Source organism: Lampetra planeri, chromosome 21 (assembly GCF_965212315.1).
Source record: "Lampetra planeri chromosome 21, kcLamPlan1.2.h2, whole genome shotgun sequence".
Taxonomy (NCBI): domain Eukaryota; kingdom Metazoa; phylum Chordata; class Hyperoartia; order Petromyzontiformes; family Petromyzontidae; genus Lampetra; species Lampetra planeri.
In genome coordinates, this window is record NC_136127.1 from 10,887,971 (window position 1) to 11,016,838 (window position 128,868).

At 55.0% G+C, this 128,868-nt stretch overlaps 1 protein-coding gene across 1 annotated transcript; it reads right to left on the reverse strand.

The window, feature by feature from the left end:
• Positions 1-7,725: 7,725 nt before the first annotated feature.
• LOC144724796 (contactin-associated protein-like 5) lies at positions 7,726-118,452 on the reverse strand. Its single transcript, XM_078604183.1, has 23 exons — positions 118,378-118,452; positions 117,813-118,131; positions 95,624-95,725; positions 91,363-91,556; positions 67,617-67,800; positions 53,242-53,445; positions 43,005-43,189; positions 41,724-41,867; positions 36,900-37,027; positions 36,641-36,787; positions 36,002-36,210; positions 32,666-32,834; positions 31,686-31,792; positions 30,973-31,092; positions 30,220-30,459; positions 29,225-29,381; positions 23,945-24,072; positions 23,031-23,201; positions 19,441-19,659; positions 18,459-18,698; positions 9,371-9,673; positions 8,878-9,014; positions 7,726-7,776 (listed from the first exon to the last, which is right to left on the reverse strand). Exons 1-23 carry the CDS (start codon positions 118,450-118,452, stop codon positions 7,726-7,728), a joined length of 3,933 nt encoding a protein of 1,310 aa, XP_078460309.1.
• Positions 118,453-128,868: the final 10,416 nt, after the last annotated feature.

Genomic DNA, 128,868 nt, shown 5'->3' on the forward strand with positions numbered 1-128,868 from the left:
TGGCCAGATGGAGGAGGGGGGGGAGGAGGAGTGGAGGGGAGGAGGGGAGGGGATGAGACGGTAGCGATACTGAGCACTTCTTACCCACTGCTTCTGATTAGTTCTCCGATTTTTTACTTTCGGGCTTCGGGTGGTTTTAGTTGCGGCGCTCTTATCGACGCGTCTGAAGAAGGCTCCTGTGGCGAAACGTCGGGCATACCCCGAAATGCGGCGCCGAGGAGGCGTGCGGGCGAACATGGCAGGCGGGATCGCCGCGGAGAATTTCCTGCCGCGTGTTTTGTCGCCGATCGGGAGACACCGCGCGAGAGGCTCTCTCTTTGTCGCGTCGGATCGCGCAGAGATTTTTTTATATTTTTTTGCATCCCTCTTCATTCGAGTCCGTGGATGCCAGCCTGGCGATGCCGCCTTGTTGTGAGTACCGGCGTAACGTCACGGTGCTCGACCTGTAAACGTTGCAGTGGGTTTACTCTCCCAACACACAACCGGTTGAGCGCTGTACCAGGAGCAAAATGGGCCACGTTTTGTTTACGTGGCAAAACACCTCACTAGACTCTTTGGTTCTTTCGGTAAAGTCACGTAGGTAGAAATAAAATAAAACAAATCACGACGTTCCGATCGCAACACAAGCGGTCGTCATCAGGCGATCGAAACGTCGTGATTTGTTTAATTTTATTTCTACCCACGTGACTTTACCGAAAGATCCAAACAGTATGGATTCCTGCAGTCACGAAAACTTCAAATCAAGATTGAACCCCTTACTAGTTGGCTGTGCCGGGTGGTGGCGGGTTCAATGGCACAACATTTATAATTTAACATTGGCCGCGAAAGCCGACTGCTGCTATACTGCTACTTGTTAAACTGGAGACACCGAAACATTCGTGACAAGATCCGCAGGTGCGATGCCGCGCGCGTGCTGTTTTAGCCCTCCCCGGAGTCTCAGGTCTCTTTGCCAGGAGAGTCCTGCCAAGTTTTTTTTCGCAGAAAGGGGGTCGATGATGATGCAGCTGCTGCTGCTGCTGCGTGATCCCAATCGAGTGATTTGCAGGCACTTTCTTTATTTAATATATAGCACTGTGGATGTGTGTGGGGTGTGTTTTTGTTGAGCTCTGGGGAGGTGATCGGAGAGCCCGGAGGAAACCCACGCTGAGCAGGAGGTGGAGACAGAGAGAGAGAGAACACACACACTACACACACACACAGAGAGAGAACACACAAACTACACACAGAGACCGAGAGAGAGAGAACACACAAACTACACACACACACAGAGAGAGAACACACAAACTACACACAGAGAGAGAGAGAACACACAAACTACACACACACACAGAGAGAGAACACACAAACTCCACACAGAGAGAGAGAGAGAACACACAAACTCCACACACAGAGAGGCACCGTGTCACGAGTCGAACACGAGGACCCTTCTCGCTGTGCGGTGCGAGTGCCACCACAGAATCAGAATCTTTATTGAGACCGGAGGAGGAATCCGATGAGCTATGAAGCTCTTTCTTCACACGTGTCCGGGATGGGTGGATGGGTGGGGGGGTCAGCGAGTGTCAACCACCGTGCCCGCACCGCCCTGCCCGCTGAATAACTTGCCGGGGTGTTGTTGTTGTTGTTTTGGTTGTTGTTGTTGTTGTGTCGTTACTTCACCCAGAGCTGCCATGGACGGGTGCACTCCGCAACCCGCGATCCCACGTGGTCGATTCAATCTCCCGGCGCGGCAGGCAACCCAACGGTGCTGGATTCTTCAATTCCCCCCCACCCCGCCCACCAACCCCCCCATCCACCCCTTACCCCCCCCCCCCACCATCCTACCCCCCACCCAACCCCACCCAACACCGCCCACCAACCCTTCCACCCAACCCCACCCACCAACCCCACACCCCCCCACCCCCCCATCCACCCCACCCGCACCCCCCCAACCCCACACCCCCATCCGCCCCCCATGTCGGTGCTGACCCGGGCCACGACCTGCCGACTCACCTGGGACGCGCCCGAGGTAGAGCTCGCGGGGAGAGGTCATCTGGATCGGCGCGACGATGGCCAGGACGTGCCTCACCGCAGGGTAGTGATCCAACTTGGACACACACACACGCGCACACGCGCACACGCGCACACGCGCACACACACACGCACACACGCATAAGAGACAAAGATCAAAGATCCACCCCCGCCCCACCACCACTCTCCCCCGTGTAGTAGCTACAACACGTGCAGTAGCTACTAACACGTGTAGTAGCTACTAACACGTGTAGTAGTAGCTACACGTGTAGTAGTAGCTACGAACGAGACGTCCGTGCAGGAAGCCGTTCGCGGCCACGACGACTCTGGAGGTCACAGCGAGTTGAGAACCACGCCCTGAATCCGTGCACCCTTCTCGACCAATACGGACACAAAGACACAGATCCCCCGTGTAGCCTGAACAGACTGCTGGGGCAAGTGCTGTTAGAGAGCAGCACCTATGAATGCGGGCACGGTGGCACACGAGGGGGTGGGTGGGGAGGGGAGGGGAGGGAGGGAGGGGGGGGAGGGGAGGGAGGGAGGGAGGGGAGGGGGAGGGAGGGGAGGGCGGGGAGGGAGGGCGGGGAGGGAGGGGAGGGCGTGGAGGGGAGGGAGGGGATGGAGAAGAGGGGGAGAGCAGCCTCGCAGCATTTCAGACACCACTCTCCACTGCCGCTAAACACGGCCAGGAACAGCTCCCAGCTGTGCCACTCTCCAGCGCATAATACGAACAATTACAATAATGTTCAGGCAAATTATCTCTTTCCTTGAGCTCTCCGTGCTACCCAAGAAGGTGGGGGGAGGGGGAGGGCTTCCATGGCTCAAGCTCAACTTCACTTCGCTCTCCCCCACACCCGGCTCGCATCACCACCACACTCGCACTCGATGGCCTCGAAGCCTGCCAGGAGCTGGTGGCCTCTCTGGTGACCTCTCAGCTGGTGGCCTCTGAGCCGGTGACCTCTGAGCTGGTGACCTCTGAGCTGGTGGCCTCTGAGCTGGTGGCCTCTGAGCTGGTGACCTCTGAGCTGGTGACCTCTCAGCTGGTGGCCTCTGAGCTGGTGACCTCTGAGCTGGTGACCTCTGAGCTGGTGACCTGTCAGCTGGTGGCCTCTGAGCTGGTGACCTCTGAGCTGGTGACCTCTCTGATGGCCTCTGAGCTGGTGACCTCTGAGCTGGTGACCTCTCTGATGGCCTCTGAGCTTCCTTTGCCCGTCCCCTCAACCCCCTCCATGCCTCCGTCAGCAGCGTCTTTCGAGCCGACACCACCATCATCGCAACGCACCGTCAAAGCACAATCAGGACCACCACCGCCGCCAAAGCGTTTGCCTCCACAATGAACCCCTTTGGTGGTGGTGACGCCACGGCGGTTTCGTTTTACTCAACGTTCTGACGGGGTCAGAAGCGGCTCACGAGTTCCCTTCAACTCTGGGCGTGCCTGGGACGAGACACGATGGGAATGTCGGGTGTCGGTGTGTGTAGGGGGGGGGCAGTAGCGAAGCGTGATGCGAGTAAATGAAGTGTGTTTAATGCAGCGCTTTCTCCTAACGACGCCACGCAAATGCCACGGAATCACCCAGCGGCGTTTCGCTTAACGGCGGAGAGCGCCCCACGGCACCCGCAGCGGCATCGTCATCATCGTCACCGTCGTCGGGTCTTTAACAATCCACTGCTGGATGACTCTAAATTATCATTGGCGTCGATGGTGGCAGAAGATTAACAACAACAATACGACGACATCTCCTCCATTCCGCTCCATCGATCCGTCTCGCCACGCATCCCATGAGCCGCACGGCCTTCTGGGAGCGCGTCATCTCGGCGCCGTTGATTCAGGACGAGCGAACTCCGGGCCGGTTTTGACGCGCAAGTGCCTCATCAGCAGGGGTCAGGGCTCGCCCTCAATCGATGCTGGCGAAACTGTCGATCTTACAGGCGAGGACCCTCCCTATCTGCGCTAGTTCGCTGTACAACTTTTGGGTCGTCAGCAGCAACGTCAGCAGCAACATCAGCAGCAGCAACATCATCGGCAACATCATCATCAGCAACATCAGCAACAACATCAGCAGCAGCAGCAACATCAGCAACAACATCAGCAGCAGCAACATCAGCAGCAACATTAGCAGCACCAACACCATCAGCAACAACATCATCAGCAGCAACATCAGCAGCACCAACACCATCAGCAACAACATCAGCAGCAGCATCATCAGCAGCACCAACACCATCAGCAACAACATCAGCAGCAGCATCATCAGCAGCAACATCAGCAGCAACATCAGCAGCAACATCAGCAGCAGCAACACCATCAGCAACAACATCAGCAGCAACATCAGCAGCACCAACACCATCAGCAACAACATCATCAGCAGCAACATCAGCAGCACTAACAACATCAGCAACAACATCATCAGCAGCAACAACATCAGCAGCAACATCAGCAGCAGCAACACCATCAGCAACAACATCAGCAACAGCAACAACATCAGCAGCAACATCAGCAGCAACATCAGCAGCAGCAACACCATCAGCAACAACATCAGCAACAGCAAGAACATCATCAGCAGCAACAGCAGTAACAGCGTTGCCCTCCCTACCGCAAAAACTTTTGTCAGGACCCTCCTGAAAATGTTCCTTGAGACTCGGTGAGGCGTAAGGGGTGCCACGGTGGCTAGGAGATGTTAACTCCCTCGCCTGGTATACAGGAGGTCGTGGGTTCGATCCCGACCCTGACGCCTGCTGCTGTATATTTGGAGTTTGCGTGTCTCTCTCTCTCATCATCATCCCGGTGGCTAGGAGATGTTAACTCCCTCGCCCGGTGTACAGGAGGTCGTGGGTTCGATCCCGACCCTGACGCCTCCTGAATATTTGGAGTTTGTGTTTTTGCTCTCTCTCCGGTTTTCACGTTGAGAAACACGCGTGTAAGACTATTTGGCTGCTTTAAAGGTCCCCGTGATGAGCCACTTCGTCGAGCTATCATTTGTGGCCAGCTCGCTTCTGAAAAAAGAGCTACACAGCTCATTGGGGCCTTACCTGGTAAAATACAAATAAAAGCAGTCCAAGTGTTTCGTTTAAATACACAATGCACCGCTATCAATAATAATCATCGTTCGCGCGTCCTTTCTCATCATCCTGAGCTCCCTGATTCGCGTTGGCCTCGATTGCAATCCCCCCACCCCCCCGCCGTCTCTCTGCACACTACGTCTGCAGCTATTTGGCAAACGCGGCGAAAGCATGAATAAAACCTCGGGGCAAGCGGATTGCGGAATGAGGGTGCAGGAATCGACGCCAGGATCCTGGCAAGGTGAACAAAGCAGGGTATAGAGCGAGAGAGAGAGAGAGCGAGAGCCTTTAAGGAAAAGAAAACAAATTGTAAACGAAAAGGGAGCGGCGCACGACTGTGTATGCATGTACGGCGAACTTCTTTCGCACCGTACGTAGCCAACCGTGCTAATCGGGGGGGGGGGGGCAGGGGGGGGGGTCTCCAAGAGGCAGGACACGGAGGACGCTGACAAACGAGCCGCGTTCATCCGGACACTGCCACGGCGCAGCCTTCGCGACGTTATCCTATCTGCGCTCGCCCGACAACAACAACAACTACAACAACAACAACAAAATATAAAAGCGTCTCGATATGCGAGCGGCCCTTCGAAAGAAGCCGCAACGACGCAAATTGGCTGACGCGAGAATATTAAGGAGGGGAGGGGGGGGAGGAGGGCAGAGGGGAGGTGGGGAGGAGGGGAGGGGGGAGGAGGGGGGGGAGGGAGGAGGAGGGGAGGGGTCGACACGACCCAGCCTTAGCGCGCGTCGCGGCTTGTCGCAGCGGGGTTCGCGGTTCGAACCCCACGCGGCCGCCCTGGTTAACACTTGCGGGTGTGCCGACCGGTGGCGAGTGCCACTCTGATTCACGGCGGACGTTCAAGGTCTGGCGCGGTTGCCCGAATAAGAACAGGTCGTTGTGCGCGGCAGAGTCAGGGGGTGGAACTAAAAACAAAACAAACAAAACAAACTATCGCCAGGCTCCGAAATTGCAATTGAGTATTCTCCGCGGCAATCCGTCACCCTCTGCCGGCAGACCGATGCCCCGGGGGTCACTCGGAGGCTCTGCCCTGGCCGCGTGGGCTCCCACCTGGCTAAACGATATAAACCTGAGGCTTGGCCGGTAACGATAGGAGCGAGAGCTCCCGCACACGCGACTGATTCCACCGGCCCGTGTCGCCCGCAGGATCAGCGCCTCTGCGGGGCGGACTGCCGAGGGAGTTTCCAGAGAGTTGGGGGCAGCTGCCAAGGAGGAGCGACCTCACGAGCGGCGGGGACCTTGAGCAGAGGCGGGTGTCGCGCAGATCGCGGAGGCGGTGAGTGGTGGGCGGTGATCGGTGAGTGGTGAGCGGTGAGTGGCGAGTGGTGATCGGTGATCGGCGAGTGGTGAGCGGCGAGTGGTGAGTGGTGGGCGGTGATCGGTGAGTGGTGGGCGGTGATCGGTGATCGGCGAGTGGTGAGCGGTGAGTGGCGAGTGGTGAGCGGTGATCGGTGAGTGGTGAGCGGTGAGTGGCGAGTGGTGATCGGTGATCGGCGAGTGGTGATCGGTGATCGGCGAGTGGTGAGTGGTGAGCGGCGAGTGGTGAGTGGTGAGCGGCGAGTGGTGAGTGGTGGGCGGTGATCGGTGAGTGGCGAGTGGTGAGCGGTGATCGGCGAGTGGTGAGCGGTGAGCAGTGATCGGTGAGTGGTGAGCGGTAAGTGCGCACGCTCGCAGAAGTGACCTCGAAAATCACAGCCAATGTCTTATTTGCGCATGTCATCGCTGCCAGAACGGCTGCACCCCCCGCTCCCCCCCAAACTCCATCCCCCCCCCATTCTCCCCCCCCCCCACAAACTCCATCCCCCCCTCCTCCCCCCCGCAAAACTCCATCCCCCCCCCCCCTATCTCGGCGAGCTCGCAGCTCACGTGGTGCGGTTCCAAAGCGGAGCCAGGACAGAGCCCGCAGCAGCAGCATCACACAGCGGCCACAACACTGCAAGAGCCCCAACAGAGACAAAGACAAAGATCCCCAGGTACAGCCTTTAACAGACTGTTGGGGCAAGTGCTGTTAGCGAGTAGCACCTGTGAAGGTCGACACGGCACACGAGGGGGTGGGCGGCCAGAACCACACCCGGCCGCCTTTGTCTCCCCAGTGGCGATGTTTACACACCGTAAACAGGTACTAATTTGAGGCCGAGTCGACCTAGTGGAGGTAAAAAAAAACGGTTCAGATAATCGTCACCGATGTTGGCCGTGAGCGGGAATCCAACTGAGGCCGCCGGGTTCGTAGCGCAGCGCTCTAGCGCTACAACTCCGCTAGCCGCAACACACACAGCTAACCACAAAACACACACATCCAGCCACAACACACACACAGCCACAACACACACAGCCACAACACACACACAGCTAACCACAACACACACAGCCAGCCATAACACACACACAGCTAACCACAACACACACACAGCCAACCACAACACACACACAGCCAAAACACACACAGCCACAACACACACAGATAGCCACAACACAAACAGCCACAACACACACACAGCCAGCCACAACACACACACAGTCAGCCACAACAAAGACACACACAGCTAGCCACAACACACACAGCTAGCCACAACACACACAACTAGCCACCCTTCCGCCACAACACAGATCATCGACAACAGGGACCGGTCATAACACAGCTGTCGCTACAACACCGTTTTTCGGGCCACAACCCAGCCGGCCACAACGCAGTCCGGCTACAAAGCGAAACACAAGCCCCGGCACAACACAGAGGCCACGTGGTGCCCGCCCCCCGCGTGTCTCCTTTTGGATCCGCACCGAGTCACACGTGACGAGTGACACGACTCCAAGTGGCATTTCTTTAAAAAGCCGCATTAATTATCCCCGCTCCTATCAACACCACCCACAAACACCTGCGCCACCCCCCTCACTCCCCCCTCCCCCCCCGCTTCCACCCACCATACACAAGAGCTGTCGCAAACCCACGTTCACCCAACAATCAAATAAAAAATAACCGACGTGCTCTGATGCATCGTTCCCCCCCCTCCTTTCGCTGCCGTTCCATCGGCAGTCTCGACCATCGGCCGCCGTTCCTTGCGGCCACGGCGCGTCCTGCCCGCGAGCTTTGCTCGCTCTCGTCAACGGCTGGTGTCGACCTCTGTGATCCACGCGTGCGTGCATCCTCTTTCTTTCGGTGTGGGCGGGTTGGAGAGTGGGCGAGCGACTGGGTTGGTGGGTGGGTGGGTGGGCAGGTTGGTCTGTGGGCGAGCGGGCGAGCGGGCGGGCGGGTGGGTGGGCAGGTTGGTGGGTAGGTGAGCAGGCAGGGTGGTGGGTGGGCAGGTTGGTCGGTGGGCGAGCGGGTGGGTTGGTTGGTAGGTGGGTTGGTGGGTGGGCGAGCGGGCGGGTTGGTGGGCAGGTAGGTGAGCGGGTGGGTTGGCTGGGTTGGTGGGCAGGTTAGTGGGTGGGCGAGCGGGTGGGTGGGGAGCAGGCAGGGTGGTGGGTGGGCAGGTTGGTGGGTAGGTGAGCAGGCAGGGTGGTGGGTGGGCAGGTTGGTCGGTGGGCGAGCGGGTGGGTTGGTTGGTGGGTGGGTTGGTGGGTGGGCGAGTAGGCAGGTTTGTTGGTCTGTGGGCGAGCAGGTGGGTGGGTGGGCAGGTTGGTGGGTGGGCGAGCGGGCGGTTGGTGGGTAGGTAGGTGAGCGGGTGGGTTGGCTGGGTTGGTGGGCAGGTTAGTGGGTGGGCGAGCGGGTGGGTGGGTGAGCAGGCAGGATGTTGGGTGGCCGAGCGAGCGGTAGAGCGGGCGGGCGGTTGGGTGCGCGTCCTCCCGGCTGTGCGCGTTACCTGCACGTAGAGGTCGGCTCCGAGGCGCGTCACGTTGAGGAGGTGGGGCTGCCCGTTGGCCAGGTTGCGCACGTCCACCGCCACGGAGGTCGTTGACTCCTCCGTGCTCCCGAAACCCAGGCGCACGTGTAAGCTCCCTGACGCATGGCAGTCACGCAAAGGTAAAGATCCCCTTCCCCACCGCCACCCATCGAGTAGCCTCTAACAGGCGGCTGGGGCGAGCGCTGTCAGCGAGTGACACTTATGAAGACCGGCACGGCGCACGAGGGGGTGGGTGGCGAGCACCACGCCCGGCCGCCTTTGTCTCCCCAGTGGCGATGTTTACACACCGCACCAGGTTTCTCAGATAATCATCACCGGTGTAGGTGGCCGTGAGCGGGAATCGAACTCGGGTGGCCGAGCTTCGCAGCGCTAACCGCGACGCCGCTGCGACACGCGCACAGACACGCACGTGAACCATCGCTCAGACGGGCGAGCGGAGCGAAGGCCTCACCGTCGCGATGCAGGAGAACGGCGAGGAACTCGTCGTGGGCGGACGAGCTCACGTGAAAGAGCACGGCGGGCGCGTGCGTCGTGCTGAACCCAAAGCGCACGCGGTCCCCCGGCTCCACGCCGAGACCCGCTCCGGGCCAACTCCCCTCGCCCGGCTCCCCCGACAGCTCCCCGCGCTGATCACCGCCGGACAGGGGAGGGGGCGGCTGCTGCGGCTGATGCCACCCCAGGGGGTCTGCGGCGAGGCCGGGCTCCGGGAAGGAGTAGCGCACCTGGGTGCCCATCTCAAAGAACGCGCCCACCTCTGCACACCGAAGACAAATGGGGTACACCGCACACACCGCCCCCGTGTAGCCTCCTCCGTATGTTGGGGCAAGTGCAGTGTTAGCCCCCTCTCCCAGCTGCCCCCACCCCTCACCCAGTGCCGGATTAAGCTAGTACGGGGCCTGTAGTATATGTTATGAAGGGGCCCTACATTTAAAACACGTAAATATTAAAACACGCATTTTTAATTTGCATAGTAAAGTAATTGTATTATTCCATTTGCAAATACAATACGACAAATCGCTAACCTTAAACACCCAGTCGTTCGTAAAAGTCAAAGGCAGTATAGTACTATAGTAATAGAGCAAGTGCAGAATCACTGAACCGGAATTGATAGGTTGAAAGCATTTTGCGTGGGGGCCCTTGGAAGTGCGGGGCCAGTAGCATGTGTAGCTACTACATGTGTAGCTACTACATATGTAGCTACTACATATGTAGCTACTACATATGTAGCTACTACATATGTAGTAGCTACAAGGATAATCCAGCACTGACCCCACCCCCTCTGTTTTCCTCCCCCTGCGCAAAGGCCAAAACGCGCCTTGACGGTGCTGGTGAAATGTCGAGATGGCAGGACTCTCCTGACAAACGGAGGAGTCTTGAGCCTCATTGAAGCTTCGCTGGACTCATGAATGGTCGCTGTATCATCGTCGTTATCGTCACAACCACGGGTTGTGCACAGCAACACACGCACACACCGTGCACAGGCGACGCGACACGCACATCATGGCATGCAACAAAGACAAAGATCCCCCGTGTAGCCTTAACAAACTGGTGGGGCAAGTGCCGTTAGCGAGCACCTATGAACGCCCGCACGGCACACGAGGGAGTGGGTGGCCAACACCACGCCCGGCCGCCTTTGTCTCCCCAATGGCGATGTTTACACATCGCACCGGGTGCTCATTTGAGGCCGAGTCGACCTAAAGGAGGCACAGGGCCGGTTCAGATAATCGTGGGTGTTGGCCGTGAGCGGGAATCGAACCCGTGTCGCCCAGGTTCGTAGCGCAACGTAGCGCTAACCGCTGCACCACCGCTCCTTATGCAACACACACACACACCACATGCACAACACGTCACAAAGGCAAAGATCCCCCGTGTAGCCTTAACAGACTTGTCGGGGCAAGTGCTGCCAGCGCGCAGCGCCTATGAAGGCCGGCACGGCACGCGAGGGGGGTGGGCGGCCAACACCACGCCCGGCCGCCTTTGTCTCCCTCGCGGCGATGTTTACACACCGCAACGAGTTATTAATTCGAGGCTGAGTCGACCTAGGGGGCGGTCCAAAACCGGTTCAGATAATCGTTGGCCGTGAGCGGGAATCGAACTCGTGTGGCCGGGTTCGTAGCGCGGCGTGGCGCTAACCGTTGCGCCGCAGCTCCCCCGAATGTACAGCTCCTCACACACAACAACTCATCACACACAACAAGACTTCACACACAACAAGACTTCACACGGACGGGGTGTTCACGCCTTTCCCTGCGGGCTTGCTGTGCCCCAGGTGACCGCTGCGGTTCCCATAAACAGAACAGCCTCCGCGCAATCGGCGATTGATGGCGATTAACAAACACTGCGCGCAACGCTGCGTGCACACGCCACACAGCACGGGGCACAGATCCCCGCCCCCCGTCACAGGCTTGAGTGCTGTTGGCGAGGAGCATCTACACAGCGGTCATACAGGGTGAAGACCACACAGCACACACACAGCATGTATACCATGCACACAGAGCACACAGCATGTATACCACACAGCACACACACAGCATGTATACCATGCACACAGAGCACACAGCATGTATACCACACAGCACACACACAGCATGTATACCATACACACAGAGCACACAGCATGTATACCACACAGCACACACACAGCATGTATACCACAAAGCACACACATAGCATGTAGGCAGCACACACACGCAGCATGTATGCAGGACACACAGCATGCACGCTGCACACACACATACATAGCACACACACAGCACACACATACACATCATGTACACTGCACACACATACACAGCATGTACACTGCACACACACAGGGCGCACACACAGCATGCATACTGCACGCGCACACATACATAGCGCACACAGCATGTACACTGCACACACACAGGGCGCACACACAGCATGCATACTGCACGCGCACACATACATAGCACACACAGCATGCACACTGCACACACACAGGGCGCACACACAGCATGCATACTGCACGCGCACACATACATAGCGCACACAGCATGCACACTGCACACACACAGGGCGCACACACAGCATGCATACTGCACGCGCACACATACATAGCGCACACAGCATGCACACTGCACACACACAGGGCGCACACACAGCATGCATACTGCACGCGCACACATACATAGCGCACACAGCATGCACACTGCACACACACAGCGCGCACACAGCATGTACACTGCACACACACACATACATAGCACACACAGCATGTACACTGCACACACACAGGGCGCACACACAGCATGCATACTGCACGCGCACACATACATAGCGCACACAGCATGCACACTGCACACACACAGCGCGCACACAGCATGTACACTGCACACACACACATACATAGCACACACAGCATGTACACTTCACACACACAGCGCGCACACACAGCATGCATGTAGCACACACACAGCACACACACACACAGCATGTACACTGCACACACACAGCGCGCACACACAGCATGCATGTAGCACACACACAGCACACACACACAGCACACACACACACAGCATGTACACTTCACACACAGCGCGCACACACAGCATGCATGTAGCACACACACAGCACACACACACAGCACACACACACACAGCATGTACACTGCACACACACCACACACACATAGCACACACAGCATGAACACTGCACACACACAGCGCACACACAGCATGTACACTGCACACACACACACAGCACACACATACACAGCATGCACACTGCACACACACCACACACACATAGCACACATAGCATGTACACTGCACCACACAGCACACACATACACAGCATGTACACTGCACACACACCACACACACAGCGCACACAGCATGTACACTGCACACACACACAGCATGCACACAGCACACAGCACACACATACATAGCACACACAGCATGCATGCAGCACACACACACACCACACACACACAGCACATACATACACAGCATGTACACTGCACACACACACAGCATGCACACAGCACACACATACATAGCACACACAGCATGCATGCAGCACACACACACACCACACACACACAGCACATACATACACAGCATGTACACTGCACACACACATAGCACACACTCTTGCTCCAGGCTGAGCTGCCTTTCCCATTAACACAGCAGCAGCAGCAGCATCATCGCTGTGCGATCGCCAATTCGCGTTTGCGATCTTGCAGAGTGGACCTGTCAGCCCGGTATGAGAAGACGATTCACGTCAAAGACAAAGATCCCCGTATAGCCTTAGCAGACTTTTGGGACAAGCGCTGTTTGCGACAGCTCCCTGGGAAGGCCGGAAAGGCGCACGAGGGGGTGGGTGGCCAGCACTACGCCCGACCGCCTTTGTCTCCCCAGCGGCGATGTTTACACACCACGCACCGGGCAACTCATTTGAGGCTGAGTCGACCTAGTGGGAGACCCGCGACCTATGGAGAAGGGCCATTGCCCAAAACGTCGGTTATCATCTACATTTGTTTATTTTAAGGCCACACACAACGGAGTGTTATTCACGAATGCGTTGAGATGTAAAATTTCGATTTAAAGCTTTCGTGACTGCAGGTATTCATATCCTTGGTTCTTTCGGTAAAGTCAGGTAGAAGGGAAATAATAAAATAATAAAAATAAAACATAATAAAATAAAATTCTCACGACGTTTCGGCCACAACGCAAGCAGCCGTCCTCAGGTGAAGAAACAGAGCTGTCGGAAAGACAACGTTACCGAACGCTTATGTTTTATTTGTATTATTTTATTATTGTTATTCCCTTCTGCGTGACTTTACCGAAAGAACCAAGAATATGTTGAGATGTTGCGTTCAGTGTGGTCTGTGTGCCTCTGTTCTATCGTGACGACATCATCATCACCACATAGCTCGTTTAGCCCAGATCAGAATGAGAATAATTATTCAATACAACAACACGATACCAAGCACAAGAAAAGTCAACAAATCACCCAAACACACAAGACTAAACTTTCCACATCCTACCAGGCAAGGCCCCGCTGCGGCGTTAACTTGTTTTTCACAAGCGACCTGGCCACACCATAAATGATAGCTCAACAAAGATGCTCATCATTTGAATATTTACAGCACCGAAATTATCTGAACAATCTCAGCAGACAAAGTGTATCCACAGTACTTTTTGGTTTTTTTCTGTAAAGTCACGTAGGTAGAAAACAAAATGAATTGAACTGAAAACAACTAAATGAAATCACGACGTTTCGGGCGCAACACAAGCGTCCGTCTTCAGGTGGGGGACAGACACAGCTAAAGAACAACCACTTAGGTATGCCGAGGCATGCTTATGCCCGAAACGTCGTGATTTAATTTAGTTGTTTTCATTTTAATATAAATATTTTATTTCTCTTATTATTTCTATTTTTTTTATTTTTTTATTTCTATTATTGTTGCTATTATTTGCTTTTTTTACGTACGTGACTTTACCGAAAAAAACTAAAAGTATGGATCCTTGCAGTCACGAAAACTTCAAATCTAGAATGTATCCACAGTGCCGATATTCGGTCCGGAGGAGTTTCGTGGATTGGTAGACACACAGCCGGCTAGACTAATGAATGGATTTAAGTGGAGAGAGAGAGAGAGATTTTGAAACGTTGTGAGATCTGAGTGAGACGCTTTAACCCTTCCTTGACAGAGGCCCACAGTGAGAGACGGAGCAGAAAAAAATGGACCAGAACCGGTTAATATTTCGCTCAGCCACTTTGGTTCGCCGTGGCCAGGAATGAAACTGAGTTTGCCGGGTTCATAGCCCGTTGCGCTCGCCTCCTCGCCCCCCGCTTTCACCATGGCAGGGTTAAACCCTGGTAAAATGCGGAATAAATGGTAAACAAATGTAAATTATACACAATGTGTTTAGAGCGAATAACACCACCGGAGTGTGAATATATGGAAGCATGCGCAGTAATGGACAATATAAGACACGCGCACCGACACATGAAGTACAGTACATTACTATGGATGTGTATTGGAATCGAGTGAGTGAATGAATGAGTGAGCGAGCGATCCTAGCGAATGAATGAATGAAATGCCCTGCCTCCCCGGTGAGCCCATTAGTGGAGGCTGCCTGATTGATGAGCGTTGCTCCGGCAACACGAGAGCGAGAGAGTGACATCACATCCCAGGGTAATGCAGCGCTCGCTCATTCACTCACTCGCCCGCTCGCTCTGCTCACTCGCTCTGCTCACTCGCTCTCTCTGCTCGCTCGCTCTGCTCACTCGCCCGCTCACCCGCTCTGCTCACTCGCTCTCTCACTCACTCACTCTCTCACCCACTCACTCGCTCACTCACTCGCCCGCTCACCCGCTCTGCTCACTCGCTCTCTCACTCACTCACTCTCTCACCCACTCACTCGCTCACTCACTCGCCCGCTCACCCGCTCTGCTCACTCGCTCTCTCACTCACTCACTCTCTCACCCACTCACTCGCTCACTCACTCGCCCGCTCACCCGCTCTGCTCACTCGCTCTCTCACTCACTCGCTCTCTCACTCACTCGCTCTCTCACTCACTCACTCACTCTCTCACCCACTCACTCGTTCACTCACTCGCCCGCTCTCTCACTCACTCACTCTCTCACCCACTCACTCGCTCACTCACTCGCCCGCTCTCTCACTCACTCACTCTCTCACCCACTCACTCGCTCACTCACTCGCCCGCTCTCTCACTCACTCACTCTCTCACCCACTCACTCGCTCACTCACTCGCCCGCTCTCTCACTCACTCACTCTCTCACCCACTCACTCGCTCACTCACTCGCTCGCTCTCTCACTCACTCACTCTCTCACCCACTCACTCACTCTGCCCGCTCTGCTCGCTCCACTTCTCCACCACTCTGCCCTTCTCGTGCCAGAGACTCCTCTCTAGCCCCCCCCCGCTCCCTCGAAAACGCGCCCATCCCCTGTCCCCTCCCATACAGCACCATCCCATACCCCCCTGTTCCCTGCCATACAGCACCATCCCATACAGCACCATCCCATACAGCACCATCCCATACAGCACCATCCCATACAGCACCATCCCATAACCTCCTATTCACTCCCATACAGCACCATCCCATACCCTCCTGTTCCCTGCCATACAGCACCATCCCGTTCTCACCCCATGGCCCATACCCTTCCATCCCAGCTCTCTCCACATCCCTTCCCATCCTTCCGTCTCGTTCCCTCCACCGCTCTCCCACCCCTACTGCCTCCACATCGCCGCTCTCTTCACACCCCTCGCATCCCTTCTTCCCTCTGCATCGCTCTCATCTGCACTGCTTACGCATCCTCTAAAACCGTAAATTCATAATAAATGTTAATTCATCAACCTGTCGACCTTCGGGACCAGTCTTGTCGAGCAGCAACGTGAGTTTAAGCTGAACACTCCCGGAGTGGTTCTGATTCCTCTGAGGCTCGTGAGCAAGGGTTGCAGGATGCCAACAAAACAATTGCCGCTGGGTCTGCCCGAGGTCGAGGACACTTCGCGTGAACCGTCGGACCCGTTCGGTGCGGTGCAGCAAAACGGTGCAAAGCGATTTTCTTGAAATGATAATAATTACAAAATAAACAGGCAAGGCTCTGTTTCGTGAGCAGAGCGTAGTATAAAATCACACCCAAGTCCATGACTTCACCTTCTCTGATATTCACCACTCGTTGATGAATGCTGCTGAATAATTTTACTGATTACTTGGGGGGGGAGAGGTGGTGAGGGAGACGGAGATGGCGGGGTGTTGGGTTGACACGTGGCGCTTTTAGACGCGCTTCTGCGGCCGTCTGGAACGCTCTTTCATTCCGATATTAAGAAGGCACATTGAGAGCTGTGCACTTTGAAGTCATCATCGAGATTGAAAACGATTTTCTTTAAAACTGCGTTTTGTGTTTAGTTTCTTGTCCCCGCCCCCCCTTCCGAACCTCCGATTTGCACGGTTAGCTACGTACGGTGTGAAAGAAGTTTAACAAAGAAAGAAAACAAAGATCCCCTGGGGGTGGGTGGGGTGGTGGGTGGGGGGGGTAGGTGGTTTTGAGGTGGGTGGGTGAGGGGCGTGGGTGAGGGGGGGGTGGGTGGGTGAGGTGGGTGGGTGAGGTGGGTGAGGTGGGTGGGTGAGAGGGGTGGGTGAGGGGGGTGGGTGAGAGGGGTGGGTGAGAGGGGTGGGTGAGAGGGGTGGGTGAGAGGGGTGGGTGAGAGGGGTGGGTGAGGGGGGTGGGTGAGGGGGGTGGATGAGGGGGGTGGGTGAGGTGGGTGAGGTAGGTGCGTGGGTGAGGTGGGTGGGTGAGGTGGGTGGGTGAGGTGGGTGGGTGAGGTGGGTGGGTGAGGTGGGTGGGTGAGAGGGGTGGGTGAGAGGGGTGGGTGAGAGGGGTGGGTGAGGTGGGTGGGTGAGGGGGGTGGGTGAGGGGGGTGGGTGAGGGGGGTGGGTGAGGGCGGTGGGTGAGGGGGGTGGGTGGGTGAGGGGGGTGGGTGGGTGAGGGGGGTGGGTGGGTGAGGGGGGTGGGTGGGTGAGGGGGGTGGGTGGGTGAGGGGGGTGGGTGGGTGAGGGGGGTGGGTGGGTGAGGGGGGTGGGTGAGGGGGGTGGAGGGTGCCCTTTTTAAATGCGTTGAGACGCCGATTGTGCAAGAGTCACTGGTCGCACTCCGAGACGCGCAGGCGTAACGGAGGGAGGGGGGGCTCTACATCAACAACAAATGAAAAAACACACGAGAAATAAACTCAACGCATTCATCAATAACACCGTGCGGCCAGTGAAATACGTTCAGAATGCATAAAAACTGCAACTAAACTAAAAACTGTTTTATTTTACTAGGTTATGGCCTGCTGAGTTAGCTCTTCTTTCAGAAGCGACCTGGCCACAAACGACAGCTCAAAGAAGTAGCATATCATCACGTGGACATGGATAGCGGCCAAAATAATCGACAACGCACGTCGATTCTAAACGCCGAGAGGAAAATCCCTTTGGACCCGGAGAAAAAGATCCACGGGGAGAGAGAGGGGACACGGAAACTACCAAACACGAACGCACGACCTCCCGCATACCAGGCGAGGGAGTCAACATCTCGCCGCCTCCACCACCACCACCACCATCATCATCCTCACCTTAAATTTCGATTTAAAGCTTTCGTGACTGCAGGGATTCATCTTCTTGGTTCTTTCGGTAAAGGCACGTAGAAGGGAAGTAATAAAATATTATTATATTTGTATTATTTTATTACTTCCCTTCTACGTGACTTTACCGAAAGAACCAAGAAGAATTTCGATTTAAAGCTTTCGTGACTGCAGGGATTCATCTTCTTGGTTCTTTCGGTAAAGTCACGTAGAAGGGAAGTAATAAAATAATAAAAATAAAACATAATAAAATAATTCTCACGACAGCGTCGCCTCGACAGACCTGGTTTTCACCTGAGGACGGCTGCTTGCGTTGTGGCCGAAACGTCGTGAGAATTATTGTATTATGTTTTATTTGTATTATTTTATTACTTCCCTTCTACGTGACTTTACCGAAAGAACCAAGCAGAACATCCTCACCTTGCTTGCAGAAGGGTCCGTGGAAGGGCGTGTGGGTGCAGTCGCAGCTGTAGCCGTTGTAGCGCTCCACGCAGCGTCCTCGGTTGCGGCACAGCACCCCGTAGCTGCTGCAGTGGCCCGTGCAGCCGGGCTCCACGCCCTCGGTGACGCGCGCACGCTCCTCCAGCGCCAACGCGGCCCCGTTCATGTGCAGCGCGCGCAGGCAGCCCAGGAAGCCGCGCTGGCCCGAAGCAGAGGCTCCTGCGACCCGGCGGACGGAGGCTCGGTCGGTTGGTGGGTGGGTCGGTGGGTTGGTGGGGGGGGGTGTGTCGGTTGGTGGGTGGGTCGGTGGGTGGGTCGGTGGGTGGGTCAGTGGGTGGGTTGGTCGGTGGGTGCGTCGGTGGGGGGGTGGGTGAGTCTTTTGGTGGGTGGGTCGGTGGGTGGGTCGGTGGGTGGGTCAGTGGGTGGGTGGGTCGGTGGGTGCGTCGGTGGGGGGGTGTGTGAGTCTTTTGGTGGGTGGGTCGGTGGGTCGGTGGGTGGGTCGGTGGGTGGGTGGGTCAGTCGGTGGGTCGGTGGGTGGGTCAGTCGGTGGGTGCGTCGGTGGGTGCGTCGGTGGGTGGGTGGGTGGGTCAGTCGGTGGGTGGGTCGGTGGGTGGGTCGGTGGGTGGGTCGGTTGGTGGGTGGGTCAGTCGGTGGGTCGGTTGGTCGGTGGGTGGGTCTGTGGGTGGGACGGTGGGTCGGTGGGTGGGTCGGTTGGTGGGTGGGTCGGATGGACCGTCGGTTTATTGGTCACCACCGGCAATTGCGGTGCCAGGCTAGGTCCTACCAATCCACATGCACCCACCCAGCCACCCACAAACCCAGCCGCCGTACACCCACCCACCAATAACCCGCCCACCAAACCACTCCCCCCACCGCAAACCCACCCAGGCACCCACCCACTACGCACACCACCCACTACGCGCCTACCCACCCACCCACCGCACGCACGCCACGAACGCACCCACGAAGAGCTTGCTGTTGAGCAGCAGGCGCGTGTGTCCGTGCGCCGGCGCCTGGAAGGAGCGCGCGGGCAGCGCGTCGAGCTGCAGCGAGGCCTGCTTGACGCTGCGCTCGGCACGCACGCCGTGCCACTGGTTGTCGTTGAGCGGCCGCGGGCTGGAGGCCGTCACCTCCACGGGGCCGTCGCCCACGTCAAACGCGAAGCTCACCTCCTGGGGGGCTGCGGCGGGGGGGGCACGGGGGAGCAGGGCGCGGGAAGGTGGCGGGGTGAGTGGCAGTGGTTGTGGTGGTGATGTACGATGAACTTCTTTCGCGCCGTACGTAGCCGGCCGGGTCCAATCGGAGGTGTGCTTCTGCGGCCGTCTGGAACGCGGGTCCAGTGAGCTGGGGGTTCAAGGGCACGTGTGCTGCAGGCGCTGACGTTCTCATAGCGGCAGGCCGATCACGTAAGTATGTACTTATTTGGGTCTTTCGGTAAAGCCACGTAGATATATAAAATAATAAAAATAATATAAATAAATATAGTGTTTTTTATTAATATCATTCTTTTTGATCTATCTACGTGGCTTTACCGAAAGACCCAAAGAGTATGAATTCCTGCAGTCACGAAAGCTTGAAGTCAAGATTTATGTACTGTATGTTGAACTTCTTTCGCACCGTACGTAGCCAACCGTTGCTAATCGGAGGCGCGGTAGGAAGGACAAAATACTAAACACAAAAATCAATTTCTAAAGAAAAGCTCCAGTAGCTTCTTAATACGGATGCAGGTTAATAGGTAAGTACTATAGTAGTATTGTTATACTGGTAGGAACCTCCTGGTTACACCAGCCCACAGGGGATTATTGTGTCCGTTCGTCGTACAGGGAGGAGCTGGGTGGGGAGGGAGCGGCTGGGTGGGGAGGGAGCGGCTGGGTGGGGAGGGGAGGGGAGGGTGGGGAGGGGCAGGGTTGGAAGGGGCTGGGTGGGCAGGGTGGGGAGGGTGGGGAGGGGCTGGGTGGGGCTGGGTGGCGGGTGGGAGGGGTGGGGCTGGGTGGGGAGGGGCTGGTCACCCCGTGGTGCCCTTATAAAACTCAACGTTTAACCTACTCACGCCGGCTTATGCCCACCCTCACAGTCGGGCATATTTGCGGAATACACCACGCCGCCGTTGACCCTGGCCATTGACCGAGCAACCCAACGTTCCTACCAGCTCCCTCTGCAGGAATGTGTTTCTCATAAATGCCACTGCCTGTCACTCCACCACCTCCACTCACTCAATGGCAACCGACCATCACTCACTCACTCGCCACCACCGTGACCTCCTCACTGAAGCCACCGCCACCACCGCCGTCACCACGGTGGGTGCTGAGTGTGTGGAAGTGGGCGAGTGACGTGGGAGTATTATTGATCCGGCGCGGTGGTGGCAGTGATCACGAATGGGGTGGCGGTGGTGGCGGTGGTGGCGGTGGTGGCGGTGGTGGCGGGTGTGTGATGGTGGGGGATAACGTGTGGTGCTTGTGGCGATGGTGGGCGAGTGGATGGCGGTGTAAGGGCGGTGGGGGCGAAGGTGAGTGGGGTGGTGAGTGAGTAGGTCACGGTGGTGGTGGTGGTGGTAAGTGACGGTCATTTGGCATTGAGTGGTGGTAGTAGTGCTTGAGGGAGTGGCAGTGGCATTGGTAATACATATTCATAACAAGGAAGAAAAACCGTGCATATGCGTGGCTTCTTTAACACGAGCCAACGCTCGTTTGCCCTTGTTTTTAATTATCACCACCGTGACCTTCCCCCATCGGTTTGTGCCGTGTCGTCTGCTCCACGTTGTTTGTCCCATAAGCCTCGAGGCACATCAGCATTTCAGTTGTGCCCCTCGAGACATGATTGACTGCGTGAACGCAACATTAAATAATCAAACTAGGATGACGACAATCATTATTATTATTTTTGATGCATGCCTAGCGAGAGAACACACTGCGATTGATTGATGATTTCCCGTCCCCTTGTGTTTTCCGCCACGCAAATTTGATTCCGGTCGCGCTGTCGGCGTCGCGAAAGGCACGCCGGCCCGTGCGCTGCATTCGCGAGCCTCGCAGAGCCGCACAGAACGGCCCGTGGAAGGTGACATCGCGGGAACTAGTTCTGACGTGCCCTCAAGGTGACCTCTGATCCGCACGCAAGGCCCGCACACTTTTGCCGCGCGCCCCGCTGCGGAGATGTTCGCTGCACGCCAATGAACCATTTCCCCCATTCCAAGACGTCTGCAAGCCGCGCCGCCACCACTCTGAATTTTTAAACAGAATACAATTAACGAATCGTTAACACACACACACACACGCGCGTGCGCGCGGGGGGGGGGGGGGCTTAATTGAGCTCTGCGAACAACATTAGCCTGGCCGCTGGCAGAGCAGAGTCGGTGGCACGTGGCTAGTCGTAGACACTGCTCGTGGGTGTGCCGGGTGCCAACCAGGGCAGCCCCTGCTGAAGCGAGGGCTCCAGCGAGTCGCTCGTTTGACCCTGACGGCGGACAGCTCCTTGCCCTGTCGGTGTTTTCTGTGGAAGTTGTCGAGGATTCCCCTCCTGGGTGTTTCCGTCGCCGTTGTGGTTGGTGGTGGTGGTGGCGGTGGTGATGGTTGTGATGGTGATGGTCGTGGTGGTGGCGGTGGTGGTCGTCTGATTGCTTCGATGATGAGAGCGTTTGTGAGCCGGGAGTCATTCGAGCCGGATCGTCGCGGAGGTAGTGGCGGTGGCGCTGGCGGTGATGGTGGTGATGGTGGTGGTGATAGCGGTGCTGATAGCAGTGCTGATGGTGGTGGTGGCGGTGGTGGAGGTGGCGGTGCTGCCACCGAGTCGTTTCGTTCACGGCTAGATTTCCGATACAGGCCACCAGCCCCAAATAAAAGTCGTAGTCCCCGTGCTCAAGTGAACGCAGGGCGACTGTCCTCTCTCAATTTGTCATCACGATACAGGGGCAGATAGCCCCGTAGGTGTCCACTGCACATTTCGTCATTTGTTGTTTCCACTTTCCTCTCTGTCTTGTGCCAATGTGCTCAAGTAGTGGCCACACCTTTCTGGCACCGATCTCCTACTTCGTCGTCGTCGTCGTCAAGCCATTTCTCTGTGAGGTCTTCCTCTCTTTCCGGTTCCTTCCATTTTTAATGGATGGAAAGGCACTCGCTTTGTCTGTCCATCCATTAAACTGTCCTTCTGTCCATCCATCCATACATCCGCTTGTCTGCCAGTCCACCCGTCCGTCCGTCGTCACGTTTACATTCCTGTGCGCACAACAAGCCGGCCGACAACGACGGGGGCTGGTGCCCACGTCGACGACCTGCACGTGACGTGGACCTGCGGCGGTCTCGCGATTCGAGCGCCGAGCTACGAACCACCGGCGGCCCGAGTTCGATTCCCGCTCGTGGCCAACGTCTGTGACGATTACAATCTGTGCCTCTCCTGGGCCTTGCCTCGATCGACTCAGCCCTGGCTGGGCACCTGGCGCAGCGTGCAGACATCAGCACCTCGTGTGATGTGAATAACAGCTGCTCCGCTCACAGCGCTTGCCCCGACAAGTTTATGCGGGGGGGGGGGGGGGGGGGGCGACGCAGATCGGCCACCTACACTTGAGCTGGATGCGCATGAAGTGCTGCAGGCCCAGGTTCTCGAGGAAGATCCCGTGCGACGCCGACGTCTTGAAGAAGAAGGAGATGTCGGCGTTCGTCTCCCCGCGGAAAGTGGGGAAGAGCAGGTAGGCCGACTGGCTGGTGAACAGAGCCGCGTTCCAGAGGCCCTCTGCACAAAGACAGAGAGCGGTGGCGTAGCAGCGGTTAGCGCTACGAACCCGCGATACGAACCCCTGCGACCCGAGTTCGATTCCCGCTCACGGCCAACGATTTTCTGAACCGGTCGTGGGACTCCCCCTAGGTCGACTCGGCCTCAAATGAGTACCTGGTGCGGCGCGTAAAAACATCGCCACTCGGGAGACGTGGTGCTGGCCACCCACCCCCTCGTGTGCCGTTCTGGCCTTAATAGGTGCTCGCTAACAGCACTTGCCCGAACAGTCTGTTAAGGCTATGCGGGGGATCCTTGTCTTTGCTTTCTGTACACACACGCACACATAAGACAAAGGTTTCCCCCGTGTAGCCTTAGCAGACTGTTGAGGCAAGTGCTGTTTTTAGCGAGTGGCACCGATGAAATGCCGCTGGCGTGGCATTCTCCTAACCCTAAGATCTAAACGCAACCCCCCCCCCCGACCCTAAAAAAAACTCAAAGCTGCGCGAACAAAAAGACATGTTTGTATGTTCCGGTAATATGAATAGTTTTGTATCAGACGCATTTAGAGAGAGAAGTGAATTCGTATTGTCACCGGGGGTGGGTGCTGGGCTGGCCGGTCCGTAGGAAATGTTTGCATCGGCCGAGTTGGTTCCGTGGACCATAAAAAGTTCGAGACGCGCCGCCTCTGCCCCGTACACAAAGGGCCCAGGTGTGATGTGAGCCAGTCCACAATTTTGGCTGGTCGATGGGGAGCAACTCACTGTCGCCGTGGCAACGCAGCGGGCCCACGCGGTAGGAGGCGGCGGAGTTGGTGCGGTTCGTGTCCGCGATGACGAGCTGCTGCAGCGGCAGGTGCTCCTTGTAGGTGAGGAGGCCCGAGTCCCGTTGCCTGGGCAACCGAAAGAGTGAGAGAGAGGGAGAGAGAGAGGGTGAGAGAGTGAGAAGGGTGAGAGAGTGAGAGACTTTTGACTTTTAAACAACTTTTATTGCCGCCAGCAGCAAAAGCACCGGAGGCGATTCCAATATGAAAAACAGTCGCCAACAAACGAAAGAAAACAAACGTTACATATCGTTACAAATCTACGTGCTGTGGTGCTGAAAGCACCGCACACAACACAAAAGACAAAAGTCACGTGGTTGTGGTGTCATCGCGCATGTCACGGTGACGAGCGAGCGTTTCAGAAAGTGAACACGAGGGTGCCGTCCACGCTGGTGCAAAGGGCCTTTCCGGCTCCCCAGCGTTCGAAGAAGACGTGCACATCACCAACATGTGTGTGGTACGCGTGCTCCAGCCAGAGCCGCGCCTTAAGCAGGCCTCTGAACACTGGAAGCACAGAGCAGCCGTCAGTGTCACCTTCCAGCATCATTTTCCTCGTTCTGTACAGCGCCATATTCGCCTGAGCACTGGTGAAGTTGGCGAGGTCATGGCGCTTGTTAGATAGGTAAGGCACCACCCCATATACGAAGCTGTTGTTGTAGAAGGGCACCCCCAGTTTCCTGAAAATGTCCCCCAAAAGGCGGAACATTGGTGTGAGCCGCTGGCAGTGAAAGTACTGGTGGGGCAGATCCTCCCTGGCACCGCAGGAAATGCACAAGTCTGTTACCCCTGGCGAGATTCGGCTGAGCCGCACGGCCGATGGCAACGTGCAGTGTGCCAACCTCCACTGGAGGTCACCGCAGCGTTTGACTACGGGAGACTTGTACATTTGTTTCCACTGAGGGGCGGCCGCAATGAGGGGAGAGAAATGGGGGGAGAGGGAGCAGAGCTTGAAACCTTTCGTAAAATATTTCATTTAAACAGGGGGGGGGGGGGGGCACATAAAGCAAAGCATTGAAAAAAAACACTAAAAAAACGAAATGATAAACGAAGCAAAGTGCCGACTACACCGAGCATCTTCTTGTTTCCTCTGATCGTTAACAATAAATAAATACAAATAAAAAGGGGGGGTTGGGAGAGAGAGGGAGTGAGAGAGAGTGAGAGAGAGAGAGGGGGGATGTGAGAGGTGGTGGGGGTGGGTAGAGAGAGGGATTGGTGAGAGAGAGAATGTGAGAAGGAGTAATGGGTTGGCGATGGTGGAGGGTAAACAGACGTAAGATGCAGGATGAGAGAGAAGGTGAGAGTGAGGTTAGAGATAAGAGAGCGAGGTGAGAGCTAAGAGAGCGAGGTGAGAGAGAGAGCGAGAGAGAGAGCGAGAGAGTGAGCGAGAGAGTGAGCGAGAGAGTGAGCGAGAGAGTGACCGAGAGAGTGAGCGAGAGAGTGAGCGAGAGAGTGAGCGAGAGAGTGAGCGAGAGAGTGACCGAGAGAGTGAGCGAGAGAGTGAGCGAGAGAGTGACCGAGAGAGTGACCGAGAGAGTGAGCGAGAGAGTGACCGAGAGAGTGAGCGAGAGGTGGGGGTTTTACATAAAGCTAAGTTTAAAAAAAAAACGAAATGATGAACGAAGCAAAGTGCCGAATACACCGAGCATCTTCTTGTTTCCACTGATCGTATAAAAAAGAGAGAGAGGTAAGAGAGGAATGGGTAAGAGGATTCGCGAGCAGGGAGAGAGAGAGAGAGGTGACAGGTGGGTGGGTGAGAGGATGGGGGAGGAAGGTGTCAAGGGAGAGGAAGAGAGAGGGAGCGAGAGGGGTGGATGTGAGATGCAGAGAGCAAACGAGCTGTCGCGTGACGAGGGTGAAATCCGGCACCGATATCGACTCCGCTCAACGCAATCTTACTCGGGAGCACCGCAGACCCTCGCAAGCCTCGGTTGGACTCCTCCCGGCCGTGGCGAACAACAGCGGCCGACCGACAATAGTGGTGAAGTATGGTCAAAGCAGACTTACGTGATTGACGAGCCATGTGGGTGTGAGAGGGAAGGGGAATTTAACGGGGAAGAAGTCCATTGACTAGAGGGCTACGAAATGATGATTGCTACTGCGGTTGCGTAACCGTAGTCACTGAACGAGCAAAGAGACTCGAAACGTCTCAGTGTGGGGGGGGGGGGATTTTGTACATTTCTCCACGCGGCGACGTGAGGTGGTGCCTCGTGCATTAGTGGGGGGGCGATGTGGGGGGGGGGGGGGCGATGTGGGGGGGGGGCGATGCGGGGGGGTGAGCGGAGCGAAGTTGGGGGGCGAGGGAGCGGAGGGCCGGGGGAGCGAGGGGGCGGAGGGGCGGGGGGGGCGGGGGGAGGGGCGAAGTTGGGGGCGAAGGGGGAGGGGCGAGGGGGGCGTTGGGTGGATGAAGGGGCAGGGGGTGAGGGGCGGGGGTAGGGGCCGGGGGGGGGGGCAAGGATGCGGGGGGAAGTTGGCGGGGGGGGAAGTTGTGGGGGAAAGGGGGAGCAGGGGCGGGGGAAGGGGGAGGCGCGAGGGAGGGGCGGGGGGGGGCTGAAGTTGGGGGGGGGGGTAGAAAGTGGTCTCGGGAAAGCACGAGCCGAAAACTCAGTGTATGTAGCAGGGCCGCATCGACTGGGCGCTGAACAAACTTGAGGCTGACACACTCCGAAGCGGAGGGAGTGAGACGAGAAACAGAGAGAGGGGCAAAGGCGACAACCAAAACACGAAATATTTACAAGTGGCAAAAAAACGCCGTAATACAAAACACGACACATTTCGAAGCAGGGGAAAAGTCAGCGAGGGTCAAAGCGAGCGAGCGAGCGTCAGAGAGAGAGAGGGAGAGATGGAGTCGCGAAATGCATCGCAGAGTGAGAGAGGGGAGGGGAATAAGCCGAGCGAAAGGCGAACTTGGAGCGAGGCCAAACAACGGAGAGAAGAAGAGGAGGGGGGGGGACGAGGAGGAGGAGGGAGATGGGGCCTGGAGACGAGGAGCGGAGGGACTACAATTGCGTCAGTGGCTGGGCCTTGCTCACGTCAAATCAGCCGAGCAATAACGGCAGCTGTCAAACTTTTATTTGATTATCAGAAGCGATTTTCCCAACTCTGTTCCACAACCCCCACTAACACCCCCCCCCCCCCCCCCGTTACAATGGAGAGGCAATAAACGCCTCGCAAATTCCCCCAAGAGCGGGCGAGGCGAGGCGAGAGGCATGGCACTGCGAATCGGCAAATCATGTTTGCCAGACAAAGAGGATTGGGTGGGATGCTGGGGGGGGGGGGAGCGGCTGGGCTGACTTATGGGATAACGAGTGGACGTGGAGAAGGGGGAGGAGGAGGGGGGAGTGTGAAAGTGTTGAGTGAGCCCAGCAAGCGAGACGCTCGTTCCCGACGTGGTGAGCGCTCTCACGCCTCCCGTCCGTGCTGCCAACTCTTCGGGGCAGCACGTGACACTCGTGGAGTCCCAACAGCGATCGCCCCCCCCCACCCCCTCGTGGAGTCCCAACAACAATCTAACCCACCCCCACATGGAGTCCCAACAACGATCGCTCCTCCCACGTGAAGTCTCCTTTACTTGATACATCAATCGTGCTGTGACGGTTTCACCTGAAGACGGAAGCTTGTGTTGCCTCCGAAACGTCGTGATTTATTATTTTATTTTATTTCTATTATTACTTTTATTATTTTTATTTTTTACCTACGTGACTTTACCGAAAAAAAACTAAGAGTATGAATTCTTGCAGTCACGAAAGCTTCAAATATAGAACTCCTAGCAGCTGTGTGGGGTCGTGGGGGATTATTTTGACCTCACTTCGCCCTGCTGGTGAGTTGCGTGGGTGAGAGAGCGATGCATTTTGCTCCAATGTTCTCCGCTGCTCACCACATAGCCTCCCGCAGCCTACAATAATAATGATAATTACAATGTATAATTGCGCATTCCATCCGAGGATCCCAATAGCACGATGTATGAAAGGCAGGAGGCAACAACAGAGCCAGGGGCAACCGGACGGACGATAGAGCGATGGCCACTTTAAAGAAATTGGGTTTTCAAAGCAGACTTAAATGTTGAGCAACCTTTTCAATTCTCTAAACTAAAAAGAAGAACACGTTTCTTTAGAACTGCTGCTTTTTTGGGATTAGCACGGTGGGCTACGTACGGTGCTAAAGAAGTTCAACGTACGTACACACACGTGGGACTCGCTCTCCCACAACTCTCCGTACGTACACACACACACACGCACGTGGGACTCGCTCTCCCAAACCTCTCCGTACGTACACACACACACACGTGGAACTCGCTCTCCCACAACTCTCCGCGACATTGCCACGTGGTCTCAACACGACGCGTCGATCCCAGAACCACGGGCAGGAATCAAACTCGAGAAATTTCGATGATCATGATCATGATAGTGATGATGATATTATTATTGCAACTACGAGGCCTTCACCCGTATAAGCCTCGCCGAGTACCAAGACTCATTTTCGGGACGATCCTGCCAAGCTTTTGTTGTTGTGGCTGGACGGATCAATGCTGCTGCTGCTGCTACGTGTAATTCCCCCCCCCCCACCCCCCCATTGAATGATTTGCAGATCGTTTTTCCGCATTGGGATGTGTTACGTCAATACGGGATACGCTCTTGTGTAGCTTTTATTGCGTGCTATGTGAGATGAAACCAGGGGCGCTCTGGAGAGAGAACGGAGATTCTCAGAAGCAGAAAGGCGCCCGAGCAGGGGAATGGAACCCAGGGGCTTCTCGCTGCGAGGCACAATCCGTCACACCACCGCGCCACCCAAAGCATCCAGGCTCAAGGGTGCAACGTCCAAAGCGCTGCGTCATCACCCTCCTCTGCCCTCTCCACCCCACACCCCGCGCGTGCGTGCGCGCGCGCGTGCGCACGTGAATACACGCACACGTGGCAGTGTGGCGCTGCGCTACGAACCCGGCGACCCGAAGTTCGATTCCCGCTCACGGCGGCCAACACAGGTGACGATTATCAGAACCGTTCGTGGGTTTCTCCCCTAGGTCGGCTCAGCCTCAACTGAGTACCTGTTGCGGTGTTGTAAACATCGCCACTCGGGGTGGGGTGAGAGACAAAGACGGCCGGGCGGTAGCGGCGCTGGACGGCCTCCACACGTGCCGCGACTCCGCCAGCGGCACTTGCCCCGACAATCTCTTTAGAGGCTATACGGGAGGGGGGGGCACCTTTGTCTTTGCGAGCGCACGTACCAGACGGGCAGGTCCGCGTCGCAGTTGCAGTGGACGCGGGGCTGCGTGCAGTTGCGCTCGATGCCGCACGCGCACTTGTGGACCCCGGGGCTTGAGCCGCCCCAGTAGGACTGCCGCTCACCGCTTCGAGCGACCCACCACACCATGGGGGGGCCCTCTGCCCAGGGGGAGGGGGGAGGAGGAGGGGGCGGGGGAGGGGAGAGCGGCGCAACCGCCATCATCGTCGTGGTCGTTATCATCATCGTCGTCGTCGTCGTCATCATCGTCGTCGTCATCCTCGTCATCATCGCCATCGTCGTCGTCGTCATCATCGTCGTCGTCATCGTCGTCATCATCATCATTATCGTCGTCATCATCGTCATCGTCGTCATCGTTATCATCATCGTCGTCATCATCGCCAACCAACACCACGTGTGCGTGCGAACGGACAGATCGAATGGACACAAAAATATTTACATTTGTTTTTTCATTTGCAACGTGCGCTGTAGCCGGTTGCCGTTCGCTCTCACACGGAGTCGGAGGCGCGCGACATCACCTACAAGCGGCAGGGGGCAGCTGGAACCGGCGCCGACAATTGCCCAAGCTCTGCGGTCCTACAGCTGGCGTGTTTGGTCAACTCCGTTCAACAGCAGTGCAACAAAGCGAAGACACGACTCCCAGCGTGCCTTGCGTGAATGTCACGTGGACCACCGGGCAGCATTGCACGTGCAACGCTCCCTCGGCCTTGTCTAGACCACCAGCTCGATGGGGCTGAGCGCGCAGTCGCATTGTTGCGTGGGCCACCCGCGACAACCACTACCGCGTGTAACAATCACACGCGACCACATGATGATGATGATGATGAAGGAAATGACTACGACGATGATGACAATAATGACGATGATGGCGATGACAGCCGTATGATGATAATGATAATAACGACGATGATGTTGCCGTTAACGACGACGGCGACGACCCAATCACAATCGGCCACGTACACGCGGACGCGCGCGCACCTGGCGAGTTGAGGAGTCGCGAGCGTCGGCAGGAGTAGTCCACCTGCTGCTCGCAGCTCTCGGCCTGCGCGGCCACGGCCGCCAGCTGCTCGGCCGTGGCGTTGTAGGAGAAGCGCGCCACGTGCGGCCGCTCGGGGCTCGAGCCCGAGACGGCGACCGCCGCCGCCGCCACCGCCGCCACCGAGGCGGCCGCGGTGGCGCCCCGCGGCGTCGCGGGCAGCGTCGTCCACACCGCGTCCTCTACGCGCGCACGGACGCACACGCGGACGGATGCACACACGCATGGATGATCGGACACACGCACAGACGGACACACGCATGAATGATTGGACACACGCACAGACGGACACACGCATGAATGGACGGACACATGCATGGATGGACACACGCACGGATGATTGGACACACGCACAAACGGACACACGCATGGATGATTGGACACACGCACAGACGGACACACGCACGGACGGACACACGCAATGGATGGACGGACACATGCACGGACGGACACACGCATGGATGATCGGACACACGCATGGATGGACACACTCATGGACGGACACACGCACGGACGGACACACGCATGGATGATCGGACACACGCACAGACGGACACACTCATGGACGGACACACGCACGGACAGACACACGCATGGATGATCGGACACACGCATGGACGCACACACGGACGTGGGGATGTGGGGACGCACGCATCTCCCACCCACCTCCATCTCTCGCCCCCCCACCCCCCCACCTGTGATGTTGCAGAAGACTTGCACGGGCCCCAAGGGGCCGCTGCCGTCCGTGTCGATGGAGTAGAGGCCGGAGGAGCGGCCTAGCTGCTTGTAGGCCTCGCACGATCGCTCGTGCACCGCTACGCAGGGGCGCAGCACGCGCGGCACACGCGAGGGGGGGTCGGTAAAGAGCGAGCGCTGGTAAAACCGAAGCGGTTACCGGTTAAAACCGGCAACGGTTGGCAGAAACGATCCCCGCTGTGCGAAGGTCAGGGACTTGTTTACACCGTCACCCGCAAACGTACAAACCGCACGGTGGTCAAAGTCACCGCGTGGTCCTAACTGTTTTTTTATTTTAATTTCACCACTGAGAAGCGACCTGGCCAACACAAACGATCGCTCAGCGAAGTGGCTAATCACCTGGAAAGTTATAGCAGCCAAATACTCTAAACGCGTGACGTTGATTCTGAATAACGAGGGAATAACCAAAGGACCGGGAGAAAAATCCACGCGACCACCTGGAGAAGACGCCCAATATTACCCATGCATCTGAGTTCAAAAGTCAAGGCGCAGCCCTGCAAGTGCTTGCCCACGCCACTGCGGGTGGATGGTCCTCTACCAGAGGGAGCTCTCGACGGTACTTGGTCTACTCTTCCCCCCGCGCTGACCAAAAGTCTTGTAAGAGATGGAAGTACCCACACACATCCCCCCCCCCCCCCCCGCGTGGACTCACAGCGGTGGCAGGTGGTGCCGGTGTACCCCGTGTTCTCGCACTGGCACGAGAACGAGTCCCACGTCTGGGCGCAGCGGCCACCGTGCTCGCAGTGGTCGGGGAGGCACCTGCACGCGGCACGTGACACGCGCGTGTGTGACACGTGACGCGCGCGCGTGTGACACGTGACATGTGTGTGACACGTGACGCACGCGTGTGTGACACTCAACGCACGCAACACGTGACACGCGACACGCGTGTGTGACACTCAACGCACACACGCGACGCACGCATTCAACACGAGACACGCACTTATATCACAGACGCACACATGTGTAAGGTAAACATACTTAACACGCACATTTCATGTGCACATATAAGCCATAACAGTACGTTAGACACAAACAGCAAGTAACACTCAAAGACAAAGATCCCACGTAAAGCCTTAAACGTATTATCGGAGCGAGTGCTGTTAGCGAGCACCTATGAAGACCGGCACGGCACACGAGGGGTTGGGTGGCCAGCACCACGCCCGACTGCCTTTGTCTCCCCAGTGACGATGTTTACACACTGCACCAGGTACTCGTTTGAGGCCGAGTCGACCTAAGGGAGGCCCAGGACCTGTTCAGATCATCGTCACTGGGTGTTGGCCGTAAGCGGGAATCGAACCCGTGTCGCCAGGTTCGTAGCGCAGCGCGCAGACCGCTACACCAGCTCTAACACGCACTAACACACACACCTAACACACATACACCTAGCACACACACACCTAGCACACACACACCTAATACACACACACACACCTAACACACACACACACCTAACACACACACCTAACACACACACACCTAACACACACACACACCTAACACACACGCACTAACACACACCTAACACACACACACCTAACACACACACACCTAACACACACACACTTAACACACACACACACCTAACACACACACCTAACACACACACGCCTAACACACACGCCCCCCCACCTGTCCAGGATCCCACAGGTGTCCACCTGCAGGTGCGAGTGATTCCCCAGGAGGCCGCGCTCCAGGAGGCGGAGGTCGACTTCCCGCTGGTGGACAACGACGGATCGCACGCAGCCCAGGAAGGAGGGTGGCAGGGTGGCGACAGGGCACGAGGTCGCGTCCGGGCAGCCTGGCCGAGGTGAGGGGGGGGAGGGGGGGGATGGGGGGTGGACAGAGTTGGTCCAACTGGAGGACCGCAGAGCTGAGGCAATTCTTGGCGCCAGCTCTGGCTGCCTTCGCACGTTCTCGTACAGTTTCCCGCACCTCTGAAATCATTCTCAACCATTCCCACTCTCTCTCTGTCTGCGCGTGTGAGCGTCGTTATTGATATCCGTGCATAACAACTCAATCATTCGCAGAAAACATCTTAATATTTGCTCTTTGGTTCTTTCGGTAAAGTCACGTAGGTATAAATACAATAAATAAATCACGACGTTACATTGTTTTTATAGCTTTATTTTGGTGATTTTGAAAACGTTTTGGTTTAGCCATGTTTGTTTGTTGTAGTAAAGAGTTAGCATGATAACTTTAATCTAAATTGTCTTATGGTTGTTATTGTTTGACTTGCATCCCACTGGGATTTTTTCACACAGCGCTGAAATGCGGTGATTTTTCTGGAAGACTTTGCTGTTTTTTCCTGGATTTTTCTGCTGCGTGGTAGTCACTTTAAGATGTTTCTTGTTCGTGTTTTTGTTTTGTTGCGGTTGCACCCGAGTCAAGAGCCGCATGGCTCACAGGGTTATACGTAATAAATGAAACTGAAATTAAACTGAAACATGTAATAGCTCTCAACGAAGCGTCTTACCATCACGTGGACATTTATAGCAGCAGCCAAACGCTCTGAACGCGCGGCGTCGATTCTAAATGTGGAGGGTAAAACCCGCAGGACCCGGAGAAAAATCCACGCACAACCGCGGCGAGAGAGAACCCACGGACCTCCTGTGCACCAGGCGAGGCAGTTAACGTCTCGAAACCACAAGAAGCGGGACGCAAATCGAAGGGTGGGAGGAAACGGCAACGTCGCGAATTTGACGCCGCCCCACCCGGGGTCCACTCAACACGCAGACCCGGCACCGCCGTCACAACGCCACCACCAAGGAGAGGGGACGGAAAAGATGAAATTTGTTTTTACTTCTAGATTTGAAGCTTTCGTGACTGCAAGGATTGATATTCTTAGGTTTTTTCGGTAAAGTCACGTAGGTAAAAATTTTAATTTAATAAAAGTAAAATAAAATAATAAAAATCACGACGTTTCGGAGGCAACACAAGCTTCCGTCTTCAGGTGGAACCGTCACAGCAAGCTTGCTGTATCAAGTAAATGAGAAATTCCAAGAGATACTACCCCGTATATATGCTGGTTGAGGGGGAGATGAGCCAGTACAGGCCCCCTTTTTAAATCCTTTATATTAAGGTCACTTGCTTGCTTGCTTGCGTGCTTACGACCGTGCAAATCTTTCGATCGTTTTTTAACCCACTTCCCGTGATCCAATCGAGCTGACATTTTGCACACAGACTCGTTGTGCGTGACAATTTCTTTTCGTGAACATTTTTTTTCCTAAATTTTACACTTTTTAGGTAATTTTTTTTTATATTTAACTACCAATTGCTTAATGGTGGCAGGCAATCATCTGACCCATAGGTGGCAGCCATCTCAAGCCAGAGGACGAGAGGACTCTAGCCGCCCGTTTCAAAGACCAATGTGGGCTGGGTTGTGGCCCATTGAACACGCATATAAAGGATTTATAGTGAAAAACTTTGTTTTTACGGGTTAATTTTGTGTATATTATTATGGTAAGGTGCGGCTTGAAATTACGGTTAATCTACATTACAAAGGACTGAGCCTTTGTTATGTAGACTGGCTGAGAGGGGGGGGGGGAGTGAAGGGTTTCTGAGAAGAGTCTCCAGGTGGGGTTTGTGAGATCACCCTCGGGTCGAGGAGCCCCAGACGTTCTTCCCGAAGCTGTCATCGTCGCCTATTCGTCTTGGGGCCGAATGATGCCAAACATTTCCTCTCCCCTGCGCCTCGCTCTCGGGGAGCGCAAAATAATTTGACTTCGCGAAAATTACGCGCTTTTTTTTGTTTATGGAATTAAACCGATAACGTTCGCGATGATAATTACGATAGTGACAAAAATAATTTAAGTAAAAAAAAAGAAACAATTAAATGAGTTATTTATACACAAAATTGTTACATTGACAGCGTGGACGTTATGACGTCATCGTGTTCTGAAGCGGACGCTCTCCGTGCACGCAGACTGTGAGGTTACGATGATTACGTCATTTTGGCGATCGCATCGTTACGATGATTACGTGATTATGATGATTACGTCTTTACGATGATTGCGTCGTTATGGCGATCGCATCGTTACGATGATTACGTGATTATGATGATTACGTCTTTACGATGATTACGTCGTTATGGCGATCGCGTCTTTACGATGATTACGTCTTTACGATGATTGCATCGTTATGGCGATCGCATCGTTACGATGATTACGTGATTATAATGATTACGTCTTTACGATGATTATGTCGTTTTGGCGATCGCATCGTTACGATGATTACGTGATTATGATGATTACGTCTTTACGATGATTGCGTCGTTATGACGATCGCGTCTTTACGATGATTACGTGATTATGATGATTACGTCTTTACGAAGATTGCGCCGTTACAGCGATCGCGTCGTTACAGCGATCAGCGGCAGGTTCTTATTCCGGGCGAATTGAAATCAAAAACCTCGTAAACATTCCGATTCATAATTGCTTTTTGGGGTTAGGCTACGTCATGGGTCTGACCGAATCTGTGCCGTGAAGACCCTCCACCACCCGACATGGCCAAGCACATTACATTGCCATTAGATACGCGACGCTTCACTCGAAACTGCGTCAAGCATACGCAGGACAAGCCGTCGGGTGGCGGAGGCTCTTACGACACAAACCTGGCCAGATCACTTACGTGGCTTAACACGAGTATCGATACCGAACAGTACGCTCGCTCTACTCTGTTGATTAGAACACTATTTCAGTTTAGCCCGTGGGCTTTCTCGACAAACATTCCCGATAATGAAGGTGTTGTTTAATATATTTATATTCGTCACGTCGTCTTTACGTGGCGATCCTTACTCATCGGATGTTTGGGGTGGTGCGCGGCTTCAACGATGAGCACGGTTAGTCACGTGCGGTGCAAAAGAAGTCTCAACATACACACATTTAAACGTATGCGACCTTAGCCCCAACCCCCCACCCCCCCCCCTGTAGCATGGATATCTTCACCCTGTGACCTATTTGACCTCACCTCCCAGGTAGCAGTGGTCACCCGTGACGATGTCGAGCTGGCTGTTGGAGTGCATGGCCGTCGAGGGCTCTCCGTCCAGAACGAGCGACAGGAAGTTGCGGCGAGCCTCCACCAGCACCGAGTGCCACTGACCGTCGTTCACGGCCGACCCTGCCGCCCAGCGACGCAACAACAACAACAAACAACAACAACAAGAATAGCGACAGCACCAACAGAATCGTCATCGGCAGCAGCAGCAGCAGCAGCAGCAAGAGCACTAGTGACATCAGCAGCTGCAGAAACAGAATCAGCATCAGCAGCAGCAGCACCAACAGAACACGTCATCATCAGCAAAAGTAACAACAGAATAATCATGAGCAGGCAGCAAAACAACAGTAGTGACATCAGCAGCTGCACCAACAGAATCATCATCAGCAGCGACATCAGCAGCAACAGCAACATCATCATCATCAGCAGCAGCAATAACAGCAGCAGCCACATCAACAGCAGCACCAACAGAATCATCATCATCATCAACAGTAGAAACAACAGCAGCAGCAAGAGAATCAACATCAACAGCAACAACATCAGCATCAGCAGCATCAACTCTACAAGTGGTGACCGATGGAGTTCAGTGGCCCCCGCCCTTTTCCCTCCCACCGTTCGTCCGCCAGCAGCGTCGCGGGCGAGACATTGCAGGGCCCTCGCACCCTCGAACCAACAATCTCACACCTCGGCGGGTCGCCCCGAATCACCTGCGGTGATGTGGGCGTTGGTCCGGCGTGCCTGTCGCACCGACACGCTGACCTGCCCGTCGGCCAGCACGACGGACAGGGAGCCCCCCCCCGCGGGCCCCCCGCCACCCGCCCCCGCCGTGCCCCCCAGGGGGAGGTGGAGGAGGAGGGCGCGCTCCTGCCACGTGCGCAGCTCCAGGGAGAAGGAGAGGGAGGCGAGGCCCGGGGGAGCGTCGAGACGGAGCCAGGAGCCAGGGCGCGGGAAGGTCACGGAGGTCGAGCCGGGGTCAAGGCAGCGGGACGTCACGTTGCCCTGTAGCGGGGGGGGGGGGGGAGAACGTGTTCAATGTAGGAGGGGGAAAATGATGGATTAGTGGCACATGCAACATATAATATCCATAAAAGAGGTTTTTGGGTTAGATCACGTAAATATGTAAATGTGTGTCGTTAAAACCCGCCACCACCCGACACTGCCAACTAGTAAGGGTTGTCACGTCAACAGAACGTGATGGGGGTCCAGAGTCCCCGCGAGGGTTCTGGAAGGGGGGCGTGGCCAGGGGGGTTATCAGCGGGGTCCCGAGAGGGATCGCGGCGTTCAACTCTGGGCATGAAGTGGCCATCCTCAAATCTCGGTCTCGGGTCTTCACGCGTGGACCAGACAGCTCGCTAGCTGTCCTGGTCCGACGGTAGACTTGTCTCTCCGAGTGTCAGTCTAGTTGGCCGTGGTGGTCACCACCCTCTGCTGTTATCCTGTTCGAGTTGTCTTGTGGTTGTTGTTGTTGTTGTTTGACTTGCATCCCACTGGGATTTTTGCACACAGCGTTGGTGTACTGTGTTTTTTCTGCAATATTTTGCTGTCTTTTCTTGGATTTGCTGTTTACACTTAAGTCACATATTCACTTTAAGATGTTTTTTGTTCATGTTTTAGTTTTTTGTTTGTTGCGGTTGCACCCGATTCAAGAGCCGAATGGCTCACAGGGCTATACCTAATAAATGAACTTCAACTTGAGTTACCCGTTGTGTTAAATCAGGGGTGGGGAACCTTTGTTCTGCCAAGGGCCATTTGGATATTTATAACATCATTCGCGGGCCATACAAAATCATCAACTTAAAAATTAGCCTGTTACATTTGGTCAAACATTTTATTAACTCGCCCCTAATGTGATGGCTGGAACTGCTTCTCTTTGGTGAGGCGTGCGACGCTAGCTGGTATTGATGGTGTTGCTACTCGTAACTGCTTTTCCAGGTTTGCTCCGAGATTTATTGAATTTCGAGTCCCGCCTGCGGTTGCCTTGGCAGGGCCAGACCAAATGATTTTGCGGGCCTCGTACGGCCCGCGGGCCGGACGTTCCCCACCCCTGTGTTAAAGAAACGTGTTGCCTCCAAGAACAAGTGTGCGCCTAAGTTAACACGCGACACACACACACTCACAACACACGCTCACGCAACACACGCTCACCCATCAACATGCGGCGCGCACACGAAGCTAATGAACTCATCGTCGGATCCCGTCGAGGGCTTAATTTTCAGTCCGCGCCGCTTAGCGCGAAGCCAAAATAAACACGGAGAGAAGTCGCGCGCCTCCATAGAAGCAAAGAAAGACATTTCCCCGACAATAAGAAAAAAAATCGCTCCGATAAATAAAAATTCCCTCGCTGGTGACGGCCGCCTGGTCTGCGACGCCGCGGGAAAAAACGTGCCCAGTGTTTCATGTTTTGTTGTCATCATCATCACTATTATTATGCCGTTGATCCAGAAAAAAACTACGAGCAGCTTTTAGTATTTTTGCCAGGTAGGGTCCCCGCTGAGTTTGTAGCTCGTTTTCAGAAGGGACCTGGCGACCACAAATGATGTCTCAGCGGAGTGGCTTATCACGTGGACGTTTATAGCAGCGGCCACATACTCTTTATTAGCACGCGTGATGTTGATTCTAAATGTGGAGAGGGGGGGGGGAACCCGGAGAAAAATCCACGCGACCACAGGGAGAGAGAAACAGACACACAAAGTCCAAATATACAGCAGCAGCAGGCGTCAGGGTCAGGATCGAACCCACGACCTCCTGTAGACCAGGCGAGGGAGTTAACATCTCCTAGCCACCGTGGCGCCCCTTACGCTTCACCGAGTCTCAAGGGTCATTTTCAGGAGGGTTCTGACGAAAGTTTTAGCAGTATGGAGGGCAATGCTAACAATAATAATAATAAAAAGAGGCTCGCGACTGCCCACGGGAACAGCTGAGCACTGAGAGTCACCGCCGCCGCCGCCGCGTGGCTCCGCTAAGTTGCTCGGCGCTTGACTCAACAGCGGCCACAGGCGACGCGTGAGGCTCGCAGAGGCTCGCGGCGGCCTCCAGACACGGCTGTTACATTCGAGACGGCATCACGGATGTGGCAATTCATACGTGTGACGAATGCATGCGAGCAGCGTATGCGTTGTGTTTTTTTTTACATTTACAACAAAAAAAGCTTGCAAATTAAATCGTGTTATTCTGAGCAGACTGCAGAATGGGGAATCCGTGGTGAGGTGGGGGGGGGTATTGAGTGGGGGGCAGAGGTCGCAAACGGGTTTTGATTCTTTACCCGTACCTGTACCCGCCCGCACCAAGGATCGCAAATGGGTACCCGTACCCGGCCGGGTATGGGTACCCGTACGCTACCCGTACCCGTACCCTACATGAGTGACAAACGGTGACTCACCGGTGACTCACGGCCTACCCGTACCCGTACCCGGCCGCACCAGCGTCGCAAACGGGTACTCGTACCCGGCCGGATACGGGTAGCCGGGTATCGGGTAGGGTACGGGTATCGGGTACCCGGTTGCGACCTCTGGTGGGGGGAGGGAGGTATCGGCAGGATAACGGCGATGAGGGCGATGACGGTGCTAACACACGGCGAGACGAGGTCACGAGGGTGGCCAGGCTGGAAGAGGAGCAGGCGAGGTGAGGACTGCGTGAGCGAGCGGCTCACTGATCCTTCGCCGAGGTTGGGCGGGGACGTGGGGGTACAGCGTGAAGACTGAACCGTGAAGACTGAACCGTGAAATTTCACCGGCAAAGTCAATCTGCTTGATATGAATAAACACGGAGCGAGAGAGCGAGCGAGCGAGCGAGAGCGAGAAAGCGAGCGAGCGAACATCAGACGTCGACGATGCGAGCGAGAGAATATCGCCGTCGGTTGGGGAGCAAATTGAATGAGCGGCATCATCGGGTTAGCGCTGACCAGTGCGAGCCAGGAGGCGCTCGCGCGAACAAGCGAAACAATGCAGCGGTGAATATTTGATGAGCGCGTTATTGTGGGGTCAGTGGGTCGACGCCCGTCTCACCGCTCAACCTGTGCGTGTGTGTTCGTGTGTGCGCGTGTGTGTGTGTGCGTGTGTGTGCGTGTGTGTGTGCGTGCGTGTGCGCGTGTGTGTGTGTGCGTGTGTGTGCGTGTGTGTGTGTGTGCGTGCGTGTGTGCGTGTGTGTGTGTGCGTGTGTGTGTGTGCGTGTGTGTGCGTGTGTGTGTGTGCGTGCGTGTGTGCGTGTGTGTGCGTGTGTGTGTGTGCGTGCGTGTGTGCGTGTGTGTGTGTGCGTGCGTGCGTGCGTGTGTGTACGCGTGTGTGCGTGTGTGTGTGCGTGTGTGTGTGTGTGTGTGCGTGTGTGTGTGCGTGCGTGCGTGCGTGTGTGTACGCGTGTGTGTGTGTGCGTGTGTGTGTGCGTGCGTGCGTGCGTGTGTGTACGCGTGTGTGCGTGTGCGTGTGTGCGTGTGCATGCGAGCGAATGCGGTTGTTGTGTGCGCGGGGAGCGGTCGTGTGGTAGCGGTTAGCGCTACGCTGCGCTACGGATTCGGCGACCCGAGTTCGATTCCCGCTCACGTGCCCAACACCGGTGACGATTGTCTGAACCGGTCCTGGGCCTCCCCTAGGTCGACTCAGTCTCAAATGAGTACCTGGTGCGGTGTGTAAAAACATCGCTACTGGGGAGACAAAGGCGGCCGGGCGTGGTGCTGGCCACCCACCCCCTCGTGCGCCGTGCCGGCCTTCATAGGTGCTCGCTAACAGCACTTGCCCCAACAGTCTGTTGGAGGCTACACGGGGGATCTTTGTCTTTTTGTGTGTGAGTGAGTGCCCGTGTGCACGTGAGTGTGTTGATGCGTGTTACCGTGTGCGTGTGCGAGCGAGCGAGCGAATCCGTGTGATGGAGTGCGTGACGGAGCGAGCGAGTGACGGAGTGGTTGAGCGGGTGAATGGGTGTGTAAAAGGGAGTGGATGAGTAAGTGCATGAGTGAGTGGAGGATGAGTGAGTGGGTAGGTAAGAGTGAGTGAGTGGGTGAGTGCTTGGATGAGTGGTCGGATGAGTGGATGAGTGAGTGGGTAATTGAGTGAGTGAGTGAACAAGTACGTAAGAAATTTTAAGAAGTGTAAAACGATTTGGTGAATGGTTGGTATGGAGGAGTAAGTGGGTAAGGGGCAGTGAATGAGTAAGTGAGTGAATAAGTAAGTGAGTGAGCGAGCAAGTGGATTGGCAAGTGGTTGGTTGTGCCAGGAGGCACACAACTCAGTGGATGAGCAAGTGAAACATTGAGCGTGTGAGTGTCTAAATAAGTGAGTGGGTTATCAAATTGGTCAACTGAGAAGGTGAGCAGGCGTTCGAGTGAATAATTGAATGAATAGACGCTTGAGAGAGTGGGCGAGTTAGTCACTGAGCAGCTGAGTGAGTGAATTGGCGAATTGTGCGAGCGTGTGAGTGAATGAGCGATCGGGTGAGTGAATGAGCGAGCGGGCGGGTGAGTGCGCGAGCGAGCGGGCGAGCGGGCGAGCGGTCGGCTATCTGAGCAGCTGAGTGGAAAAGCAGCTGAGCAGGTGACGAACCGAACCTAGAGGGCGGCGGAGCGAGTTCGCCGTTGAGCAGATGCTTGAGCAAGCAAAACAGGGGAAGTTGATTTCGTGAGCTGGCTGGTCAAGTGAGCGACTGAGCGAGCGAGCGTGACACGGGCGGGGAGGGGGGCGAGTTGGGGGGCGGGGGGGGCTCGCACCGTCACGTGCACCGCCGGCTTCTTCCGCTGTGCGAGGTCGATCACGTTGACGCCGTTGTACATGACGTTCTCCAGGCACCCGCGGAAGAAGCGATTGGCGGACGGGCCAGACTTGCCCGCTCCGGGCATTCCGCCGAAGCTGACCTGCGTGCGGGACACGCGCACGCGCGACAACGTTTCCCGCGCGTTCGTAACAAATAAAGACCGATTCGTTACGGAGGAGTGAATTGGGGGGGGGGGGGGGGTGGAGGACGAACGAACGTCGTGCCGCTCTTCCCACGTGCAATTGTGCAAGGGCGTCGTCATATCCGACCACGTGACCCGGCACGTGGTGTTGGAGCATCGCGTCGTCGAGGGTTAATCGCCGTGCCCATTCGTTGGCAAGCGACGCACGGATCGAGTCGTCCCATTGGTTAGTGAGAGCGTCGTGCGAAACGTTTTCGATTGGTTAATATCTCCACGCTGGGTGGTGATTCGCTAACGGTCCGTGTGTTTTTTAATCGTTCTACCCCCCCCCCCCCCCCCTTTACTTCCACGCGGTGAGTTTGTCTTACTGCGCTAACTTAATTGAGCGGTTTCTGTGTGATTCTCTCCCTCTCTCGCTCTCCCTTTGCGAGCCGTGTAAACGTGTACATGTTTTGCTAAAATCTGCCCGCGCCCCCATTAACACACCCACCCACCTGTTCACTCACTCACTCAACCCCCCCATCATCCTTCCACTCACCCACCAACTCACCCACTCACCTGTTCACTCACTCACTCAACCCCCCCCCCCCCCCATCATCCTTCCACTCACCCACCAACTCACCCACCCACCTGTTCGCTCACTCACCCACCGACTCACCCACCCACCTAGTTCAGTCACTCACCCCCCCCCCCCCATCATCCTTTCACTCACCCACCGACTCACCCACCCACCTGTTCACTCACTCACTCACTCAATCCCCCCATAATCATTCCACTCACCCACCAACTCATCCACCCACCTGTTCACTCACTCAACCCTCCCATCATTCTTTCACTCACCCACCGACTCACCCACCCACATGTTCACTCACTCACTCACTCAACCCCCCCAACTCACCCACCCACCTGTTCACTCACTCAACCCCCCCATCATTCTTCCACTCACCCACCCACCTGTTCACTCACTCACTAAACCCCCCCACCATCCCTCCACTCACCCACCAACTCACCCACCCACCTGTTCACTCACTCAACCCCCCCATCATCCTTCCACTCCCCCACCGACTCACCCACTCCCCCACCGACTCGACTCACCTGGAAGTCGAGGTCCAGGTAGTCGAAGTCGCCGTTGGTGCGCGCGTGGCGCGAGTGTCGGTCCACGGTGAGGTTGACGTAGCGGCCGTGGCGGTGCACGCTCACCGCGTGCCAATGCTCGTCGTCGAGCAGGTTGCCCGCCGACACGAGCGTGTGGCCGCTCACCCCTCGGGACGCGCTGCTGCCTGCGGGCGAGCGGGCGGGCGAATGGGTGGGTGAGTGGGGTGGGTCGGTGGGTGAGTGGGTTGGTGAGTTGGTGGGTGAGTTGGTGGGTGAGTGGGTGGGTGAGTGAGTGGGTGAGTGGGTGAGTGGGTGGGTGGGAGAATGGGTGGGTGGGTGAGTGGGTGGGTGAGTGGGCGGGTGGGTGAATGGGTGGGTGAGTGGGGTGAGTCGGTGGGCGAGTGGGTTGGTGAGTTGGTGGGTGAGTGAGTGAGTGGGTGAATGGGTGGGTGAGTGGGTGAGTGGATGGATGGGTGAGTGGGTGAGTGGGTGGGTGAATGGGAAAGTGAGTGGGTGGGTGAGTGGGTGAATGAGTAGGTGAGTGGGTGGATGGGTGGGTGAGTGGGTGGGTGAATGAGTGAGTGGGTGGGTGAATGAGTGAGTGGGTGGGTGAATGAGTGAGTGAGTAAATGAGTGAGTGAGTGGGTGGGTGAGTGGGTGGGTGAGGATGTGGATATTTTATCGCACCTCCGATGGGCACGGTTGCCTACGTACGGTGCGGAAGAAGTTCAACAAATGTGGGCGACTAAAACACAGCAAGTTGGCACAGTGGGGAGCACAGTTGGTACATCTGACAGCCATCTCAGTCAGTCAACCCATGGCACTTGGGTCTGTTCCGTGACCTCCTGGCAGCGGACCATCGACGCTTCACGTGGCCTCAAAGTGCACCTAGCATGGCACAAGCTCCTCCGTGGTGACGTCACCGCCACTTAGTGGTGAACGGCGGTTGTTGTTATGTGCGTGGGTGAATGAGTGGGTGTCTGTGCGGCCGGCCGTGGTGCTGGTCACCCACACCCTCGTGTGCCGTGCCGGCCTTCATAGGTGCTTGCTAACAGCACTTGCCCCTACAGGCTGTTAAGGCTACACGGGGGGTCTTTGCCTGAGTGTGTGGGTGAATGAGTGGGTGGATGGGTGGGGAGTTAAGTGTGGGTAGATGCGTAGATGTATAAGGGAATATCATAACCAGTTCTGGGCCTCCCCTAGGTCGACTCAACCGTAAGCGCGTACCTGGTGCGGATGCGTATGAAACATCAGCAGAAGGTTGGCAAACAAAGGCGGTCGGGCGTGGGTGCTATAAAGACAAAGATCCCCCGTATAGCTTGAACAGACTGGTGGGGCAAGTGTCGTGAGCGAGCACCTATAAAGGCCGGCACGGCACACGAGGTGGCGGTTGGACAGCACCACGCTACGCCACCTTTGTCTCCCCGGCACTCGCTAACACCATTTGCCCTCCCCACCCACCAGCCTGTTAAGGCTTTAGAGGGGGCAAGGGGTTGTGGCGTCGGTGGGTGGGAAGTGCGGGTAAGATGGGGGGGGGTAGGAGTGTGGGTGATATTTGTCTTTGTAAATGTGGCGCGCGCGAGCGAGCGTGCGTGTGTGCACTCACGCAGAGGGCCTCGGAAAACAAAAACTAAAAACCCAGACGGCACTCGCGGGAGCCTCTCGCGGACATTAAACGCGACATGAAAAGCTGTTTCATGAAAAAGGACTTCACCCCTCCGTGGAGCTGTCTGCCGCTACGCGCTGCGCGGACCGCTCGGGGCGACGGCACCGCAAAACGCCGACAGCGGCGGCGGCGGCGGCACCCGCGGACCGCAGAATGCGCAGAACGCTCCTCTCGGTTGAATTCATCCGCGCGATTAAAAAAAAAGAAATAAAATAACAAAATAATAAGAAAAATGAAAAATAATCACCCGTGAAATTTCGCAGTTTAAGACGCATTCGCTCCCCGATACTCCACCCACCCACCTCACCGCCCACAACAACCACCAACCCCCCCCTCCCCCCCAGGACCCTCAAACGCTTTGATCATCATCACCCGCATCTTTGCCAGATTTCGGGGGTTTTTGTTGTTGTATACATTTAAAATAAATTGGTTTTTTTCGCGAATTTTTTTATGGAAATAATCCCAGCGGTGAGACTTCAAAAAATTGTTGGACAAATGCCGGAACACTGTGACGCGTGCAGGGACACTGTGATGATGTTAACATAATATTTATTTAAATTGCAGGAGGAATCCCATGAGTTATAAAGCTATTTTTTCACAGGTGTCCAGTTTGGGGCACGGGGGTTATAACGTCACAATAACAACCGATACAAATATCACTATAAGTGTAAAGGAGAATATATATATACAGATAAAACTGAAATATTTGATTTTACCAGGTAAAGCCCATGCACTGACTGAGCTCGCTTCTTATTTCAGAAGTAACCTGGCCATAAAAATGAGGGCCCAACGAAGTGGCTTATCGCGTGGAAATTTAGAGCATCCAAATAACTTGAACGCACGTTTTCATCACTGCCACCATTATCGGTGCCCTTATCATCAATGCCATTGCCAAGATTGTCATCATCTCCATCACCGCCACTGTCATCACCTCCATGGTCATCATCATCGTCGTCGTCGTGCATTAGTTTGACTTGCATCCCACTGGGATTTTTGCACACAGCGTTGGTGTACGGTGTTTTTTCTGCAATATTTTGCTGTCTTTTCTTGGATTTTCTGTTTGCACTTAGTCACATATTCACTTTAAGATGTTTTTTGTTCATGTTTTTGTTTTTTTGTTTGTTGCGGTTGCACCCGATTCAAGAGCCGAGTGGCTCACAGGGCTATACCTAATAAATGAACTTGAACTTGAAGCGCGACTCCCATACGGTGCACCTCGAGGCGTCGACACGAAGGTGGCAAGTTGAGATCATTGCACGGCACGGGGAACGACCGTAGATCCAAACAGAATGTTCGAGAACGAGACAGCGCGGGCACCCAGCGCCAAAGCGGAGCGCTGAAGAGCTGATCCACGTTCTGTCCATCACCACTATTGTACTCACCGTCACCGATGCCTTCATCATCATCATCATCACCATAATCATCATCGCCGCCACCATCATCGCCATTCCTCCAGAGTTAAATCAAATCGGTACCACGCAGTGGGAGGAAACAAAAAATGTAAAGGCTCATTATTCAATGCCCCGCGGAGGAAATGGCCTCGTGCGCTCAGGGAGCGAATTCCAATTCGACGGCTGGCACGGAGCCTCCCTCCCTCCCTCCGCATTAAAGACACGACCAGCGGAGTGATCGTAACCGAACGTCACAACGCCAAAGTCGTTACCAGCACTGCCGCCACCGTCACGGTGCTCGCAACGGCTGGTGCACTGGGCTCACGACCCAGAGGCCGGGTTCGAGCCCATCTGCCCGCGGCGCGGCAAGTTGACAACCGAACGAAGGGGTGGCCACGTTTCTTAACCCCCCTCCCCCCGCATCCCATCGACGGCTTACAATCGGTGGGTCGCGTGCGATGGGGTAAAGTGTGGGTAAGGCCTTGATCACGTGGATTGTTTTTTGTTGATCTCCGGGTCCTCCGGTTTTTTGCCCCCCCCCCCCGCCCCCTTCACATTTATCAACACGCATTGAGATTATTTAGAATTATTTTGAGCGATCATTTGTGGTAGCCAGGTCGATTATGGGGGGAAAACATACGTCAATGCCATCCCCATCCTGGTAGTTGCATTTGTGCGTGTTTGGGTGATTTGTTCTCCTTTCTTGTACTTTGCACTCCAATCGTGTTGCTGTGTTGTGTTTGTTGTTGTTGATTACCCCGTGCCCCAACTGGACATCTGTGCAAGAAAGAGCTTAATAGCTCATCGGATTCCTCCAGTCCGATACTGACGTCTACCCTACGTAGGGGGTGCCACCCCCCCCCCCCCCCCCCACCCTAGACTTAGAACCCTCTTTGTTGTGAGTGGAAGGGCCATCCGCCAGCAGTGTGGTGAGCAAGTTATTTCAGGTCTGCTCCTTTACCTTCTACTTTTTTTGTTACATTATAATCATCGTCGTCCTCATCATGAAAACAGGCGATTGTGAAAATGAATGAAGGAAAGAAATAATGAATAAATGAATGCTGCCCGGGTGTGCTGGTCACTCAACGCTCCCGAGTGCTGAAACGGACTTGGGGGCAGGAAGTGAGAATTTGTAAAAAGGTCACAGATCCATTAGTGGTGCTGCAGTCCGCCTAATGCAGCCTCGATCATCGCGGCTCGTCTGGGGAGCGCCGGGACGGGGAACAGAGCGCAGGGACGGGTGGCGAACGAGGCAGGGCGGTCAGAGCCTGGACGTTAAACAATGGAAAAAAAACGAAGCGTTTAATTGTTTTTTTATTTTAACACTTGAGCGAAAAGAGGTCTTTGGGCAGAAGCGACCTGGCCATCAACAATTGTAGCTCAACGGAAGCGGTTTATCGCGTGGAAATGTATAGCAGTCGAAATACTCTAATAAACGCGTGTTGATTGTAAATGTGGAGGGGGGAAATTTAACCGGAGGACCCGGAGAAAAAATCCACGCGACCACGGGGAAAGAGAGAGAGAGACACGCAAACTACAAATATAGAGCAGGCACCGTCAGGGTTGGGATCGAACCCACGATCTCCTGCATTGCAGGCGAGGTAGTTAACATCTCCTAGCCACCGTGATGATAACGATGAGAGAGAGAGACACGCAAACTCCAATTATAGAGCAGGCATCGTCAGGGTTGGGATCGAACCCACGGCCTCCTGCATAGCAGGCGAGGTAGTTAACATCTCCTTGCCACCGTGATGATGATAATGATGAGAGAGAGATACGCAAACTCCAATTATACAGCAGGCATCGTCAGGGTTGGGATCGAACCCACGACCTCCTGCATAGCAGGCGAGGTAGTTAACATCTTCTAGCCACCGTGATGATGATAATGATAATGATGAGAGAGAGAGATACACAAACTACAAATATACAGCAGGCATCGTGAGGGTTGGGATCGAAGCCACGACCTCCTGCATAGCAGGCGAGGTAGTTAACATCTCATAGCCACCGTGATGATGATGATAATGATGAGAGAGAGAGACACGCAAACTCCAATTATACAGCAGGCGTCGTGAGGGTTGGGATCGAACCCACGGCCTCTTTGTCCACCTGGCGAGGCAGTTAACATCTCGTGGCCACGGTGGCGCCCTAAGCCGGACTCCGCGTGACGAGAACGCGGTCACTCGCAGCGCCAGCTGTCGACGTCACAATGGAGCGGGCGGGCGGGGCCGTCCGCGTCACTCGACCACGTGATACGCGAGAGCTCGGAAACTCCCCCAGCCGGCACGTGCGGGCTGACGATGAGCCAGAGGTCGCAACCGGGTACCCGATACCCGTACCCTACCCGATACCCGGCTACGGGTAGCCGTTTGCGACCCTGGTGCGGCCGGGTACGGGTACGAGTAAGGAATAAAAACCCGTTAGCGACCTCAGCGGTGAGCTCCGCCGTGGGTCGACAAGTGGCATTTACAAACAACAACGACGGCCCCTTCGCTGCCGCCGCCGGCGTTACCCGGAGTGGTGAAGTATGGTCAAACAACCACCCCGCCCCCCAATGGACCGACATGGCGTCGGGCGGATTCATCGAGCGGTGGTGAGCGGCAGTAACGCTGCATGCGGCCGGGTGGTCGAGCGAGAGGGCGGTCGGAAGGTTCGCGTGAGTCGAAATCCCCATCGGCTCTCCCGAGGGAAGATTGAGACGAGCAACCGCGTTGTGGGCACGTCGACGGTTGTTTGGGCTCCCCGCCAGAGGAATGTGGAATTTCCGCCACGGCCCTCTGGGCTTGTTCAAGGGGGGGAATGAGCACCGATGCCTCGACGCTCATTCGAGCAGCGATTTCATTCTCGATTTGAAGCTTTCGTGACTGCAAGGCTTCATACTCTTAGGGTTTTTCGGTAAAGTCACGTAACGCCCACTTACAAAATTCATTTTGTAAGTGGGCGGTTTATTTATTTAAATACAACGCGTGCTTTGGGTTTTATTATTATGTTTAATTAATAATACATATTGGTGTCATGATTAATGCGACAAGCATCTGCATTCCAGGGTAATTGTTTAACCGTAACTCGTGGCGCTGTGACCCGTTCCAATGGGACACACTCTCCATCTCGCACCATCGGACTTGCAGTCCAACAATCGATATTGTTTTATTAACCTTCGCGCACGCCCAAGCCAGCGGCGTGGGTCGGACGGGGGGGGGGATATCGAATATGAAATATTTTTCATTTTAAATAAATCATCGCATTAGCGGAAACAGAACCGACAGCGCAGCCTTGGCTGAGATTTCAACAAGTGTAAACATTTGCCATGAATAAAATATATTACGAGTCGGGGTGGAGTGGTGGCGCAGTGGTTAGCGCGCTCCGCTACGAAACCCACGGCGACCCGACTTAGATTCTCGGCGACGGCTGGCATCAGTGGCGAGCGATATCTGGACAGGGTCCTGCGTTCTACGCTTCACCAACCCGCACTGACCAGCGTGGTGAAGTATGGTCAAACAGCTCCCATGATCATCACAGCGTGGCGAACACCGTCACCCAGCGGTAGATTGACACAGTACTCTAAACTATTGCGATTACATTTGTGGTGCCTGCTTATAAGTTGGTCACGCCTTCATACTGGTAGGAACCTCCTGGTTACACCAGCCCACAGGGGATTATTGTGTCCGTCCGTCCGTCGTGCATCCAGAAATGGGAGGAGTGGGGCTGGGTGGAGAGGGGAGGGTGTGGAGGGGCTGGGTGGGGAGGAGCTGGGTGGGGAGGGTGGGGCTGGTCACCCCGTGGTGCCCTTATAAAACTCAACGTTTAACCTACTCACGCCGGCTTGTGCCCGCCCTCACAGTCGGGCATATTTGCGGAATACACCACGACGCCGTTGACCCTGGCCATTCTCCGGAGGCTTCTGCCGTACGAGGGAGGTTTTGCCCCTTTACGTCCATGAGTGTTGGGCTACAGATGAGCGCCGGGCCTCGGCGAGGCTTTCCCGCATCGATACGCAACGCCGCTCTGCTTTGGCCGCCTTGTTTGTAGGACGTGCCATCCGTCTTCAAAGTCTACTCGGCGTCAGGTCGCGATGTGCCGGAAGGTGTCAAGGACGTCACTCGGAGGGCGGCGTTGCGGTTCGCGCGTTCGTCGCTTTGTTGCGAGGGGCTCGCGGTTCGATTCCGTCGTCCGCCCTGGTTAATGCTGCGGTGTCCGCAGTGGGTGTTAGGGGATCCCCGCGTTGGTCACTTTTGAAAAATCGACGCCGAAAATTACTCAACTGGGATCACGCACACAGCAAGCAGCGATCATTGCCCCCAAGCCACTCCTGCGAAAACTCGACGGGACCCTCCTGAAATAGGCTCATGAGACACAGCGAGGCTTGCCCGGATAAAAAAAATAAAACGCGCGCGTCGTAATAATAATGACGACGACGACGACGTATACGACAAGGGATACTCAAAGAGTAGTTGTGCGACGTCTCCTTCAGCGCGGGAGAGTCGTCGCACGCGGGGCGGTGAGCGCCGCTCTCTCCGCACATCATCTCGCGACGCCGAGAGCGAATTTTGAAATTAAACTCAGAGCGAGGGTCGGGAGAGGAGACAGAGAAAAAAAAAATTGTTAAAAGCGACGAAGCGGATCGCGAGTGCCATCTGATGAGGTCTGCAGAGCGAGCAGAGCGCACACGACTCTGGAGGGGGGAGGGGGGTGGGTGGAGGTGCTGGGTGGGAGGAGGTGGGGTGACTTTGTGTCAGAGGGGCTGTCTCTCCGCTCAGACATGCGTGACTGGGGGAAGGAGGGGGAGCAAGTGGGGGATGGGGGGGGTGCAGGAGGGAGGGAGGGAGGGTGTTGATCCCACTTGACTACATCTGGTTCACACCAACAAATAATCATTATAAACTAAACCTTTTTTTTGTCATTTTACCAGGTAAGGCTCCGCTGAGCTACGTAGATTTTTTTATCAGTAGCGACCTGGCGATCGCAAACAATTGCTCACCGAGGTGTCTTATCGTGGATATGTGTCGCAGCCAAATCCTCTAAAGCGCGTGGCGTCGATTCTAAATGTGGAGGGAAACGCCGAAGGGCCCGGAGAAAAATCCACGGGGAGAGAGAGAGACACGCAAACTCCCAAAAAAATACAGCAGGCGTCAGGGCCGGGATGGAACTCATGACCTCCTGTATACCGGGCGAGGGAGTTAACATCTCCTAGCCACGGCGGCGCCCTAAACACGTGGATGGGTTCGTGGGTGCGAGCGTGTTGCGTGGCTGGTGTTAGGTGCTACGGGCTGGGGCTACTGACAGGTCAGGGGGTTGAAATCGGGGTTCAGTATTCGGAGTTTGAGTTAAGATTGGGGGTAGGGTTTTGGTGTTAGGGTTAAGGTTTGTGGTAGGAGGAGGGTTATCTGGTGGGGGTAGAGTTAACAGTAGCGTTAGAGGTAGGGGTAGTGTTGTGGTTAGGGTAAGGCTCGGGTTTGTGTCCTGGTTAGGATTAGAGGTAGAGTTTGTGTTCATGGCAGTGTTTGTGTTAGGAGCGGGTTTAGGGTTTGCGGCGAGGGAAGGTGTAGAGTAGGGTTTGTAGTGGGGTAAGCGTATGGGGTAGGGTTAGTGGATTTAATCGGGGCATTGGTAAAGTCATCGGAGTAAGATGAGAGTTAGGAGTATTATCAGTGTTCGGGGAAGGGTCACTGTTCGGGTTCGCGGCATGTCAGTGATCGGTGTTAGTCAATCAATTAGCCAATCAATAGCCCCCTTATTTACAACCAGGTGAAGAGAGTCTGTTGAGAGTGGGAGGGGGGAAGAAAGGGGCCTCTTTTACAGAAGAGGGACTCGAGTCACAAAATCAATGCAGCAAACAGGTGCTCGGCATGCCTCCCACGCAAAGCAAAACAAGAACACCGGTGATTTTAAACGGAATTGGCCAAAGATCGCATCGCAGGACACTGCCCACTCAAGAGTGCTTTTTGTGCTGCTCAAACACAAAAAAACGCGGCTCTTGCCTGCTGCTGCTGCTACTGCTGCTGCTGCTACTGCTGCTGCTACTACTGCTGCTGTTATTGCTGCTGCTGCTACTGCTGCTGCTACTGTTGCTGCTACTGCTGCTACTGCTGCTGTTATTGCTGCTGCTGCTACTGCTGCTACTGCTGCTGCTACTGCTGCTGCTACTGTTGCTGCTGCTACTGCTGCTGCTACTGCTATTGCTGCTGCTACTGCTGCTACTGCTGCTGTTACTGCTGCTACTGCTGCTGCTGCTACTGCGACTGCTGCTGATACTGCTGCTACTGCTGCTACTGCTGTTGCTGCTGCTGCTGTTGCTACTGCTGCTGCTGCTACTGCTGCTACTGCTGCTTGTCTCGTCTTCAGTCATCCTCGATCCGACGGTTTGGCCGCACCATGGGCAATCCTTCGCCACTGCACTTCTGTTTTCAGCGATCCTCGTTGTCCGTTCCAGCGTGAGCCTCGTCCATGCTTGGATGCGATCCCACCCATTGCCGTCCTTGGGTCTTCCTCGAGCACGTGCACCGGGCACTGTGCCGCTGCTGCTGCTGCCCCGACAGACCTGGTCTTCACCTGAGGACGGCTGCTTGCGTTGTGGCCGAAACGTCGTGAGAATTATTTTATTATGTTTTATTTTTATTATTACTTCCCTTCTACGTGACTTTACCGAAAGAACCAAGAAGATGAAACCTCTTTGTTGTTGTTGTTGTTGTTTGCTGCTGCAAGCGAAGCAGCGGAAGCAGTGCGGGCGAGCAAGGATGTGGCTGGGACAAAAATCCCCCGAACGCCGTCAGCCCGTGGGCCCCGTCACGAGCATTGTCGAGTGTCTGGCCACCTGGCTCAGTGGTAGAGCGAGCGGATCGCAATCCGGGAAAGTTCAAATTGCTGGTTAGGCAACGGGGTGGTGGTGGTGGTGGAGGGGTAGTGACCCATCATCACTCCGGGGGGTGGGGGGGGCGGTCGAGAAAATATGTACCACTTTGTGAGCAAGTCCAAGTTTGTTTGGGTGATTTTGAGAAAGTGGGGGGGGGGGGGGGGGTGTAAGTGGGGGGGGGGGGGGTGTAAGTGGGGGGTGGGGGGGTACAGGGATGATGGATGGATACGGAGAGAGAGAGAGAGAATGGGGCGCAACTACGGATCGGTTGGCAGCCCTGGAGAAAGGAACGACCCAGACAGAGCCAGGGCCGGGGGTCGAACCGCGGCTCACCGAGGTTGATGTGCAGCTGTAGCCGCCCGCGGTGCAGCGCGAGGGTGAGGTAGTCGCCCTGTTGGCCCTCCCCGTGCAGCAGGACGCCGTCGCTGGAGCCCGTCTTGAAGTGCAGCGCCACCACGTCCTTGATGGTGCGCTCCGTCTTTCTCGCGAAGCGCAGCGAGAGCAGACTGCGCCCGTCCAGGTAGGCCACGCTCGAATCTGCGGAGGTGGACGTGACATCGTGGGGTTGGTGGTGGTGGGGGGGTGGTGCGTGAACTGGGCTCACAACGGTCAGGTAGGAGACACAGCTGGTGACGCGACCACGTGTGCGCGCGTGTCTGTGTGTGTGTTGACTGGCATCGGTCAGTCATCTCAGTCTGTCAAGGCATGGCACCTGCTGGGTCTGGCCCGTGACCTCATGCCAGCGGGTATTCGACACTTCACGTGGCCTTAAAGTGCACTTGGCCTGGCACAAGCGTAGTGGTGACATCACCGCCGGTGGAGAATGGCGGTTGTTGTTGTTGCGTGCCGCTGTGGTCTTTGTGTTTTGAGCCACGCATCGATTGCCCAATGAGGCGCGCACACTGCACACGTGCCCCCCACCACCGCCACCACGATATTCTCCATTAAATTTCAGAGGAGGGTTGGCCCCACTTTCGCCGAGGAGACATCATCAGTGTCAGAGGAGACGCCACGCGTTTGAAACCGTTGGGGGTTTGACAGCAGCACGATGATGATGATGTTGATGGGGGGGTCACGTGTTGTGTATTCTCGGTGGGCCTGCACGAAAGGCCGCCAGGGGCCGCTAGGGACCCGCGGGCCTCGCAACGAAGAACATTGCCCTACCACAATGACAAAGATCCCCCCCCGTGTAGCCTTAACAAGCTGTTGGGGCAAGTGCTGTTAGCGAGTAGCACCTTTGACTCCCCAATACTGCTGGTTACGCACAGCACCAGCTACTACGTTAAGGCTGAGTCGACCTAGGGGAGGCCCAAGACCGGTTCAGATAATCGTCACCGGTGTTGGTGGCCGTGAGCGGAGAAATCGGTACTCGGGTCGCCGGGTTCGTAGCGCAGCGTAGCGCTAACCGCTGCGCCACCGCTCCACACACACGCGCGCACACAGTCACATCGTCCCAGCCACTCTCGCCAACCCTCCCGCGCGCACGAACCTCGCGCCCTGTGTGTGTGGGGCGAGTGGGGTGAGTGGGGCGAGTGGAGTGAGTGGGGCGAGTGGGACGAGTGGAGAGCGGTGGCACCGTGCGGGGAGCGGTGGCGCAGTGGTTAGCGCTACGCTGCGCTGCCAACCGCGGCGACCCGAGTTCGATTTCCGCTCACGGTCAACACCGGCGGTGACGATTATCTGAACCGGTCCTCGGCCTCCGCTAGGTCGACTCGGCCTCAAATGAGTACCAGGTGCGGTGTGTAAACATCGCCACTAGGGAGACAAAGGTGGCCGGGCGTGGTGTTAGCCACCCACCCCCTCAGTGTGCCGTGCGGGCCTTCCATAGGCGCTCGCTAACAGCACTTGCCCCAACAGTGTGTTTAGGCTGTACGGGGGGTCTTCGTCTTTGTGCCGATTTGAACATCCGATCGGGACATGGTCCGGGCCGTGCCGGGCGGTACTGGCGGTGGTTGTTGTTGTTTGTGCTGCACGTGCTGGAGGAGGCTGTCACGTGGCTCTTGTGGCTACGTGGGGGGGGGGGGGGTGCTGACGTCCGCCCGCACATACATGACACCGACATGCACGCGCACGCACGCGCGCGTTGATTTAATTCTTTGTTCGCATCGTGTATCCGGTGCTCTAAAAACGGCGTAAAAGCACTCGCCACGTCAACGCGTTGTGTTGGCCACGCGCTCCCCACTCACCTTGCCCTAGCAGCCCGGTGTCGGCTACAGGGGGAGGAAGCTTTGTCTTTGTGGGGAGGGGTGGGTGATTGGGTGAGTGGGGGGGGGTGTTGGTGAGTGGGAGGAGGAGGGTGGGGGAGAGGTGGGTGATTGGGTGAGTGGGGGAGGGTGTTGGTGAGTGGGAGGAGGAGGTGAAGGGTGGGGGGGGGAGGCTGTTGGTGAGTGGGAGGAGGAGGGATGGGGAGAGGTGGGGGAGAGGTGGGTGATTGGGTGAGTGGGGGAGGGTGTTGGTGAGTGGGAGGAGGAGGTGAAGGGTGGGGGGGTGAGGCTGTTGGTGAGTGGGAGGAGGAGGGTGGGGGAGAGGTGGGGGTGAGTGGGAGGAGGGAAGGAGGGTGGGGGGGTGTTGGTGAGTGAGAGGAGGAGGGTGGGGGAGAGGTGTTGGTGAGTGGGAGGAGGAGGGTGGGGGAGAGGTGGGGGAGAGGTGGGTGATTGGGTGAGTGGGGGAGGGTGTTGGTGAGTGGGAGGAGGAGGTGAAGGGTGGGGGGGGGAGGCTGTTGGTGAGTGGGAGGAGGAGGGTGGGGGAGAGGTGGGGGTGAGTGGGAGGAGGGAAGGAGGGTGGGGGGGTGTTGGTGAGTGAGAGGAGGAGGGTGGGGGAGAGGTGTTGGTGAGTGGGAGGAGGAGGGTGGGGGAGAGGTGGGGGAGAGGTGGGTGATTGGGTGAGTGGGGGAGGGTGTTGGTGAGTGGGAGGAGGAGGTGAAGGGTGGGGGGGGGAGGCTGTTGGTGAGTGGGAGGAGGAGGGTGGGGGAGAGGTGGGGGTGAGTGGGAGGAGGGAAGGAGGGTGGGGGGGTGTTGGTGAGTGAGAGGAGGAGGGTGGGGGAGAGGTGGGGGTGAGTGGGAGGGGGAGGAGGGAAGGAGGGTGGGGGGGTGGTGAGTGGGAGCAGGAGGAGGGTGGGGGGGTGAGACACCTGTCAGGGGAGCGACCAAGTGCGGAGAGGGGACAGCGGTGCTGACAGACGCAGCGCGGCGCTGATGATGGTGCTGATGGTGGTGGTGATGGTGGTGATGATGGTGATGATGGTGGTGGTGATGGTGGTGATGGTGGTGGTGATGCTGGTGATGGTGGTGATGGTGGTGATGATGGTGGTGCTGATGGTGGTGATGGTGGTGATGATGGTGGTGATGGTGGTGGTGATGAGACGGTGGCTCGGTGCAACGCGCGTGTTGGGATTCTTTCAGCGTCCAGCAAATAAATAATCACCTGCATCTCGCTCAAGATCCGGGGAAAGGGGCTGCTGCTGCTGTTACCTTTAGCAGCAGCATCTTACAAGACTGTGTGAGGTAGCGATGTTGCTGCTGCTTATGATAAGAGTACGCATGCTGTTTTTGACTTTTTTTGTTAAATGATGTACGTTGAACTTCTGTTGCACCGTACGTAGCCAACCGTGCTGATTAGAGGTGCGGGGGAAGGATAACAAACTAAACACAAACAGCAGTCCTAAAGAAATGTGTTTTCAATCCAGATGTAAAAGTGCTGATGCTCCCTGCTGCTGATGATGGTATTTACCCTGGTGTAACTAAACGCGGTCAATTAGCACAAACTTTGCGAAACATTTGGCCGTATTAAATGACCGTTTCTGAACGCAGGTGTAACCACGAGCACAATTAATTAAGGGTTTCAAGTAATTTCAATCGTAATTCAAATTTGTCGGAGGCAGCTGCTCTTTCACCAAAATGGAAAGAATGGAAATCAATTTCATTTTTTTTTTCAAATTAATTGTAATTAGGTTGGGGAATTGATGCGGTAATTGTAATGCTAATGAATTACCTTTCAGCTAAGCTGACCTGTGATCGTATATGGGTACACGTGTGTGTGTGGTTATACACGTGTGTGTGAGGAGCTCACATATCCTTGAAAGATCTGGACAAAGTCCAATCGGTGAGCTCTTCCGGCAGGCAAGGCTGCGTTGGCTGGGTCACGTAGCCCACATGCCCAGCCACCGCATGCCTAAACAGCTTTTGTTCGGCCGGATCGAGGAGGCTAAACGGGCACGGCACGGGCTAGAGAAGAGATGGAGTGATGTGGTTAAGGAGGATGTGGAGCTGAGTGGACTTGCCGATGACTGGTACCAGCGGTGGAGGAGGCTCGTGAAGGACGCTACTGGACAGTTGGAGGCAGTCACCCTCGAACAACAACGGAGGGGGGAGGAGCGACGCTCACAGCAATGAGCGGAGCGCCGGGTGGCTAAAGCACAGCAAGTTGGCACAGTAGGGGGCACAGGTGGTGCATCAGCCACTCATCTCAGTCAGTCGACCCGTGGCACCTGGGTCTGCCCCGTGACCTGCCAGTGGGCGTTCGATACTTCACGTGGCCTCAACGTGCACCTCGCCTCATGGAGACGTCACCGCCACTTAGTGGCGAATGGCGGTTGTTGTTGTTGTGTGTGTGTGGGTACACGTGTGTGTATGTGTTGACCCAGCGCTTTGCGCTACGAAGCCGGCAACCCAGGTTCGATTCCCGCTCACGGCCAACACCAGTGACGATTATCTGAACCGGTCCTGTGCCTCCCCTAGGTCGACTCGGCCTCAAATGAGTACCTGGTGCGATGTGTAAACATCGCCACTCGGGAGTCAAAGGCGGCCAGGCGGAGTGCTGGCCACCCACCCACTCGTGTGCTGCGCTGGCCTTGATAGGTGCCGCTCGCTAACAGCACTTGCCCCCAACGGTCTTTGTAGGCTACCTGGGGGGCCTTTCTATTTGTGCTCTGCGGTGTGTTCAGCGAGGGGGTGGAGGCTGAGAGTAGTCGACACTCGTGGCTGCACTCACATCGTCAACAATTAGCGTCATCAAGAGTGTCCGCCCAGGAAGCTCAGTGGGAGAGCGAGCGGCTTGCGACCCAGGAAGGTTGCGAGTGCAAATTCCTGATTACGGGAGGATTGACTCAGCCCATCATCATCGTCTCTCCGGTGGTCGATAAAATATGGTACCACTTTGTGAGGAATTCAACGGGGTTTATCCGATGGGTAAACTCGCCTCTCCCCCACCCACCCACCTCGGAATGGGAATGCAGAAATTCCCCCGCTGGTCCAGAGCCGTAAACAGGAGATTAGCACCAATTCCTAAATGCTCATTTTGAGCAGGAAATCACTTTGACTTTGACTAATCAACTGATTACCACCTGGCGCTCTCTCATCCTCCAGGGAGGCGAATGGGGGGGGGGCGAATGGGGGGGGCGAGGGGGGGGGGGCTCTGGTTTGGAGCGGGGTGAGTAGCTGGCAGCCCGTCCACAGCAAACTTAATTGCCAAGAGACAACAAAAATGAAAATTTAAAGAATGTACTGGAGGCCACACCCCCCCCCCCCCCCCGTTTGGCGAAGCCCATGCGGGAACTATCGCCAGAAGCGACCTCCAATCGCTGCGGCTGTCCACGTGGAAATGTCTAAACGCTCGCCGCGTGGACGTCCGTGCGATAAGGAGGCTCGGAGGACTGGTTCCAGTTCACGTCACAGCGAGGGGTGGCCAGTCGTAATTGTTGCGTTCTTTTGGTTTCAGAGAGAGAGCATCGTTCGTGGAAAAATGCATCTCACAATCGCCGAGTTGGAACCACGGGACGAGTTGGAACATCTGCCAGGCGGTCAGCCGGTGCTAGCAACAATTGTTCCGCAGTTTTCTGTGTATTAAGTTTTTTTCAGCCAATTAGTAGTTTATTATGCATGTGGGATGAAATCTGGGCATCCGGAGAAACCCCACATGTGCGACGGGGCAACGCTCGATCCCATACAGTAGGGACCCGCGAGATCAGTCCACGTTTGCATTCTGCTGGCGCGCCTCAAATGCAATTCGTCATTTGTCCGATTCACCATCCCTCGCCTCCACAGTGCTGGACCACAGGCCACATGCATGGGCCACTAACACTCAATCCTCTCGTCGGGGTAGATAGCGTTAAACAACGGTGAAGTGGATCCTCTTTTATAATGAAACAAAATCAGGGCAGGTGTGAGAACGTGGCGATGATGTGTGTGGGAGATCGTGAGTGAAAGGCTGTAGTGGATTCGCTTGGCTTACAGCAGGAGGCGACAAACGGTGGTGGTGTTAGCCTCCACCCCCCTCCCCCCACCGAAGATGAACATCTGTGGAGGGACGCCAGCGAGGTAGATGAGTCAGATGCCTCGCATGACCTCCTAACCCGTGCTTTAGCCAAAGTGGCCCCTCAGGACAAAGTCGTCTTGCTGAAGTGACTTTAATGCCCGAGTGGGTCACGACGCTAACGCTTTGAGCACGGAGTAATTGGAATGCGTGGGCCAGATTGGCTCAACAATAGCGAGAGAAGGACGCTGCCAGATTGTGGAGCGACCCCGTGGGCTTTTAATCACCGACACGCTGTCTCTTCATCAGCGAACTCCACGCAACATCTTGGGGCCCAAACAAGAACATCTGCTTGATTGTGCAGTGGAAGAAAAGCGAATTCGAGTTCAGGTACTTGACACCAGGACCGTAGGCCCGTCATTTGCAAGATGCGCTTGCCACGGGCGCCACGGTTGCAAGATGTTAACTACCTCGCCTGGTATGCAAGAGGTCATGGGTTCTATTCAGGCGCCGACGCCTCCTGTATATTTGGAGTTTGCGTGTCTCTCTTCCCGCGATCGCGTGGATTTTTCTCCGGGTCCTCCGGTTTTCCCCTCCACATTTAGAAACATGTAGTATTTGGCTGCTCTCAATATCCACATGATGAGACACTTCGTTGAGCTATCATCTGTGGCCAGATCGCTTTTGAAAAAGAGCTAAATAGCTTAGTGGGCCTTACCTGGCGTCGGGCATCCACCTCGAGGCCCCATCCAAAAACCCCACACAATGGGCCCGCTCTTGGTGAATTCTTCAAAAATTGCGAGCGAGAATCTGATTATCTTTCGATTTAAAGCTTTCGTGACTGCAGGGATTCATCTTCTTGGTTCTTTCGGTAAAGTCACGTAGAAGGGAAGTAATAAAATAATAAAAATAAAACATAATAAAATAAAATAATATAATTCTCACTATCTGATTATCGCTTACAGCTGGGATTGGCGTCTGTTACCCTCCCCTGCTGATGATGCCGGGGGGAACACAAAGTCGGGGGTAGGGGTCGGCACGGTTTGGCTCAAACCACCAAACCGCGGTTTGAACCGAACCAAATCGGTTTGGTTTGGCTCTGTTTGAACTGGTTCGGTTTGGTTTGGGGCTACGAAAACCGACTCGGTTTGGCTCGGACAGGGTGGAACCGGCTCAAACTAGTTTGGTTCAAGCCAACTTAAGAGGTTTGGTTTAGCTTAGTTTGGTTTGGTTTTGGTTTGGTTTGGTTCAGTCGTCGCAGGTTTGGTTTGGATTGCTCAATTTGAAACCAGTTTGAGTCGGTTCAAACCGTGCCGACCCCTAGTCGGGGGTGAGAGATGCAGGACTGTGGCTCGTGCAAGCCGCCACGGCTGAGTTTGGTACCCAGTACAGGTCGCACCAGAAATCCAACCGTCCTAGCCGGTGAACACAATATTTACATTTCCCCTCCACATTTTGAAACTCGCATTGAGGCTATTGAACATTATTTTGGCTGCTATAAATGTAAACAATGATGGGCTACTTTGTTGAGCTATCATTTGTGGTGGCCAGGTCGCTTTTGAAAAATAAGTTAATGCCTCAGTGGGCTTTGTTTGGAAGGATGTGGGTGGTTTCGTTTTTATTTGTACGTGTTTGTGTGATTTGTTTATCTCTCTGCTACTTTGCATTGCTATTATGTTTTGTACTGTGTTTGTTATTGTAACTTGTTTACCTGCCCCTATAGGACATCTGTGAAAAAAGAGCTTTACAGCCCATGGGATTTCTGTAGAATAAAGAAATATTCTGATTCTGGTGAGCCGTGTGGCGTTTCAAGGCCAAGTGGTGGGTGTGTTCGCTGGTTGCTGGGGAGATGGAAACGGCATCAGTGGTCCGTGAACATAAATGGCAGAGTAGGTGTGTAGGTGGAGGAGTGTAGGTGGGAGAGTGAGTGTGGTCTGTGCATAGCTGCGTGGAGGGGTGGGTGTGTCGGTGGTTGAGTGTGTAGTGTTTGGGTGAATCTGTTCATGGGCGAATAGCAGGTGACCTGCTTGGGTGGTTGATTATGTTGGTGGGTGTGTGTGTGTGTAGGTGGGTGTGTCGGTGGGGGTGTGTGTGTAGGTGGGTGTGTCGGTGGGGGTGTGTGTGTAGGTGGGTGGGCATATAGTTGGGTTGGTGTGCAGATTGGTCGGTGTAGGTGGATGGCTGTTGGTGCATCTGTGGGTGAGTATGTACATAGATGGTTGTGTAGGTGGGGAGGGGGTAGTGCAACGGTTAGCGGGTTCTGCTACGAACCTGACGGCCCGAGTTCGATTCCCACTCACGGCCAACACCGGTGACGATTATCTGAACCGGTCCTTAGCCACCCCTAGGTCGACTCAGCCTCAAATGTGTAAACATCGCCAATAGGAAGAGGAAGGAAACGAAGGCGGCCGGGCGTGGTGCTGGCCACCCACCTCCTCGTGTGCCGTGCAGGCCTTCATAGGGTGCTCGCTAACAGCACTTGCCCCTGCAGCCTGTCACAGGCTACGCGGGGGATCTTTGTTGGGTGAGTGCGCGTCGAGGTGGGTGCATGTGTTGAGGGTCGGGTATATGCGTGCGTGGTTGGGGCGTGCAGGTGGTGGGTACGCAAGCTCGATGTGGATGTGTGAGCGCGCGTGGGCGTGCGTGTGTGCAAGGTGGGGGGGGGGTGGCAGAGAGTGACGGGGAGAGCACGGGGCGTGGGGTTCCTCAAAGCCCCATCTGTCAGCTCTGCGCTCACCTCCCCCCCCACGCTCGCTGCCCTCCTCCTCCCCTACCACTCGCTCAGTTTCCGTGGAGAAGTCATCAGAGCCTCAATGTTTCAGAAATCATCTCCGTCTAGACGGAGTGTGCGCGCGTGGTCTCCCTCGGCGCGCGGTGGCTGTTGTGCGGGCACTTCTGACCCCCCCCCCATCATCGTAATAATGATTATTTATATTATTAAATATATACATGAGACTCGGCAAGACTGTGTCGGGTAAGATACGGAAATTATAACGACAGCTCAGGATCCAGACATGGGCATCATACTCGTCACCATCAGTATCTCTATCATCATCATCCTTGTCGTCATCGTAATCATCGTGAGTCGTAGCATTACACCGTGGTCACTATCGGGACGCCAGTTTCGTAACGCGGTGCCGCTCATCACTACACCACCGCTTCCCACGGTAGCGCTGTATCACCACACGGCATGACCTAGGCAGTGATGTTGCAGTGGTCTCTATTGCAGTGTCTCTATTGCAGTGGTCTCTATTGCAGTGTCTCTATTGCAGTGGTCTCTATTGCAGTGTCTCTATTGCAGTGTCTCTATTGCAGTGTCTCTATTGCAGTGTCTCTATTGCAGTGTCTCTATTGCAGTGGTCTCTACAGACTTCCTTGTCCATAACCGCACTGAATCCCCACGTCCGCGGGACACCACCCAGGGCCCATCAGCGCGTGCAGATACGACAGCGTGGCTCTCATTATCAACGGGGGAGAGCAGATAACGAGAGGGAGGGGAGAGGGATGGGAGAGTTAATGGAGAGTGAATGGAGAGTGGAGTGGAGTGGGGCGAGAGAGGAAACGGCGAGGGAGGGGAGAGAGGGAGGGGAGAGAGGGAGGGAGCCGTGCCGGCCTTCAAGGAGCAGTGGGCGATGGAGGAGGCCGTGTGCTCGGTGGCAGATGACGGGGAGCTCTGCATGCAGATATGAGCTACCCGTCGGAGGCCGTCGTACTGCGAGAAGGGCTGCGTGCAGAACGAGAGCGGGAGAATGAGCGAGAGAGTGAGCGAGAGAGTGACCGAGAGAGAGAGTGAGCGAGAGAGTGAGAGGTGGGGGTTTTACATAAAGCAAAGTTTTAAAAAAATTACGAAATGATGAACGAAGCAAAGTGCCGACTACACCGAGCATCTTCTTGTTTCCACTGATCGTAAAAAAGAGAGAGAGGGAGGGGAGAGAGGGAGGGGAGAGAGGGAGGAGGGGAGAGAGGGAGGAGGGGAGAGCAGCGCGTGAGGGATCAGAGAGTTTATGGAGATGGAAGGGAGGAGAAAGGAAGAGTGAGGTGAGAGGGAAGGCAGCACGAGCGATCGAGGACAGGGGAGAGTGTGGGGCAGGAGGAGTGCATGCGAGAGACGGAGAGAGCGAGGATGGAGTGGGACGATGGGGAATTGTAGCCGAGAGGTGGCGAGTGGAGAGTGAGAGAGAGAGAGTGAGCGAGAGGTGGGGGTTTACATAAAGCAAAGTTATAAAAAAAAATACGAAATGATGAACGAAGCAAAGTGCCGACTACACCGAGCATCTTCTTGCTACCACTGATCGTAAAAAAAAGAGAAACAGAGAGGTGGGGGGGGGGGGACCAGATTGGAGACGCAAGCAGCGGCCGCTCCCGGCCGTGGGCACGAGGAGTGGGCACGCAGGGTGAGCACCCTGGGTGGGCACCCGTAGTGGACACGAGAAGTGAGCGCTTCCTGGTGGCAGATGGTCATCTCGGTCGTAACGGAAATGGTAATCGGCAGCGAATGAAAGCGAAAGGGAGAGCCTTGTAATGTAACCCGTTGGGTGAGCACCCCCCCTCACCTCACCCAACAGCAATCGTAGGCAGCACGGCCCCCCCCCCATCTCGTCCTCCAGCCCCCACCCCGCATCGCCCCCCCCCCCACGCCGCCTCTCCACTGCATGCCAATCACGGGCAGCCAAGCCCAAGAAGCCAGTGGGGTGGCGAGCCTCTTTTGAAAGGGCACCACAAAAAAAGAAGAAGAAAACGAGGTGGACACAATGGCCGTGCCTCCGCTGCACTTTTACAAGGTGCACCCAAAACTGACAACGGTTTTTAAAAAAAAAAAAAGGGGGGGGGGTGGCCGGTGTCGGAGGTTACAGATGCAGCCCTGCGCGACGTCTCGCTCATCTTCGTCCCGCGAAACCGCGCTCCCTCTGCTGCGCCTTAACGATCCGAGGCGTGCCCAAGCAGCCAGCCCCCCCCAGCCCCCCCCCCCCCCCACAGCGCCCCCCCCCCCCACAGCGCCCCCCATCACCGCCCGATGCTCCGCGACGCGCCGAGTGATGCGCGACCGCCGATCCGGCGTGCCAAGGGCATGGGGCACTCGCTGCTGGCGCGTCCGTCTCTTCCACCCACCACCCCACCCCCCCCAGCCCCCACCTGACGCCCACCCCCGACCTCTCGTTGCAATCAGGGCCACTTCTGCCGCGACCAGCAGCAGCGCGCACGAACCTGCGAAACGCACTCACGATTTGTCACCAATTGTCCCGTTTCAGCTTGGCAGGATCGCCGCGTTTCATCCAGAAATTGCCCCTCTTTCTCCCCCCCCCCCTCTCCGTTCGCTCCTCCAGCTGCTACTCCTTGCCCCCCCTCCCCCCCCCGCTGTGATTTTCGCTCGAGGGAGGGAGGGAGTAGGAGGAACCGAAACCTTCACAAGGTACACGGTAATGGGCTTTCCGAATTATAGATGGGCGCCTCGGAAAAGCAATTTTCAATTTGTCCCGTATTGTGCCGTACTCTCTTATTAAAATTTACGCTCGTCTCTCGATGCGACCACCCACTGACCTCGCCCAACCCTGCCTGCGCCACCCCCCCCACCCACCCCCCACCCACCCCCACCCACCCCCCACCCACCCCCCACCCACCCCCCACCCACCCCCACCTAGCCATCAGCCGCGGTAATAAAATAAAAGTAAAACATATCAATGCCCCATTCGCCCTTTTACTTCATCGTTTCCAAGCCACCCACACCCACCCCCGCCCTGTCTCTTCCTCCCGGCCTTTCATGTTCCACCTCGATTCCTTTCGGGTTTCACGCAGCAACGTTCAGGTTTCACGTGGCCTCGAGGGGGAGGAGGAGGAAGAGGCTTTTAAAAATTCGGGCCACTTTTAGGTCTCTCCATTAGCCGTAGAAGCGCGTGGGCTAAGAGGGGACGGTCAAAATAAAAACCCGAAAGGGATAATGAAAGGGGAAGCATATATAAATAAATAAAAGCGCGCCGAACCGCGAATGAATTATTCTTTGTGATTTACAGGTTTCAGGCTGCGCGGTCACCGCTGCTGGGCCTCTGCCCCCCCCCCCTCCCACAGCCCCCCCCCCTCCCGCAGCCCCCCCCCCTCCCGCAGCCCCCCACTTCTAAACAACGCCGCCGTCTTTTGCCGAGCGTCTTTGCAGCGAGAAATTCGCGGTTTTGCGTACGCACGGTTTCCGAACCCGCGTCGGATTTTAGGAGAAGCAATTTCTCCGCTTCGAACCTGCCTTTCGCGATCCGTTCTCGTCGCCCTTCCGCTCTCCGACGAGCGCGGTTGGCTACGCACGGTGGCGAAAGAAGTTCGACGGACAAAAAAAGACAAAGGTCGCCCGTGTAGCCTGCAACAGACTGTTGGGGCAAGTGCTGTTAGCGAGCACCTATGAAGGCCGGCGCAGCACACGAGGGGGCGGGTGACCAGCACCACGCCTGGCCGCCTTTGTCTCTCCACAGTAGCAATGTTTACACACCACCACCAGGTACTCATTTGAGGCCGAGTCGACCTAGGAGAGGCCCAGGTCAGGTTCATATTTTCGCCACTGGCTGTTGGCCGTGAGCGGGAATTGAACCCGGGTCGCAGGGTTCGTAGGGCAACGCGCTAACCACTGCTACCACCGCTCCCTACATAGAAACACGTGTATAGTGTGCCAATTCACAGATACGAGTAAAAAAATACTCTCTCTTTCATTCCGGCCTTCACAGCCTTAGGGGATAAGCACATACTGTGTCGGGACAGCCACCATGCTGCCAGACCCACAGCTTGCAGAGGGCAAAGATCACGACAACGACGACGGCACGGCGAGTTGCACTCCAGATCGCAGCAGCCCCGACTGTGAGTCGGAACTCGCCTTTTATCCTCCCCAGCGTGGCCAGGCCTCGCACCCCTCTAGATTCCGTCAGAGGGCTCCGTGCCTTGCCCACAGGTCCAACTGGCAGAACGGGCTGCTACCCCGAATTCTATTGTCTACCAATCTCCCAGCGGCACGCGCTCCAGTGACTCATTCCCTATCACGCCGCATGCATTCGCGCTCCTGGTTTAAGGAATGACGGTGGCGTGAACCATGCCTCCGCCAAGTAACCATGGGCCGGGAGCAACCAAAAGTCGTCGCGGCCTATCGCCGAAAACGCGGCCTCCCAGCTGTCACCTGATGCGGACGCCGAACGCAGGCGCGGTTCATCCCGAATTCGGCCAAAAAAAAAAAAACTCGCATCTCTACGACTCATCGAAAAATGGAATCTAAAAGCTGAGCCATTTTCACTGGACCGTGGCAAATCCCTCAGGGCGAAGCGGAACCCAGAGCCCCCCCCCACCCACCCGTTTTTTTTTTTATCGAAGTCAGATCTAAAAGTGAGTCTGATTGTATTAAAGCCATCTCCGAACACAAACTGAATTCCGAACCCTGACCCGTTGAGCCAACAGCCTAACCCTTGCCAAAGCCACCGACAGAAGTCTGGCCAATTGCACCGATAACTTACCCTCATCAGAGCGCATAAAACCCGACCCTAAACGCACCACTCGTTTCACCAGCAGACACAAAAAACCCAAATCTATTTCACCAAAAAAAATATGCCGAACCCATCGGAATGCAAACCCGTAGCCCCTGACCCACGGATGCGAATGCGCGCTCGTCAGCACGTTCACCGGTGGAGATGGAGCAACGGAATCAGTTCGTATTCAGAGATAGGTGGAAGCGCTTTTGGGGGTGAAAGCATAAACAGTTGGACCCTGGACCCTGACCCCCCGGGGTCACGCGAGAAGTGGCACCGGGCAAAATTGCAAATCAAGCGAAAGGCTATTTTAGTGAGCCCACGCAGCTCGCGTGGTGTTGTGAAACAACAACAACAAAAAACAACAAAATAAACTATTCGGGAGTGAATTTTCATTTAAAGCTTTGGTGACTGCAGGGATTCATATTCTTGGTTCTTTCGGTAAAGTCACGTAGAAGGGAAATAATAAAATAATACAAATATTAAACAATAAAATTCTCACGACGTTTCGACTGCAACACAAGCAATCATCATCACGTGTGAAATCCACAGCAAGAAAATTTGAAGAAAAAAAGTCAATTTAAATAAAAGTTGGAATTTCTATTTTTAAAATGCCATGTTATCCCGTGCCACATGGACATTATCTCATCTCCCATCCTCAAGTCTCGCCCAAATATCTCAGCTCACCGCGTCCGTCTCATCTCTCTACCTCTCTGCTCTCATCTCTCTCGCTCCTTCGTCAACAATTCATTTCTCTCGTATCCACTACATCCACTATCACTCGTCTCCATCTCTTCTGTCATCTTCACCACCTGGAACCTCACAAATCGAACGAATGGTTGCGGCGGATGGGAGTTGACTCCGATCCACCCCCCCTAAAAAAATGTTCTGCTGTCACAGCCCTCCACTTCATGCCACCCCCCACCCCAATTGGGGGGGGAGGGCACGGTGCCACCCTGGCTCACGTACTGTACTGGCAGCCGTAGACGGCGACCCTGAGTCCAGGCCGGCCCCCCGCGTGCCCGGCCTGGCCCCCCGCCGCGTCTCCCGGGGCCCCCCCTCCGGGGAGCTCAAAGCGCAGGAAGCGCGTGACCAGCGGGCGCGGCAGCTCGTGGCGGACCACGGAGTCGGCGTTCTCGTTGCCGGAGAAGCCCTGCGCACACACAAGCACACGCGCACGCACGCGCACACACAAGCACACGCGCACGCACGCGCGCACACACACACGCGCGCACGCACGCGCGCACACACGCGCGCACGCACACACGCGCACACAAACACGCACGCACACACACACGCGCACACACACACACGCACACACGCACACAAGCACACGCGCACGCACGCACGCATGCGCACACACACACGCACGCACACACACACACGCACACACATGCACGCGCACTCACACACACACGCGCGCGCGCACACACACGCACGCACACACACACACGGGGAGACACGGAGACGGTGAGGAGACTCGCACGGAGGCTTGCATGGACATAGAGACTCGCATGGAGACTGACATAGACATAGATACTCCAAATAGAGACATAGGGACTCACATAGAGACTCGCATGGACGTAGAGGAGACTCGCATGGAGACATAGAGACTCGCAAGGAGACACAGAGACTGCCTGCTTGCTGCAGAGGTTATACGGTTCAAACCCTGCGGACCGCCCTGGTTAACACCACTTCAACGGTGCGCGTTCAAGATTCCCGCGGCGACGCATCACGAGAGGGGCCGCCGTGCCCTGGGCGTCGTGGGCCCCCCGCGTCTTGGCACCAATCAAAAAAAATGTAAACTTTAAAAACGTGCAGCGCAAATGACCTCACTGTTGTGGCGCGCGCACAAAGCGGACAGTCGGGAGGTGTGGATTGGCGCGGGTGGGGGGGCTCACACGAGGGATCGGTCAGGGTCACAGAGGTGAAGGCGACTAGTGGGACAAATTCAATGGTCAAAGACGGGGGGGGGGGGCGGAGACGAGGGTTGACTGACGAAGAGTTGGGGGGGAGGAGGGTGGAAGAAGGCGGGGGCGGGGGGAGGGATTGGCTGAGAGGGGGTGAGCGAACTTTCGAGAAAGGCTGGATTCTCGAGGGGTATCGACAGGGGATAAGCACGAGGGGAAGGGGCGGTTGGAGAGAAGGCGAAGTTCTGGCTTCAAGAAGAGCGCTCGCGTTCAACAGTTAAAGGGCTCTTGGTAAGGCGAAGAAGAAGAAGGCGTAGAATGTGTGTCGGGCGTCGTTACATCACGGGGGATTAACAGCGCGAACGACGACGTTGGAATATTTAGTACAGAGCAATCCCCTCTCTCCGGCAAGAGCTTGGGCAGGCCCCTCCTGAGCAAGAGTCACGAGACTCGGTAAGGCTTCGCTGCATAAGCAAGCACAGTAACAACAACAACAGCATACGACGGACATGAAAGCTGATACAAAGATCCCCCGCATCGCCCGGACAGATTGTTGGTTGACAAGCGCTGAGCGTCGCAGAAGGCCGGCACGGCACACGAGGGGGTGGGTGGCCAGCACCACGTGGTGTTTATCTGAACCGGTTCTCCTCCCCGTCCACCCCCCAGGTTCTTCACAGGCTGCACCTGGTACTTATACTGGTAGGAACCTCCTGGTTACACCAGCCCACAGGGGATTATTGTGTCCGTCTGTCCGTCTCGCATCCAAAAATGGGAGGGGTGGGGCTGGGTAGAGAGGGGAGGGTGGGGAGGGGCTGGGTGGGGGTGGGAGGGGTGGGGCTGGTTGGGGAGGGGCTGGTCATCCCGTGGTGCCCTTATAAAACTCAACGTTTAACCTACTCACGCCGGCTTGTGCCCGCCCTCACAGTCGGGCATATTTGCGGAATACACCACGCCGCCGTTGACCCTGGCCATTGACCGAGCAACCCAACGTTCCTACCAGCTCCCTCCGCAGGACAATGTGTTTTAAGGATGCCGTTCGGCCCGGAACAGGATCAGATAAACACCGCGGGTATCGCCAGCGGGGCCCAGAAATCAAATGCAAGTGGCTCAATGCGTCCGTGGAGCGTGCTAACCGCTGCGCCACCACTCCGTCACACTCCCGCATGCTCGCTAAAACTCACACACACAATGGTGTGAGAAGTAATTACGTTCTATTTGTGTGTGCGCGCGCGCGTCATGAGCAATTAGTTGACGCGACCTCAGGAGCCACTCGTGGCTCCGAATGTGAAAATTATTTTTCTCGTGATTCTAGAATGAAAGCTCGACTCGTGGCGACTAGCGGAGGCTCTTGGAGACTCGTGGCGTTTTGTGGCAACTCGTGGCTACTCGTGGCGACCCGTAGCGATTTCTGACGACTCGTGACAAGTTCGGCAGCCACTCTGGGCAGCCCCAAAACCCAGACGCGAAGCAACGGCGCCGGCAAAACCGAGAGAGAGAGAGGCAGTCAACCGGTACAATCAGGCCCCTTGACCGCGGCTCGCAACGGCTCACCACCACAACCACCACCACCATAACCACCAACTACCTCCTAGTGGGAAGGGGGAGGGAGGGGTGGGGAAGTAATCAAATAAATAAATCGACCACCCCCTTGCGCGTTCCCATTGTCCTAACGTGACGCACGCAGATGATCGCGACTCATCCCCCGTGGCTCGCATCGCGGAGAGGTGACGACCCAATCATTTTCTTAAATTAATCAGCCTCGCTCTCCCCCACACCCACCCACCATCAAACACCCCCCTCCTCCCCCCCGCCCCCCTCCCCCCATTGTATGAGTTTGTTTCTTAAATATATTACAACGACACACGCACACAAAGCACCACCACCACGGTGCCTCGCGGCTGTGAGTAGAGCAATTTAATGAGATGCCACCGTGTCGATGTTTTGGTGTTTTTGTTTTGACGTTGAATTAAGAAGAAGGGGGCGAGGGGCGAGGGCGGGAGGCGGGGGGCGGGAGAAGTCACGGCGCGTTCCACTCGCCCCGCGCAAATCGCTCAGCGTCACGCTCGCCGCCGATGATGGCTTCGTATGCGAGTCGAACTTCTTTCGCACCGTACCGAGCCAGCCGTGCTGATCGGAGGTGCGCGAAGGTGGTGGTGGGGTGGTGGTGGGGTAGTGGTGGGGGTGGGGGTAGTGGTGGGGGTGGGGTGGGGGTGGTAGTGGGGTGGAGGTGGTGGTGGTGGTGGTGGTGGGGTGGGGGTGGTAGTGGTGGGGTGGTAGTGGTGATAGTGGTGGTGGTGGAGTGGGGGTGGTGGTGGTGGGGTGGGGGTGGTGGTGGTGGTGGTGTGGGGGTAGTGGTGGTGGTGGGGTGGGGTGGGGTGGGGGTGGTGGTGGTGGTGGGGTTGGGGTGGTGGTGTGGGGGTGGTGGTGGTGGTGGGGGTGGGGGTGGTGGTGGTGGTGGGCTTTGCTCAACGAGGAGTCGTTGGCTTTGGTTTGCCTTGTGGAGCCGGACTCGGCCCTACCATAGGAATGTGGAATTTCTGACACCGGCAAGGAACTGCCGACGGCGATGAACATTGGCCACACGCACACACACAGCGAGAGAGACAGATGGAACAACACCCGATATATTTGTTTAAAGGGAGCCAACGAAAGTGCACTCTGGCTTTGTCTGGGAGATATTGCGCCCGTCAATCCGTCTCTGTGTCCGCGTGTCAATCAGCGTGTCCATCTGTAGGCACATCTCTCATCCGTGTGACTGTCCACGTCAGTCTATCTCTGAGTGCGTTGTGCCTGTCCATCCACCTGGCAGTCCACACATTACCACTCCATCCCTCCGTCTGTCTCGGTCTGTCTCCGTCTGTCTCTGTCTGTGTGTCCATCCATCCAATGATACTTCTCATGGATTTTGATTTTATTATAACGGCGCCGGCATTGAACTCACTGCATCAGTACTAACCTCACCACGCAAGCTCACCAATATCTGTCCTAAGCTCACTTAAACCGATACTAACCTCACCACACCACGCAGCTCACTAACACCAATACTAAACTCATCACACCACACCGGTACTAAACTCACTTAAACCGATACTAAACTCACCACACAGCTCACCAACACCGGTACGAAACTCACTTAAACTGATACTAACCTCACCGCACAGCTCATCTGCACCAATACCAACCAAACCAATCATCGCGCATTAATATTTTTTTCAAAGTGCATTTTTTTTGTGTTTTAGGATTCCGAAAAGCTTTTACACGCGACAACCCCCCCCCCTCCCCCATTCGGCTCCCTATGGCGTCAGAGTGAACCCCGCACTGGGCGTGCGCCTTGCAGGACGATGGGGCGCGTGGGTTGTCAAAGCGGAGCGAGCGAGCGAACGATCCACCCACAACCCCTTCCACCCCCGTGAAATCCGAGGCATCCCTCGCTCCGCCGGGCTGCCCGGCTCGCCCTCACTCTGCACCGTCGCCAATGGGGGGAAGGGCGGATTGAGATAACGCTCCCGCCGTGTTATTAATTCATTGGGGCTGCATATTTTTTTATTTCCTCTTTGGTTCTTTCGGTATCAAATATACAAGCAGCCCTTTTGCCCACTTCAGCAATTGTTTCTTGCTGTGGTTGTCCCACCTGATGACGGACGCTTGTGTTGCGCCCGAAACGTCGTGATTTAATTTATTTTATTTTATACCTACGTGACTTTACCGAAAGAACCAACGTGTATGGATCCATGCAGTCACGAAAACTTGAAATCTAGATTTTTTGTAATTTGTTTCATCAAAAGCGCTGCCAGGTAATGGATAGAAAGCTACGCGCGGTGGCACGAATCTCATCTCCCGCTCGGATGGATGTGAAAACAATCAGCATTTAGTGCCCGTTTAGCGATCTCCTCCTCCTCCTCTGTACGGCTGATGATGTTGATGTATAGAGCAACAGCTTTCATTTTACGTGAACGTTGCCGTGGCAGATGACTGCGTCAGGAGTAGCAAGCGGAGTGGTGAATCGTCGCCGCTGTGATGATGATGATAATAATGATGATGATGATAATAATAATGATAATAATGATGATGATGATGATGCCTCCATCCTTCGTGTTTGTAAATCGGGCACCGAGTCGTTCCACGTTCCGTAGTCTCTGTTCTGGGTGGAGATCACAGAAGGGAGTGTTTATCTCTCCATGTTGTGCATCATCATCATCAGGGCGTGGTGCTGGCCGCCCACCCCCTCGTGTGCCGTGCCGGCCTTCAACAGCGGCTCGCTAACAGCACTTGCCACAACAGTCTTTTGAAGGCTATACGGGGGGTCTTTGTCTTTGTCCTGCATCCTCATCATCATCATCGTCGTTATGAGGTATATGCGCAGCTGCTGTGGCTCCCATTGGCTTGGTCTGAATCGTCGACGCACTGCGATCTCTGGGGGTTTCGTCACAGTCCATCACGCTTCGGCCTCTGGTGGGCAGACGGTGATGATGATGATGGTGATTGTGGCAGTGATGATGATGATGATGGTGGTGAAAATGATGGTGGTGGTGGTAGTGGTGATGGCAATGGTGGTGATGATAATAATGATTATGGCAGTGATGAAGATGATGATGGTGAAAATGATGGTGGTGGTAGTGGTAGTGGTGATGGCAATGGTGGTGATGATGATAATGATTATGGCAGTGATGATGATGATGGTGAAAATGATGGTGGTGGTAGTAGTGATGGCAATGGTGGTGATGATGATGGCAGTGATGACGATTGAGCCCACAGGCATGTCCCTGGGTAAACAGCGGAATGATAACAACAACAACAATCTAGACCCAGGTGACAGGAGGAGCCCAGGTGAGACCCACCACTCATTCTACCAGGGGACACCTGGCCCACGCACAACGCAATGCAGAAAACACGTGACAGCACATCGATAGCAATCATGTACAGAAGCTTAAACACTGCGAGGCCCTTGATCAATACAGCGATAACAATTACACATTAACATTTAAACAGAAACTTTACATTTCATCACGAGCCATTCTAAATTAGGCTGAATAAGGCATCTCTCAAAAGCACTTACATTCGTATTGACACGCCGGGTCAATGGCACTCCGCCCCCCCCCCCCCCCGCGCTTACTAGCGGTCACGTCCGACGTTTCGCCCCATCTACCGGCGGCAGAACTGAGGGTCTGTAACCCGGCGCTGCGGAGACAGCGATCAGGGTTGTTGGATCACCGCACACTCATTGTTGTAAAAAATTGAAAATAAACTCCCGTCCAGTGGACGTCTGGGAGATGGAATTTAAGACCGGAACGGAGGGACTTCTTCTTGATAATTCTGGCTAATCATCCTGACGAAGCTGGTTGTAACCACCAGCGGAAACGTCGTCCTCCAATTGTCAACGTTCTAGTGGGTTTACTCTCCAACACAGCGGTGTGCTGAACAAATAACTCATTGGCGCGTTTTGTTTCCGTGACAAACCTTGCTGATCAGCTGCGTCGGGTTTAACGATGCAATTATATTTACGCGATCGAACCCTAAATCGCGTTAAAAAAAAAACTTTATTACAAATAATATTGGTCGCGAAAGCCGATGCGTTAAAGTGCCGTACCCTGGTTCTCCAGGAGAAGGCAGTGCAGCAAGTGTGGACTAATCGCCATCTGTTTTTATTTGTACGGGGATAGAGTGTTGCCCCCTCGCATAACACGTGGGTTTCCTCCCCCGCGTGGGGCTCTCCTGGACAAACAAGTAATTTATTATTTTTCGATTTAAAGCTTTCGTGACTGCAGGGATTCATATGCTTGGTTATTGCGGTGAAATCACGTAGAAGGGAAATAATGAAATAGTAAAAATAAAACAATAATATTCTCCGAATTTTACCGAAAGAACCAAGAATATAATGTATTATTATCAACAATAACGAATCCACGTGAACTACACCGTTTGCAAATAAAATTCGCTGAACACGTCTCCCGTATAAATACATATTGAAACGTTCCAATCGCAAAGACACATTTTAATTTAATCGTCGCTGCGAACGCGCGGCAAGCCCAACGGAGCGCCCAAGAACTCCTCCACAACGCTGTTCCCATCTCCCCTACAAGTGACATGTTATGTTTCTCTCTCTCTCGCTCTCTCTCTCTCTCTTCAAACTCTTTGCTCCATGTATCGCCCATCTCCGTCCCCGCCGACCAACTGCGTGCGTTCTCGAGCAATATGTTTTCTTTTCTTTCAGAAGCCCGACAGATGGGTGCAAAAACAGCAAACGCAGCTAACAAGCGTAACCTCTGATCTGATTACGACCGTCTTTTGATTCGCGGTGTAACAAACAAAATAATTATTTTTGTTCCTGGGTGGTAAGTGTTATTTTTCAATTGCTTATGCCTCAAAAGTACAGAAATTGGCTATTATCCCCCACAAACTTTGCTTTTCTGACCAGGACACAAAAGCTAAGTTGATAATCCACTCATTTAATAACACTGTGTAACAAAAAATAATCTGTTGCTGGGTAGTAAGTGTTATTTCCTAATTGCTTATGCCTCAAAAGTACAGAAAATGGCTATTATTACCCACAAACTTTGCTTTTGTGACCACGACAGCGATATTTTGAAAATTAACTATTTTCAATGAGAAAACGTGTGCATACGTGTCATTCCTTCACGTAAAGTCGTGGTCACAAAAGCAAAGTTTGTGGGGGAATAATAGCCATTTTCTATACTTTTGAGCCATAAGCAATTAAAAAAATGACACTTAATACCCAGGGAAAAAAATCGTGTTACATAGTGACACCCACAAAGCACCAGCCCCCTCCTCCCCACTACTCCCCCCTCCCTCCCCCACGACTCTTCTCTGCTCACCTCCCACGGGCGTTAGATGATTTCTGAGTGGCCTTAACGAGGAGTTGAACTGTGACGCCTGTACCACACTGGCTCGAGACATTGAGCGCATCTTGCATTGTTGATAACGACGACGACACTGTAATATCATCGCTACATCCCGTATCAGTGCCCTGTATCAGCCAACCCCGTATCAGCGCCCTGCCTTATTACAGATCAATTCACACCTCATTGGCTCACCCCGTGCCCCTTATACATCTCATCGTTCATCCCACAAAGTCCCATCGCAAGGGAGAGACACAAACAAATAGAGAAAAATTATGTTCTTCTTGGTTCTTTTGGTAAAGTCACGTAGAAGGGAAATAATAAAATAATAAAAATAAAACAGAATAAAATCATTCTCACGACTATTCGGCCACAACGCAAGCAGCCGTCTTCAGGTGGAGAACAGGTCTGTCGAGAAGGCAGAGTCTGACAGACCTGTTCTCCACCTGAAGACGGCTGCTTGCGTTGTGGCCGAAACGTCGTGAGAATGATTTTATTATGTTTTATTTTTATTATTTTATTATTTTCCTTCTACGTGACTTTACCGAAAGAACCAAGAAGATGAATCCCTGCAGTCACGAAAGCTTTAAATCGAAATAAAAATTATGTTACTAAACAAAAACTTAGCTGTATTAGTTTTGATAATTGGTGTCAATGATGCTACTTATCATGCTACTGCTGTCTGCAATCGTGCATGCTGCTGCAGCTTGCTTGATATGTGGATGTACACACTCACATACCTGTCAACCCCTTATTAGTGCCTACCTTGTTACAGACCAATTCAGACATTATTGGTCACCCGGTGATCCTTATAAATCTCAACGTTCATCCCACAAAATCCCATCGCAAGGGAGAAACGCAAACAAATAGACAAAAACTGTTTTTGCCCGAATTGAAACCGCTGTACGCCGTATGGACCTCAAAACTCAATTTCCCTGTACAAGAATACGGGGTAAACCGTCTGGGTTGACAGCCGTGTCATCATCCCGCCATGGTAAAGCCACTGCTAGATGAAGGATCCTTCTCCCCTCCCCCACCCAAGCCGTCCCGGTCTTGCGGATTCGTTTGACTATACTTCACCACGCCGGTCACTGTGTGTTGGTGAAGGTGCGGCGGGGGGTTGAGGGAGGTGGGTGTAAACAGCCGCACGTCAATAATATAATCAATAATCGCATTCACGATCGGAGCTTTAATTTCACTGCGGTCTCTCCGGCGGACGGGCGGCCCGGGAAACATTATTACCGCACCCGGCACACCACGTCGAGCACACGTCTCGCGGTGCCTCGCCTATTTCTAACCACGTGGCGCGTACTCCAATCTACCGGCAACCTTGAACATATCGAGCGATACCATCAAAGTGGCATGGCAGGTGGCAAGCACTCTAGATGCTATTAGGCAAAACACGGCTGCGCTGGATGGGACGCGTGCGCAGGATGGAGGGGAGGGAGGGCCCGGTTACTGAGGCCGGCTTTGGAGCCTGGTGACCACGGGGCAAGACAAGGCCTAAGACCAGATGGTGGTGGGATACTGTGAGGGCAGGATCTATGGTTCTCTGCGTGAGTCTGTGGGTCTCTGTGTGAGTCTATGGGTCTCTATTTGAGTCTGAGGATAAATGGTGTACTCTGTGAGGGCAGATATATGGGTCTCTGTGTAAGTCTATGAGTATGTGTGTAATTCTATTAGTCTATGTGTGAGTCGATGGGTCTCTGTGAGTCTGTGGGTCTCGATTCGAGTCTAAGGCCAGATGATGGTGGACACTGTGAGCGCAGGTCTATGGGTCTCTGTGTGAGTCTATGAGTCTCTGTGTGAGTCTATGGGTCTCTGTGTGAGTCTATGAGTCTCTGTGTGAGTCTATGAGTCTCTGTGTGAGTCTATGGGTCTCTAAGTGAGTCTATGGGTCTCTATGTGAGTCTATGGGTCTCTGTGTGAGTCTAGGGGTCTCTAAGTGAGTCTATGGGTCTCTATGTGAGTCTATGGGTCTCTGTGTGAGTCTATGAGTCTCTGTGTGAGTCTATGGGTCTCTGTGTGAGTCTATGAGTCTCTGTGTGAGTCTATGGGTCTCTGTGTGAGTCTATGGGTCTCTGTGTGAGTCTAGGGGTCTCTAAGTGAGTCTATGGGTCTCTGTGTGAGTCTATGAGTCTCTGTGTGAGTCTATGAGTCTCTGTGTGAGTCTATGGGTCTCTGTGTGAGTCTATGAGTCTCTGTGTGAGTCTATGAGTCTCTGTGTGAGTCTATGGGTCTCTAAGTGAGTCTATGGGTCTCTATGTGAGTCTATGGGTCTCTGTGTGAGTCTAGGGGTCTCTAAGTGAGTCTATGGGTCTCTATGTGAGTCTATGGGTCTCTGTGTGAGTCTGTGGGTCTCTAAGTGAGTCTATGGGTCTCTATGTGAGTCTATGGGTCTCTGTGTGAGTCTGTGGGTCTCTATTTGAGTCTGAGGCTAAATGATGGTGGACACTGTGAGGGCAGGTCTATGGGTCTCTGTGTGAGTCTATGGGTCTCTGTGTGAGTCTATAGGTCTCTGTGTGAGCCTGTTGGTCTCTATTTGAATATAAAGCCAGATGATGGTGTACTCTGTGAGGGCAGGTCTATGGGTATCTGTGTGAGTCTATGAGTCTCTGTGTGAGTCTATGAGTCTAAGGCCAGACTGTGAGTGTGCAGATCTTGGAGGATGCCGCGTGTCTCCTGCGCCACAACTTCGAGCTCTGGAACCGGGTTGGACAGCGGTGGTAGCGAGGAGGCGCGGTAGTGGTGGTGGCAATGATGGTTGTGGTGGTGATGATAGTGGTTTTAGTGGTGGTGCTGGTGGTGATGATAGTGGTTTTGGTGGTGGTGATAGTGGTGATGATGATGATCATGGTGGTGATGATAGTGGTTTTGGTGGTGGTGATGGCATCGGCGGATGTGACCACGTTGACATCGTAATTGGCGACGTAGGAACTTGAAACCGCGATGACTACGATGATGGTGCGGGCGGTGATCGTCGTGATGACGAACGGGTACCGGGTGCGGTGTGCGAACACGGCGACAAAGGCGGCCCTAGTGCTGCTGGCCACCCACCCCGTAGTGTGCCCGTGTCGGCTTTCGTAGGCGCTACTCGCAAGCAGCACTTGCCCACAACTGTCTGCTAAAGGCTATGCGGGGGCCTCTTTGTTTTTGGTGGTGAGGGTGCGCGTGTGTGCGCGTGTGTGTGCGCGCGTGCGCGTGTGTGTGCGTGTGTGTGCGTGTGCGTGTGTGTGCGTGTGTGTGCGCGTGTGTGCGCGCGTATCTGGCAGGCGCACCCGACACAGTCGCCGTATTGTGCGGATTCTAGAATAGACGGCTGCCAGGGAGAAAGGAGAGAAGCTCTAATAAGTCGCAGCGCTATGCTCGTGGCTGATAAAGCAATTCAATTACTCAGTTTTAGTCGTGGGCACGATGATGTGGGGTGGGGGCGAGGGGGTTGGGGGGCAGTTGTGGCGGCGGGGGATGGGGGGTAGAAGGATGGTGGTTCAGGTGGGGGGATTTCTCGCTGTCTGTCTGTGCCCACCGTGTTCTTATCAAGCGTCAGCCAGCAAATGACTCACGCTGGGCACCCACAGATGGATAAGGTTCGCGCGCGCGTGCGTGCACGTGTGTGTGTCTGTGTGTGTGACTGTGTGTGTGTGACTGTGTGTGTGTGTGGTTCTACGTGTGTGTGTGTGGTTCTACGTGTGTGTGTGTGACTGTGTGTGTGTAGTTCTACGTGTGTGTGTGGTTCTACGTGTGTGTGTGTGTGTGGTTCTACGTGTGTGTGTGTGTGACTGTGTGTGTTTGACTGTGTGGTTCTACGTGTGTGTGTGTTTGTGACTGTGTGTGTGACCGTGTATGTGGAGAGCGGTTGTGTAGCGGTTAGCGCTACGCTGCGCTACGAACCCGGCGACACGAGTTCGATTCCCGCTCACGGCCAACACCAGTGACGATTATCTGAATCGGTCCTGGGCCTCCCCTAGGTCGACTCAGTCTCAAATTAGCACCTGATACGGTGTGTAAACATCGCCACTAGGGAGACAAAGGCGGCCGGGCGTGGTGCCGGCCACCCACCCCCCGGTGTGCCGTTCCGGCCTTCATAGGTGCTACTCGCTAACAGCACTTGCCCCTACAGTCTGTTGAGGCTATACGGGAGATCTTTGTCTTGCAGTGGCGATTCAGTGGTTCCTGGTCCAGGCTAATAACGCGAGTGGCAGGTGATCGACACAACCTCGAGTGCGTGGGGTTTCCCCCCCTAGGTCAGCTCAGCCCTAAGTGTGGTAACTAGCGCGGCCCCAACCAGCTACCTGGTGTGGCGGCGTGCCGGCCCCGAAAGACCAGACGCGCCACTCGTGTCAGGTAATTATTTAAGGTTGAGCCGACCTAGTGGAGGGCCAGGCCCAGGACCTGCCCCGCTAACCCCAGCAGCCCGGAGGACGCCACGCGAGGAGGGTTCCCGTTGTCGTTGAGGATCAACGAAAAGGATCCGTGGCGAGTGAAGGGAGAGCACAACAGATGCAGACGGAACACGCGAGAGGCTTTTCGAACGATGGCTCGCGACATTTGTCATCAGATTGTTGTAGTTGTGTTTGTTTGTTGACGTCGTATAAACGACTTGTTTGTATAAAGGGCATTTCGGAGGAGTGTAATCCGACCGCTCCGGATCGATCGCGCGAGTCGCGGGTGAAGTGACGACACAACAACAACAACAAAAACAACAACAACAACAACAACAACAACAAAACCCCGGCAAGTAATTCAGCGGGCAGGGCGGTGCGGGCACGGTGGTTGACACTCGCTGACCCCCCCACCCACCCACCCATCCCGGACACGTGTGAAGAAAGAGCTTCATAGCTCATCGGATTCCTCCTCCGGTCTCAATAAAGATTCTGATTCTGTGGTGGCACTCGCACCGCACAGTGAGAAGGGTGCCTGTGTTCGACTCGTGACACGGGTGCCTCTCTCTGTGTAGTTTGTGTGTTCTCTCTCTCTCTGTCTCCACCTCCTGCTCTGCGTCGGTTTCCTCCGGGCTCTCCGATCACCTCCCCAGAGCTCAACAAAAACACACCCCACACACGGTGTAACGGATGGCCGCCCAAACATCAACAATGATAAAAAACCAAAAAACACATTACCTGTCAATCGCTCGATTCGAATCGCGTACGGCAGGAGCAGCCGCCACATCATCATCGACCCCCACTTGTGCAAACAACTTGGCAGAACTCTCCTTGCAACGAGCCTTGAGACTCCAGTGAGGCTTAAACAAGTGTAGCAGCAGTCGTCGTAATAATAACATAATAATATAATTATAATAATATAATAACAAGTTATTCACAAAAGGGAACGCAGAGTACACACATCCAAAGCCGCGAATTCCCGGCAGGATTCCCGTTGAAAGCCACAATCCCGATGGATTTCACCGCGAATCTCCGGGGAACTGGGCTAGAAAAACATATCCTCGGCGTCAATTTCAAAAAAAAGAAAGAAAGATCCCCGCGGAATATCTGGGCCGCTGCTACCGGAGCAATCAGACGCACAGGCAGCAAAGCGAAGCTTTCGCTCGCTCGCTCGCTCTCGCTCTCTCTCGCACGCACATTGATCAAGCAATCTCGCACAAATCCCTCCAGAAATTATCTACAAATAATTATTGGAACATTGGAGGGGGGGGGGTAACAGAGAACTAAAAAAGTAACACGAACGAATCCTCGCAGGAATAAAAACCACTTCGGAGCGGGACGCGCTGGCGTAGTGAACGCGACTGCGTTGTAGATTTGCCGCGGGACGAAGCTTTCGTGATGTCGCTTTGCGAATGGAGGAAATAAACAAATATGAACATTGAGATATTCCCCCCCCCCCCGCCCACCCCCCCCCCAACTTTTTTTTTAAAATAAAATAATAATCTTGGAACTTCAAACGAGAAGGGGTGAAAACTATTTTAATTCCGTGTCACATGTGACTACTCCGGGAGCCCCCCCTCCCCTCCCCCTAATGTTTTTAAAATTCCTAATTAAGGAGCTGACGGAAAGTAGCGGCGTTTTCAAACGACAACCTCAATCAGAGAGGATGTGGGAGGGGGTGCAGGACTCATATTCTTAGGTTTTTTTCGGTAAAGTCACGTAGGTAAAACATCAAAATTAATGAAAATAAAATAAAACAAAAATCACGACGTTTCGGAGGCAACACAAGTCTCCGTCATCAGGTGGGACCGTCACAGCCGAATTAGCTGCATCAAGTGAGGCAATGATTCAAGATGTAATCCCTTATAAGCAAGTAGAAGGGGGGAGGAGAGGGGGGGGGAGCTCATCAGAATGTGGTAGCCAATGAATGGAACGTATCGGGAGGGAGGGGGGCGGGGCTCAAAGACAGCACGGAGTGCTAAGCACAACGCATCGGGAGGGGGAGGGGGGGGAGCGGGGCCAAAAAAATGGACGACGACTTGGACGCGGTTGCTGCTGCACACGCCAACACAATGGACAGAGAGGGGGAGGGGAGGTCTGATACACATGATAGACAAAAGAACGAAAATGCCCATGTTTATACCAATGCTGGCTGAACAATGAAGAGAGTACTGTTAAAAATAACTGGGGATGTTAACACTCGGTAAAGTAAAGTAAAATAGTGCCTGTCAGATAAGATGGTCCAAAAAAGTGTAAATAAGTCTTTTTTGCGTGGTTGATAACATCTTTCTAATGATTACTAAGTTTGTACCCATCATCACGGTTGAAATTATGTCTGTGTTTGTATATTTGTATGGCTTCGTGTACAAACCTTTGATGGTAGCCGGGAGGTTTGCAGAGAACTTTGGTCTCGGAAAAGACAATTTCATGAGAGCCCACCGAGTTGTAGCAATGATCGGCAACGGCAGAAGAATCAGTTCTGCCGTGTTTCAGATCTGACTTGTGCTCGCGGACACGATCAGAAACATGACGTTTCGTTTCTCCAATGTAGCAATCACCACAAATGCAACTCAATTTGTAGACTCCAGGATACTGTAAGTCAGGAACGACATCCTTCACAGATGGAATCAGATCACGGATTTTATGCACTGTACTGAATCAGACTTGGATCTTATGTTTGTTTAGAATTTTGGAGATCTTTTTGGTCACGCCTGCTATGTATGGTAACGTGATGGTTTTGGTCGGAGTTTCATGTGGCTGTTTCTGTATGGTGGGAGAGACAGCTTGGCGGATAGTACGGTCAGAGTATCCGTTCATCCTGAGGGCCCGATGTACATGTCTTAATTCACCGGTCAGGTGGTGTTTGTCAGAAATGCCATGGGCTCTGTGGTATAGCGTTTTGATGAGAGAATTCTTTTGAGATGGGTGGTGGTGGGAATCCGGTTTCAAGTAGGAATCTGTGTGGGTGGCTTTCCTGTAGACAGAATGTCCCAAGGATCCGTCAGGCCTCCTCTCAAACAGAATATCCAAGAATGGTAGTTTACCGTCTTTCTCCACTTCCATGGTGAATCTAATGGATGGGTGTCTAGAATTGATGTGGTCCAAGAAGTGGTTCAATGCTGGGAGGCCATGAGGCCAGATGACGAAAGTGTCATCCACATACCTCTTCCACAAGGAAGGACGCAGGGTGGATGTCTGGATGGCGTCTGATTCAAACTTTTCCATGAACATGTTGGCTATAACTGGTGACAAAGGGGAGCCCATAGGGGTACCCTCATTCTGTTTGTAGAAGGTGCCATTCCAGGTAAAATAGGTGTTGGTGAGGCAATGCCTAACCAGCGCAGGTGCATCAGAATTCAATCCATGTTGGACTAAGTCCTCAATTATTGTTAGGGTGTCCGGTACTGGGACTTTGGTAAACAAAGATACTACATCAAAGCTGACGAGGATGTCATCAGGAGATAGTACCATGTCCTTAACCATAGAGACTAATTGGGTTGAGTTGAGTACTGCCGAAGAGGTCTTGCCTGTGAAAGGGAGCAGAGTATCTGATATAAAACGGGCTAGTTTGTACGTAGGCAGGGCTCCTCCGCAGTGAAGAGACGGCGCGGCTGCTTGTCGTTGCAGAGGTCCCCGGCGGTTCAAACTCAAGCGGCCGCCCCGGTTAACGCCACGGGTTGTGCAATAACCTTACCTTTATTTGCAAATACAGTCGACTCGATTAACCGCGCTCATGACGGGGATAATAAAAAAAATATCCATTTTCCGCGGATCTCTATGCCAAAAACCACTAAAATAGGTACCCCCAAAGCGCGGGCCCGGGACAATCGCCCAGATTCGGCGTACCCGAGGGGACGGCTCTGCAAGTCACCAATCAAAGCACGCCACAAGCAGAGGTTGCCTTCACATGCTCTGCCAACAGTTAACCACAGTGTACTCTCTCCTGCGTACACTCTCCTCCCCCATCACCCTCCCGTGCGCTCTCTCCTGGACACCCTCTCCCCCATCACTCCCCCATCACTCTCCCATGCATTCTCTTCCACCTCTCCCGTCTACTCTCTCCCGTGCAATGCGTCGCTCTGCCGTCTTGGCTCTCCCACGTAATGCTGCCATGCACTATTGCCATCTCTCCTGCGCACTCTCCCACTCGCACGCTCTCGCTCTCCACCGTGTTCATCTCTGACCACCTCCTTCGCCATCACTCCCCCCCACCCAAATAATCTCCCCGCCTGCCTCCCCATCTCACTTCTCCCCACACCGCCACTCTCCCGTTCTCTCCATTCACCTTACTCTCCCATTCTCCCCGCCCTCTCCCCTGGCTCCCCACTCTCACCCCGCTCGCTCCCCCCTCCCCTCCCTCCCTCTCTCTCTTTCCCTGTTAAATGTCAGTAAATCTATCGCTGTCTCTCTCCATCTTCCGTGTCCTCTGCTTCTCTCTGCCCCTCTCAGCGCTTTACACTTCTACATAAATCAGCCCCCGCTCTCATCCTTACAGAGATATTCACCTTAAACCTCACCCACTCTCATCCCTGCAGAGTCTCACCTTAAACCTCACCCCACTTACCCCTCTCACCCCGCTCTCATCCTTACAGAGACTCACCTTAAACCTCACCCACTCACCCCTCTCACCCCACTCTCATCCCTACAGAGAATCACCTTAAACCTCACCCACTCACCCCACTCACCCCTCTCTCATCCCTACAGAGAATCACCTTAAACCTCACCCACTCACCCCACTCACCCCGCTCTCATCCCTACAGATACTCACCTTAAACCTCACCCCACTCACCCCACCCTCATCCCTACAGATACTCACCTTAAACCTCACCCCACTCACCCCACTCTCATCCCTACAGAGAATCACCTTAAACCTCACCCACTCACCCCTCTCACCCCTCTCTCATCCCTACAGAGAATCACCTTAAACCTCACCCACTCACCCCACTCACCCCGCTCTCATCCCTACAGATACTCACCTTAAACCTCACCCCACTCACCCCACTCTCATCCCTACAGATACTCACCTTAAACCTCACCCCACTCACCCCACTCTCATCCCTACAGAGAATCACCTTAAACCTCACCCACTCACCCCTCTCACCCCTCTCTCATCCCTACAGAGAATCACCTTAAACCTCACCCACTCACCCCTCTCACCCCGCTCTCATCCTTACAGAGAATCACCTTAAACCTCACCCACTCACCCCACTCACCCCGCTCTCATCCCTACAGATACTCACCTTAAACCTCACCCCACTCACCCCACTCTCATCCCTACAGATACTCACCTTAAACCTCACCCCACTCACCCCACTCACCCCACTCACCCCTCTCACCCCGCTCTCATCCCTACAGAGACTCACCTTTAAACTTCACTTCACCACACACCCCCACATCACCAAACAAGCTCCACCCTCATCCCTACCGGCACCACCACCTCCACCACCAACACCACCACCTCCACCAACACCAACACCACCACCTCCACCACCAACACCACCTTCTCCCAACGTCACCACCACCCAGGGGCGTCCCTAGGGTGTACGGGCGAATCGAGGCGACTTAGACGTCAGTGTCAGATGTCATACTTCCCGTTTAGTTTGAAGGAGTCCAGGGAGGGGGGGGGGCACACCGTGGGGTTTTCCCCGGGCCCCGCAGCCCTCCCATGGACGTATGTTGTACGTATGTTGTACGTATGTTGTACGTATGTTGACCTTCTTTCGCACCGTACGTAGCCAACCGTGATAATCGGAGGTGCGGGGCGGGGGCAACAAACTCGGCACGAAAATCTCAGCGCGAAAGAAATTAGTTCTCAACGGAGGCGACGCAAACGTGCGCAGCTCCAGGTGCCTGCCTCACATGGGAAGGGAGAAGCGTTCCAGACGGGTTCACGAGCCCACGTGACGGTCTCGTTGTTCGGCGGGCCGGCCAAAGTCGCCTCTCCTGCTGCGACGATGACGAGCCGAGTCCGCGCGATGACGGCTTACACTCTTTGACAGCACTGACATACACCAACCACCAACCACCACCACCAACCACGAACTAGGAACTACCCCCCCCCCCCCATCTTCCCTCCCACGCCACCTCCACGCACCACGCCGCCTAACCAAAGCCTTAACCCCCTCGCCCCCGCCTCCTCCACCTCTACTGCCTCCCGCCCCCCCCCCCACACACATCACCCGGACAGGGGCGACCCAAGGGAGGAGAGGGCACGGCAGGGCAAAGGGAGCAAGGCTGCTGAGCAGGGGCATTACCGGAGTGGATTCAAACATTACACTGGGCACGGCAAAGGGGAGGTTTGGGCGATGTTTGAAGAGACTGATCAGCACTGGGCCGAGCTTGGGAGGAGAGGGCATGGCTGGGCGGGGCATTGATGAAATTAATAACAGGGTATGGTTATTGTAAGATTAGTGGGGCATGACAGGGCAGGGCTGGGGAGGAGAGGGCCGGGATGATGAGGGAGGGAGGGAGGATCGGGCAGGGCTGCGAGTCCGCAGTGCGGCTGCCTCTGGGAGGGGCCGTCGCCGGGCGGGGTAGACGCTGACTCTGCTCCACGGAGGGGAATCTCAGCCTCGCCCCCCTGGCCCATTACCCCCACCCCCCCCGAACATCGACACGGGCAATTAACAGCAGCTCAGCCCCCTCCTCCCTCGGGCCCCCACCACCCTCAGCCCCCACGACCCGCTCTCACCCCCTCGCAGCACTGTACAGCATCGAGCCATTATGCGATACGGGGAAAATATAAATACGGCCGCTGCAATCTGTTGAGAGCCCTAAAGATGCAGTTTTATCGTCCAATTAGCGCTCAGCTGATGAGATGATTGGTGCCCCCCGCCCCCCAATCGGACGGCTGATGATGATGCTGCTGCAGTTGGGCAGTCAGCGCTGCCACGCGGTACAGAGGCAAAGGTTCTATTCCCGATAAATATAATTATGCAAAGGGAACGCCATTAATTGGCGTTGCATCGCCACGCTATCTCGCTGACACGTTTGTAGAGGTTCTGTGTTTTTGTGTTGCGGCTGAGATGTTATCGGGGTACAATCGCCGTCACCCAGGCTCTTAGTTCGACGTCACCCAGGCTCTTAGTTCGACGTTAGCCCCAAGTTGTTTTAACCCTGAAATCTATGGCCTCTTAACCTCCACCATTTGCCTGACTCTGAACCCGGTTCTAATCCTTGCCCTAACCCTGACAAAACACGAACCCTTGCCTTGCACCTAACCTTGACTCTAACCATAGCTCTGACCCAACCAAAGCCATCAGTTTATCCCCGAACTCAGGGGTGGTGAACCTTTTTTCTGCCAAGGGCCATTTGGATATTTATAACATCATTCGCGAGCCATACAAAATTACCAACTTAAAAATTAGCCTGTTATATTTGGTCAAACATTTAATTAACTCACCCCTAAAGTGATGGCTGGAACTGCTTCTCTTTGGTGAGGCGTGTGATGTTAGCTGGTATTGATAATGTTGCTACTCGCAACTGATTTTCCAGGTTTGCTCCTAGATTTATTGAATTTCGAGTCCCGCCTGCGGTTGCCTTGGCAGGGCCACACCAAATGATTTCGCGGGCCTCACACGGCCCGCGGGCCGGTCGTTCCCCACCCCTGCCCAAACCCCTAACCCAACTTAACTTATACCATAACCCTGCCACAAACTTAGCCCTAAACCTCATTGAAGACTAGCCCTAACCCAGATATAAACTGAGCCCTTTTTCGAATCGAACCCGAGCTCTAACCCTGACCCAAACTTCGTCCAAACCCGAACTGAACCCTAGCCCTAAATCCAACCCGAGCATCGACAAAACCCGACAACCCGCACCCAATCCTCGTCAAACCCGGACAATCCCCGCTAGCCTTAACCCTAATCCTGGCTCTAGCATTACAATCTTGGCCTCCATAACCTGCGCTGTACAGCAGATATTCCTAATGCTGAACAAATTAAACACCGCCCGACCTTTGTTTGTTTTGTTTCAACACAAGCGTTGGTGTTCATTACGGCTGAACGTAACTCACACTTTCTCGTGCCGTCTCTCCGCTCAAACGAGTATGGGCGATTCACTCCGTTCTGCGCACGGCCCTAAGCCAGCCGTGTCAACTCCACATTCCTACGGCGCGTGCCAGTCGCTCCATAAAAATAAAGAAAATACAATTATTACAGCTCTTGATCAATAATGTGTTGCTGCGTGAAGACCTCCCCAGGCAGATTCGATCGATCGTGTGTATTGGTCAGTGACGGTTGGCGGATATTTTTTGTTTATTTATCTCGATCGCCACTGATTTTATCCATGGGCGGGCACTGCAAGAAACCGCTGCAGCGCAGTGCGCCGACCACTGCGCCACCGCTCCAACCCAAGTAACCACGACACAATAGACAAAGACCCCCCGTATAGCCTCTAAAGGACTGTTGGGGAAAGTGGTGTTCTCGCGAGTAGCATCTTATGAAGGCCGGCGCGGCGCGCGAGGGGGTAGATGGACAGCAGCCACGCCCGGCCGCCTTTGTCTCCCCAGTGGCGATGTTTACCACACTCGTTTGAGGCCGAGTCGACCTAGGGGAGGTGCAGGATCGGTTCAGATAATCGTCACTGGGGTTGGTGACCCAGAGCGGGAATCGGAACTCTGTGCGCCGGGTTCGTAGCAGAGCGCGATGAACAACTACAACACCCCTCGCCATGCTGTGTGTGTATATATATTACTATATTACAAATACAAAGATCCCCCGTATAGCCTTAACAGACTGTTGGTGCAAGTGCTGTTAGCGAGTAGCACCTATGAAGGCCGGCACGGCACACGAGGGGGTGGGTGGCCAGCATCCACGCCCGGCCGCCTTTGTCTCCCCAGTGGCGATGCCTGCACATCGCACCGGGTACTCATTTGAGGCTGAGTCTACCTGAAACGGCCCAGGACCGTTTCAGACAATCGTCACCACTGTTGGTGGTGTTGGCCGTGAGCGGGAATCGAACCCGGCTCGTGGGGTTCGCAGGGCAGCGCGCTGACCGCTATATTACCCCTATCCGTGGTGGTGTGTGTGTGTGTATTACTATATTACTCCGACCCATGGTGTGTGTGTGTGTGTTGCTATATTACCCACACACACACGCGCGCGCCCCAGCTCGCGTGACGGTCCAGTAATTGGTCACCGGTGGAATCGATGTCGGGAGGCGGCGAGGCAGGGCAAATTCATGCGACCTCGCATCCCTCTCTCCCATCCTTTATTAACCCTGAAGGGTCAAGAAGGTTGTGTATTATTCATGCTCTCTAACCCTCCCCCCTCCTCCCCCCACCTCCCTCCCCATACTTCACCTCCTCGGGGGCCCTCCGACCGCCAATCGCAGTAAATGAGATCAGCGATTGTTCACGTGACAACCCCTACTCATTGGCTGTGTCGGGTGGTGGCGGGCTTAACGACACGTTTATATTTACGCGGTCTCACACGAAAAGAATCAATTTAAAAAATCCCTTTATTTTGGGCAACATTGCTCGCGAAAGCCGACCACGTGTTCAAGTGAATTGTATCCCAGCTTCGCTTAACGTTTGCCATTGAACAGCCACAGACGCCCAATGGCTTTTTTTGTTGTCAGCGATTGAATTCATCATTTTCTCAGATGTTGTGTCCTCCTCTCCCGGATCGATTCTCAAATCCGGATAGTTATGAGAGAGACACACAAAGAGAGAGAGAGAGACACACAGAGAGAGAGACACTGGGGTTGCAGGTGTTGATTGTGTGTTTTTTTGCTCTTTGTTTGAGATGCAACGGATATACGTGAGCGCGTGTGTGTGTCAATGTGTTGTGTGTGTGTGTCAATGTGTTGTGTGTGTGTGTCAATGTGTTGTGTGTGTGTGTCAATGTGTTGTGTGTGTGTGTCAATGTGTTGTGTGTGTGTCAGTGTGGGTAGCGGTTAGCGCTACGCTGCGCTACGAACCTGGCGACACGAGTTCGATTCCCGCTCACGGCCAACACCAGCGACGATTATATTATCATAACCGGTCCTGGGTCGCTTCTGCCTCAAATGAGTACCTGGTAAGGTGTGTAAACATCGCCACTGGGAAGACAAAGGCGGCCGGGCATGGTGTTGGCCACCCACCCCCTCGTGTGCAGTGCCGGCCTTCATAGGTGCTCGTTAACAGCACTTGCCCCTACAGTCTGCAACGTTATACGGGGGATCTTTGTCTTTGTGTATCAGTGCACACTGCGATACGAACCCGGTGACCCGAGTTTCATTCCCGCTCCTGACAAATAACAGCAACGAATATCTGAACCGGAACTGGGCCTCACCGAGGTCGACTCAGCCTCAAAGTTAGTACCCGGTGCGGTGTGTAAAAATCGGCAGTGGGAAGACAAAGGCGGCCAAGGGTGGTGGTGCTGGCCACCCTTCAGAGGTGCTCGCTAACAGCACTTGCCCCAACAGTTTGTTGAATGCATAACGTTGGATCTTTGTCTTTGTTTTGCAAGTTTCAATTTACCATCTGAATTTTTTTTAGAGGACAAACTTCCATTCGCCCTCTTACGTTCTCGTGTCCAAAACGAGGGTTGTGACTCCCCTAGGTCGACTCGGCCTTAACACTGATAGCTTCCTGGTCCATTCAGAGCCTCTCATGTTCACAGTCATCTCAATAATGGGCACTTCGAGTGTAAATGCACCACTGCCAGAAGCACTTTCATCCGGTAATTTATTACGAATCACAGACATCGTGTGTAAGCGAAAAGAGCATTATACAAGTAATTACAGCAAAACCAATGGGAAAGAGTAAAAACTTGAGATAATGTGAAAATATATATACTATCAAAAGATATTCGTGCTCCGTAGAAAACCCTTTTACAGACGGCGCCTCACTCTGACTCAACATTCAGGGGGATAATTTAAACATTTTCTGCTTTGTATGAAAAAACCCTAAATAGAGACAAAGATACCCCGTATGGCATTAACTGACTAGGGGAGCGGTGGTGCAGCGGTTAGCGCGTTGCGCTACGGACCCGGTAACCCGAATTCGATTCCCGCTCACGACCAATAACAGTGGCGAAACATTTGAATCGGTCCTGGGCCTCCCCTAGGTCGACTCAGCCTCAAATGAGTACCCAGTGCGATGCGTAAACATGTACCGGCCTTCATATGTGCCATTCGCTAACGGCACTTGCCCCAAACCCCGTGTAAAGGCTATACGGGTGATCGTTGTCTTTGCCCAGTGCAGTCGATCTTTCTTTTAAAATCTTGACATTTCAGAACTGTCCCTCACTCACCCCCCCTCCCCCCCACTCACCCCTCCACCCCCCCCCCCCAATCACCCCACGCGCTCCCACTCACCCCCCTCCCCCCACTCACCCCCCTCCACCCACTCACCCCCTCCCCCCCCACTCACCCCCCTCCCCCCACTCACCCCCTCCCCCCCACTCACCCCCCTCCCCCCACTCACCCCCCTCCACCCTCCCAATCACCCCACGCACACCCACTCACCCCCCTCCCCCCACTCACCCCTCCACCCCCCCCCAATCACCCCACGCGCACCCACTCACCCCCCTCCCCCCACTCACCCCCCCTCCCCCCAATCACCCCCCCTCCCCCCACTCACCCACAGGTTGTCGTCTCGCTGGTAGCGCCTCCAGTTGCCGGCGCCGTCGCTGTAGAGCAGCTGGTAGCGCTGCACCCACTCGGAGGAGCCATAGCGGCCCTGGGTGGCCACCCCCGTCACGCGCACGCGCGAGCCCAGGTCCAGCTGCAGCCACGGGGCAGGGTCCCCGGCGGCAGGGGCCCAGCCTCCAGCCCCTATGCAGGGTCAGAGTTCAAGTTTGTACTCGTGCGGTGGGGAGGGGAGGAAGCCGATGAGCTGCTACTCGCGCTTCTTTTTTAAATCCTTTATATTAAGTTCACTTGCGCGCTTGCTTGCTTGCTTACGACCGTGCAAATCTTTCGGTCGTTTTTTAATCCACTTCCAGTGATCCAATCGAGCTGACATTTTGCACACAGACTCGTTGTGCGTGACAATAAATTTTCGTGAAAATTTTTCTCCAAAATTTTACACTTTTTAGGACAAAAATATTATATTTAATTACCAATTGCTTAATGGTGCCATGCAATCATCTGACCCATAGGTGGCAGCCATCTCAAGCCAGAGGACGAGAGGACTCTTGCCGCCACGCATATAAAGGATTTATAGTGAAAAACTTTGTTTTTACGCGTAATACTTGTTCTTCCACAGATGTCCAGGAGGAGCACGAGGGGTAAGGGGGGGGGTGGTGGGGAAAGGGGGCGATTAAGGGGGAGGCATTGGTGGGGGGTATGGGAGGTGGGGGAGAGAGAAGAGAGAAGTGGGGGGGGGGGGTGAGTCAGTGGAGAGAAAGTTGGGAGTTGGGAGGGGGGCATTAGAGAGGGAGGTTGGAGAGAGATAAGTGGGGGCATTGGGAGGGAGGTTGTAGAACAGAGAGGGGAGATCGGTTGGCGAGATATGGCAGTGCCAGTGTATGAGCGAGTGTGGGTGTGTAGGGCTTGCGGGGAGTGGTGGTGTAGCGGTTAGCACGCTGCGCTACGAACCTGGCGACCCGGGTTTGATTCCAGCTCATGGCCAACACCAGTGGCGATTATCTGAACAGTTCCTGGACCTCCCCTAGGTTGATTCGGCCTCAAATGAGTAGCTGGTGCGGTGTGTAAACATCGCTACTAGGGAGACAAAGGCGGCCGGGTGTGGTGCTGGACACCCACCCCCTCGTGTGCCGTTCCGGCCTTCATAGGTGCTCGCTAACAGCACTTGCTATACGAGGGATTATTTTGTCTTTGTCTTGTATTTACATCATCCCCCCCCCATATTCAGCCATGTTTAATCCACTGCTGGACGAAGGCCTCCGCCAAAATATTCGGCCACCCTGGCGGTGCTGCGATGTCGCAACGCGCCGAGCGCCGCACGCACGAGCCCACTCCACGGCTCCCCCGCCTCCCACGGTGGCCGACGAGTTTCGCCCTCCCTTGTGCGCCACTCCGACGTTTGCCTTGACCCCACCGGGGGTCATCACCCCCGCAAGCCTCGACCAGTCCTCGTGCCAAGCTCCCCTAACAGCCTGCGAGCTGCCACGTGACTTCAGAGTGCACCTATTCCTGGCACCCGCAACTCGCACCGCACGCGCCTACCGACCTCACATCACCTTCAGCTCGGTGCTTACGTCTCGGGCGGGAGGGGGGGGCGGGTGCTTTCCTCCGCGAATCTTCGAGATTGAATCATTAAAATCTTGCTCTCCCTCCCCCTCCGCCCCCCTTCCCCTCCAGCCCCACCTCAAACAACCCGAGATTTCACCCCCCCCCCCCCTCTTGAAGGATTGCGCGCGTTATCTGGAGCGGCATATCCGTGGGAATTTAATGTGAACGAATCTGTCTAAATGTGCATTACATTTGCATCGCATCGCGCGGCGTCACCGCCGTCGTTCCTCACAGCGCGCCCCGCACCCTCGCCAAAGATCTCTCTCGCCCTTGTGTCCACCCAGCCCCCCCCCCCTTTTCCCGCACCACACTACCCCATGTACTCACCCCCCCACCCCCTTCCCGGCGGTTAGCACGCCGCGTGTGGGGTGCCCTCCCCAATAACATCTGTCGGGTGGAAAAACGAGAGTTTCGTTTACCCCCGGTCGTGATGGCTCCGTCGATTGTTACATTTGTGTGTGTGTGTGGTCGAGCGAGCTTGCTGCTGGCTTCTTGGTGGGGGTGGTGGGGGTGGTGGGGGTTGTGGGGGTGGTGAGGGTGGTGGGGGTGGTGGGGGTGGTGGGGGTGGTGGGGGTGGTGGGGGTGGTGAGGGTGGTGGGGGTGGTGGGGGTGGTGGGGGGTGGTGAGGGTGGTGAGGGTGGTGGGAGTGGTGGGGGTGGTGGGGGTGGTGAGGGTGGTGGGGGGTGGTGAGGGTGGTGGGGGTGGTGGGGGTGGTGGGGGGTGGTGGGGGTGGTGGGGGTGGTGAGGGTGGTGAGGGTGGTGGGGGTGGTGAGGGTGGTGGGGGTGGTGAGGGTGGTGGGGGGTGGTGGGGGTGGTGAGGGTGGTGGGGGGTGGTGGGGGTGGTGAGGGTGGTGGGGGTGGTGAGGGTGGTGGGGGTGGTGGGGGGTGGTGGGGGTGGTGAGGGTGGTGGGGGGTGGTGAGGGTGTGGAGGGTGGTGGGGGTGGTGGGGGTGGTGGGGTTTGCCGTGCATCCAGGCGAGGTTCGTCCACTAGGGCCATTGGGGGCGTCGCCCCACAAAGCAGCTGGAGATGAGACATTATTTTTGCACGCTTTTTATTAACTCACTCTGTCCGTCGTTGCTGTTGTTGTTGTCGTTGTTATTGTCGTTGTTGTCGTTTCCTCAAATCTTGTAACTCAATTTTAACCCACTTCCCAATGTGGTATCGACTGCAAACTTAGTATACTTATGTCATACCGATGAAATAGGCCAATGGGGAGGAAAGGGAGCCCCCGCTATTGTGATTCGCCCATCTTGGCGATATTATGCACAGTGAGCCATGTTAATTATTTAATGGCAATTTAATGAGTTCATTGAAATATGTTCTAGATTTGAAGCTTTCGTGACTGCAAGGATTCATATTCTTAGGTTTTTTCGGTAAAATCACGTTGGTAAAAAAAATAAATTACAATTAATAAAAGTAAAATAAAATAAAAATCACGACGTTTCGGAGGCAACACAAGCCTCCGTCTTCAGGTGGAACCGTCACAGCACTATAGCTGTACTTGTACTTGATACAGCTATCGTGCTGTGACGGTTCCACCTGAAGACGGAGGCTTGTGTTGCCTCCGAAACGTCGTGATTTTTATTTTATTTTTATTTTACTTTTATTAATTTAATTTTTTTACCTACGTGACTTTACCGAAAATCTAAGAATATGATTGAAATATGGTTAAGCATATAGTCTCAAAGCACTAATGTGGCTTTAAAAACCAGAAATATTTGTTACACTGCACTTGTAATCGTGGCTTAAACCCAAGATCAAATGTGTAGGCTAATGCCAGTATAGGCCTAGCTTTCGATTCGACAATGTAGTCAGTGTCAAGTGATGTTACCGTTGCCACAGATAACAATGAGACAAACGGTGACCACACACAACGAGACGAGCTGTCGTGAAAAGTGAAATAGTAGGGCCAGCGAATACAGATCAAAGCTTCTCTGTGTAGGTCCGGTGTACGACGGTGTGTGGCTGTCATTGTGCAGTATGCGGTGTCCGGCTTGCCTTGGCTAATTTGTCGAGTCGTGTCGGCTGATCTTTAATTGTTCTTTAGGCTTTTGGCCTTGTCAAAGGGGTTGTGTTGTGTGGTCTTGAGGGTCATGGGGACAGCATTTGAGCACTTTGTTGTTGTTTTTTTCCGTATCGTTTATAAACGCATACCGTTGCTAGATCCGTTGCTAGATACGACAGTGAAATCACGTTTACGAGAAGGCCAATCACGTGACGAGCTTTTCCTCCACTAGAACCCCATCTTTTCAGAGGTCACTCACAACAGCACCACCCTCGTGGCGACGTCACGAGCCGCCACCGCGTGCATCGCCACGATTTATCCGTGCGCGCTTTTATCTCTGCAGGGCCCCCCTCCCCCGACCACCACCCCGCTTGACTGTGCAGGCCCCCCCCCCGTCACTTCGGCACACGGTCGATCGCCCCCCCGCGGCTCTTCGTTCGACACCGCTCCGCTTACGACGGCGCCGTTGTCAATTTTTAGACGGACCACATTTCTCTCTCTCTTTGGCTGCGTTCAACGTTGAATTCTTTCTCCCTTTATTAATGGGGGCGCGGGGTTAGGGGGCAGAGGAGGAGATGGGCGGGGCGGGGGGAGGGGGCTGGGAGGACGGAGGAGGGAGGGAGCGGGGGGGGTCGAACCCTCTCGTCGGTTGAGGCGCGCGTATCTGGGCGCGTGAGCGGCCGTGAGCTCCGAGGAGGCAGAGAACGCAGTGGCCAGGAGCACCTCCTCGCACGAGTCACCTGGAGGAGGAGCGCGGGGGGGGCAGAGAGGGTTGGGAGGGGAGGGGGACAACCAGAAGAAAAAAACCGGCCCTTAATTTCAGCCGGAGCAGTCCAGGGCCGAGCTCCAGAAACAGAGAGGTTAGGGGTTAGGAGCCACCGCGCAATATTCCATGACGAATTAAAATCTCTGCTGAAAACCGAGCGGCAACGCGGGGGAGTGGAGGGGGTGGGGGGAGGGGAGTCAGTGTGGGATCAGGAGGAGGAGGGGGGTGCAGTTGAACCCCACATGTGTCATCATCGTCATCATGGTCACGGCCAGCCATGCTCAATCCACTGCTGGATGAAAGCCTCCTCATCCTCCCTCCCCCAAGCTGTGGCCACCTCTCACACGTTTCCCCGAGTGTGAATTCATCTTTACGAAACAATTCTAAAAATTCCCAACTCAACAAACGTAAAGAATTGAGAAGGTGGGGGAATAGAGAGAGAGAGAAACACATTCCATCTCTTAGAATAAATATAAACAAATATCGGTTTGACTCTGTCACGTGAAGAACAATGCTCCGTGTGCCAGGGCAAGTGGTGACAGAGCTGCTACCCCCCCCCCCCCCGCAACGAACCCCCCCCCCTCCTTCTGCTCGTGCGTGGACCCGCAGATCGCTTTAAATGATTCTCAGAAGTAGTTCTGCGACATCCGCTTCCGTGGGCCGTTTTCTAAAAAGTTGGCGTAGCACTGCGCTGGAGGTTCGAACGGTCCCTCCCGGTCTCGTGGGCCGACGCCAATAACGCAATCAGAGATTACACTTAGAGGAGAGGGGGTGGGGGGGGGGGAAACAAACTAATAAAAACAAAGTATTACACATCAACAAGATAAAATAAAGACGAAACACGGAACGATTCGCATCAACAGCAGCGGCAGACACCGAAGGTCAGCCACGCCAGAGGTAAATTGCTCCATTATTGTACAAATGCAATTGCCTAACGAGCTGTATAATGGCATTAATTGCTCCGCTAATTAGCGACGGGAGAGGCTCCTGCGCTGCTCCTGGGTGGTGCCCGCGGAAGGTCGCAAAGGCCGCCACCCACCCGCCACCCCCCCCCCCCGCTACCCCCCCCGCCATCCCCCCCGCCACCCCCCATTTTCAGATTCATGAACTCCCAGGACGATTATCAGGGGGTGGGGTGAGCGAGCGGCTCGCAATCGTGAGGTTGCGAATTCACATCCTGGTTGCGGGGGGGGGCGGGGTTGACTCAACCCATCATTCCTGCGGGGTCCGATAAAACGAGTAGGGCACTACTTTGTGGCGAAGTCAACGGTGGGGGTGATGCTACGGAGAGCATAAATTCGCCCCCACCCCTTCCCACCGCCATAGGAATGTGGAATTTCCACCACTGTCTCTGCGGGACCGTAATGCGGGTGGGAGGATGAGCGCCAACGCGTCCGTGCGGCTCCGCGCGAGCGCGCAGGGAGCCGTTCTGACTTTTTTTTTACTTTTCGAGCGAATAAGAAGACACCGGAGATGCAGACGAACGACGGAGGATGTGACGACACGAAGAGAATGGAGCAGACAGCAGTGGCGAGACGGATAAGGGGGGAGCCGCGCACGACACGACGGGAACGAGAGATTATTAATTGGCGCCTTCATGTAAATCGGCGTTTGATGTTCATTAGAATTTGAATTCGAGTTGACATTTGGGTGCACCGCCCGAATCTTTCATGAATCCGAGGCCTCTTCAAGCTGCTGGGGGACCCGAGGGGCTTTTGCTTTTGGTTCATTGTAAACACGCTGATGGTAAACAGATTCATTGTAAACACGCTGATGGTAAGGACACGTGCTGACGGTTGACACAAATGGTTGATGGTAATCAGATTGATGGTAAGGGTTCATTTTGGCGCGCCACATTCATCTCGCCTTATTATTTTCCGTGAACATCTTCATCTGATTCTAGGAATATAGAGTACAACGGTAAGGGATTGTTGTTATTATTTCCGTGGAGAGGAGTAGCGTGTACTCTAGTGGTAGTGCCTTACGCCGATAACGCCTACGCACCCCCCCCCCCCCCAAAGCAAGCCTGGCGTCGTTCCGAAAAATATCGAACGAGGAATGAATCCATAAGTGAATAAATGGGATGGTAGAAAGAATGGCTGGCTGGATGTCGGGGGAGATAGATGAATGGAAAAGAGGGGGGGCTGTATAGATGGGAAGATGGACAAAGTGTGGTGCAGGGAGGGAGAGGGGGAGGGGAAGCTGGACGGGGGGGGGGGCGTGAATCACGCAGCGGCTCAGGCAGCGCGCAGCTCCCTGTAACTAAAGCCACGACCCACGAACACCAAACGAGGCGTGGTGGAACATCACCCGTGGGGGGGGGGGGGTGGAGAGGTGGGGGTGGTAGGGAAGAGAAGGGGGGGGATGGCACGGCGAGGGGAGACACTGGGTGGGGGGGAGGGTGACGAGGGGAGGGAGGCTGTAAGAGAAGCACGAGTCAGCAGGAAGAGGGGGAGAGGACGTGGAAGCGACAGGGAGAGTTGAGCACAGCAATGGATTTCGCTGCTGCCCACAGCAACGCCTCTGACCCCCCCGTTCACGCCCACCGTGACCGCCCCCATCAGACCACTCGCCCGGGGCTCACCCCCCCCCCCCTGTTTATAGGCTGCGAGATGGGCAACGTTGCCGGACCGTGGGTGGCCGTTTTGGTCACAGAGCGCCGCGCTGTGCGGTGCGGCCCGAGGCGCAGGGACGGAGGGAGGTGGCGGGGGGTGGTGGTGGTGGCTGCCCTCGTCTTGGGAGGCGATTTCCTCTCGGCGAGGGAGACGAACGGGGGGAGGGGGGGGGGCGACGTGGTATTGGCAGCGGGGGTGGCGGTGGTAGTTTCGGGATTGATGCGGGGCCGATGCCCCCTGTTCCGCGGGCCGTGACTTCTTTGCTCTAATTATTTCAGACCCCTCCCCACCTCCCCAACGCCCAATCCCCCCCCTGCCCCCCCCCCTGCCCCCCCCCCTTACACCTCTTGAACGTCCACATTGGCCATTGCTAGAAGTTCAAGCGCACGAACGCGCCAACTTGGGGCCCTGCTACGTCACGCCAGGCCGATCAGAAGCAGCGGCAGACGCCACCAAGCAAGCCCGCCCTGAGCCAGCTCAGTGAAGTATGGTCATCACCCCCCCCTCCCCTCCTCCCGCCCCCCTTTAACCGACACGGCGTGGGGAGGACGTCATCCAGCAGTGGATCGCCACAATGGCCCGTGCGTGAAAGGGGTAAATAAAGGGGCAACCCTGCAAGTGTTCCCGCTCACGCCACCTGCCAGCAGAATCGGTCTCTCGTTAAGGGGGCTAATATGAATATGCATCGTTACTCGTATATCTATCTATATATAAAAGGGAAATTTGTGATTATGTGCGTCTGTTCAAAATGTTTAGCGTACTTCCCGACATGCAACAAACTGGAAGTTTGCCATGTGGGTACTTTCCTGCAGACTGTACACCATGCAACAATTCTAAAAATACACTTTTGTATTTTGGGGGGGGGGGGCTCAATAATACAAATATATAATCAGCCAGCAGGAGCGTGGAGCGGTGGCGCAGTGGTTAGCGCCACTGCGCTACGAGCCAGGTGAGCCGAGTTCGATTCACGGCCACGGCTAACATCAGTGTCACGTGATATCTCAACTGGTACGAGGTTATATAAACACACAACGAGATAGATAAATACCCCCCCCACCCCCCATAGCGTTTAACAGACTGGATGTACACGACGGGGTGGGTGGCCAGCACCACACACCGCACCAGGTACTCATTTGAGGCTGAGTAGACCTAGGAGAGGCCCAAGACCGGTTCAGATAATCGTCACCACCAGTGTTGGCCGTGAGCGGGAATCGAACTCGGGTTGCCGGGTTCGTAGCGCAGCGTAGCGCTAACCACTCTGCCACCGCTCCCCACACACACACTCTCACGCACACATTTTCCCTCTCACACGCACCAATCACACACGCACTTGTCAAACATCTCTCTCTTTCTCTCATACTCATATGTACACGCCAGTGTGCACTTATTCTTTCTCATACACTTATCGGTGATCACAGACACAATGACACACGTGCACACAATCGCAAGCATGCGCTCATCTCTCTCATGAATGCACTCACTCTCACCCTCCCCCTTATCCTATCTCTCACACACACACACTCACGCCATCATGTACCTCACGACAGATTCACCCATTCTCTCTCACACACAGACACACAAAGATGTTCCGTCTAAAACGAGAATAGGTTTTTTCCCTTTTTTCTGGCAACAAAACAAACCTTTTACAAGGAATCATGTCTGCATGAACCACAATGCTTGTGGTCAGAATGCAAATAAAAAACAAACTCTGATAATATATGCATTGTCCTTGAAACGGATTGGTCGACACCAGAGGCAGCTTTCTTTTGAGCCTCGTCGCAAACGGTGTTAGACCAAAGGACGCCAAAAGGCGTAGAGCCCAGATACAACGCACTATCAGAGTAACAAGGTGAGCATCTACATTATGGGACCTCCTTTGCCAGTACCACAATATGAGAATTGTTTTTTCCCCTTTTGTTCTCTATCGCCTTGAACAGGCTGTTGGGGCGAGTGCTCTTTGCGAGCAGCACCTATGAAGATCGACACGGCACACAAGGGGGGTGCGGTGGGCAGCACCACGCCCGGCCCGCCTTTGTCTCCCCGGTGGCGATGCTTACACATCGCACCGCGTTCTCGTTCAAAGCCGAGTCGACCTAGAGGATAATCATCACCGATATTCACACAACAACAACAACAGTCGCAAGTGCCGGTGACGTCACGACGACGCATGTGCCAGGCTAGGTGCACTCCGAGACCGCGTTAAGCGTCGAAGGGTCGCCGGCAGGTCACGGAACAGTCCCAGGTGCTATGCCCCCCCCCCACCTACGGTGCCAAATTGCCGCGATTTATCCGCGCGGTATTCCGCTCGCGGTTGTGAGCGCCGTCCCCTCTCCGTTGTTGGAGGGCGACTGCCTCCAACTGCTGCCCAGCAGCGGCGTCCTTCACGAGCCTCCTCCGTCGAGGCCGACCTCGACACCGCCGGCACCAGTCGGCGGAAAGTTCTCACAGCCACACGTCTTTCCGTGCCGCATGAGCTCCATCTCTTCTCCAGCCCATGCCGCGCCCGTTTAGCCCCCCAGCAAACAGAAGCTGCTTGGGCATGCGGTGGCCGGGCATGCGGTGGCCGGGCATGCGGTGGCCGGGCATGCGGTGGCCGGGCATGCGGTGGCCGGGCATGCGGTGGCCGGGCATGCGGTGGCCGGGCATGCGGTGGCCGGGCATGCGGTGGCCGGGCATGCGGTGGCCGGGCATGCGGTGGCCGGGCATGCGGTGGCCGGGCATGCGGTGGCCGGGCATGCGGTGGCCGGGCATGCGGTGGCCGGGCATGCGGTGGCCGGGCATGCGGTGGCCGGGCATGCGGTGGCTGCGTGACCCGGCCAATCCATGCTCGCCTGCCGGATGAGCTCGCTGATGGGAATGTGTCCAGATCTTTCGGGGGGATTTGTGAGCTCCTCGCACAATCCAGCCGGGTTAAGCCCAGGATGGATCGTAGGCAGGCCAGCCTGAATGTTCCTAACTGCTGCGAATGTTCCATTCGAGGGGTCCACGTTTCGCAAGTGTTAGCCGAGGCAAAGATCCCCGTATAGCCTTAACAGACTGGTGGGGCAAGTGCTGTCAGTGAACACCTACGAAGTGTTCACACGCACATTTTTCTCCCGGACGCAACAACAGCCACCATTCGCCACGAAGCGACGGTGATATCATCACAGCACTTGTGCCAGGCTAGGTGCACTTTGAGGCTATCGTATGCAGTGTGCGGAAGGGTGATTGGCAGAAGGTCCCGGGACAGACCAGGGTGCTGTGGGTTGACCGGCTGAGATGTGTGACAGATGCACCTCCTGCGCTCGTCACTGTGCCAGCTGTCTTTTACACAACAAAGGCAAAGATCCCCCCCCCCCCGATAGCCTCAATATACAATTGAGGAAAGTGCTGTGAGCGTGCACACACACACACGCACGTACGTATCCTATTCCACGCTCACACACAAACGTATCAAATCTCTATCTCGCAAACTTACCTTATCTGTCTGTCACACGCACAAATGCTCTCTCGCTCTCCATCTCACCCACACATACGCACGCGCGCACGTTTTCCCCCTCTCTCGAGCACACACACACGTGTCTCTCACACACACACGTGTCTCACACACACGTGTCTCACGCACACACACACACGTGTCTCACACACACACGTGTCTCACGCACACACACACACGTGTCTCACACACACACACGTGTCTCACGCACACACACACACGTGTCTCTCACACACACACGTGTCCCACACAAGCGCGTCATACTCTCACGCACCCTCCCCCCATGTCTCTCTTTCTCCGCGAATCACATTTGTGAGATGCGCGGTGCTTGGATCCCGAGCTGCGGCGACGGAGAGGTGCTCGCACCACGAGGAGACAGAGAGACGAGAGAGCGAGACGGAGAGACGAGAGAGATGAGAGATGGAGCGAGAGAGATGAGAGATGGAGCGAGAGAGCGAGACAGAGAGACGCGAGAGCGAGACAGAGAGATGAGAGATGGAGCGAGAGAGATGAGAAAGACGGAGAGACGAGGGAGCGAGACAGAGAGATGAGAGAGAGCGAGCGAGAGAGACACACACTCACGGAGGGGAGGTGGAAGCACTCGCAAAAAGCTCCTTATTAATTCGTCATCATGATTTGTTTTGCTTTGCATGCGACAGGGGGATGATTACCGCGTCAGGCTGTACTCGCCTTGCGAGACGCTAAGAGCCGAGACGTGCGAAATCTTCCAGCAAACCCTGGAGAGTCATGGGGAGGAGGACGTAGAGGTGATGATGGTGGTGGTGGTGATGATGATGATGGGGAGCGGTGGCGTGGTTGAAACAAAGAAAGACACCGCAAACTCAAAAGATACAGCAGGCGTCAGGGTCGGGATCGAACCCACGAGCTCCTATACACCAGGCGAGGGAGTTAACATCTCCTAGCCACCGTGATGAAGAGAGAGAGAGACACGCAAACTCCAAATCTACAGCAGCAGGCGTTGTCAGGGTCAGGATCGAACCCACGACCTCCTGCATACCAGGCGAGAAAGTTAACATCTCATAGCCACCGTGGATACAGAAACGTCCCCGCGGGTGGGGAATGTAGGACGGTGGTTCCGAAATTTAAAGCGTTTGAAATAGCGCCCTACAATTGTGGTGATTATAATAATAATAGGAGAAAATCAATGTAGCTCCTTTGGTAAATATCACTAAAATGCCAACATGTGTGGTCTCAAAGGTGAGGGGGTAGGGAGGGGAGGGAGTGGAGGGGGGAGTGGAGGGGGGAGTGGAGGGGGGAGGGAGGGAGTGGAGGGGGGGGAGAGAGTGGAGTGGGGTAGGGAGGGGAGGGAGTGGAGGGGGGGAGGGAGTGGAGGGGGGAGGGAGGGAGTGGAGGGGGGGGGAGGGAGTGGAGGTGGGAGGGAGGGAGTGGAGGTGGGAGGGAGTGAGTAGAGGGTGGGGGTAGGTGGGGGGAGATAACCCGCATCAGGCCCTACCCCTGGACCAGTAGCTGGTGTTGGAGGTGAACTCGTGACCTACAGGTGGGGGTGTGGTGGTGGTGGTGTGGTGGTGGTGGTGATGGTGGTAGTGGTGGTGTGGTGGTGGTGGTGATGGTGGGTCGCAAGGCTCCCTAGGCCGGTGACTATGAAGACCCTCTCTCTACCCCTCGCTTGCAGCTTTGCGACCGCTATGATCTTGACCCCACATCGTGCGAACTCTCCCCCCCCCCACCCGACCCTCACCTCACCCCCCTCGAGACCGCCATGGTCCTCCCCAACTCCTCCTCTGTCGCCCCCGGAGATCTCACCTGGTTCCAACGAAATCAACTTGTGCCCACATTGTCACTCAATCGTTTACCCAGTCGCCCGCCTGCCCACCCACCAGAACTCCTTCCTCACCTCACCCACCCGAACCTGCGCCGTGTCATTCACCCCACGCATTCATTCGCTCGATTCCTTTCCCGCTCCCACCACCGTTTTTCACTCCCCCCCCCCCGCACTCACTCCGCTCCACTCACTCCGCCCCACTCCACTCGCTCAATCGCTTGAACCCAACCCCACTCATCCATTCGCTCGCAGCTCTCGCGAACGAGACTCACATCCTGGTCCCTCGGGTTCTTAACGCCGCGGTGATAAAAGCGACATCAACTTGTACATCTGAGAGCGGGGAAGAGGCTAAGGAGGCAGAATGCGCAAAGCCCGATTTATGCAGCCCGTAGGGACCCAGGCCAGAAATCGGAAACAACTCAAGGGTTCTAAAGCTCTCAGCAAACACCGAGTGGATTAAATTTCGATTTAAAGCTTTCGTGACTGCAGGGATTCATCGTTCTTGGTTCTTTCGGTAAAGTCACGTTGTGGCTGAAACGTCGTGAGAATTCTTTTATTGTTTATTATTTTATTATTTCCCTTCTACGTGACTTTACCAAAAGAACCGAGTGGATTGTTTCATTTCACAGCAAGTGGTCATCTGCACCTACGTCGTGGGTGGCCAGCAACCACGCCCGGCCGCCTTTGTCACCCCCCCAATTTGCGACGTTTACACATCGCACCAGGTATACTCAGTTGCGGCCGAGTCGACCTAGAGGAGTCCCAGGACCGGTTCAGATGAATCGCCGCCGGTGTTTGGCCGTGAGCGGGCAATCGAACCCGGCTCCCCCGGGTCCGTAACGGCAGCGCGCTGCACACCGCTGCCACCCGCCCAGCGCTAAAGGAACTCCACCTCGTGTGGAACAGACGCGACTTGAGAGAGGGCTGCTCGTGCCTCCAGGACTCTCGTAGGCGCAGGGGGCCGAGAGGGGGGGGGGGGTAAGGGTGCGCACGGCGAGATGAAAAAGGCAGCTCAAGATCGGACGGCGCTGGGCTGGACGCAGCTTTGAGCCGTGCAAGGCGAGCCCTGCCATTGGGCAGAGGACTCGGGAATTCGACGCTTCACTTTGTTGGTTGGTCAAACAAACAAAATATGCATCTCCGTTTGCATGCACGGCACGGTATAGTAGAGGCCCTCGCTTAAGGTGGCGGTGTGTTCGCACTGCAACGCGTTGTCGCTCCAACACGGTCCCTCCATTGCAGGGTGCGAGATGCCCTTTCTTGGAGACATGGCCAGATCTTAGAAGGTAAATCGTCGAAAAACAAATAAAGCACGGGTACGTGAGTTACAACTGCTGTGTTTCATAACAAAAAACCGACGTGTTTATTAACATTATATTATTTTTCTCTTCTTGGTTCTTTCGGTAAAGTCACGTAAAACATAATAAAATAATTCTCACTGTGAGAATTATTTTATTATGTTTTATTTTATTACTTCCCTTCTACGTGACTTTACCGAAAGAACCAAGAAGATGAATCCCTGCAGTCACGAAAGCTTTAAATCGAAAAATTATATTCTTTTGTTACGATTGAGAACCGAAGTGGTGCAAGGGTGGAGTAAAGGTTAAGAACCGCTGAATTAAGGGAACGCTCATCGCAGAACGCGTATGTCACGTGGTTTCTGAGCGGTCGACGGCGAACTACTTTCTTGAGCTGCGCGTGCTGGGCGGAATGATACAACAACGCGGAACGACGGAGTAACGTGGCGGCGTGCCCTCGGTTGCTTGTGCCGCTATGGGGTAACCGCAGGCTGATTTTATAGCCGGCCTTATAAATATCGGCAATATTGAAAGTAAAAAAAACCCATATAAAATATAACAGGCGCTGTTGGGAATTGGGTTTCGTGTGGCTTCATGAGGTTATCTCGGGATCCATCTCACTCTGAACCTTGACCGTACCCCTCCCAGCTGAGACTCAAAAAAAACCTCTGGGGGCCGAAGGTCACGAACCCCACCAACACGGGGGTCAAGGCTTTTTATGAAAGAAATGGCACACGCAGTTATGTAGACACGAACGCGTGTATGGCGTACTCCTGCACCGGAGCGAACCAGGAGCGAAGCCTTCAACCGTTTGGGGGAAGTGTCATCAGAGAGCGCCCATCAAGGGCGGCACCAGCTAACGAAGGGGTGGGTGGTCAGCATCACGCCCGGACGTCTTTGTCTCTCCAGTGCTGATGTTTACACACCGCACCAGGTAGTCTTTTTTTTAAGGCTGAGTCGACCTATCGAAAGACCACGACCGGGTTTAAATATTCGCCTGAGCGGGGATTCGAACTCGGTGCGCGCCCCTGCGTTTGTGGCGCGGTGCGCTAACTACTGCACCACCGCTCCCCACCGCAAAACACACACTCACCTACATACACCGTCAATGCACAAAGACAACGATCTGTGTGTCAATGTTACACATACACACGCACACTCGATGCAGGGAATGCACGCACAGACACACTGACTTACACACACACAATACAGACACACTGACTTACACACAATACAGACACACTGACTTACACACACACACACAACACAGACACACTGATTTACACACACACACACAATAAAGACACACTGACTTACACACACACACAATACAGACACACACAACACAGACACACTGACTTACACACACACACAATACAGACACACTGACTTACACACACACACACAATACAGACACACTGACTTACACACACACAATACAGACACACTGACTTACACACACACACACAACACAGACAAACTGACTTACACACACACACACACAATACAGACACACTGACTTACACACACACACAACAAAGACACACTGATTTACACACACACACAATAGAGACACACTGACTTACACACACACACCATGCAGACATGCACACTGCCAAACGTACAGACAATGCAAGCACGCTGACACTCATATACAATTATATATAAATACACACACACATGCATGCAACCACTGCTCAGCCTTATATTAAACGCAGCTTCAATTATGCGATGCAAATTACATTCTGAAAGCGTCTTATATTGCAAAAGATGATTTGCAATTATAAAATTCCCATCACACACAGGCTACACCCATGTTGACGTTTTTGCCTCTCAAGCTCTGGCTGTTTCGTCTCATCCACACTCTTTAAGCACCACCACACTGCAGCTCACACTTCACTTACACTCACCCTAACCACTCACCCTCCTACACACCCTAACCACTCACCCTAACCACTCACCCTCCCACTCACCCTCCCACTCACCCTCCAACTCACCCTAACCACTCACCCTCCAACTGACACACCTCACGCACCCACTCACACGTTCATCTACTCACGCAGCTTCTCACCCACTCACTCACCTACCCACTCACCCACCCAGCCACTCACCCTCCCACACCGTCTCACTCACTCACCCACCCAGCCACTCATCCTCCCACACCGTCTCACTCACTCACCCACCCAGCCACTCACCCTCCCACACCGTCTCACTCACGAACCCACCCACGCATCCATCCACTCACTCACCCACTCACTCTCTCACCTTCTGACTCAGCCACTTACTCACTCACCTTCTCACTCACTTACCCACTCACTCTCTCATCTTCTCACTCACTCACCTACCCACTCACCCTCCCACCCACTCACCCTCCCACACCGTCTCACTCACGAACCCACCCACGCATTCATCGACTCACTCACCTACTCACCCACTCACCTACTCACCCACTCACTCTCTAACCTTCTCACTCACGCACCCACTCACTCTCTCGCTTTCTCACTCACCTACCCACCCACCCACTCTCTCACCCACCCACCCTCTCACCCACCCACTCACTCTTTCACCTTCTCACTCAGCCACTCACTCTCTCACTCACCTACTCACCCACCCACTCTCTCACCCACCCACTCTCTCACCCACTCACCCTCTCACCCACCCACTCACTCGTTCACCTTCTCACTCAGCCACTCACTCTCTCACTCACCTACTCACCCACCCACTCTCTCACCCACCCACTCTCTCACCCACTCACCCTCTCACCCACCCACTCACTCGTTCACCTTCTCACTCAGCCACTCACTCTCTCACTCACCTACTCACCCACCCACTCTCTCACCCACCCACCCTCTCACCCACCCACTCACTCGCTCACCACACTGCAGGTCTCCTCGCACTGCTCCACTCTGGAAGTTCCTCCCTCCCATCGTCGCCTCTCGCCCCACGTCCTAACAATGGCCTTACTCCATCGAAGGAACCTATTACCGCATCTCTTATCCAACACACCTTCGAGCGTGCTGTTTGTTGCTGGTCGCTTGGCACTTGGCCCACTGTGTCCGTCCACTGGGGGTTAACACCCTCACAAAAAAAGACAAAGATCCCCCGTATAGCCTGAACAAACTGTAGGGGCAAGTGCTGTTAGCGAGCACCTATGAAGGTCGGAACGGTACACGAGGGGGTGAGTGGGCAGCACCACGCCCGACCGCCTGTCTCCCCAGTGGCGATGTTTACACACCGCACCAGGTACTCATTTGAGGCTGAGTCGACCTAGGAGAGGCCCATGACCGGTTCAGATAATCGTCACCGGTGTTGGCCGTAGCGCTAACCGCTACACAGCATCCTTAATCTTCATTTGAAGCTTTCGTGACTGCAGGAATCCATACTCTTTGGTTCTTTCGGTAAAGTCACGTAGGTATCAATTAAAATAAATCACGACGTTTCGGGCACAACACCACAAGCGGACGGACGCTTGTGTTGCGCCCGAAACGTCGTTATTTATTTTATTTTAAGCATCCTTAATTTCTTGGAGCCACACCGCGTGGCTCACGGAGGGTTTTTTTTGTTGACCAAACTTTCACCGACGGCTGAAAGTTTCTTGAATTGAGCAAGGAGCTCGGGGAGCAGAGACGACGATGACGATGATGGGGAGGAAGGAATTGCAGTGACGAGCAGTGCGAGGGAAGGAGCGGAAATGTGTTGTGGCCTGCAGTGTGGTGATTGGGTGAGTGGGTGGGTGGGCGGGTGAGTGAGTGGTTGGGTGAGTGTGTGAGTGTCTGTGTGAGTGGGTGGGTGGGCGGGTGAGTGAGTGGTTGGGTGAGTGTGTGAGTGTCTGTGTGAGTGCGTGGGTGAGTGGTTGGGTGAGTGTGTAAATGTCTGTGTGAGTGGGTGGGTGGGCGGGTGAGTGAGTGGTTGGGTGAGTGTGTAAATGTCTGTGTGAGTGGGTGGGTGGGCGGGTGAGTGAGTGGTTGGGTGAGTGTGTGAGTGTCTGTGTGAGTGCGTGGGTGAGTAGTTGGGTGAGTGTGTAAATGTCTGTGTGAGTGGGTGGGTGGGCGGGTGAGTGAGTGGTTGGGTGAGTGTGTGAGTGTCTGTGTGAGTGCGTGGGTGAGTGGTTGGGTGAGTGTGTAAATGTCAGTGTGAGTGGGTGGACGGGCGGGTGAGTGAGTGGTTGGGTGAGTGTGTGAGTGTCTGTGTGAGTGCGTGGGTGAGTGGTTGGGTGAGTGTGTAAATGTCTGTGTGAGTGGGTGGGTGGGCGGGTGAGTGAGTGGTTGGGTGAGTGTGTAAATGTCTGTGTGAGTGGGTGGGTGGGCGGGCGGGCGGGTGAGTGAGTGGTTGGGTGAGTGTGTGAGTGTCTGTGTGAGTGCGTGGGTGAGTAGTTGGGTGAGTGTGTAAATGTCTGTGTGAGTGGGTGGGTGGGCAGGTGAGTGAGTGGTTGGGTGAGTGTGTGAGTGTCTGTGTGAGTGCGTGGGTGAGTGGTTGGGTGAGTGTGTAAATGTCAGTGTGAGTGGGTGGACGGGCGGGTGAGTGAGTGGTTGGGTGAGTGTGTGAGTGTCTGTGTGAGTGCGTGGGTGAGTGGTTGGGTGAGTGTGTAAATGTCTATGTGAGTGGGTGGGTGGGCGGGTGAGTGAGTGGTTGGGTGAGTGTGTAAATGTCTGTGTGAGTGGGTGGGTGGGCGGGTGAGTGAGTGGTTGGGTGAGTGTGTGAGTGTCTGTGTGAGTGCGTGGGTGAGTGGATGGGTGAGTGTGTAAATGTCTGTGTGAGTGGGTGGGTGGGCGGGTGAGTGAGTGGTTGGGTGAGTGTGTGAGTGTCTGTGTGAGTGCGTGGGTGAGTAGTTGGGTGAGTGTGTAAATGTCTGTGTGAGTGGGTGGGTGGGCGGGTGAGTGAGTGGTTGGGTGAGTGTGTGAGTGTCTGTGTGAGTGCGTGGATGAGTGGTTGGGTGAGTGTGTAAATGTCTCTGTGAGTGGGTGGGTGGGCGGGTGAGTGAGTGGTTGGGTGAGTGTGTGAGTGTCTGTGTGAGTGCGTGGGTGAGTGGTTGGGCGAGTGTGTAAATGTCTGTGTGAGTGGGTGGGTGGTTTGGCAAATGTCTGTGCAAGTGGTTGTGTGGGTATCTGTGTGAGTGGATGGGTGAGTGGATGGGTGAGTGGTGAGGTGAGTGGTCGGGTGAGTGGGTGGATATCTGTGTGAGTGGGTGGGTGGTTGGGTGAGTGGGTAAATGAATGTCTGTGCGAGTGGGTGGGTGGTTGGGTGGGTATCTATGCGTGGGTGATTTATGTGATTTCTATTGCAGTGAGAATTATTCGGAGTTCGAAGAGGCTATGGTACCGCTCTGGTACGGATCTGGCACGGCTGACTGGTTTCACTGTTAGGGCAGGCTCAGCCTCAAGCTCCCCAATGCTTCGAACATTCTCACACAACGCACACGATCCATATCATCAGCGGAGCATGACGCTAAAGCTGATAGAAAGCGGGCACATACTAATGCACACTCCTGCACGAGGACCCCCGTATAGCCTTTAACAGATCGTCGGTGGCAAGTGCTCGTAGCGAGGGAGTGGGTTGCCAGCACCACGTCCGGCTCGTTTGAGGCCGAGTCGACCTGTTCAGATAATCGTCGCTGGTGTTGGTGGCCGCGAGGGAAAATCGATCAGCGGGTTCAGAGCGCAGCGCCCTAACCGCTACACGAACGTCATCACAGCGCTCGTACCAGGCTGGGTGTATTTTGAGGCCACGTGCTCGCTTAGAGGAGGAGGTCACGGCACAGACCCAGGTGCCAGGAATTGACTGACTGAGATGACCGGCAGATGCGCCAGCTGTGCTCCCTACGGTGCCAACCGCTCGTTGTTGTTGTTGTTGTCGTTGTTGTTGTTGTTGTTGAGCGTCGCTCCTCTGCTGCCCTCCGTTGTAGCTGGAGGGCAGCACAGACTGCCTACAGCTGCCCAGTAGCAGCAGCAGCAGCAACGTCCTTCACGAGCCTCCTCCTCCTTCACAGAGGCCGATGTTGACAACCGCTGGTGTTGTGCACCCTTGACCCTCATCCACACAGACAGCCCCCGGGGGGGGGGCGGAGGGGGAGGGGTGGCTGTGTCCGTGATGCCAATGTGGCATCTCGTTCCGCGGCACCACCATCACCATCACCACCACCATCACCACTATCACCACCACCATCACCACCACCACTATCACCACCATCACCAACATCACCACCACCATCACCACCATCACCACCATCACCATCACCACCACCATCACCACTACCACCATCACCACCATCACCACCACCACCATCACCACCACCATCACCACCATCACCATCACCACCATCAGCATCACTATCACCAGGGTCAAGTGTGAGAACGCCATCGTCCCGAATAGTCACCTCATCACTGCCTATAGTCACCTCATCCGAGTCACCTCGTCATTACTTATAGACACCTCGTCACTGCCCTGGTCGCTATAGGAAGTCTACCAGAATTAAAACATCTTCACCAACTCATTCCGGGCCCAAGCGCGTGCCCATACCCTAGAACACCTCCTCTTCCTCCTGACCGCCGTTAAAATGTGAACGAATCCAGGCCCAGAAAAGCGCATCAACGTTGACCCTTCCGACAGCGACCATCGGTTCTAGCAGGCTCGGCACATTTGCGTGTCCACACACGAAACCGCTCCAACCGAGACCTAAAGTTGATTCACTCAACTCGGATTCGCTCTCCTCCTAACCGCGACTTTGCAGGCTATCTCCTGAAACACGTCTCCCATCCCCCATCTCTCTCTCTCTCTCCCTCCCACGAGGCGAGCCTACCAATCGATGGCTTTGACATCTTCACAACTGATCGGCTCACTCTGTCGTGGGGCGCCGCAGTTTGTGTCTCCCTCGCCTGCTACCGCAGGAGGACACGGGTTCAATCCCGGACCCTGGCGATGCATCTGTTGTTGTTGTATGTTTGTATTCTCTCTCTCTCGCGCCCCGTGGTGGTGGCGTGAATTGTTATCCGGGTTCGTTCGGTTTTGCCCTCCTCCTCCACGTTTATAATCGACGCGCGTTTAGATTATTTGGCTGATGCTGCTGTTGCTGCTATGAATTCCCACGTGTGGCGATGATGATGATTATGATGATGATATCAGCCACTGTAACGATGACCTATCATCACGCGTGGTGAGGTTGCCTCTGAAGAAAAATTGCCGTCTGCTCAGCGGGCTTTTCACCCGATATGTTCATTAAAATAATGTTATTTGTTGTCGGGTCTGAATCGACTAACAACTGCACGCTCGCAACATCTGCATCGCAACCAAATGAATTCTAATGAACATCAACAACAATAACTATTATCATTAATATAATTATTCTTGTCAAGGTCCAGCTATCGCGTCCGTGCTGTGACCCCCCCCCGCACGCGAGTCCTCGACACTACACGTGGCCTCTACAGTCTCGAACGCACGCGCGCGCGTAGCCAACGGCGGCTATCATTATCGGTGGTGCACCTAGCCTGGCACGAGCGCCGCGGTGACCGTCACAGCCACTCCCGGCTGGTTGTTGGAGCAGTTGTGTTGTGGTGTAAGCGGGGAGCGGTGGTGCAGTGGGTTAGCGCGCTCACGTTCACAAAACACGGCAGTGGTGAACATCTGAACCGGTCCTTGACCTCGCCTAGGTCGTCTCGGCCTCAGACGAGTACCTGGGTGTGAGGTGTCATCATCGCCACCGGTGAGACAGAGACCCCAGCAATAACGATACAATTGAGATATATTTTTTGTTTAAAAAAACTACGAACCCCCAAAAATGCATCGGATGACATCCATGCAGTAGCGGATTTGTCTTCGGTCCTAAATTCCAAATGCAATCGTGTCTGTGCGCGCCTCCCATTCAGGCACAGTGAGTGAAGAGTGTGAACGTGAAACATCGCCCATCTCGTCAAGGAACATAAACCACCATCACGCGAACCTCCTCCGATCATCCTCACCGCAGCGGCAGCAGCGGCAGCAGCGGCGGCGGCGGCTTTTGGCTGCGAGCCATCGAGCAGGAGACGGCGGCGGTCACCGCATCGCGCAACACTTTCCAGACGCGCTTCTGCGGCCGTCTGGAACGCTCTTCCTTCCGATGTTAGGAACCCACCGGTGCGCTATGGCCCTTTTGAAACCGAATACTCATTTATGCAGAACTGCTTTTTTTTACAGCAGCTAGTGTGTTGTCCTTCCCCCGGCACCTCCGATTAGCGACGGTTGGCTACGTCCGGTGCGAAAGAAGTTCAACACGCGCGCGCACACCAACGCTGCTTTACTTCCGAGCCAAGCGACGCACCACCTCTGATAGAGAAACAAACAAAAAAACAACGCGCGGCGATCAAAGGCGCCTCGCAGCCACCTTGAATATCAGAGTCCCGACCCCTAATGAGTGAGCTGCTCTGCATCACATCAAAGCCGAGTCTGAATGTTTTAAAAGACTGAACGTTGTTGTCTCTGTCGCCACAGCGGACCGCCAGAGGCGGCAGCAATCTACTCGTCCATTTGCGGAGGAGCGGGTGATGGTTTGCGGTCAAAAGAATGTACTCCCTGAAGGAAGTAATCAATTGACGTCTCTCATCCTCCCTCGACCACGACTAACACCCACGCGTCATTACTCCGCCCCCCCCCCCCTCCACCCCCACCCCCCCGCCCTCTATTCCACTACGCATCGCACCAGGTACTCATTTGAGGCCGAGTAGACCTAGGGGAGGCCCCGGACCGGTTCAGATAATCGAACTCGGGTCACCGTCACCGCTGCTCCACCGCTCCCACCTAACATCTACTTTCACTCTCACACGCACGCTGTGTGTGCGTTAGTTTCAGTTTTCAGTTTTATTCAAAAGGCATGACCCTGTGAGCCATGTGGCTCTTGACTCGGGTGCAACCGCAACAAAACAAAAACATGAACAAGAATCATCTTAAAGTGACTACCACGCAACAGAAAAATCCAGGAAAAAATTGCAAAGTCTACCAGAAAAAAACACCGCATTTCAACGCTGTGTGCAAAAAATCCCAGTGGGATGCAAGTCAAAGAATAACAATCATGAGAACGTATTTCACGCCGTGAGAAGGCAACCGTGGAGCGAGAGAGAGGGGGGGGGTAAGACAGATATCTTACAATGCTCAACCCCCCAGCGTACCGCCTGGACCACGCGGCCTTGCTCCGATGTCTCTGAAACTCCGTGCCAACGCCTGTACACATCTCCAACGCACCACCATCTGTCAATAAGTTCCAACTCAATACCCACTGATTGGAAGTTGTCCCATATCAGTCCTTGAAAACGACCCGTTCGATTACCCGCACCCCGCCTGCCCCCCCCACCCCCCCCACCGTCTCTCTAATCGCTTCCGTATCTCGTCTAAAACGTGAGAAAATCCTGCTTCGGAAAGATTTCATCGACGAATTTTGAGCGCCGTGGAAAAAAAACAACACTGGCGCGTCGATCTGACCGTCACAGCCGAGCGTATTGCGGGAACGCAGCCAAAGCCCTCCCGCTCATCCTCCTGCACGGGCGTTTTGGGAGACAAGTGCTTATAGCACTTAGTGGTTTCGGTAAAGTCACGTAGGTAAAAAATTGAAATTAAAATTAATATAAATAAAATAAAAAAAAAAAACTCAAAATTGAAATTAAAATTAATATAAATAAAATAATAAAAAAGTTTATTTTTACCTACGTGACTTTACCGAAAAAACTAAGAGTATGAATCCTTGCAGTCACGAAAGCTTCAAATCTAGGCAAGTGCTTGTCGCCTTGGTACAATCGCCGCCTCGCCGAGCCAGCTGTAGACGAAGCGTGCGCGAGTGTGTGTGTATATAGAGACACCTCGACAATGAGGTCATCTTCGTGCTCAACAATCCTCGCGGATTTGGCGAAGGCATTTCGATAGCGGCGATCTGACGCATGCCGGCAGCTGGATGTGCAACGCGTTTTGATCCGTCTTGTTCGTTTGTCATTTCGGTCACCCAAGGGGGATTTGGCCTCTTGCAAATGAGACTCGGCCCGGACTGTGGAGTTCTCGCCTGGTTCAAAGCAAACCTCACACTCTCCGTGCCTGCACTTGAATTGAAAAAAAAAAGAAAACATTGCCTATCCGAAGTGGCTACGGCAGGGGAAATCACCTTCAGCCACACTCCTACTCGCGATGATGTCCCGCAAATGTCTCCAGCGGCACTCACTCCAACACAACAAAGACAAAGATCCCCCCGTATAGCCTTCACACTCTGTAGGGGCAAGTGCTGTTAGCAAGCACCTCTGAAAATCGGCACAGTACACGAGGGGGTGGGGTGGCCGGCACCGCGCCCGACCGCCTTTGTCTCCCGAGTGGCGATGTTCACACATAGGACCAGGTACTAATTTGATGCTGAGTCGACCTAGGGGAGGCCCAGGACCGGTTCAGATAATCGTCACTGATGTTGGCCGTGAGCGGGAATCACGCCCGTGCGCTATCCACTACGCCACCGCTCCCACCTGACATATATTTTCACTGTCACACTCACGATCTACGCGTGTATGTTGAACTTCTTTCACATCATACGTAGCCAACCGTGCTAATCGGAGGTGCGATGATGTCCCTAAAGGCACTCACCCCAACCACACACCCCCAAAGTCACACATACACTCACAGCTCACACAATTCACACTTACACTCACAGCTCACACATTCACACTTACACTCACACACTATTACACACACACTCACAACTCACACATTCACACTTACATCTCACACATACACTCACAGCTCACAATTCACACTTACACTCACGACTCACACACTCACACTTACACTCACAGCTCACACTTACACTCACACACTATTACACATACACTCACAACTCACACAGTCACACTTGCATCTCACACATACACTCACAGCTCACAATTCACACTTACACTCACGACTCACACACAACTCACACATTCACACATACACTCACAGCTCACACAATTCACACTTACACTCACAGCTCACACATTCACACTTACACTCACACGCTATTACACACACACTCACAACTCACACATTCACACTTACACTCACAGCTCACACAATTCACACTTACACTCACAGCTCACACATTCACACATCCACTCACACACTATTGCACTCTCGTAGTCGCGATGGTGTCTCTAAAGGCACTCCAACACATGGAGGCCAGAGACTCCGCAGAAAACCCACACAAGAGATTCACCTTTATCTGGCGGTCGGTGGCAGCGCATCAATCAGGGGCAATCCGGCGTGAAGCCTCCAAGAGATTTCATTAGCCCAGTTCTATTTTTTGCGTGCGGTGGCCGGGTGGGTCAGTGTGTTTGTGTGTGTGGGTGCGTGTGTGCATGTGTGTGTGTGCCTGGATATGTGGCCGTGTGGGTGGGTTGGTTGGGCTGCGGAGTGGTTAGGTCAGCGCGTGTGCTTGTGGCTTTGTGGATGAGTGGGTCGGTGGTTGGGTGGGTGGTTGGGTCAGTGAGCGCGTGTGTGTGTGGGTATGTGGATGAGTGGATGGGTGAGTGGATGTGTGTATTGTTGGGTGAGGGGGTGAGTGGGTTAGCGAGTAGGTGAGTGGCCGGGTCAGTGAGTGTGCATCTGTGAATATGTGGATTAGTGGGTGGAAGGGCTGGATGGGTGTGTGGGTGATTGGGTGAGTCGGTGGGTGAGTGGGTGATTGAGTGAGTGAGTGAGTGGGTGGGTGATCGGGTGAGTGAGTGGCTGGGTGGGTAGATGATTGGGTGAGTGACTGAGTGGGTAGGTGGGTGATCGGGTGATCGGGTGAGTGAGTGGGTAGGTGGGTGATCGGGTGAATGAGTGAGTGGGTAGGTGGGTGATCGGGTGAATGAGTGAGTGGGTAGGTGGGTGATCGGGTGAGTGAGTGGGTGGATGATTGGGTGAGTGGGTGAGTAGGTGAGTGATTGGGTGATTGGGTGAGTGAGTGAGTGAGTGAGTGGGTGGGTGATTGGGTGAGTGAGTGGCTGGGTGGGTGGATGATTGGGTGAGTGACTGAGTGGGTAGGTGGGTGATCGGGTGAATGACTAAGTGGGTAGGTGGGTGATCAGGTGAGTGAGTGAGTGAGTGAATGACTGAGTGGGTAGGTGGGTGATCGGGTGAGTGAGTGAGTGAGTGGGTAGTTGGTTGATCGGGTGAGTGAGTGAGTGGGTGGTAGAATGGCTGGCCGGCTCTGACTTTGCACGGCTAAATTCCCGTCTCTGTGGCTGAATGCTGGCTGAGATGACGCAGCCCAAGGTATTCATTAGCAGCTATCTCGCTCCGGCCACGGTGGGCTGACGAGCACCTCACACCGAGCGGCGTTCCGAGAAAAGGAAAGGTGCCAAATACCTTTATGGAGGTCAGCCGGGACCATCGCCCATCTCTGAGTCATCCCAGCCGGGGTGAAGAGTCCCAGGGGGGCGGGGGAGGAGCACGGGGTGGGAGCTCTGAGAGACCCGATGGGGCTGAGGATGGAGGAGGAGGAGGATGGGAGATGAGGGGAGGGGATGGCAGAGCGGGGGAGGGGGCTAGCGAGGGCTTGTGGCTGACAGGTGCTGGGGACGTGTGGCTCGGCTCCAAGGGATGATGGAAATTAGTGTCGCTGCGTAAGCTGGGTTATCGAGACCAGTGGAGCGGTGAATCGCATTTTGTGTGTGTGTGTGTAAGGGGCAGCATTTTGCTGAGACGGTCGGAGCCACTCGTTTCGGCGCGTGCCCCTTCGGTGTAGCGGCGTTACAATTCACCCGCCACTCATCACCACCCCCCCACAACAGCCCAGCCACCCAATCACTCCCCCATCCAGTGGAGGCTCCTTTTCGCCGGCTGTGGCGTGAGCAAAGGCATTTGCAGGGCTGCACTTTTACCTTGGTGTCTACAGTGTGTGGATCCAGCACGGGTGCGGATCCAGCACGGGTGCGGATCCAGCACGGGTGCGGATCCAGCACGGGTGCGGATCCAGCACGGGTGCGGATCCAGCACGGGTGCGGATCCAGCACGGGTGCGGATCCAGCACGGGTGCGGATCCAGCACGGGTGCTGATCCAGCACGGGTGGGGATCCAGCACGGGTGGGGATCCAGCACGGGTGCTGATCCAGCACGGGTGCGGATCCAGCACGGGTGCTGATCCAGCACGGGTGCGGATCCAGCACGGGTGCGGATCCAGCACGGGTGCGGATCCAGCACGGGTCCAGCACGGCAGTTGGTGTAACGGCTCTGAGTGGGGGGGGGGGCGAGGGGTCTCAAAATGCATCCACCGTGGAACGAAATTGGAAATCAATGAGAAGGCGGCTCCACAGTTCCACAGCAGCCGGCTCCGATTGCACCCAAAACCCGGGGCATGACGCCCCCCCCGCCCCCCCTGCCCCCCCCCGCCCCCGCCCCATTTAAAAGCGAATCTCCACAACGTGAAGTGCGCTACGCACGCTAAATTAATTTTGCAACCCACGTGCAAGCGCGCACGCTGGCTTCTTTCATTGCCGCGCGCGGGCGCCGAGGAGCGGTGGCGCCGCGGTTGGCGCCGCGCCGTGACCCCATGGCGGTGACCCCGTGGCGGTGACCCCGTGGCGGTGACCCCGTGGCGGTGACCCCGTGAGCCGATTTGACCAACCAGGCACTGTGACAGCAGGCAGCGGTGCCGACGAGGGATTTATAATAAACCAGCCCCCCCCCCGCCGCTCCTCCCCCCACACCAAACAAACATCCCCCGCAGAGCCTTTAACAGATCGTTGGGACAAGTGCTGTTCGCGAGTTCCTCCTATTAGCACGGTTGGCTACGTACGGTGCGAAAGAAGTTCAACGTGCGTACGTACCTATGAAGGGGGGTGGCCAGCACCACGTCCGGCCGCCTTTGTCTCCCGAATGGTGATGGTTTTTTTCATATACATCGTAACAGGCACTCGTTTGAGGCCGAGTCGACCTAGGGGAAGCCCAGTACTGGTTTAGATAATAGTCACCGGTGCTGGCCATGAGCGGACGAACCGCTACGCGACCGCTCCCCACACCACCGGCGCGGCGTAGGGGAGGCAATCATCCAGCAGTGGATTGCCACACCGGGATGCACGTGAGTGCACGTGACGCAGGGTGAAGGTGAAGCCCTGCAAGTGTCGAGCTCACGGCGCCGCTGACGGGGAAAGGGCCTCCGCTGGGCGAGCGCTTCGGAGGAGGCGATCTCACCCCGCGTTACCCCAGCACGCATTACCCCAGGACACGTTACCCCAGCACGCATTACCCCAGGACACGTTCGCCCACCACGCGTTACCCCAACACGCGTTACCCCAGCACGCGTTACCCCAGAACACGTTCGCCCACCACGCGTTACCCCACCACGCGTTACCCCACCACGCGTTACCCCCAACACCACGTTACCCCAACACGTGTTACCCCAGCACGCGTTACCCCAGGACACGTTACCCCAGAACACGTTCGCCCACCACGCGTTACCCCACCACGCGTTACCCCAACACGCGTTACCCCAACACGCGTTACCCCAACACGCGTTACCGAGAATACTCCGGACTGGAGCCGGGTGAACAATGGTGGAGGGAGGGGTGAGAGAAATAATTTAATAAACGTTCCCGTTTGGTTCAACCATCAACAACCATCAACCATCAACAACCATCAACCATCAACAACCATCAATCATCAACAACCATCAACCATCAACAACCATCAACCATCAACAACCATCAATCATCAACAACCATCAATCATCAACAACCATCAACCATCAACAACCATCAACCATCAACAACCATCAACCATCAACAACCATCAATCATCAACAACCATCAATCATCAACAACCATCAACCATCAACAACCATCAATCATCAACAACCATCAACCATCAACAACCATCAACCATCAACAACCATCAACAACCATCAATCATCAACAACCATCAACCATCAACAACCATCAACAACTATCAACAACCATCAACCATCAACAACCATCAACAACCATCAACAACCATCAACCCGACCGTCGACCCTGCGACTTGGAGGTCGCAAATCCCGTGCGCTGGCAATTTCATAACCCCGCCACCACCACTACCACCACCACTACCACTACCACCACTACCACTACCACCACGACCACCACTACCACCACGACCACCACTACCACCACCACTACCACCACCACTACCACTACCACCACCACCACCACTACCACCACCACTACCACCACCACTACCACTACCACCACTACCACCACCACCACTACCACCACCACCACTACCACCACCACTCCCACCACCACCACCACGACTCTGTCGACATCTCAAGAATGACTGCACACCTGCACGTTAATCTATTATCTTTGCGTCTCCATTATTTAAAATAAAATTCAATCATAGACTACGTTATTTTATTTTTTAAATCATATTCATTACCGCTCGACACAATTAACTCTGCCTACCTTGAGTTTAACAACTCTCAACCTCCATAATAACGGGGGGGGGGTGGTTCTGGGTTTAAATAAAAACCTTATTGTGGATAATTGTGGTCGCCATAGCCTACGCGTTAAACTAACCCCACCTCTGAAAATCTCCGTTCCGCCCCCCGACACCACCACCACCACCGCCACCACCGCAAGAGAGGCCCCCTCGCTCCATCTCTGGGAGACAGGGCGGGTGGGGGGCGTGGAGAGGTGGGGGGGGGGGCTGGGAGGTGGGTGATGAGGGTAGGTGTGTGAATAAATGCGATGTTGTGATCCCCCACTGGGCGCAGGGAATGGCAGGCGAGGAGAACTGTCGCTCGCCCGCTCGCCCGCCCGCCCGCCGCCACTGCTGCTGGTGCTAGGGATGTGATTTGCATAAATTTCCGGCCCATTGAGAGCCATTACCGCCGTCGCGAGCGTAAGAAACCAGGAGGGAGGTTTGCGGCCATCAGGCAGCCGTTAATGACAAAAGCCCGGGGTCTGACAGAAGTTCAATTGAATGGGTTTTTTTTCCTTCGATAAAAATAAGAAAAAAAGAAATATATATATATACCTCCATATTTATTTGAGAAGTTAAATATAATGAGGTGGTTGGTTGGTTCAGGGGTGGGGGGAAGGGTGGGGTGGGGGGGGAGTAGCGATGTGATGAGTCGGTGTCGCTGAGCAGTCTGGATTTGAATCCAGGTCTCTGCTGCACAACCGAAACCACACCGTGTTGTCGAACGACTGACACCATCACAGAGACCCACAGGCTCAGATTTCCCGCAACTCCAGTGAGCACGGGTGGCTACGTACGGTGCGAAAGAAGTTCAGCATACATACATAGAGACCCATATACTCACATATATACCCATATACTCATATACAGAGACCCATAGACTCGAATAGAGACCCACAGACTCACAGAGACCCGCAGACTCACATAGAGACCCATAGACTCACATAGAGACCCACAAACTCACCTAGAGACCCACACACTCACATAGAGACCCATAGACTCCCATAGAGACCAACAGACCCATAGAGACCCACAGACTCACAAAGACCAGCAGACTCCCATAGAGACCCATAGACTCACATAGAGACTCACAGACTCACACATAGACCCACAAACTCACATAGAGACCCACAGACTCACATAGAGACCCACAGACTCACATAGAGACCCACAGACTCATACAGAGACCCACAGACTCACATAGAGACCCACAGACTCACATAGAAACTCACAGACTCACATAGAGACCCACAGACTCACATAGAGACCCACAGACTCACACAGAGACCCACAGACTCACAGAATCCCACAGACTCACATAGAGACCCATATACCCACATATATACCCATAGACTCACATAGAGACTCACAGACTCACATAAAGACCCACAGACTCACATAGAGACCCACAGACTCGCATAGAGACCCACAGACTCACATAGAGACCCACAGACTCACACAGAGGACCCACAGACTCCCATAGAGGCCCGATGCGTCCACTCGCACCGGGACTCGAAGACTGAGTTGCGATGAAACCGGATTCTGGAGTGGAGAGCGAGCGAGCGAGCGAGTGAGCAAGCGAGTGAGTGCACAATGAGCACTCAGCCTTCAAAAGGTCGGGCAGACGAATGTGCGTGGCTGCCGTATGCGGCCCTGTGCACGGTGCAGAATGTGCAGTGGTATTTTGCTGCTCACAGCCTCCGAGCACGCAGAGGGGGTGGGGGGGGGGTGCGTTGCTCGCGCTCGGGGTGGCTGTGCGTGGTGGACATCGCCACGAGGCAGTCACAGGCGGCCGGGCGTGCGGTGATGCTCACCAACCGGGCCCCCCTCGTGTGCCGTGCCGGCCTTCGTAGGTTGCTCGCTAACAGCGTTTGCCCCCGACACTCTGTTATGGCCATACTGGGGATGTTTGTCTTTGGTTGCGGTCTGGTGGGAGGGCACCTGCCATCTGACAGACGTTCAGGACGCTCACGACATTCCCCGCAGAATGTACGTGATGACGTGTTGTCGTAACATCGCTCACGATCGATCCACTGCTGAATGAAGGCCTCCCCGATCCATCACCCTCGCGCACCGTTCTGCGATGCAACCAACCCACCGAGCGGCTGCACGGGAGCCGATCTCATCGCTCCGTCTCCACGGTGGACGTGTCTCTGTCGGGCGCGTTCCCTCCGTTGGCCGCCACTCCGCAGTTATTCCCGCGAAGACGACGCGTCCTGGCCCGAGCCCACTTAGTTCACTTCGCGATCAAGACTGAGTAGGTTTGCCTGCGTACAGAGCCGTCCCCTGGGGTATGGCGAATCGGGGCGACCGCCTCGGGCCCCGCGCTTTGGGGGGGGGGCGTGCTTTAACGTCGGGCAGCCCACACGGTGCAATTTTCCCCGGGCCCGGCACCCCACCCACGGACGGCCAGACCTGTGTGTGCTCTCAAATCCACGGTGTCTCCCTTTCTGTCTCTCATATATATAATTATTTATCACGTACAATTCCCTATCGCATCGTCTCTCTAACCCAATTTCATTTATATATATGACCTTGTTCAATTCAAAAAACATATTTACTCTTATCCATCTCTCTCTCTCTCGATGAATCCCACGTTATTTCTCGAAGACGTGGGGGGCGATTGTGGCCATCGTTCCATTCCGCTGTCTCTCCGCGTTATTTACTCGACGACTTTGCATTTAGAGGCTCCTCTCGGTTTGCAACCGAACTGCACAAATTGCCTTTTGCGGTCGCTTAATTCGCCGCGTTCACCTCCTCCCTGTGCCGTCGTCGGAATTGACTTTATCCGTCGCGACTTTAACGGCGCTTGCTCGCCACTGGCCTCCTCGGCGTAATATCCGGGGGGGGGCTTCGAGGACCGAATGTGCTCAGCAACTGCGATAAATATAAAATATATATAAAGTTTAACAAAAAAAATATTTTAATGGGGAGAAGAATAAAAAAAAACATTTAATAAAAAAATGTTTTTACGATATGGGGAGGGGAGAATGGTGGGAGTAGCGGGCGCTATGCTCCTATCACGTTCATTATTATGCGTTCATTGCCCCGGGTCTGTGGCTGGGATTTTTTGGTCCGCTCGCGCGTGACCGACACGTTGAAATGTTAAAGTCACGGCGCGTGGTGCCGGTTGGTGTCCCGTAGAGTTAACGGCGGCCCCATCCGCCACTCGCTCGGAGATTACATTACGGCCAAGATTACATCCGCACAGTCGCTCAGCTGACAAATGTGTTGGGCCGAGCCTCACTTCCACCTTACACCAAAGACAAAGGTCGCCCGTGTAGCCTCCACAGATTGTTGGGGCAAGTGCCGTTAGCGAGCAGCGCTTTACGAGGGCCGGCACGGCACACGAGGGGGTGGGTGGCCAACACCGCGCCCGGCCCCCTTTGTCTCCCCAGTGGCGATATTCACACACCGTACTAGGCCCTCATTTGAGGCTGAGTCGGCCTAGGGGAGGCCCAGGACCGGTTCAAATAATCGTCACCGGTGTTGGTGGCCGTGAGCGGGAATCGAACTCTGGTCGCCGGGTTGGTAGCGCAGCGTAGCAGAGCGCAGCGTAGCAGAGCGCAGCGTAGCAGAGCGCAGCGTAGCAGAGCGCAGCGTAGCAGAGCGCAGCGTAGCAGAGCGCAGCGTAGCAGAGCGCAGCGTAGCAGAGCGCAGCGTAGCAGAGCGCAGCGTAGCAGAGCGCAGCGTAGCGCTAACCGTCGCACTATCGCTCCACGCCTTACACCACCACCACCACCACCCCCCCATCACCCTGCCAACCACCCACTGAACGAACGCGCCTCGATCTCGTCCAATCCCACAGGCGAGGCAGGGTTCGGAGGCCGGGTCGTTGGTGCGGCGTGACTCGGGATATTGAAGGTGACCGGCGCAGGGCAATTGGCAGAAGCGTTGCCTAAGAGAGACGTTTCAAGTCTTCAGGCCACACACACAGACACACAAGTGTTGTTATTGACGAACGTGTTGAGTGCTGTTGTTTGTTGTTAATTATGCTTGTTCGCCCCCGCCAACGCAGCAGCAGCCAATACCAAGCAACCGCCATTCGCCACCAAGTGACGGTAGCATCACCAGGGCGCCTGTGCCAGGCCAGGTGCACTTTGAGGCCACGTGAAGTGTCAAAGTCTCGCTGACAGGAGGAGGTCTCGGAACAGACCCAGGTGCCATGGGTGGGCTGACCGAGTTGACTGGTAGATGCAGCAGCTGTACCCACTACTGTGCCAACTTGCTTTATTTTAGCCGCCCGGCGCTCGGCTCGATGTTGTGAGCGTCGCTCCTCTGCCCTCTGTTGTTGTTGGAGGGCGACTGCCTCGAACTGCCCAATAGCGTCCAACTGCAGCGGTAGCAGGAGCAGCCATCACCAACATTCTACAGTTTGCAAGCAAAAGCGATTTCAGCACCACGGACAGCAACCCGCAGAGCCACCGCCACCACCACTACCACCACCACCGCCACCACAACAATAACGCGCTCGTCCGCGTTGACGCAGCAGTGCGGTTCACCAACAAGCACCGCGAGCATCGCTACAATTCAGGATGCAGAACGACGACTGGCACACACACACACAGCGGTTTTCAGAATCGGTTAACAGTCAGGATTCAGTTGTTTGGTTTTTAACCAGTTGCCGGTATTTCACACGAACAAATCCGTGTTAACACGCCGTAATTACAAGAGGCGCCGTATTCCCCGGATAATAAGACGCACTACCACCCCCCATCCCCCCCAATGTATTCTTAAACACGCGTTTGGGGATGCGTCTTATAATCCGGTAGGTGTACGTATGTGTATTGACACAAACATTCAGCACAATCGAGGATCGATTCCTGAGTGTAATCGCGACACCAAATCTTGACTATTTCATCGACTCAGCATCGGAGTGATTCGTTACAGTCGCAGTAAATAATACATCCAGTGCTGCTGTACAGTGCTGCAGCTACACACAGAGACCTCTTCCAGCCTCACATCCCTCTCACCCCACCACCCCCTCACCTCACCTCCCCCTCACCTCACCTCCCCCTCACCTCACCTCCCCCTCACCTCACCTCCCCCTCCACCTCACCTCCCCCTCACCTCACCTTCCCCTCACCTCACCTCCCCCTCACCTCACCTCCCCCTCACCTCACCTTCCCCTCACCTCCCCCTCACCTCACCTCCCCCTCACCTCACCTCCCCCTAACCTCACCTCCCCCTAACCTCACCTCCCCCTAACCTCACCTCCCCCTAACCTCACCTCCCCCTCACCTCCCCCTCACCTCACCTTCCCCTCACCTCCCCCTCACCTCACCTCCCCCTAACCTCACCTCCCCCTAACCTCACCTCCCCCTCACCTCCCCCTCACCTCACCTTCCCCTCACCTCCCCCTCACCTCACCTCCCTCTAACCTCACCTCCCCCTAACCTCACCTCCCCCTAACCTCACCTCCCCCTAACCTCACCTCCCCCTAACCTCACCTTCCCCTCACCTCCCCCTCACCTCACCTCCCCCTCACCTCACCTCCCCCTCACCTCACCTCCCCCTCACCTCACCTCCCCCCTCGCCTCACCTCACCTTCCCCTCACCTCCCCCTCACATCACCTCCCCCTCACCTCACCTCCCCCTAACCTCACCTCCCCCTAACCTCACCTCCCCCTAACCTCACCTCCCCCTAACCTCACCTCCCCCTAACCTCACCTCCCCCTCACCTAACCTCCCCCTCACCTCCCCCTCACCTCACCTCCCTGTAGCCTCACCTCCCTCTAACCTCACCTCCCTGTAGCCTCACCTCCCCCTAACCTCACCTCCCCCTCATCTCACCTCCCCCTCACCTCACCTCCCTCTAGCCTCGCCAAGTTACGCGGCGAGGAATTGCGTTGCCAAAGATTCATGTATTCATCCCGCGATGCAAATTGCTTTTAGCTCTTCGTTCTGATTTTTATTTGCGTTCGCTTTTTAGTGCGTAAACGTTTGTCGTGGACCGGGGTCACTCGTGCAAATCTAGACTCCACCCGCGCCTCTTGAGGTCTCAACCGGTTCAAGTCGCCGAGAACAGAACCGTGGAAGATGCAACGCAGACTCAAAAGTCCAATTCACGAATACAAAGGAGGTGGAGGAGGAGGGGGAGGGGGGAGGAGGGAGAGGAGGAGGAGGGAGAGGAGGGGGAGGAACAGGGGGGGGGAGGGGAAGAGAGAGAGGAGAGAGGAGGGGTGAGGGGGAGGGGGAGGAGGAGGAGGGCGGAGGGGGAGGAGGGAGAGGAGGGAGAGGGTGGGAGGATGGTGAGGGGGAAGAGGAGGGCGGAGGGGGGAGGAGGGAGAGGAGGTGGGGAGGGGGAGGAGCAGGGGGGGAGGGGGAGGAGGAGGAGGCGTCACGGCACCGATTCACCACTCGGCTCCTCCCGACTCCGCAATCATCTGGCTGCACCGCCTCAAAGTAAAACGATCGTCGTTTCTCTTCATAAAAAAAACATTCGCAAATGCAAAAGAGCTGGTTAAACAATATTCACTCGGAACTCACGGACTGTCGGGGCAAGTGCGGTTAGCGAGCACCTATTAAGGCCGCAAACGGCACGCGAGCGGGGGGGGGGGGTTGGTGTCCAGCCATCACGCCCGCCCGCCTTTGTCTCCCGAGTGGCGATGTTTACACGCCGCACCAAGGCACTCGTTTGAGGCCGAGTCGTGAGCGGAATGGAACCCGTGGCCCCCCGGGGATCGCAGTGCAGCGCAGCGCTCGCCCGCTCCGTCACCGCCCCATTGGTGGGCGCTGTGGGCAGTACCATGGTGCGGTTTAGATGAAGAACGAGGAGGGGGGGGAGGAATGGGGGGGCGAGGGAGGGAGAGGGCTCTGCTCTCATTATTCCCCGGACTGCTCAGTTGTCATCCCCGGAGGTGGATAAATGTATATCCCCCTCTCTCCTGCCGAATAAAAGATGTTGAATTGACAATGCCAGGGTTCGGGGTTGGTTAGCACTCGAGTGGGAGACGGCTTGAGGTGTGGGGACTGAGCGGGGGAGATTTGCCCAGGCAGCGCAGCGCGTGCTATCAAGATTCTTGAATCTATCTGTGAGGAGCTGTGGGTGTCCTGTGCGCGCCGGGTTTTATCCGGGTTCTGTGGTTCCTTGCCACGCTGGGCCGAGCGCTTATTGTCGGCTGCAAGCCACGCATCCCAATGTAGGCAGGACCCTCCTCGGAGGGAGCCTTGAGACTCACTGAGCCCCCCCTCTCCCCCAGGGTAGAATGTATTATTACTTGAAAGTGCGTATAAAACATGAAAACAACATCACCGGTTTAAAAATTCAACAAGCATCAATTTCTTATTGCATTAAGGCATCGTCACGCCCTGGGGATTTTAGCATCATTCACAAGGCTGGTCAGTGCGGGTTGGCGATAACCTTCCAGTTGTAACCCCCCCCCCCCCACGGGAAATTCAACAAATTGCATCCCGTGCCGCACCACGCCCGGCCGTTTTTGTATCCTCAATGCTGATGCTTGCACGCGGCATTCTGGCAAAATTCTGGCAAAATTCTGGCAAAATTCTGGCAAAATTCTGGCAAAATTCTGGCAAAATTCTGGCAAAATTCTGGCAAAATTCTGGCAAAATTCTGGCAAAATTCTGGCAAAATTCTGGCAAAATTCTGGCAAAATTCTGGCAAAATCGCCCGATGCTGCTGGAAATAATAAACCAACGAAACGTCGTTGCTCAACATGCAAATGCTGTGGCCTTACTCTCCAACACACTGCAGTAGTAACTGATTGGCACGGTTTGTTTCCGTGACAACCCTTTACTGGTTGGCTGTGTCGGGTGGTGGCGGGCTAACGACACATTCACACTTACGCGATCTCACCCCAAAAATGTATTATTCATAATATTGGTCGCCAAAGCCTCTTACGTGTTAAACTGTCACGGTAACGAGCTACTCATTTAGGGCTGAGTGGACCTTGTGCAATCCCAGGACCGGTGCAGATAATCGTCACCGATGTTAGTCGCCGGGAATCGAACCGCAAGTCGTAGCCCAGTGCGCTAACCGCAGCGCCACCGCTCCCCAACACATATACCGACAAGCATTCATACAAATTAAAGGCCTCCCCCCAGAGCCATACAGACTGCTTTGGGCGAATGCCACACAACGGGGTGAGTGGCTAGCACCACACCTGGCCGCCTTTGTCTCCCCAGTGGCGAACCGGTTAGTCATTTGAGGCTGAGTCGACCTCGGGGAGGCCCAGGACCACACACACATACACACGTGCGAACACAATGGCACTGACGCGCACGCACGCACGCACGCACTCTGTGGCGCGCACACAGCGTGGGTTCACAATCATGAATGATTACAAATCAATGCCAGACGCCTGCGTGATCGCGCGCCCGTGATGAACGCAGTGGAACTCGTCATGGTGACACCCCCCACTCCTCACTCACCCCACAAACAACCAGAGGCGAGGCGGGCGGGCGGGGGGGTGTGCTTTGTTCCACAACCCCCACCCCCAGCCCTGAACAGACTGTTGGGGGCAAGTGCTGTTCGCACCGATGAAAGCCGAC

Excerpts from the sequence above, each read along its gene's own strand:
- LOC144724796 (XM_078604183.1), bottom strand. The coding sequence starts at position 118,452 with ATGGGGTCACGGCGCGGCGCCAACCGCGGCGCCACCGCTCCTCGGCGC. Across the intron at positions 37,028-41,723 it reads AGCCGGCGGTGCACGTGACG|GGCAACGTGACGTCCCGCTG; the intron begins GTGCGAGCCCCC and ends CCCCCGCTACAG. Across the intron at positions 31,093-31,685 it reads CGGCACCACCTGCCACCGCT|CGGTGCACGAGCGATCGTGC; the intron begins GTGAGTCCACGC and ends GCCCCTGCGTAG.